General features: G+C 40.4%; 1 protein-coding gene and 1 long non-coding RNA gene across 30 annotated transcripts; one reads left to right on the top strand and one right to left on the bottom strand.

The window, feature by feature from the left end:
• Positions 1 to 4,487: 4,487 nt before the first annotated feature.
• Positions 4,488 to 68,581, top strand: PPP6R3 (protein phosphatase 6 regulatory subunit 3). 27 transcript variants are annotated; one of them, XM_068944579.1, is made up of 28 exons: positions 4,532 to 4,645; positions 18,818 to 18,963; positions 21,185 to 21,350; positions 21,792 to 21,904; positions 26,379 to 26,500; positions 28,853 to 29,085; positions 30,578 to 30,764; positions 31,655 to 31,792; positions 32,625 to 32,690; positions 33,140 to 33,252; positions 33,957 to 34,070; positions 34,789 to 34,918; positions 37,089 to 37,241; positions 38,866 to 39,015; positions 39,617 to 39,681; positions 42,445 to 42,560; positions 43,141 to 43,226; positions 47,191 to 47,277; positions 50,085 to 50,182; positions 52,365 to 52,419; positions 53,148 to 53,278; positions 54,236 to 54,354; positions 55,801 to 55,954; positions 57,350 to 57,456; positions 58,399 to 58,549; positions 61,228 to 61,245; positions 61,561 to 61,683; positions 65,492 to 68,581. In XM_068944579.1, the coding sequence occupies exons 5-28, from the start codon at positions 26,489 to 26,491 to the stop codon at positions 65,541 to 65,543; spliced, it is 2,658 nt and encodes an 885-aa protein (XP_068800680.1). In that variant the 5' UTR covers positions 4,532 to 4,645; positions 18,818 to 18,963; positions 21,185 to 21,350; positions 21,792 to 21,904; positions 26,379 to 26,488; the 3' UTR covers positions 65,544 to 68,581. The 27 variants fall into 27 exon arrangements, with proteins under 27 accessions (XP_068800702.1, XP_068800686.1, XP_068800699.1 ...); XM_068944582.1 differs by lacking the exon at positions 61,228 to 61,245 and having other exon boundaries at positions 4,533 to 4,645; XM_068944601.1 differs by lacking the exons at positions 18,818 to 18,963; positions 26,379 to 26,500 and having other exon boundaries at positions 4,488 to 4,645; positions 50,136 to 50,182.
• Positions 68,582 to 69,876: 1,295 nt separating this feature from the next.
• Positions 69,877 to 90,354, bottom strand: LOC104139935 (uncharacterized). 3 transcript variants are annotated; one of them, XR_011141282.1, is made up of 6 exons: positions 90,285 to 90,354; positions 81,559 to 81,698; positions 79,684 to 79,806; positions 72,888 to 72,993; positions 72,026 to 72,086; positions 69,877 to 70,911 (listed from the first exon to the last, which is right to left on the bottom strand). It is a non-coding gene; the product is annotated as an uncharacterized lncRNA (long non-coding RNA). The 3 variants fall into 3 exon arrangements; XR_011141281.1 differs by having other exon boundaries at positions 79,684 to 79,788; XR_011141283.1 differs by lacking the exon at positions 81,559 to 81,698.
• Positions 90,355 to 118,998: the final 28,644 nt, after the last annotated feature.

The following is a 118,998-nucleotide window of genomic DNA, read 5'->3' as shown; positions in this document are numbered from 1 at the left end:
ACTGCCTCTGGAAGCGCCCTGGGCAGCTGCCGTCACAAAGTTAAGATACCAATATTTGCAATACTAGCAACTGCCCATTTAATAAAACACTACCGAGCTTCAGGGCACAGACCATGCCTAGGAGATCTCAGCGCTTCCCTGCCAGCAATTAAATACTACAACCACCCAAAGCATGTTAGTTATTCTGATTTGCCTATAACCATAAGTAAGGGAATGGTTGTGGAGGTCTCCAGATCTGCATGCAAATCCTGGGGAGAAAAGACTAGGATATCAGAATTTTGTTTCTGGTTCAGCTGCTGGCCTGGCGCGTGACACTGAGCAAGCCACGTAACCCCCTCGTTTTCTCCCACTGTACAGCAGCACTTTGAGATCTTCCTTGTAGACATGAAGTGTTTCTGCCTTGAGGTAGTAGCATGATAGTATTACCAACCTAAATGGTAATGAGAATGCCACCTGGACAGTTGTGGCTTAAAAAAAAAAAATTTTTCAAAAAAATCAAGTTTTAGAAGTTCATTGATAGGGCTCTTATAGACAAAAACAGTGCCTGCGAAGTCTAAAACCTTTCCAGAATGGAGAATGCAGTGCTAACACCCCTGAAAAATCAGATGTGGGCCAATACAAACATCCTGCTACTTCTGAGCCATGATCCATCCTTTATATCCAGTGAATGTTTTCTTGGGATATAGGACATGTCAACTGCAGCTCAATTTAGCACTACTTTCTTGCAAAGACAAGCCTTGTGTTTAGGGTAGGCTGTATTTGGTAGAAGCTATCGACAGCTGTTCCACACTCAAACTCTTAATCCCCTCTGCAGCTACTGCTTCTGGTGCTTGAGGGTATAATCTCATCATCCTTTTAACAACCTAGTTGCTTGTCCTGAGGATGCCGTCCAACATTGTTCTCTCATTATCCATTCCTGAGCCCACAGAGCAGTCTTTTCTCTTACCTACCTGCTCACAATTTCCAGTGCAAGGTGCTTCCTACAGACTGTCACCGACATTACAACCAGCGCTGCCTCTGCGCGCTTAAACACTGTGAAATCTCTGTTTGCTGTAGCCAGGTACTCACTACTGGAACATGCAAGTGGCACGACGCAAACAAGAAACGGACACAGAAAAAGAAGAGAAAAAGAGACCGCTAGAAAAAACGTGGAGCAAATAACAGACCTAGAGAGTTTTCTGGGCTGAGCCCTGGCTGAAACCATGAGTAAAGAAACAGTGTCCCATTTCATGCCGATTGTTTTGAGGATAAACAACTTTCGTACATCTTGCTAAGTAAGTACGCTTTCATGAAAAAGAAAAAAAAAGTAGTCTCTGCGCTCAGAGACCTAAATGTCCAACTCTGTAGATCAGCAAGCTACCGAACAACAGCTGAACCAAATATAAGTGTGCTATACTGCTGCTCTTTTACCATGTGTTTCTGACACATTAAGATCACATGCATCCGTAATTACTGCAGCTCTACTAACTTATTCAGGCAGTGTAAGATGATCGTGTGTCTGAGCCAGCAGTTACCAATCTGTTTTTCTAATGGAAACAACCCATCAGGCCCACATCCTGGGCAGGGCTTTTGTTTGCAGCACTTTTGTGAAAATGAGGACGTACCGTCATATTCTGACCAGTAGCATGAACCAGGCTGGCGTTTAGCTGGGGGTAAATCAAGCTCTGACTCAATCCTTGGGAGAACCCGTAATGGTTATAGAAAACACAGGAAACTGTTGCTGAAGCTTGGTCTACTGATAGGAAAGATGTAGGAACAAGCGGAAAGCTGACACTGTGTCCTGCCTTTTATGCAATGGGCATTACGAAACCAAGCACCTGAGCGGCTGGCAAGCGTGTCTGCTGTGTGAGTGCCTGGGCCTGAGCACACAGGCCAGGGCACGTTAGCCAGTTTGCAGCTCTTGTAAATCTGATGGTGATGCCTGCTCCTTCCTTTAGGAGCAAGCATCTTAACCTAGCTTTCTGGATTTAACGTGACAAAAAATATATATATATAGAGGAACTCCAAGCTGCCTATATCCTATTTTAAAGTTCCTGGACACAGTATCAGCGCAAAGTGCAAGATGCGGGCTCCGGATCTGCAGGCTTAACATTGCTTTGGGTCAGAATACAGTCCTTATTCTGAAAAGGAGGGTATCCACAGAAAGATGAACACACAGCTTTACCTCTTTCTTCCACCCAACAATTTAAAGAGCCACTGTTCCTCTCCTCGTTCAACCTCTCCTGAAACCAAACATGCTTCTGCAGCAACACCCTCAGTTGTTATGTTTCTCTGCAAAGCCAATAATTTATGGGCTTAATGGGACTAGATTGGCAGAGACTGTCGTTGATTTGCAGTAAGATACGAGTACACCCGTACTGAACTTAATTGTGTGTGTCAGATGAGCACACGAAAGACATGACGATACATTATTCAAAGCGTTCTTGCTATATCCTAGACTGCTGATTCATAACGAGGTCCAAGAAAAATACTGGTTTCTCCTTCTTTTAGTATATATAGTAGACACTGTGATCAGTGATACCGTTCGGCGTCCGTATATTCTACCTGCGAAGCCCAAATGAACCATGCTATCACTGCACTACGTTTTCAGCTCCATTGGCTTGGAATCTTTTTTTTTCCCCTCCCTTCTTATAAATAAATAAGTAGCCTTGGCATTAAAAAAAAGAAAGAAAATCTCTTGTTTCTCTTCTTAGCAGGTATTAGGACTGGAAACTTAAAAAAAAAAAATAAAGTGTTAACGGATTCACAGTAATTCATAAGAACGTATTCCCCAGGAAAGGCAAAGGCGAGAGTGAATTGGCGTCGGTAAAGCCTCGCCGCCATCGTACCCCCTCAGCAGCGTGCTCTCCCAAGCCGACGAGGCGCCACCGAACACCCCGCCGGGGCGGTCGGGCAGAGTGAGCTTCAAAGCACCCCAGCAGGCAACGCACCTGGCTGCCCCGGCACGCTGAGGCGGGCAAAAAATGAGCCGTTTTATGAGCCCGTGGTGTCGTTTGATGAGGAGAATAACAGGCTCACCCGGCTCCGGCTGTGTGTACTGGGAAGCGCCGTGTGGACGAGCCAGCCCTCGGCACCAGCGGCCATTGTGGGCATCCCCTTGCTGCTGCTGCCTCCAACCAGCATCTCCCCCTCTCCCCCCAACAGCTTTTCAGAGCCGCTTATACTGGAAACCAGTAGAAACCAGAGGCGGTGGTTACCTGCCAGCTGGCTCCGCCGCCCACGAGCCCTGAGCCATCGCCTCCCTTCTCGTCCTCGTCCTCGTCGTCGTCGTCCTCGTCCTGCCAGCGCCATTTTGTGCGAACGTTTCCTCACCGCGTAATGGCGGGCGCCGCCTCGTCGCCTCACAGGGCGCCCGCGAGGGCAGGCTGCTGGCAGCCCAGCTGGCCGGCACGTGTTTGTGCCTCAAAGAAAACTTTCTTTCTTTTTTTTTTTTTCTTTTTTCCCCCCTTTTTGCCGGTGCGTTGGATCCGCTACCACACAACGCAGCGGCACCGCACGGGGCACACAAACACCGTGGCGTCACTGAGGTGCGATTTTTTTTTCCTCCTCCTCCTCTCAGTTTAGGAAGGGAAACTGAGGTAAATAAGGCCACGCGTTCAGCGGTTTGTTGTCCGGGGGGGGGGGGGAGAGGAGGGGGTTCAAACGTGCAGTCCCTGCACCTCGGGTGGGAAGCTCTGGAAGCCCGCGCCTCAGCCAGCAGCCCCCTCTCTTCCCCCCCTCACGCACCTCAGCGCACCCGCGCCTGCTACACCCCCGCTGAAATTTCGTTAAAAGATGCCGCCAATTCCGAGGCCGACTTAGGCGGCCCGGGGGCCTCTTAAGAGAAGGAAAGAAGGAAAAAAAGAAAAAAAAAAGGAAAAAACCCGCTGGAGAATGCGGGCATCGATCCCGCTACCTCTCGCATGCTAAGCGAGCGCTCTACCATTTGAGCTAATTCCCCGCGCCGCGACGGCCCCCGCGCGCGCCCTCACGTTTGCGCCCCGCCCCCCTACACACGCGCGCGCGCGCCGCCACCGTCGCGTTGTTGTCAGGCAGTTTGGCCGCCGCGCCTCGCCCCGGGGGGGCGGGGCTCCGCGCGCCGGCCAATGGTGAGGCGCGGGGGGGGCGCGGCCACGGGGAGATCGTCACCCGGCACCCACCCCTCCCGCCGTGCGGTCTCATTGGCCTCCTGCCGGGCCTGAGCGCCTCAGCTCCGGATTGGGGGGAAGGGGTTTATTTTTAAAAGGCACTCGCTCTTGCGATTGGGCGAGGGAGACGCCTGTCACAATGCCGTTCCGCTGTTGCTAGGGCGTGAAGGTGGGAAAGGAGCCGCACCCGCCCCCATGCTTTGACTGGCTTTGACGGGAAGCCGAGAGCCCGTCCCAGTCCCCCTTTGGCCCCATCGCGGCGTCGCTGCGGAGTGACTGACACGCGCAGAAAGGCCAGTGAGAGGCCGAGCCCCGCGTAGCGCCCAATAGGAAGGCGCGGGCCGAGGCCGGGGGCGGTGCCGGAGCGGTGTGATTGGCAGCCGGGGCGGGGGGAGAGGAGGGCTCGCAGGAGCTGAAATGTCCGCCATCTTGGAGTGTCGGTAATGGTGGCGAGCGGTGGCTTTCCCGCCTGAGCGGAGGCAGCCCGGGGCCTGTGGCGGGGGGACGCGCTTGCCGAGGTACGAGCCGCGCGGGGGCGAGCCGCGGCCCTCCCGCCGCCTCGCTGAGGGCGGCGGTGCGGGCCTAGTGTCTGCTTCCCTCCTTCTCCCCCGCCCCAGCGTGGGGGGCTCCGGGCCGCGGCCTGGCGGGGCCGTTGGGGCCCGTTGCGCGGCGGCACCCCACCCCCCCCCCCACCGCAGCGGCCGCTGCTGGGCCCGGAGGGCCGGGTCGGGCTGCGCCACGGGCCTGGGCGCGGCGGGGAGGGCCCGGGCCGCGCCGAGGGGGAGCTCTGCCCGCCCGCCGCCTGCTCGCCGCGCCGCCGCCTCCCTCAGCGAGCGCCTCGGCGCTTTTCCCCGGTGGGGCTTCATCCCCGGGGCCGCCGGGCGGCGGCGCGTTGTTTCCCCTTTCCCCGCTCTTCCAAACCGGCAGCCGCCTCGGGGAAGCTTCCCCCTGCGGAGCTGGAGCCCTGGGTGAGGTGTTTTGTCCGAAGTCGGGGAAGCTGCCTCCTCTCCCCCCCTCCCCTCCCCTCCCCCAGCAGTCACTCGTGCTGTTGTTGTAACTCGCAGAACTTTATTCCGGCTTCGCTGTTATCTCGGCTAATAAAACAGAAAAGCCTTGCTGATAGCTGATTTTGTATTCGGTTTCCTTCTTTTAAATCAGTGCCTCGGTGCTCCTGTGAGGAGACTGCTGGCTGTTTTTTTTTTTTTTTAATCAAGGCTTTTTTTAAAAAAAAACCCTAGAATTTATTAAAAGCGTGGCAGTATTTTGGTAAGCTTTAACTGCTCTTAAGTACATCTGGTAAAATCGAGCTTTGAATCTGTCGGTTGTCTTGGGTTTTGTTGTTGTTTTTTGCTTGTTTTTTGTTTTACTCTAGTGGCTAAAAACTTTTGAAGGCATAAGAGGGAGTTAGTGTTACAGTCTTGTATGTCGTGGGCATAAGTGCAGCTGAGGCTAAAATCGGAGTCTTCTCTGTCGAGATAAATGTTATTCAAGTTAGAACAGTAGGGTGTTGATATTAATGAATAAGGGTGTTGATATTAAAAAAAGTGTTCTGAGTGGATTAGTGCAGAAAACTTACGAGTGGGTGGATAGCTTTAGGAAGTGTTCCTTGGGAGATGTGAAATGAAAAGTTGTGTTACTCTGGTGATATTACTTACTTCCTAAAATCCCCTTCAATGGAGGGAGTACGAATGTACTCTGGCAGTATGGTGTGGGGTTTTTTTTTATTTGCTGTTAAACTAGTATAAAGTTTTCAGCTAGCTTATAAAGTTGCTTGCGAGCTGCACGAATGCTTATGAGCGTTTTTGCTGGAATACCGAAAGATGGGCAGTCGTCTTGAATCAGTGTTCAGTTATTTGAACTGCAGCATATATTCCAATAAGACTTCTGTGTGATTACTTAGTTCAGTGTTACTTATATATTCTTACTAGTGAGGCATGGACTGTTTGTAGCTTGGAGGAGTTTTATTATGCAAATCTAAAAGAACACTACAAAATTATGTTTTAATATGTAACTTGTTAAGGAGACTCCACACTGATTTGGTAGCCAGTCTGTCTGTTGAAAGATCAGTGTTTAATTTCTTGACAGTTTATAGTTCTGTGTACTTGTCTAAATGCACTAAAGTTGTATCTTTCCTCCATCTATGATATTCCTGGAATGCAGGCAATATTTCCTTTTATTTTCTCTCTGTGTGAAGCAGCATGCATATGTAGTATTGAATCTAGTATTTTTGGATTACTAGATGAGGTGATTTTTTACTTTGGCCAGAAGAGTTGCTGAAGAGGTGTATTTACAGTGAACTGAAGGAAAATATTGAGTTTAACTGAAGCTTGTAGCTTAGAAATTCAGGAAAAGCAGCCTATTTAACCTTAATGTTTTTAAGTAGGGTGGTATGTTATGGCTGCTTTGCAAGCAAGTTAGGTTTATGTGTAAGCTGCTTTGACTCTAATGTCTTAGGACTCGTTAAACGTAATTCAACTGGCCAATATTATTCCATTATGGAATTAAAGAAATTAAAGCTTTTGTGTGCCTTTTTCAGAATGTTGCCTGCAAACTGTTCTTTGCACTTCTGTTGTCTCGCTGAAGTGAGCGGTTGTTACTTTTTCCTTTGGAAACCTTTTTGCTTGCACTTTACAGAGTGATTCTGTGGCCTGTTTGCCCATCAGATGATGCTCTGAGCATGAAATTCAAGCGACTTAAATGGAAGGGAGTCTGCATTTAGCATGAAAGCAAAGGGAAAAAATTACATAAATTTTTTTTAACAGTAACAGATGGTTTGAGAGTGAAATCTATTGTTAAGGCTCAACAGCTTTGTTTCTCCACTCAGATTAGGTTTGAAAGGCACGTACAGTAAAACTCTTAAGGAGCTGGTTCAGGAACAACCAAAGAAGAACCAGTATGGGGCCAAAATCTTAGCAAGAAGGGAGATGCGTTTGAAGAACTGTTTGGTCCACTTGCTTTTCTCTCTATTGCTGATATCCTCTTCTGTCCAAGTGTTAACAAGTCTTCAAGTATTTATTTAATTCTGCAGTTAGTTGAGAAGTTCAGTCTGTCTCAGCGTATTGAAAAATGACATCTTCTGGCTTCTGTTTTCCAGCATACCACCCGCACACCTTTGTAGGTAGGAGGCTTGTTCTATTCACTTCTCATATATAATTTGGGTTCATTGGCTGCCTTTGGAAGTTGTGAGGGAAACCACCACTTTTTTTTTTTTTTTAAATGCTTATGTAGAAGAAGCACTAGTGTGAGCATAGTTATCCGTTCCTGTAGTAAGGTAGGATGTCTTCAGCACATCAGCCGTGCCATCCTGCTACTGTAGTGGCATCTTCATCTGTGACCATTAATCTTAATGTGCACTATATGTTATTTCACATGTTGAGTTTAGAAATAGTGCTCTCTTAGGTGGATTCCACATTCAGATTCCAGAAGACTAGCCTTCTCCAGTTGGAATATCTTAAGAGTGAGATGTGGAGCCATTGTTTTTGGCAAAACCCTCCATAATAGTAAAATAAGGAGGGATAGATAGTAAATAACATCTTGCTTATCTCAACTGATTTTGTTGAGGGAAGGAAGAAAGCAAAGGAGCTGGGGAAACTATCTAGTGATCATATTTTATCCTAATATTTTAAGGATGGGAGGCAAACCTGAAAGATCCATCACAAAATGTCTGAAGATTACAAACATAAATTGAAAGCTTTACGTGTCCTACAGTATGTGTAGGTGCCAACATCCGTTGTAGAAACCAAATGCTACTAAGCCATTCCAGTAAAATGTTATTTCACTTTTGCAAGTTATATGCATGTCTGTAGCTAGTCTGGGACACTTTTCGGACAACAGGACAGAATGATTTGACAGAATGGGGATAATGTTTGGTATAAGCTGTTAACAGCTTGCTTGTTTGTGGAGTAGCTCTCCGCACAGAATTGGAAAAGTTCTGTTATCGTGAAATACAAGACTATTCATGAGCTCTGTTTATTCAGTAGCATCCATGAAGTTCGGAGAAGCATATCTGAAGCAGCGTATGTTGTTTGGAGTGGAGTTTCCTGTCTAACCCTTTGACTAGTCTTATTTTTTGTTGTTACTCTATGTAGTCCTCCTCTAATCCTGTTTCACAGTCATATCTGTTCCTCTTCCCTGGGACTTCAGAAACTCGGAGTGCGCAGTGACAGAATCTGTGCGCTGTGTTGCATGCCAGCAGTGGAAAGAAGACCAAAAAGACCTACATATGTGACTGTATGGAGCTGTGAAGCTGTAATATGCTCTCCTGGGATGACAGTGTATGTTATCCCTGCTTCTAAATAAAACTGAAAGAATTGGACCGACAACATTCTTCACTAGTACCTGAAATGTATTGTTAAGTCAGAAGCAATGACTGAGTAAAAGATTGTATGATTAATATAGGTGTGTTGACAAAATGGCAAAGAGCACCTGTGAAATTGGTAAGAACCTGAGCAAATGAGCGTTTGGGTGTGAAATTGGTAAGAACCTGAGCAAATGAGCGTTTGGGTGATGTTGAAATTTGATGTGGAGAGAGGCAGAACTGAGTAAAAGAAAAACATACACAAAAGCAGAAAAGTGCCCGATAGTGAGATTTTGAGGATTGGTCTCCCTGGGGGAAGTTCTGGAAACAGTCCTATTTCATTTTGGATGAGATGATTGCAAGCCTTTACATGGCAGTTTGAGTTATTTATCAGCAAGGAGATGGAGTATGTGACCTGAAGGCCTCCTTCCTGCCTCCGCTGGGTCCTCTGGAAAATGAGCACTGAACAACCACTGGCAGGCTCTTGTCGGTTGTGCTAAGAGATACTTTTGAACGTGCAGAATGCTCTTAAAGACTTGTTCTGATGACCAAGCAGGTCTTGAGTGAGGCTCGTGAAAGGGACTTGTGATTCCCGTTGTGGTAACAAAGTGCGGTTGGGATTGAGGATGGAAATTTCCTCATTTTATTTTTTTCAGCAAAAGCTAGTGGTTTGTTTCTAAGATTATTAGATGTGGCCCTGAATAGAACAATTCCTGTTAAGGGTATTCTCATCGCATACATAGCGTGAATGCTGGCCATCTCTTATCTTTGCTAGACAGTGGTCTGTGTAATGGCACTGTACCCCATCATCAGTGACCATAGGTAGATTTTTATCAGACCTTAATATATAAAATAAGGTTTCCTTATGCAATTTTAACTTCTTGCAGAGGTTTTTGGAGTGAATTTCATTCCCCAAAATTGTACTGTATAGAAAGATGCTTTCTCCGAGTGTGCGTGATGCTCCCCGAGAAGGGTGAAGAACAGGACCCTAGTTCCCCAGGTGGGTGATGCGCTATTGTCATTTGTAGAGCTAGTGTCGTAACTGAAAAATCAAAAGTGATTTGTAAGCTTTCAAGTAATGCTTTATACAGTGGCTGTAAGCTGTGTTAATGCAGATGTAATTACTTTTTTATGGCACTGCAACTAGTTTCGGTGGTTGACTTAGAGCAGAAAACAAGGGAGTAATAGAAATTTCTAACAGTTTGGCTTGCTGCAAATTAATATTACTTCAGTGCTGATGCATAATGAAAGGAATAGCAGCCTCTCTTTCCACAGGGTGAATTTTTGCATCTCTGTACCATGGTGCTTATATGCTTAGTGTTTCTCTTACAGAAACTGTAAAAATCCAATACTTTATGCTTTGTTTGCTTTTTTCCCCCCTATCTATATAATAGAAACCAAGATAGTTTTACTAAAAGAGACGTAGGACACAAAACCGTAGGCAAGATCTTGGTGAAAAGACTCTTCTTTTTATGAAATGCACTGTAGCCTTACCTTTACAGCTGACTTGGGGCTTTCTTGATATTCCATTCTTGTTACATAGTGGGTGCTACTTTGACCAGTCTTAAATCTAAAATGCTCAGCTGGAAACTTCAGTACTGGTTTGAGCTACAGTAATTCACATTATTTCTTCCATTTTTGCCTTGACAGACTTATTGGATACCCAGGTATCCTTGGAAGTTAAGCCTTCAGGAAAATAACAAGTACTAAGTTGCATTAGTTTGACTAGCTTAGCTGCTTTTGCCGAAATTCTTGAAAAAGGATGGAAACTTTAGAGACTAGCAGAATAATGCGACAGTGGTGGAAGGGACAGACGGAGGCGCTTTTGAGTAGGTGGGTTTCCTGCTAATGCTGTAAGTAGCCTCTACAGGAAACCGGCTTCCTCTCGTGTTGACATTGGCCAGCATGCATCCCAGATGAAAGTCTGACTGAAAATTATAACAGCGCAATGGTTGTATTCCTGCCTTCCATGTTTGTCATTCTGTATCCTCCTTTCTGGCTGTTATGAAGGAGTTTGCCATTGCTTTTAGTACTTCTGTCAACTTGTGTGTGTGTGTGTGTGTGTCTTTCCGTGTGTTATACTGAACTGGCCATGAAGTAGTCAGTCCTTGCTTTTGGCTGTGTCAGGCCTTCAAATAAGGATCCTTCTGTCGTGTGTTGCTGAAGCTAGCTTCTTTATTGTAGTTCCACACCACCTTTCATTTAATAGCAAAAAGATGTTATGCACTGAGCTTTGCATCTAGACAAAACTCTTAGTAATGTAAGATTGCATTTCTTAATGGTCAGTGGTCATAAAATTAGGTGCGACTTGTGATGCTTGTTGCCTTTACTTTAGTGATTAGTGTACTGTTTTCACTTTAACTTTTCAAAGAGGGGGTTATTGGAAGGCAAACCAAACAGAAATGCAGTAGTTGACAAAGATGGTGCAAGATCACTGCACAGCTTGTTGCACAAGCACTGGTTGTAAGAGAGATAATTACTGTCGTTGCTGTGAGTTGATAGTAGCAGTCAGCGTTTAGCTTTTATGAGCATCTTAGAGCTAGTTAAAAATTTACCATTCTCTTTGACATCACCAGGTCCTTCCTGTCTCTTTACCAGTGGTGTTACGGGATGCCTTTCCTCACTTAAAAGGAATTTATTTTGTCATCAGACTATGAAAGCTGTGTTATGTCTGTAACTTCTTTGGCTTTATTCTTTGCAGGGCTAAGACTCTCTTCTAGAGTCACTTATAATAAAAAAAGCGTATAAATTTTGCTGTAACATCAGCAGTATGTGGTTGGGGACTGAATTTAAAGTTCTCAACCCATATAAATGTTTGATGGCCTCTATTTCTTGGTAGTTGAGCCAGGCACAGTTGCCTTGCTGCTTTATACAGTTTCAGTTATAGGCAGGCACAAATACTGTCTTTTTCCTGTGGTTGTCTGTTCCAGTATGCTCTTCTGCTGTACTTGGAAATTCTTTTTCGGATCTGCAAATAAGTAACTTTGACGTGGCTGAGCTGAGTACTAGCCACACGCAGCTTGGGTGCTCTGCTTCCAAAATGCAACTCTTAAGTCCAGCTGAATTCCCAGCTCTCCAGTTAATGAATAGGAAGTTTAATTGCCCAGACTGGAGTTGTAGGGATGGGATATCAAAGGCAGACAGTTCATATTTAAAAAAAAAAAAGTGCCTCTGTTGTGTGTATGAGTGCCTATGTGAAACAAGGATTCAAAATCTGAAATCCAAGTGGGTGTTTGATACTGTTATATTATGGGGAAACACCTGCGGGTGTCTCACATCTCTTTCAAGTGTAGGGAGCTGGCTCCTGTTTAGGACACAACAGAAAGCAGTGATATTAAAATTCTTGCAAAATAGCCTTTTCTTTGAAATACACTGGACCCAAGCCTCTCCTTCTTCAGACTTGGGGATACTTAAATTTGTCTTCCGCTCTTCAGAAGAGCATGCTAACCGTAAGGCTGCAGACTAGAGTGCAATGGGATTACTTCTTGTGCTTCTCCTCCTGTTGAAGTTGTAGCACTGTGTAGCCAAGAATAAAATTAATAGAGCCAGAAAACATGTAACTGCAGTACTGAGGATGTTATCATGAGATGGAGAGTTACAGATTATCTCAGGATCTGTGGTGGTGGGTGGGTGTGTTTTGTATTTTTTTCGTGGGTGGGTGGTTTTTTTTTTGCAAAGGTTTAGTACTTATGATTGTAAAGACTAACATCTTCTCTAGGAATGTGAATTGGTAAACTGATATTGGAACTATTAAGCAGCCGAATGTAAATATCAAGGCAGATGTGTTTTATTGAGCATATTTGGATTTTATTAAGAATTTTTTTTACTGTTCTTACTATGGACAAGTTGCCTGCAGCAGCCAGTGAATCCCTCCCTCCCTCCAAAGCGAAAACCAAACTGGCAACTGAAAATAAAGCAAAGAAATGAAAGATGCAGGAGAAAAGCAATGAAGTTGTCTTATTGCAGCTAGCCATCATAAGATTTCTTTTGAATTTTTTTGTTCATGCTTATAGAGCTGTAAAGCTCTCTTTCAGGACTTTCAGATGTTTCAAACTAAGTTAATTTCAGAGGATAACTTCTAAACTTTTAACAGTTCTTAGTAAAGTTGCCTTGCTGCTTGTCACGCAAGTGACTTTAACTTTATGGGATGGTAGTAGGTAAGACTGACTTTCCAGAATCTGTGTGGAACTCTAAATGTTACTTAAGAGTGTAATCTAAGCTCACCTCTTAAATTTTTGACTTCCAAGACTCTGCTTAGCAGAGTATTGGTGTTTTAGACCTATTTCACAATGCTGTTACAAATACTTTACCATTTTAAGTTCTGAGCTCGCATTTTGAACAGCTTGCTTTTCTGGAAACTTTATTCTTCAAATGCCTTGAACAGGCATAGGACTGAGAAGCATCAATGCAGTTGTTGGTAACTATTGTCTTGCACTTGGGTTAATAATGACAATGTTACTTCAATAATTCCTACTCTTAAAGTATAAAGAAACACTTTGCAGAGCTGAGACCTCTTCTTGCACTGCAAGGAACTGTTAAGGCAAGTTGGTAGCCAGGGGCTGTAGAGCTGGAGAAAAGGCTGTAGGTAGGAATGGATGCCGGAAGTGTTGGTAGCCAGTGACTGTGGGGTAGCCCTGTCTTGAGAGGAAGAGAAGCATGGAGAGAGTAAGAGAGGAAAACCAGCCAATTTAAATACATCTGCCCAAAAGTATTTCAGTAAGGGCCATTGCAAAATAATTTTGGATTTGTACTAAGTACTGTCTCTCAACCTATAGGAGCTTCTCCACCTGTGGGATGTTGCTTGAATGTTTTCAGACTCAGTCTGCAGGGCTCTATTTGTGCGTTTACAATATTTCTCAGTTGATTACTTCAGCGTACAGATGTAGGATATGAAAGTCACATCCATTTAGAAGAAGTTTCCTTAAATGTGGCTAGGTTTTTGAGGTGGACTTGCGCTGTAGGTTGTCGGTTGCAGCTGTGAGTTCTTCTAGAGTTCTAACGGAAGGTGCATTGGGGGGGGACGGACCGGTCTTCTGATGCTCCAGTGTTTCCTCACTGGAGCAGAACTTTTAAAAGATTATTTTGAAGACCACTGAGTGTTTCCATAGCAAGTCTGTGTTTTCATATCAAACTTTGGCTTTTTCTTAATGAATAGAGCGTGTGTGTTGCAGTTGTTACAAGGTAGTTTATTCTGTTAGACAGTCCCTAAAAGGCTTTTTCTGGTATCGTGCAGCAAAATCAAAGAGCTTTCCATGGGGGGAGCGTGCTTCCTTTCGACAGAAGCTCAGATGCATCTATGCCTGAAAAACATGTGGTAGTCGCAATGTATTTAACAAAGCACAGCTTGGCAAAACTCGGATTCCTAGAATGCTTGCATCCAAAACGTAAATTGTTGAGAGGGGGATGGCCGGGGGGCAGGATAATATTAAGTTAATGGTCACCTCAAACTCTACCTGCAGAATGCCTTCTCAGTGACTTTGTGTTCTTTTGATTTTTCTAATTTCTGTTCTAGAACTCTTGCTCATACTCCAGTTGAAATAGTAGTCGTTCATTAGGCTTTCACAAGTGACCCTTTTGTGAAATCTTCCTATTCAAAGCAGCCTTTCTTAGTTGTGTAAGCTGAGTCTCTCTCAGGAAAGTGAAGCTAGTCATGTGTCTGTTCGCAGCTTCACCGTGCAGTGTTAAATGCTCATCACTGAAATACCTTGGAGGTGGGAGGATGCTTTGCTAGCGCTTTGTATTACTCAGGTTGGTGGTGAAATGCTTGTGGAGGGTATTGACCTTCTATTCAGTTGTCTCGCTCCTTGAGCGATAAGGTAACCTGACTAATTTGGCATCCAGTACTTAAACATTTATATGCTTTTGAAGTACCTTTCTTTTCAGACTCTTTAAGGTTTCTGAAGAGTTGAAGAAGACAGTTGTTTATTTCCCTGGTGTATTTAAAAAAGAAAAGTGATACCCTGAGCATCTCCTGTGAGGGAAAGGACAGTTTGCACTCGGAGTTAAAGGCTGGAGAGATTTAGCCAGGACGTAAGTACAAAACTAGGGACGATTCCAGATGGCGCAAAAGCATTTTCCTGAATGCACATATCAACTTTTAGGTAAGAAGATATGGTAGAATAGTACCACTTTCCTTAAACTATACCGGCACAGACAGCTGAATACATTTCCCTTCCTTGACAGCTACACTGGAATGACTTTTCTACTTCAATACTAGGGATTGTGTGGGTAAACGTGAGAACTGAGAGATGGTAGAAATGAGCGTGGACTGGGCCTGAGCTTTTCTAAAGTCAAGTGTAATTAAGCTCCCGCAGAATAAGTCAAAATCAAGGACATATATTTTAATCTGCTTAAATTGAAGATTAAAAGAGGAGTGTCTTTAACTTTTGTTTTCGTGCTGTCGGACCTGCACACTGGGCTCACTGAAGAGCATTGGGGTTTTCAGATATGGTTGTGCTGGGTTTATTAGTTGGTGTATTGCATGCAGAGTGGGGTTGTTGAGTTTTGCCGGTCTTCCCAGGATATGGTAGCACAGGAATCAAAGATACAGTATGTAACTGCTCACTACTTGATATCCTAATTAAAGGGCAGTCTCACCTGCCACCCTGAGAATGTGCAGCTGCCTGCAGACTTTAAAGGTTACCCAAACCTCACTGGTTAAATAATGAAAATGAAGAGTTAAGCAAGAAAGAAGCAAGTGACGCACAATTTGGGGCTTGGTGGTTTTTTTTTTTTTTTTTTTTTTTGGAAGAGACTGTCTTACTGTAAGAGAGTCCGTTCTGATTCTGGCCGCTGCCATGGCTCTTGGGAACTTCAGGAGGCAAAGCATTCCCAGCTCCTGGTGGCAGTTGAGTTCCACTCCTGAGCTGCAAGCAACCCCAAGTCCTCTTCTAACAGACCAGGCTTTTGCAATAGAATGGAAACTTGTAGCAGACTTGAATGCACTGGGTGTACAAGAAGAACGCACTTTGCTTCACTGGTTCAAGCTGCTGAAGTAAGCAGCTTTCTTCTGTCTTTGTTAGTTGCGTATTTTCATGCATGTCAACCTGATTTGTGGCCAGCTTTCAAGGTCTAATCGGCAAGGCAAAAGGAGGACGATCCTGTTTATACCGGAACAGGTAATGGTTGTTCAGAGAGAGTGTGTAGGTTTGGGTGATACACTGCATGCTGTATTAGAAATGTGCAGCCAGTTAGGCATGTGCTTTTATGCTTACGGTGTGCCGTGCCAAGTACGGACTTGGGTTCAAAAAGTTCTGTGGCCAGTTAGCATGTTGTACCCAGGTTAATTAAGGGAAATGACAGTCAGCGCTGAGTAGTGGGAAAGATTCAGTGAGATGCTGAAGATTACAGCTATGTTTCAGGTCATGCCCAGCACCAGTGCAGCTGCAGTGGCAAATATATCAGTGTGATCTGCCTTGGCTTCTTAGACTTGACAAAAAAACAAACGAAAAAGCACCACCCTCACACTTGTTGAGAGCACAGACTGAAATAGAATGGAATAAATCCTTTAAAAGGGAGGGAGAAACCCTCAGCTAAAATTCACATGCCTAATCTTAAGGCTGTCTCTGAGTTAAATTTTTTTCATAAATGTTTAAGCAAATAAGGAAAAGGTTTCTGCTGAAGTAGTCAGCATCACTGATTTTTACATCTCCAAAGAAGAAATATAGGAATCAGGACTCATTGAGGCTTTCGGGTTGTCAAGCGGGTGGGACAATGGTAGAATTGGTGGTGAACTGTCCAAATTGAGCCTTATACTTCTTGCTCTTATTTATTGTCTGATCCAGGTGAAGTTTGAGGTTACAGCCCTGCAGCAGCCTGACCTGATGTAACTTGGGGGCAGAGAAGGAAGAGACAAACCCAGCTGTCTTGTCCGCAGCAGAGTGTTCCCACCTCCTTGGCTGTGCTGGCCTTGGTGACTGGCAGACTTGATGACTTTGAGCTGTGGCAGCGTGCAAACTTGGCAGAAAAGCTCTTCCTTTCCTTCCCTCCTTCCCCCCCCCCCCCCCCCCCATTTGTCACCCTTTACAGCAGTTTTTCACTCAAACAGCTTGGCAGAGGCCTGACAAGTGTCAGCCAACAGGGAGGAGGGGACAGGATGGCCGGCAAGGGGTAACACAGAGCCGCTTTGCGTAGCCAGCTTAGCCTGCTACAAAACTGCTGGCAGAGACTGTCCTGAATTTCAATACTTTCTAGGTGTGAGTGGTTACATGTCAGCAGCACACACTTTCACTCTCTTGCTCGCTCGCTCTCTCTCAGCCAAGTCTTTGGAACTGATAACCTAAATTATTTGAAATTTATGTCTCGGCATAAATGAGCCATCTTTAAATGCTGTTTAAAAGTCACCTCAGTTACGCAGATTTTTAAAATAAACTTCACTAGTTCACAAGTTTCTCTCCTGGACTTCATCAGGTACACTAATTCCTCTGCCCTTTGTCTTTTCCCCTCCGCTGTCCCAAATTCACAGCGGTAGGCAAATATTTTAAAGCTAGTTTTCTTTGGGGGCCATCTTTTTCAAGGGGTTGCTTAAATTCAAGTTGTTTGGCAAGAGGCGTTCCTGATTAACTTCTGTATTAAGTCCTAAGACTGTTTCTCCAAGGAGGATAGATCTGTGGGTATGGATTTTTTAATTTTTTTATTTTTTTGGCGTCATCCCAACCTGTGATACATTGTGTATTTTGTGATTGCTCTTAGCTGCTGTTAAAAGCTGGATATTAACTGAAGGATGGGCTAGTGGGTGTAGTGTTGAACGTAACTGTTCAACAGGAAATCTGTTCCCAGAGCGCAGCACAGCTTACAGATGCCTCGTTTTACTTGCTAGGCTGCTTCAGCCTCACCTCTGAGACTTGAGACCAGATTATAACAATTGCAAGGGGAGGGGGAATAGTTCGTAGTTGTGCTAAGCAGTTCTAAAGGATGATGGTGGTTGTCTTAAAAATAAATGAATAAAACTACTATGGGGGGGGGGGGGGAATGTACTTTTGAAAATTATGCACAATGTCTAGCAGCTTTTTCCCAGCGGTCATCAGAACTGGTCACTCAGACGTTTGGAGAGAAGAGGTAAAGAGCAATGATGAGTCTATTTAGTCTCTTGTAAGTGATGACTTCACGCTTGCTCTGCCTGGAGTATTAATATTTAACAGTTTAGTATGGATGGATTGCAGATGCATTGGGGAATCGTTGTGAGGCAGTAAGCCAGTAGAAAAAGGGAGGAATCGACTTTCATATTTCTCTTTTCTCAGGCAGAGTATTAGAGAAAAACAGTTGTGCTTCTTTTGGGCACAATATACCTGTTATAGGAAATAAAATTTAAACCACTTAGTGGCATATGCTCCCCATTTTTAATTGTTGTCCAGACGCCTTTATTATTCCTGAAGAGGAACAATAGTTAGTGGTTTTGTCGATCTGACTTCTCCCAAATTTGGGATGTGGGCTACAAAACAAACCACACTTTTGGAAAGGAGTCGTTTGGCAATACGATGAACGCTTGAATTTGGGATGAGCATTAACGTTACGTGATGGTGTTTGTGAGAGTTCAGTGAGGTGGTTTTTTGCATGGTAAAGTTATGTTGTACAGCAACTTTATGTCACACATAATTTACGTAAGTTATTGTTCTGAATGCATGAGGTGATATACTGTAACAGCGGCACTATTCAGTAACCTGCAGTTATTGTACCCTGTTGTCAGGGTGTGTGCGAGTGTTGCATTGGTTTCCATAGGCAAGGAACAGATGTGGAAGAGACCTTTTTACCTCAGTGTTTGGACCAAGAGATGTATAGAAACTGTTTTAGAAGCAGAGATGTGCCAGTCTATGCAGTGTTAATACAATGTGTTTAGTCCTGTTCATGACAGCTGATCAGATAATGCTTAACCTCTGTATGTAAAAAAGCAGAAGTAAGTATGTTTCGTCAGGTAATACTTTTAGAACAAGCTTAACTGTACAGTGGCGCTTTAGGCAAAATTTGATATTGTTCTAAATAGTTGTGCTTTGCTGTATTTTACAGCTAAATCTGATAAAGATATTAGCAGAGATAAACTCTAGTGATGATGGCTTTTCGTAGTTTCATTTTTGAATGTAGTATACATCTGCATACGTGACAATACTTCCATCCTGCCTTTGCATGTCGTCTTTAGGTTTCAGTTTTTGATGCCTTCCCTGGTGGCCCCACCTCCCTGGGAGAAGTGCCTATTGAAGTGGCTGAACTATTGCTGAATGTAGGGCATTCCTGGAGGCAGGAGATCCAGGCTTGTACAGTGTTTCACGTGATCCAATCAGTTGACTCTTTCTCTAACTTTTTTTAAGCAAAGTACTCCTGCGTGTGGGTGTGTTTTTTCCCCCCCCCCCCTTATTTTATCCACCCTGCAGTCCCTCTCGATCCCTGATCTGTTTGGTAGAGAGGAGCAGTCGGAGCCAAAAACCCTCAGTACCACTGAGCAGAAGGCCGTTCCTGAAACCAAGCTCTCTGCTGTTGTGGGCTCTGAGATGGAGAGAGAAGTCCTGATTGACCAGAGCGGGCTTCCTGTAGAACCGGCTTCCCAGGGTATGCTGTAATGTTTGCGCAGCCAGTATCTTCTTGATAGTTTTGATTACGATAGCCCTTTATTATTCCATGTAATCCTGCTGCGTGGACGAACTCTTAAGAATTCAGAAGTTGACGTTCTCCTACTAGACAACGGTATTGAGACTAAAATTTTGTTTAATACAAGAAGAGAGGAATGGAGAAATATCAGAAAGACATCCTTGTAAAGAGAGTAGTAATTCATAGTGGTTTTCATTTGCATAATTTTACTGGCAAATCATATCCGAGTGGACAATGCCTTAAGACTTCTGTAAACCCTCTAGAAGTGGATTAAGCGAAACAGGCTTCTTATTTTGCCCGCACATGGAGTAATTGAGGAAGAGACAGTCCTAACTTAGAATTCAGCTTCTGCATATAGGTGAGCATTTGAAATCCAGAAAAGATTAGCAAGTAAACTTTGGTAAAGCAAGCCAAGTTCAATAAACTTGTTTACTTTTTTCCTCTTGTTAGTCCCTTGACTTGTAAGGGATTGGCAAATCTACTTGACATTTAGACCTGAAGGTCTAAGGATGAAAAACACATTTGACCTTTGAAAGTATTATGGTCAATGTATTACGCTGACCTTCAGTTCACGTGTATGTTGGTTACTAAAATAGCCTTAGAGAAGGCTGTATTTAGTGTTTGTGTACACTTAGGCTTGGTATCTTTGCACGGTTGTGAGTAAAATGGAAATGTGGTGACTTTTGGCTCCAGAACTGTTGGAAATGCCAAATAACGTGGTGTTTCAAGCCACAAAAACTACTGGCCCTAGCAGAGCTAGTAAAAACACTTGGTCTTGGATGCTTGTTAAACTAGACTATAAAAATTTCTTTTAGTTCAGAAGGAATATATTTTGTAGTATGTATCTCTAGGTTGTGAGAGGCTATTTAATAAATATTCTGCCAGGATTTAAAACCAGCTTTGAAGATGCAACTCTATCTTTGACATGGGAGGACTGAAATTAGATCCTTCTTGTCTCTACTGGCAGAGTATTTAGTATGGTTATGTGTTTTCTTTAGCTGAAGATATACTGGTGACTGAAATTGTGACAGTAGAGCCTTTTAGCCAAGTAGTAGACATTGGCACAAATTAATGAACTTGCTGCTATGCTTGCTACCCTTCTTAGTTTGTGATACTTCTTTCTTTCAAGAATAATATCACCCTTGCTTCCAGAAAAACCCAAAAGTCATCTTACTTGAAGCCTACATTAAAAAAGCAAAACTGAAAAAACTCCCCCATAGCTGATGGGGAAGGAAGGTGAATTTTTGTTTTTAGAAGTTTGCCAGAAACAGCCATCTCTGAAAGATGCATCACTGAACATGATACTTTTTCTTGCTTATGTGCTGTTGACGTCTCGAAAGCGTGGGCTGCTAAGCATCCCTCTTGAGGCCAATTGTGAACACCTTGTTGTTGTCTTCAGTGCTGCTTTGCTTTACATTGAAAGAATTGGGCTGTCCAAAAGCAGAGGTGGTCTTAATGATGAGTTTTGAGAGACCAAATGCTGTCCTAACATAGATGGTTACTTTCTAAGTCTGTATGTAGGCTCTCTCAATTTGAAGTAGATTTATATGGATTTTTGTAAAGCTACACTGACTTCAAGTTGAAAGAGTCTGACTTTCTTGTACAGATTTATGCCAAAATAACTGGCATTCGTGTTGCTTGTATCCTTGTTTTTGTGCAAGTCTGTGCATAAACCAGACCTGAGTATAACAAGCAGTCAGAGAATAGTTGTGAGGTTGGAACAGAAGAAGATCTAGCAATGAGCAGTTCTGACCTCTAGCTCTGAAGATGTGACTTCAGATGAAAGTGCTAATAGATAAGCAAAAAAAAAACCGCCCACCAACAACAAAAACCTACGTTCCGGGTTTCATGTTAGATTCCCTAGTTAAAGTGCCTTTACAGTCTCACTTGCCTTTTGTTTCATTAAGACAATGAAGTTTCTTCCTCTGTCTCCCAACAGTGAAGCAGGATGTTTAATTGGAAAAAGTCTGTAACAGTTTTCTTTCAGATGACAAGCTCCTCCTGAATCTATCTCAGAGTATGGTGCAATGGAGTGAGATTACTTTTCTTCCTAGCAAGTTGTTTTTCTTCCATCATTCATGTTTTTCATTCCCTGCAAGCAACTCTGTTCATGCTGCCGTTGAGCTATTTAATAGAACCTGTTAATGTTATTAAATTGCAAAATGTCTTTTTTTTCTTGTAGGAAGAAATCTGCTTCATCTTAAGCTAATTCAGTCCTGCTAATCTGCTAATACTGTAGATTGAAAGATTTTTGCTGTTGCCAGGATACCCTGTAATGGGCAAGGAGCCTCAGAGAATACAAATCATTCCGTTTTTTTTAACTTTTTAGAAACTTTTGTGTTTAACAGGTAAGAAACATTGCTATTAAACTTCATCTCTAGTGGTAGACTTGTCTTTTGCACCTATAAAGCCTTAGCTAAAAGTTTTAAGTGGTTCCTGAATGCTTTAACTTCTTTTTTCCTCTTCCTGATGTCCAGTAAAGACTGACTCACCTGACTTCTGCAGGTTCAGATTTGCCACCTTCTAAGCTCCTTCCTTTTCTGCAGTTCAGACTTTGTGGTCATTCCTTCCCTTTTGTTGCAGGTTTCCCCCTCCCCCCTCCCCCATTACTTTCTAGTTGGCTATTTTTAAACTTTTGTCTTGTAATCCATCCTGCTGCTGCACTGCCTTCTTTCTTTGTTTTTCTTTTGGCCTCATAATGAGAATTGGGGGTTATCTAGGCACGCTGTTGTGGTTATTTGAAAAAGTTTCCTGTAATGAAAAAATAAAAAGTGTTTTAATTTTTACAGGGAACATGTTTTAAAGTGTTGTGATTTTGGGACAGGAGGTATATCAGCTGCCCAGCCTCCAATTCTGTGGAAGAGTTTCAAAGCAAATGTACTCATGAACTGACGTGCATTAGGTATGAATGATGTTTAGCACTACAGGTTCTTGTGTTGGAATATGGTAATGCTGTCTTCTGCAGCTGAGTTTTTTGGTATCAAACTGCATGCTTCAGAGTAAAGTTGTTCTATGCGTTCTTCAGCTTTCTTTTTATAACGTGACTGAACCATCTGCTTTTCTCAGTGCACAGATATCTTCGTTCCCATTTTGAAGGTAATTGATGGAAGAGTTGAAAATATCCAGAATCTGACCAATAAATTTTTGAAATGTGTAAATGTTTGGCTGTTGAAGTGGAGTTACTAGGAAGTTATTCACCTTTCAATTTGGGCTGGGGAAATCAATGTTTAGTGTAGAGTTATTGCAGGTAATTAAGATGGCATTTATATTAACCAGTGGTTTGAGATGCAGAGTGTGGGAGTTGTCAAGGATACGCTTGTTGCTTGGTGTAAGATTGCTGTTGTAACTTAATTGCAAACTACAGGTTTTAGCTGATTTCTAGATGCTCGCTGGCCTACTGACTTGCTGAATTTGGAGGAATTGCTGCCTGTCTCAGTAAACACTAACTAGTTTGGAACGTGTTTGCAAACTTTGGGGCATTGTGTATGTATGTGTGTATTGATATTTTGTGTGTGCGTGCAATAGGTATATGTACTATATAAATAATCCTGATAGAAGTGTAGCTAGTGTGATAAATAGATAACGGAGACAGTGATTTCACTTTTATAGTCAATTTGTGAATGCTCTGTAGCCGTAGCAGGCTGCCACTTCTACTATCTGATAGTAAGTAGGGACTTGCACTCCACCAGATAAGTTGTCCCCTTCCCTAGGAAGAGAAGGCAACTGCTTAAGAGCATGGCACGAAAATTACTGCATCTTCAAACTACTTGATAATACGTTTTTCTCTCGGTTGATAAGACTGCCACGTGGGCATCTCTTGCTCCCATTTCACTCAAGAGTATGTAGTTATCCTCTGAAAAGAGTTGTTAGCCGAGAAGTATATGCTGTAAATGAGTGTGGTGACTGGAGGGAATCGTATCAGTAGTACAGCAAGGGTAAGTTGTAGAATAATCAGTGAAGTGTTTCTCTTGTGTTCCCAAATGTCCTTTGGTTATACAGGAATCCTTGATAGTATTTGGAGGAAGATGCGGTATTTTGTTTTGACACGTAAACGAAATTGTGCCAGTAAATAGCTCAGTGTGCTGAGATGTTACCGGGTTATTTAAAATGGAGCGCTCCCTCACAATGCCTGGATCTTGCACTTAACGGTGATAAGGTCTTACTAGGATGGTTTTGCTTGCCTTACATCTTGTTTAAGAAATGTAGAAACTACACTATGGAAGCTTTCCTGTATTACCACTTTTACTTGAATGATTGCTAGATGTAACATAAAGTAACGTAGCTGAATGTAGGGCTTGGGACATTTAACTTAACAATTTCTTCACTAGTACCGCTCCAGATCCTTCACCTTCTGTTCCTGTTCTGTACAAAATAAGATGAAAACTTGAACAGCTTGTCTCTGCTCAGCAGAACAGGGGATTTTCTTTTTGCCTTTTTTTAAAAAAAAGGCAAGTAAAACAAAATCCCTGAACCTCGCTGCTTTGATTGAAAAGAAATATATATTTTTAAAAAGGTTATTGGGTAAGTATGACTTTTTTAATGGCATTACTTGATATATGTAGAAATAAAAATAAGGGGTATCAAAGGACCAAAGTTATTGCACTTCAAAATGCTATTTGAAGGTAGTAGAGGATAAATAAATGCATATTTCATCCGTCCTCTTATACCCCAAATTTTTAATGCAGAAGAACCAACAACAATGTTTGCTTGTGTATTTGAGGTTCTTTCCTGCATTCATCAGGTAGAGAAAGTATTTAATTTAGTTAGAGGACAAGCGTGCGTCGACCTGAATTATTATTACTGTATGGAAAAATGCCTCTTCTGGTCCAAATTTTAAAGTTGGAATGCAAGCGTTTTGCTGCTGCTAATAATGAAATTAGGCTGCTATTTTAGTGTCGGTGAACTAGCTAGAACTTGCATTCTTCAGTGCTTCGTTAGGTCTTCTGTTTCCTTTGGCAGGAATGGTGATTGATTTCTGGGAATGGGGTTGGGGGCGATTGGTTCCCCCTCCCCCCCAAATGAGCCATATCTATCTATCTATCTATCTGTAAATTGGGGGATGTTAATCTTAGTGTTAGTTTTCCTCTATTCAAGTTATCCTCAATTCCAGACTGAAAATGCTTAGATGTCTACTTTTCCCCGATAAGAGATTTTTGCTTGTGTAAGGCTCTGAGGAATTGGCCCCCAGTGAGTGAAGGACGGGCTGTTTTAGACCGCAGGTTTACGGAAGGTAATGCTCTGTGAGCTGGCAGAGAGATGTATGCTTAGTGTTTTAAAGAAACCACTTCATGCATCTCAAAGCTCTAAAATCTTGTCTCTTTTAATGATAAAAACATGAGACATTTATCTTCCTTATTACTTAGTAGTCCGATAGGTTTGGGGAACGGACTTGGTTTTTAGAAGCCAGTGGATCATCTGCACTGGGAATGCTCTTATCATGGAGAAATACAAGACTTCGGAGTGCCTTTGGCCCCGAGGATTACTTTTTGGTGGCCGCTCTCCTTGCGTGCAGCTATTAGGTCACCTTCTGCTAGCTGCTACACAGGAATAGCAAAAGCCTATTGTGCTCAAATAGAGCAGGTAATTTAAGAAGTGTGTTAGTCACCGAAAAGTTCTTTGGTGCTTAAGTACAGAGTTGTTTCCTCTGTGCATTTGAACCTTGTAGGAGGAAAATAGAGTGGTACATAAAAGTGACAGTTACCTTCTGACATTAGTGCTTGATAACACAACCCTTGCTACAACTTTCTATGTAGCGTTTTTCAGGCTTTCCTAGAATACACAGTTCCCAACTTGACATCTGATTTTTTTTTTTTCTAAAGTTTCTTTCACTTGCGTAATGAAAGTGGCTATCACTGTAGAATCTAAGTTATTGCCTGAAGCTCTCTGTATGTGCTTCTAACCTACCCAGTTGTCAAATAAAACATTTACCTAAACCAGCCTTCATCTAAACAGCCAGAGTTGGTGGTGGTGGGTTTTTTGTTTGTTTTTTCCTTTCTCCTGGGTTAAATCAGCATGTTTTGTAGCTACCACGATTGCAGCTGTCAGATAGCAACGTGAGCTACCAAGGTAAAACTGACTCCTTGTAAAGTGTCTGTCTCACGTTTGTTTTAGCTAGCTAAGGTGGTTAAGTTTCTAGCTTAAATAGACAGCTAAGTAAGCTGTGCATAGCTTATTAACTGGAGAGACTTTTGGGATGCTTTAGAGTAACAGGCATAATTGTGTGGTGTTTTTTTTTTTTTTAAAGGTTCAAAATCTGATAATTTTGGAAAGATTTGTCTCCTGTGCACTTGTCTAACTAGAATTCACGTCCTCATGCTGTAGCTGGAAACAGGAAAGTCTGTGGTCAGGAAAGGTGTTTGACAGCTATATCCCTTCTAAGCTAAGAAGCTCGTTGACGCAATTGTTAGCGCTTTTTTCTTTTCCTCCTCCCTTCTCTGATGAAGCTGTTGATGAAGCGTTTGGCCTTTGGAGAGAGCTGTAACCCAGTTACTGTTAAAAATGCGTGCAGTGTGGGTTAAGGCTATGTGGGGTGAAAGGATCACTTGTAAGCTTTATTTCTTCTCTTCAGCAAAGAGTTGAAATGAGAACTTTCGTGACCTCTATCTCAAAACAGTGACAGACTTTCTTCATTTTATTGAACTGCTTTCTTTCCTTTCAGAATTAGGAGTTCATGTTGAATTATCACAAACTTGCATCCAGTTGATGTAAACTTTTGGAAGGACTCTATGCATGAATTGGAAGTCAGATCTTGCTCGCTGGGTTGCAAAGCGAACTAAACGTTACGGATTCTAGTCAGATACCTGCAGCAACTTTACCGTCTTCAACACAACAGTTTTTCTTTCCAAGTCTGACCGTGTGCGGTGGTTTTTTTGTGTGTTAAATATTACCCTGGATCAGTTTGCTTCTCATAGTACCTAATCTCGAGCATGATTCATACTTGGTCTCCTTTTGCATCCTGTATTGAAACAACACTTTGCCGCTTATATTGGCGCAAGACTTGAGCACAGAGTGGCGCATCCCCGTCGGCCTTTGGAGCTGACTGTAAATTTGCAGGTGCTGAAGTTTTGGGAGGAGCATGGTGGGGAAGGTGTTCGCTCCTGAGTTGTGGACATGAGGCCTAATCCTGCCTCCGTTAATGGGACTGAAGTTTGAAAAAGCATGGAAATAAATCAAAACTTTTTTTGATGGGGGTGAACAGTAGGGCATGGGAAGAATAACAGTAACTTTTTTTTCCTAAAACTCCCACTTGGGAGTGTGGTACGCTGCTTCTAGACTCTCGCTAGTGATAACGCCTAAGAAAATTCTCTTCTCTTCAGGGTTCCTGGACTTCCTCTTTGGTACATTTTACGGTGTTTATTTTTTTCCTTATTCCAAAGGACCTGGGCTCCTGTTGAAAAGTGATGGGATAATCTCTGGCCGGCACCTGACATGTTGAGCATCCCCTAAAAGAGCTTGCCTGGGAGAGTTTGTGAAATAACGCTGTAACATGTTTGCAGTAGTATGCCTCTTTTTTGTTGTTGCTATTTTCTGTTGTTGAATTTCTCTTGAATTAAGTAACCGAGAAATAATTTGAAGCTACAGAAATGAGCTTTAACCATTGCAGAGGGATTTACATCCGGAGTTAGCATTGATAGTGGTTACTTGCAAAGATGCTACTTTGACCGATTGGGACAAGGGGAGGGATTTGATCTTATTACAAGCTTGGGAGAAAGAGAAGGAAAAAAGTGCTTCTGTGACTTTACTGAAGCACTAGTTTACTTTCTCACAATAAGTCTGTGTAGAGCCTGAATACCCATAAGCCAATGGTTTTAATAACAACTTTGTACAATTTGATTTATGCTCATGTCTCTTGTAAGTAAAATCAGGTGTTCTGAACTCTGCTTGCAAGATTACTAATACTTTTAGTAGAAAAGATTTTTCTGGGTTTTTTAACCATTTATTCTCTTTAACCCTTGCATGGGATCTCACATGATTATAAATACTAGTATTGCAATTGAAGTCATTTGTACCTTTTCCTGATTATGTATATATTTTGTTTTGGGGTTTTTTGTTCATGACTCCCTATATTTAAATGTAGAACTCTGCATTCCAGGGGCAGTTATACGTATGCTTACAACTTGTGACAAAAGCCTAAACAAAATAAGGTATTCTTAAGTGATCAGCACGTCATAACTAAAACAAGAATGCCAAAAGCAAACGAAACCTCCTCTCCGTAATGAGTATACCAGGCTTATTTCAGTTGGTAGGCCAAATATTGAAGTCTGGGTGATGAGGCAAGTTCTGAAGGTTTTGCCGGATCCTGGACTTTAGTCTCCATGGTTCACAAACTCTTAAGCTGATGAGTTAGATGCTTCACTATTCTTAGTAGTTATGGTGTGCATGCTGAATCCCTGCAAACTTGGGAGATAAATACTTAAAGCTGACTACCTCTTAGTTTGCATAGGGTCAGGTATTTCTAGTTTAGATTTTGTAGATTATCTTAAGAGTGTGCACGACAAACACTTGGATTCACTGTTGCTTAAGTTTGCTGCTTCTGCACACAAAATTGCAGCTGGCAGACATGTCCCTGCTAAAACAGGACATTTGCTTACGTTCTTTGTGGCAACTACATATCCGCACAGCTGATGTTGTCACTAATGCGTGTCGGTAATTAACATTTTGAGTTAATCCTTCACACTTGGAAGATAGTTACTAAAGGATCAAAAAGACTGTCTCTTTTCTGTGGATTTTTTTTATCGAGTACTGCTTAAAGCCATGCTGCTGTGTACTTCCAGTTTTAGGAAAGAACCATTTCCCTTACTGAGCTCTGGAATATCTTTCAATCTGCTTTCTTAAATTCTCCAGTCACTTAAGACTAGTTGAGGCTGTATCAGAAGTAAAATGTCGTACTGTGAAAGCCTGGATTTGTTTGGAATGTCGAGAATGCTTGAACTGGGCTTAAGGAGAAATACAGGAAAGCAGGAGTTTATTGCATTTATCTAAGACTGAAATATTCTTTTTTGATAGCACAGTTGTCTCGGCAGCAGTTGCTTGCAAGGTTTCTTAGAGCAACAAAATGAACCTGGAGGTGCTCAAAGCACTTTATAAGGAAAGATGGAGTTGCTCATCCTTAGGCATTTGTTAGACCTCTGCAATGTTTCTGTGGTTCGGACACTGCAGTTTCTGGCTTGTTAACAAGTTTTATTGTCCCTTGTTTTGCCCCCACCATGTCAAGTTTGTGGAGGGAGGCACAGTGAGGAAGTGGGTCCTGTGCTCAGATTGACTTGCTGGCAGCACCCATCCGGCACCGAAGTTAAAAATGGCTCTAGTTCCTACCCCTTTAGAGGCATTTCTTTCAGTGCCCTGTGGGGTGGAGGTGGTGGAACTCCAGTGCGTGTGTGTGCCGTGCCCATTTCTTCTTCTGCCAGCCCTAGTAGTTGCTGAGCAGGTTCTCCTGAATCGGAGACTTGCTGCATACATAAAACAAAGGGGAGGAAACAACCAAAAAAAAAAAAAGTAAAACCAAGAATTAACCTTTCTTTCTTTAACGCAAATTAGCATGTTCCTTTCTTGTAAGTAAAACCCTGGAGCAAGCTAACTTTACGTTAAAACATTGGCTTATCACTAAAGGTACAAAAATTACTACAGCTTATCCACTCATCTTTAATCAAGTCTGATTTATAGCTTTCTGATGCATCTTTCAGCATCTACTGATCTGTCTCTTGAGTTATAGGAAGTTTCTGTGTATGCAGGTTCTTTTGGGGTTAGAAGCTATGAAGTGAAGTTGGCTTTTATTGGGGGAAAAACTGCAAGTACTGTTTCAATAGATCTGTGAACTTAATGCTTTGTGTATATTATTTTTCTTATCCAGACCAGTATGTTTTGGAAATTCGATCTCCATTCGTCATCCCACATAGATACGCTTCTAGAGAGAGAAGATGTAACGCTGAAGGAATTGATGGATGAAGAAGATGTTCTGCAAGAGTGCAAGGCTCAGAATCGCAAACTTATAGAATTTCTGTTGAAGTCGGAATGTTTGGAAGACTTAGTTTCGTTTATTATAGAAGAACCACCTCAAGACATGGATGAAAAAATTCGATACAAGTAGGAAAACGTTGAGGGGGGAAGGTGGGAAGAGGGCCAACTTACTCCAGTTAATTTATAGTGCACTTTAAATTCCTGCATGCTGGTGTGTAATAGAGTACTGGTATCTTTAAGTTTGTTTTCGAGGGGTGTTGTAGGGCTTTTAATTAAATGAGTCATGCTAACGTTTGTGGGGCTTTCTTCTAATGAAAGGTCTTTTTAATCCAGAAATGCTTCCAAACACAATTGCTACCCAAAGGAAGCTTACAAAAAATCATGACTCGTATAAAGGATCTTTGTTACTCCTTTTGGTGATTAAAAATAGTTGAATGGAAACCTCTATTTGGGTAATACGTTTCAGTGCTTAGTCTTGTTTTATCAGTGACTAGTAAGATGTTTTGAAGATGCATTTTTGGAAAGTCTCTACCACTCCTTGGAAGCATTTACGTAACATGTAGTTGCTGGTGTTTTCCATTGCGGAGGTAGAACTGTATTATTAGAGGAGTATGGCCCTGATTGTTTTGCTAGTTTGCCAGGAAGGGTTAAACTTTACAGTCCCCTAGCAATTCCCATAAAAGTATTTCTCCTCCCCCTTCCTCCCCCTCAAAATTTTGGGGTGGTCTATGAAGAAAGCTGGGGCGGGGGGTGTGTGTGTATGTGTTGTTGTTTTGGCTGTATAGAGAAACTGATGTGGAATGTGCTGCCTTCCTAGTTTTATCGCTTATGGCGAACCAGGCCTCCTGTAACTGTTTCTAGTTGGGTTTGAAATTGAGATATCTTCCACTGGGAAGCCTTAAGCTGCTAACACTATCATAATTTTTTTTAGTGTGACTGGGCAATATTGCTGTCAAATGCAGGAAACTGCTGACCTTGATGGCCTCTTACCTTAAGTCACAATGTTCTGAACAGTGCTTCTGGTTCTGTGACATGAAGCAGTACTAGCTAGTTTGGCAAGCGTTGTCAGCCTTTCTTGGACTAGTTCAGTGAGACTTCACGTGATTTTAGGAAGTGTGGGAAATACTGATCCTGAAGTCAATCATTTCGACCTCTTAAATATAGATTATGCAGTCTTAAAGAAGGGCAAACACACCACTCCCCTGCATCAGTCCAGTACTAGCAGTCTGTTTAGTTCTTGGTATCCAACCTTTTTCTTCTTCAAAAGAAGAAATGAAGTGGCTTCTGAAATGAGAGGGTAATATTTGAAACAGATGAGCCTACAAGAAGATCTTAAAATAAAAGCCTGTCCTCTCCTTTCCCCACCTCTCCAGTGTTGTCCGTGTTGCTGCTGCAGAGCAGAATAGTCCATTTCTTAAACAAAAGAACAGAGCTTGGAGCCTGCACGTGCAGTTGTGTTAACTTGTGCTAGTCTGCTTTTTTTGGTGGCTTCAAACCTACTGTGCTTGAGAACTTTGTCAGAAGCCCTACCAGGCAGCTGCTTTTCTGAATTCAGACTTGACAGTATAACTTCCTGTAAGTATGAATGATGGATTTCATTTTTTCCTCCTTTCTCCAGATATCCAAACATATCCTGTGAGCTGCTTACATCAGATGTCTCACAGATCAATGATAGGCTGGGAGAAGAAGAATCCTTACTTGTGAAACTGTACAGCTTCCTCTTAAATGAATCGCCGCTAAACCCTTTACTGGCCAGTTTCTTCAGCAAGGTGCTAAGTATTCTTATAAGCAGAAAACCAGAACAGGTAAATGCTTGACAAGCTCTCCAGTTTAACAGGTGCTTCAGTGAAGTTATAATACTCGGTCATGTTCCCTTAACACTGCCCTTCCAAGGGTTAGCAGCTGAGTCAAAGAACAGCATTCGTATTTCTATACTACCTGAAGACGCTACCTCCTTTACGGCATGCACAGAATTTGAAAACATGACTAAGGTGTATGTGATTCAGTTTTGTCTGAGCCATTTATGCGGTCAGTAACTGCCTGTGTGCAAATGCTTACTTTTTGGCTTATCTCAATACTTGCGTGGTGATGTTTGCATTAAATGACTGCGAGAGAAGAAGGTGAGTGAGTTGAAGCACTGGAGGTGGGTCCGATTTGTGCAGGGTCACAGCCTGGTGTGGAGGGTTGTCATATGACCGGGTGAGACATTCAGGGTCCTCGTTCAATGAAGGGGGCCGTACCTTACGGCTGCAGTGACTGGCTCTGGTACCTGAGCAAATTAAGTTTGTGGTTCTGTTCCCTGTTTTTAGTTTCTCAAGCTCTGAATTTGCCTGAGAGAGTATTGTGTTACGGTTTTGCTGTGTCCAGCTCAGTTGTGGCGAGGGAGAAATCCGTACCTAAAAGGAAAGCCAACTGTGCATTGGTTACAAGCAGTTTATGGTCAGGAAGTTGGGCCTGAGAGTAGGCCCAGGACACACTGAACGTAGTGTAGATCTGTCCTGTGTCATTTGTGCTACTCTATAAGTGTGTACTGTTTTATCTTGCCTTGTACTGCAAGTTTTAAGATGTAAAAGTGTTTAAGTTCTTATTTAATTTCAACTTGTAGGAGAGAAAAATCAAATTTAAATTTTGTCATAATCTACCATGTAAAATACAAAGAAGCAAATGTCAGCTGCTTTGTTTTTCTTATTCCTAGATTGTGGATTTTTTGAAGAAGAAACATGATTTTGTAGACCTCATTATTAAGCACATAGGGACCTCTGCTATCATGGACTTGTTGCTCAGGCTACTGACTTGCATAGAACCTCCACAACCCAGGCAAGAAGTGTTAAATGTGAGTAAAACTGCTTAAAGGATTTTTGGCATGTGTGAACTGTAAGATGGCTTATCTACTGTTAGTTTTGCTAAGCTGAGTTTTTAAATGTGCTGTAATTAGATGTGCATGTTCACTCGGATCTGTCACTCCTTTCCCAGAGGAGCCACAGCACTGGTGGGAACAACTTAAAAGCTTAAATAAAAACACCTAGGTGGTCTGTCCCACTGCGCGTTAGTAGCTAGCAACTGTTGGATGCAGTTTTCAAACTGTTTTGGACCTTAGGGAGCATGCTTTAGCGCTCAGTGTGGTGGTAGCATATTTTAGAAGTTGAGACTTCGCGGAAATTGTTGCTGGTCATGTGAAATTTGCAGACCCCTTTATGTCATACTGACACAACTGTAACACTTGACGCCTACTTTGTCCGAGCTTCCCAGAAGCCATGAGAATAGCTGCCTACATTAGGCTCCGCTGATAGTCAGTGTGCCAGTTGCCCTTGGTACAATGAATTAAGTTGAGGTAAATTGAGAATACTTGCAAAAGGTGTTTTATAACACCTGTATAAGGTGTTTTATAACCTGTTAAGACAGTTCCCAATCCCCCACCCTGCTAATAACCATTTTGGGAGGAGCCTCCTTCTAAACATAACCTAAGCTTTCTTTTATAGTTGCTCTGAAACATTTAACCTTGCTTTTCTTTTTTAACCTTTCTTGAAGTATTGTTAGTCCATGAAATATCAACAGTTTTATTCATGGCAGTTTTCAGACTACTTCTTTTAATTCATTTAATACTATTCAAGTGAACGGGTTAAATTAAATTGGCATTTTATTAATGCCCACAAACATTTTTACAGTGGCTAAATGAGGAGAGAATTATCCAGAGGCTTGTGGAAATTGTACATCCGTCTCAAGATGAAGATGTAAGTACTGTTCCGGTGCTCTTCTGGGTCTGTCTGATCAGTAAATTACTGTACAGTCCCGTAGTGTTGGGACTTGTTAGTTTTACTGTTTTCTGCTTGCTTTTCTACGGTAAGCTTATTCCAGTATTGTTTTAAGTTTCTCCTTTAAGATTAGGATTTGCGTAGTTTGTCAGACCCAGCCTAGCCCTGATGCAGACTTGATGTGGTTTAAAGATCTGTCTTTAGTGTTAGTTTTGGTGCCTTCACCCTGGAGATAGATTCCATTCTTTTGCCTCAGGTCTTCCATGGCTTGCTAAGGTTTCATTATGGAATAAAGCTATTGCAGAAATGTTTATGTGCAGGAGAGAATCTTGTCTGCGTGAAATGAAAACTTTCAGCTCTTTCAATGAAGACTTTTAATTCAGTGTGGTGTTAGTTTTGTAATGAAAAGCTCTACTTTCCTGTTCCAGAGGCATTCAAATGCATCACAGTCACTCTGTGAAATTATTCGTCTAAGCAGAGACCAGATGTTACAAGTACAGAACAGTACAGAGCCTGATCCACTTCTTGCAAGTCTAGAAAAGTAAGTTAGTTGGTTGAACTTCTCATTTTATATTCAGCTCTTTAAAACAGCGGCATTTAACTTTTGGCCTTTAAAACATTTGAAATGGCAAGCTCCGTTCTTTTTGATGAACTTCCTTGGCTACCTGTCGTCTGTCTGTGTAACTTAAAATAGCTCAGCAAGTAAGCAGAGCCTGCTTGGGTGACTTCCTTAATGGCTTCACGTAGTTATTCTTGTCCGATTCTAGTGTCTTGCTGTTGCCTAAAGAATGTGAGATTAAAGTATTTCCTGTGCCACCAAAGTTAGTGGGATCGACATGCGGAGGTCAGCTTGATACTGTGCAGAGTACACGTGGGTAACTTTGGCTTTGATTATTTTCAGTTAATCTAACTGTGGTTGCCAGAGAAGATGTTCCTACTCCCGTCTTCCTTTTGGCAATTGTAGGTTTGTGTAGCTGTGTGGCAAGCTGAATCAGGTTTTTGATCTGGCTGAAAACTGACAATTTTTGTAGGGTTGGTTGTAAGCCGGATCAAAAAGCTAGTACAAGAGAGGGGGCAGGGAGGATGGGACTGATTATTCTTGTGGTACCTGCTAGCTTGAAATAACTGAGGCTTTAATTTCTCTTTTCTCCTTTATTAGTTTTACAAGGTGAAATGGTAGCTAATTCTGTTAACTGCCACATGCTAAAGTAGTGTTATGTCTAATGTCAATGCTTTTCTTTTCAGGCAAGAAATCATAGAGCAGCTGCTGTCTAATATTTTTCATAAAGAAAAAAATGAATCTGCAATAGTCAGTGCAATTCAAATATTACTGACCTTACTTGAGACAAGACGACCGACGTAAGTGTTATTACTTTTAATTATGTGCGCATAACCTAACCCCGGGAAGTTATTGAACAAGAACTGAAATGTCTTCTGTGTACTGAGTGACTGAACGGTTTTTGTGGCTTGCTACAGCTGAAGAAGTAAAAGCAAAACAAGCTATAACATTATATTTTTCAGTAAATGATTTGTCTTTCTGCATTTTTTTCTAGAAACTAGCTTAAGCCCCGCTTGACAGATCAGACTAGTTACATTCATCAGTTTGTGTTTCTGAAAGCAAAGTACAGAGTGCAGTATGTACAGTATAGTGGAGTGGGTATTGACTTTTTTTTCACCCTGACTCTAAGTTATTTGGAATCTTATTACAACTTCACTTTGAGACATCAGTGGACAGAGCTTTGATCTCGCAGTGGTATGTTCAGTTTCTTTAAATTAGTCAGAGTAGACAAATTTCTCTCTCTGGTGCAAAAAAGGAAACTGCAGCTGTGATGTTTAATCTCAGTCATTGAAATCCATATTGGAGGCTGTGAGCATGGTAAGCCTACAGCTATCGGGACTAGTGTTTGGAAAAATACCATTCCACTGTTAGCTCACACTTAACTTATTTCTGTAACACTTTGTCTTTCCTTACTATTTCTTATTTACAAGCCTTCAGAACAATGAGACTCTCAAAATATTACCTTAATAATGTTCTAGAACTAGTTTCAGTATTAATATCAGACTTTGTGTATTTTAGATTTGAAGGCCATATAGAGATCTGTCCTCCAGGCATGAGCCATTCAACATATTCAGTCAATAAAAGTGTTTTAGAAGCCATAAAAGCACGACTTTCGTCCTTCCACGAGCTCCTACTTGAGCCTCCAAAAGTAAGTGAAATCTCATGTCACCAAATGAAAAGAAAGGAAGACTTTCACTGCGTGACTATTCTAGACGGATTTCTAATAACAAACCGAACCTAGTTTATCTGACAACTTTCAGGCAAAAGCCGAAGCTCCTTCCCAGCCTGTTTTGAGCTTTGCTATTCATTATAGTCATCCCTAGGTTCTTGTTTTCTTTTTGCTAGTTGATTTACTTTTCCAGCTTAAACTTTGTTCATTTGTTAAAATAGCCTTGAAGTAATTGCTGCTTTCTGAAAGCAAGGAAAAGAGATTTTTATATATATTTCAAACTAAAACAGGTATGTGCCAAAATAAGAAAAGTGTAGATAGACTAGAAAAGTATTGCTGCCATGTTCTGAAATACGGTACAGAAGAGAAACTTACTTAAGGTCATGGTAGGTTGAATTATACAGACGAATCTTAACTCTGCATTCTTCTATATGGAGGAATAATTGGCTGTGTAAAAATTGAGGCTGAAGGAGAAAGGGGGTTGACGTGTTTGATGGTAGCCTTTCAAAGAAGGGTCCGTGTTAAACAAACTTTCCCTGGGACAGGTCCTGTTTTCTGCTTGAAAATCCTATCTGGATAGGAAAAATGGACTATGGATGCTTCAGTTGCATGGCTGCATTGTGCAGTCTTGATGAGGGCCATGCAGAAGTCCCAGGCATGACTGTGACCCAAGCAGCTAAGCTCTACTGCATGCGCCCTGCGCTCCAGGCATGGCAAATTCTTTCATTCTTTATTTTTATTTTTTCACTGAAACTTTTATGGTAAACAATGTATCCCTGTCATGCTGTTTTAAGAGACAACTACAACAAGCTGTATAAATAGGGATTTTCAGCTGCAGTCCATTTCACTTTTACATCCAAATTGGCCCAGGCAAGATTTCAGATGGAGTACTGCACCCTGAATTGGATGCTGCAATCCATGAGAAATAAGGAGCTGTGGGCTAGAGTGAAAATAGTGACTGAAGTCTATAAAATACAAGATACCAAGTGTGGCGGGGAGTAAGGTAGTGAGAAGAGATTGTTTTAGCCTGGAGAAGGTAAGACTTAAGCTTTCAGGTGCGTTAAGAGGTAATGAAATGCAAAGGAACTGTCCATTCATCTCTATTGCAACAACATGACGAGAAATGGGACTACGTTACAGTAAAGCAAGGTCAGGTTAGTTTGTTTTGAAAACTTCTTGATGGTTGGAAATATATTTGAACAAATCGTCTAGTGAAGTTACTGAATCTGTTGTTGGTGACACTGAGCAGTAGTTAAATGACCGTCAGTTAAGGGTACATCTAAAATTTGCCTTAGGTGGGGAACGGACTGAACGAACAGGCGGGATGCAAGTCCTCTGCCTCTTTATGAAGAGGGTAGCGCTAGTCAGGCAAAGACGATGCACAGTGTCAAACTTCTTTAAGATGATCTTTTTGTTGAAATATATTTGTGTATTATCATAGGAAGACATCTTCATGATGACTTTCCCCTGCTCGCGTACTGGTTGCTAGTTTGTTTTAGCTCTTGCAGTAGTTAATGCCACATTTTCCCGATAGGCTGGTATGTAGTTGTGTGGTAAGTGTGGTCTGTTAACCGGTGAAAATACCCATGTAAGAAAACATGATGCTTATAATACAGCAAACAGTGCCTGGAAAGAAATACTCTTACTGTATTGGAAGTGACTCCTTCAAAGAACGCTAGAATAACCTGCCAGAGAAGCTTGTTGCTTGATGAAATTGTTGTAGGTATACTAAGTCAGACCTATTAGGGCATAATAGTAACCTAAAGGGAGCGTCCACCTAGCTGCTTATGTGTATTGTGGTAATGTGGAGTATAGCTGTATGTAGATCAACCAGCGAGAAGCGTAAGTATTTCCAAATTCCTTTTTACGATGGATCAGAAAGCACCTACTTTGAGATCCTGTAGGTGCCGCTCAATTTTTACGTTGTTTTTGCTTTCATGTGGCCAACTGTGTTTCGGTGCTCCCTATCTTTCAAGTTAAAATAAGCTATAGTGTTCAGAACTAAAAATGCCTTTTTTGCAGGCTGAGGTAAGACTGTTTACTCAGGCACTGGTTATAAATATTTTTAACTGTTACTCTAATTGAGCATCGTAATACTGAGCTGGCTTTAAAGTATTATGTTAATAGTTTTCACGTACCTCTTTTTTAGAAAAGCATCATGAAGACAACATGGGGCGTATTGGATCCACCTGTGGGGAACACACGTTTAAACGTGATTAGATTAATATCTAGCCTTTTACAAACAAATACAAGCAGTGTGAATCAGGAGCTTATAGAGCTTAACAGCATAGGAGTTATACTGGTAAGAACTTTATGCTACCTTCTTTATTTCTGTGAAGTGCTATTAAGATCTTGTCTAATCTTTCTGTCGTGGCAAATAATGTGTAGTGTAACTTTTCAGATAGTTTGTGTGTTGAGGCGTCTATTGTACTGTTTGAGAACTTTGAATATCTGATTTTGCTCCTATGCGTTCAGACCTCTTTTTGAAAGAAAAACGTTGCACAACTAACTTGCGTTCAGCTAACTGTCTGGTTTTTTTTTTTTGCTCATGTGGCATGTACGCTTTGAGTACTTCCCTTGCCACCTCCTACTTCAATTATAGTAGGACACACGCTTCGCTGAAGACAGCGTTTAGGTTGACCAAAAAGTTGAAAAGCTTGTACCAGTTCACAAATACCTAGAAAAACAGCCTGGAATTTACACTAGAGCTTCTAAGCAGAATATGTAGATTTCTGTTTCTAAACAGGCAGTTGCAAACTTAAACCTGAAAACATAAATTTTTTTTGGTCTCAAATTGTTTTTAACACCAAATCCCTTCTTCACATAATTAATACAGCTATTGTTATAACCTCTTCCCTTTTTCTGCCTGCCTTGTTTTGCATCCAGCTACTAACTTGTATACCAACAGTTGACTTCTCGGTAGCTAAGGGTTTTCCTAGATACGTTGTTTTACAGGCATGTGCCTACTATAGGCACTTGAATGCTCTTTGAGGGAGATTATTCTTTAAACTAAAGTCAGTGACGTTCAACAGTAATAGCAGCCATATAAACTTCTCAGTGCTTCATAGTGTTTGCTATTGAAACAACATAGTCCATCTCTACTGTGCAGGCTTTGATAGGACTGATAATTGTCTAGTTCTGGTAGCTTACCTGTTAGGGGGAGGATGCCATCAGTTTCCAAGGATTGGAAGAAGACTGGAGATCTCTAGGTGTATTTCTGAATGAGACTTCAATAGCGCTGTTTAACGCTGTTCCAATTGTTGCACATATTTCTGGAACTCGTAATTCCATTTTGCCAAGGACAGTCATTGGAGTTTTGCAATAAAAATGCAGTCTAAAATAAGTGACCATTATGCTTTAAAAACTTCTCCTGTGCTTAAGAGAAGAACTATGGAGAACCAAGAGCAGGATTGGGCAGATGGTATTCATTGTATCTCAACCTCAATACCTCAGTATTTGTCTGTGTTTTGTGTAAGGTATTTAGTGATCTTAAACTGCATCTGATTTACCTGAAGTGGTAAGAGAAATCCATCAAGGGAGATTCATGTCATAAGTAGCATTTCTGACTCGGGGACTCTCTGGGCTGCAAATAGCTGAAGGAACGTAGCTGGGGAGTGTTGCTGCGTCCTTGTCTCTCTCTCTCTCTGTTCACTGAAGATGCTTTGTTGGTTACCTCCAGGATGAATCCAGTTACAGATTCTGTTCTCTGATCCTATATGGTAGACCTTCCTCTCTCTGTTCAGGTAGTAGCAAGCACAAGAATTAACTTTTTTTCTAGTCACAAATTTTCTCTTCCAAATACTTATGTAAAACTTGAACAACTTGCTTATGCATAGTCACTCAAATAATTTGTTGGGGGTAAGACTATTGGTTATGTCTAATGAAAAGACCCTGGTTTTGCAAACCCTGTTGAACTTGTTTTTCAGGACATGTTCTTCAAATATACGTGGAATAATTTTTTGCATACTCAAGTGGAAATATGTATTGCGTTGATTCTTGCAAGTCCTCTTGAAAGCACAGAAAACGGCACAATTACAGATCAGGATTCCACTGGGGACAATCTTTTACTGAAACATGTAAGCTGTGTTTTCAGGAGGAATTTCTTGAACTTCCCCTTCCCAGGATATTGTAGCTATTACCCTTAGGTTAAAGTAAAATTATAGTATGTTTTATTTATGTAGAATGAACAGGAATATTTTATGGTTTGGGTAATAGGTCTGTTCATGGTAAATCTGGAGGTTCTGTAGATGGACACACACTCACACACACACACACACACACTTATTTTATATAAATATATATATATTTTTCTCCTGACCTCAGAGGGAGTGTGTATGCGGAGCTGCAGGTACCTTGCTTTCTTGAAAGAGCAGTTCGTCTTATTTTCAGGAATAAAAATACTGTTTCAGTAGCTATATTGTAGTAAAACTCAGCAGCTACAATCAAAAAGAAGAAGAATGAGTGGAGGTTTGGTTCTTGGGTTTGTGGTTGGGATCTATTTGACTGCTGCTTCTGAACTTTAAATCTTTCAATGAAAGAATCTATCCTGAACTTGAAACTTGTTTTGTAAGATTTTTGGTATTCGTTAAAATCAACCCTAAATGCCTACTAGTGTCCACCTAATTTTAAAAGTATTGAGTAAATGTGGCTTGCTTTGTTTTGTTTTTTTTCCTATAGCTCTTCCTTAAGTGCCAATTAGTAGAACGAATACTTGAAGCATGGGAGATGAATGAAAAGAAACAGTGAGTAACTAGCTCTTATTCATTTCCTCCAATTAAGGTATGTGTCAGATGTGACTTGTGACGTGAATGTTTGACCAGTTCGGAACTGGACTAATTCATATTTTCTTGCCTTTGCCTTAAAATGTCGTTTTTAAGGAGCTATCTACTGAAGTGTGCTTTTTATTCAGTGCTTTTCCACAACTTAATTCTGTTAGTGGTGCATGCAAGTACAATTTTATGCATGATAAGTGGAATAATTAAGTTCTGAAAACACACGCTAACACTTCGATTGAAGCTTTGGATTAGCATTTTCACTCATCCTGAACTTCCTGTCTTAGAGGCCTTCTGTTTCTCATTTAGTAATGTCTGAAGTTCAGGCTCTCTTTGGTAGTATTTTAATGCTCTTTTGCCTTATTTGAGAATATAGTTGAGTCTAATTCTTGTCATGTATAAGATGATATTAGTTACAGTCTGTACAAATGAGTAACTGAGTCTACCCATCTTTAAGTTTGGGAGCATACCACAAATTTTGAGAAGGGCAGGGGGAAAAGGAAACACTTGCATGTTTTTCTCCAGTAAGCAATTGAAAAGGGTTTGTGAACACACTGAAGCATGTTATATATTGGAGAAGAACAGACTCCAAAGTAGTAAAAGCCAAGTCCTCAGCAGCAGGATATCTTCTAAAAGCGTGTGCTTGAGAGAAAATGGAAACATCAGGTAACCAGGATTGTCTGAAGCCCTGTTGGTAGCAGGAGAAAACCCTCGGTCTCGATGAGGTAAAACAGCTCTCTGCTCAGGAGAACATTAAACAGTAAAAGTTAGAGCTAACCTGTCAAAATACTGAACTGGCTGACTGGGATGGTGTTGCTAGTTTGCTGGTATATTATGCGAGAAACAAATGCTACCCCCACCCTCCCAAATCCTTGTTCCTATTCGATGTGAATCGGGTAGTAAATATATGGCTGATGTAACTGATCTGAAAAGAAGGTGTTTAAAAGGTGGAGAGGATGCTACAAAGTAAGCGAACTCAAAGCAGGATAGTGGCTTAATTTAACTGTAGAAGTAAAATAAAAGATACTTGGTAGGGCACTGTATCCTGTGCTCCTGAGGTTGTAGAGAATATAATCTTTTTTTTTTGGATCAGCAGTTAGATTGTTTCATTTGAGTGGAAAGTGATTTTCATGGATGCAACCTGAAGATGAGAATGTTCTTGATCTAGTGCTTAGAAAACACTGCTGTAAATCTGAGCTTATATCTGGAAAGAAAATATTCTTATTTGCAAGAGACAAGCAGCCTGTTACAAGTAATTTCCCTCTTTATCCCGTCTTGTACATATATGATTCCTGATATGAAGATAGTTATCTCAACATTGTTAGCCTAGTTTCTTCAGGAAATATGTTTTCTGGGTTTTTATTTTTTCATGCCCTTGCATTCTATCATTTTAATACTATTTCAAACAGCTCTAGAAACTTGAGTGACTGCTTTCTTCTGCTGGTAACATCTGGTGTACTGAAAAGCTGTTTGATTTGCTGGGATTGATTAAACATTTGCTAACAAAAGATACAGAGTCGTATTCTAGAGTTTTGGCTAGGCAATGACAAGTCAGGCCACTCATCAAATATAAGCGCTTTTTGAGGTATCCTGTGTTGTAAGATGATAACCTTCGCTGTCGCGCGACATGCGTTGCTTTTTCTGAACGTGCGTTTTACCTGAGCAGTCAAGGAAGTGGAACAGGAATCTCAAGTCGTTCCCGCAAACAGTGCGGTACTATTTCATTCATGACACTTTGCGCTGACCTAGCTTAACTACGGTGCTGTAGTTACCTCTTGGGCAGGGTGACTGTGGTGGAAAAACAAGTAACGCAAATCACGTGCATAACACATGCTAGTTCCTGAGCTGCTTATCTGCTGAGGGTTTCAGTCAAGTTCACGGGAGCTTTGCCTGGCCAACTGAGTGGGTCTTTTTCCTTTCTTTTTCATCAGTTTAAAAAACAAACCAACAAAAACGGACAAAGCAAATATTTGACTAGTTTCTAGTTAAATGCTAGAAGTTCAGTCCAGGTTTGGGGTTATAATTTTAGTTCTTTGGCCAGATCTAGAGCAGTTCCAGCTAATCATAGCTACCTAAAACTAATATTAGTCTAAAGCTGATACTTCCTCTTTCTGGAAAGCACTTCTGTCACATAAAAATATCAGATCGGATTTTAACTTTTAGTGGGTACTTAAATATCACTTGTAAACCTCAGGAAAGCAGTAGTCCTGACTTAATTTTCAGTTGGTCATACCTTTCTGGCTGGGCCTACTAGAAATAATTGTAAGAGACTCCTATGGTATTAGAATATATAGGGTGCAAGGAATTCGTTTCTTTCGATAGTCTTAGACCCAGAGCTATAACAATGCTTTATGTATTGGAATGGTGAAAAATACTTTTCCACAGTTGAGGCTTTTCCCCTATAACTATGGGTCTGTTAATTTTGTCTTGATCTTGACCACGCTGCAAGTTCTTTGTTTTCCCATACGAAAAAATGTAGAAGCAGAAGTAATGTCAAATATTCTGCTCTTCCTTCTTGATAATTGACATGCTTGTTAGTCTTCTAAACTGGCTGAGGGTAGCCTAACCAGTTTGTCTTAAATTCTTGAGTACTCCTGTGAACCTTCAGCTTGAGAACTTTTAGGTTATTTGTCTTGTATAACTTCCTTGACTTCACCATAGTATTTTGTAACAAAACATACTAACAGAGTTACTCTGAATGCGAACAGTGTGAACTCCTCTCCTCTCTTGCAGGGCTGAAGGAGGAAGGCGGCATGGCTATATGGGTCATTTAACAAGGATAGCAAACTGTATTGTGCATAGTACTGACAAGGGGCCAAACAGCGCACTAGTCCAGCAGCTTATTAAAGGTAATGTTAATACATCAAGCTTCTCTTCGCTGCTCCCCTTATCAAATTTTGGGGGGGGGGGGGGGGGGGGGGAGGGGGGAAATAAGTCATACTTGCATTAAAAGGCAGCTTTTGCATAAAAGGAAGAAACGTTGATTATTTCTGACCCATTCAATTTAAAATCAACTATCCTTAAACAAATATCTAAGTTTCTTCCAAACTTCCTAAACAGCATCCAAGCTCCTTAAAACACATATGAAGAGATGTTGACTTGCTTAGCTTGGACCTGCTTGCTAGATGGGGTAATCCTTATGGATTTAGGAGGATGTATATGTTCCTTGTGTTAGTTCTGGTAGCCTTAATTTGAAGAGCGGGGGAGAAGAGACCAATTAAAAGTGAAGTGATGCTTTATCGTCAGTAATACTATTCCCCTGTCCTGTTTCCTATTTGTTTAAGGATAGTTGATTTTAAATTGAATGGGTCAGAAATAATCAACATTTCTTCCTTTTATGCAAAAGCTGCCTTTTAATGCAAGTATGACTTATTTCCCCCCCCTCCCCCCCCCCCCCCCCCCCCCCGCCAAATTTGTTTCCTATCCTAGAGCTTCCAGAGGAAGTCAGAGAGCGATGGGAGACATTCTGCACAAGCTCTTTAGGAGAAACTAACAAAAGGAATACTGTGGACCTGGTAAGTGGTGTTAAAGTTTGCAAGTTGTTGTTGTTTACTTGGGCCCTGGTTTCTTCTTGTCGGGAGCACAGCTATGCTTGTCTTACCGACTGCCATGCTACCGAGATAGTGTCAGCAAGTACATCCAGTAGCTGAGCTGATGCTACTTTTAGTTTCCTTTTTAACTGGAGCTACATCACTAATACTTTGTATGAGAATGTTGCAGTAGCTCACTCTGTGTAGCTCTTCTCCGGCAACCAGTGAGAAGGAAGATATCCTTCCTTACAGCTTCATGTTAGGTTCCTTGAAACCTCCTGTCTGCTCAGAGTACAGACTAAAAGTCCAGAAGTTGGTGTTGATTTCTTCTTGTACGGTATGTATAGTAGTGAGGTTTTATATAACAAATTCTAACTTGTTTATATTTTAATAATTTATATATTTAACCCTTTGTTTTTAACTTTCTCCCTTGTTTAGAAATTTCTCCTACTGGACCAAGGCCAAGAGAAGCCTCATCTAAAGAGGCAGAATTTTAAGCTGATCTATACTTAATAACATTATAGCAATTCTTAGCTTTTAAGATACCTAGTCGTTTATTTGGACTTACTTGACTTAACAGTAGACTTTGCCTAAAACATATCCTCAAACTTCTCAAAATCCAGATGAATGGAAATATGAAGCATTAAAACATTTTGGCCTGTCTGAAATTTAATTAGGAAATGTGGTGGCTGGTTTTAAATTTCTAAAAAAAGTTATAGACCTTGTTTCTGCTCTTGTGATCCAAGACTCGTGAGAATTGATGAGAATTTATTTCTAAAAGACACTAATGGACAGTGAAACGTGGCAGAGGAGATGGTAAAAGACAGCTCTCAGAAAACTCAGCTTGTTGTTTTACTGAGTGAAGTGTAAGTTACACTTTTGGCGTGGATCTCCCCAGTCATGCTGCCCCACAACCTCCGCGTTTGTTTGATGTGTGGCATTGGTCTCCATAGCTGTATGACCTCTTAGACATCCTGCTCAGCTTTACAGACTGAGTGTTAGAGCTCTTCTGATAAGTTCTTGAAAGCACCCTGGGGTAAAAGAGGTTGCTGTGATTAATTTTTATACGTGAAAAATGTGGAAGTGCAGACTTGCAGTGTCTTCAGGACAAGGTCTTAAACTTTTCTTAATTTTCTGTGGATTAGCCTTACACTTAAAGCTGAGTGGACAAACAGACTTGCTGCCTTTGTTCAAGGCTTTCCTGTCCTAAGCAAGCTGCTGAGCAGTACCTAGTCGGAGGTGATGTAACAGCACCCGACCTGAATGCTGGAATTGTAATTTGCTGTTGTACTTGATCGTCTTTATTGAATATACTGACTGTACTATGCTTGGATGACCTAGTCTCTTTAAATATGCACGCTGTCGTTTTGTGAAGTTCGCATATAAAAATATGTGAACAAGTTTGCTGTTTTAAAGCCACTGAAAGAGCTGATCTCATGAGTATTTCCAATGTTTCAGTCATTCAGCTCTCAAGGAACTCTATTGCTATAATGGAACAAAGTATGTGATCCTGGAGTGCCTCGCATAAGGAGCTGCCTCTGTGACCATCAGATTACTCTCACTTTTTCAGTTGCTTTATATCGGGGATGTTACTGGTGAAGCTATCAATGCTTTATCTTTCTTCTTTCTTTCTCCCACCCCCTCACACTTCAGGCTTTTTGGTCTTTTTGAGAAACTCTGGTTACATTTCATAAAGTAACAGTAACTGCAGGCTTAGTTCTGCTACAGGCTCACTTCAGTCTCAGGCTCCCAAAACATCTTACAGACTTCACAGGAAGCTTATTTTTGCTTCCACTGCTATAAATGGGTACAAGTGGTAGGCAATACTTTTCTAAGCTTACCTACTTATACTTGCTTAGCTAAAGATACAGCTGGAAATGAAACAACTGTGGGGGTAATTGTTCACGTTATCTTTAGGCAAGATGTATTTAATGATGCTGCCATAGCGAAGAATGCTATACAATTTGTAATAACTAGGTTTGCCCAAGAGACTCTTTACTGTTTCAAGTAAGTGTCTTTTTAGAGCATCCCTTCCAGTATTATTAGTCATGATTTTGAATGTTCATGAGGCACTTAAATACCAGGTAAGAAGAATATACCTCCTCCCCTAAGCCTAAAAATACAGCTCTACAGGACAGATTGTTCATCATTCCCCTAAAAATAACCGTGTAGTTCCTTTCTCCTGTGGAAAATCCCTCTTGGTAACAGCAGGAAATGGGACCGAAAATGCCATGTATTAAGAGGAATTATTTTTGAAGAGTGCTGATGCTGCACTGGTAATGCAAGATGCTAGGAAGTGACAGGTCTGAGCAGTAAGGTGTTTGCTTTCTTTACTAAAGCAGCTGCAATTTGCCAGGGTCACTTCTGTCTCTCTCCTGCCACAAACCCTGGGATAATTCTTCCGTTTCATGGTTAGGGTGGAGTAATGCTAGAGGTTTTTCTTCTCTCGGGTTTATGCTACAAGTACAGCAGCTGTCAGGAAACGAAAGCAGTAAGTCGTCATCTGACGGCTTCGTGCCCTGTTGCCTTGTAGAGAGAGCTTGGGGGAGCGTATGTGGCTTAGTCTCCCCCCACAACAAGCTGCAGTTGTAGAAGGAGCAGATATATTACGTTTTGCCCTCTAAAAGTGTGCCAATGCTAAGGTCTCTAGGATTGCTTAAGTTGTGGTGAACGGCCCTATATAATTACATTAAAAGGTGCAGGCTTCGTGAGATTTGGTGTATTGCTGTTCTTGCTGCCCCTCATCACCAAGGTAGTGTTAAACTTGAGCTGTCGTTTACTTCATAAACCTCACTACTTTGAGGTCAGCCTAGGTCTAGTATGCAAATCCTCATGCAAGGCAGAGTGGAAGATATGCGAGAGAAAAACACCTGAAATGACGTAGCTTTTAAATAAGTGTTGCGCTGAAGGAGAAGGGAAGCACAGAAGGACGATATACCTCTGTTGCGTATGTGACCTGACTGCAGTGTTGTCCTGTGGTATTTGTGGGAGCGTAGAAAGAGGTCGGTCTTGTATGAAGTCTTGCATGTTCCATATGTTTGAATAGACTTTCTTTTGTTGTTTTAAAAAAAATCCACTGGCCGATCGAGTTCATTTGGGAGTCTGTAGCATGGAGTTCTAGAGGCGGGCGGCATAATGCAGTATGGTATAATACAGTGTAAACCGACAGCTGTAAACTTGCTTTGTACTAGTGGTCCTTCGGAGAGTACGTCTTAAGGGTCAGCTGGTACTTTAGCTTGCTGCTGTCCCAGCTAAAACTACTTCTGGAGTCCTGTGCTGATGGAGGATGGGTCCTTCTTGGAACATGTCGCTTAGGGAGCAGCATGGCTGGACAGACTATTCCTCCTGGTTCTGTCTCAGATCACCAAAAAAACAAATCTGCCTTTTTCAGAGTAATGTTTAAAACAGTTGTTGCTGTTGCTACAGCTCCAAGTTTACTTCTGCAAGTAAATATTGGTTATATATTTTTGGAAGAGGGATTCCCTCCCCCCCTCTGTCTAGTGAACTCTCTTTTGTACATATATCTAAGACAGTTTCTCTTTAACTTTTGTGCACTCTGCATACGGGAAAGGAGGAGGTTCTCCCTGCATAATCTAGAATTTCAGTGAGTCTCCAAATTCACTTGTCGTTCACTCTGTATCTTGCAATGAAAAGACAAGATGCAAGCTTTAGCCAGCTGTCAGCCACAGGGCTGACTTGCTGTACGCTGAACGCTCATTCTAAAGTAGCCTGACCTTTTGCTTTTGTTTTTACTGGGTGCCTAGTGCTTAGGTATGGGATGATGGCATTGAAATATTCCTGGCACTGCTTTATGTGGTATGGCAGTTGGAAAAACGGAAAATGATTCTCTCTTCTCTCTTGGAGATGAAATCGAAGATTCAGCCAGCTATTGCAGGTGTACCTGAGCTTCTCTCACATACTAAGTAGACGCCTCAATTTCTTTGTGTAGGTTACTACCTGCCACATTCATTCTTCCAGTGACGATGAAATTGATTTTAAAGAAACTGGCTTCTCGCAGGATTCTTCCTTGCAGCAGGTGAGTTGGATTCTTCTGACGGCATAAGCTTCTCTTTCTTTGCAAAAATATTTCTTTAGTGGAACTCTCACTCCCATCACAAGCAAATACGAATCTAAAGCATAAAAAGCCACTTGTGTGCACGCACAGAACCATTTTGTCCAACCCAGAGAGGTGACTTTTTTAATGCAAGTCGCAGCACCTTGGCATGCCTTTGGATTTTTAGTCTTTGCTCATGCTGCGTGTGCAGATCTCTACTCTTTTATTCATTTAAGAAAAAAGTCGGAACGCCAAGAGACTCTGGGGATCAGCCAGACTGAAAGCTTCAATCTAAGCTGTGCCCGGCTTGAATTTCTGATGGCTTCATAGCCTGCTAATTGGCGATGCAGTATTTGATATGGTGATGGCATGTTTGGGGTTTTTGGGGGGTGATTGACTATGAAGCATGTTGGTGCCATTTTTGACGGAGGAGGACAGCGATTTTCTACTAGCGCTGTCCTGTCCGCAATATGAGTCTCCTTCAGTTCTGCCCTTAGTGGTGAAAAAGCGGGAGCTGGTGGTGCATAGCCACAGAGCACAGGACTGCGGGTGCGGTTTTGTAATGCAGAACGCAGTAACAGCTGGGTTATAACGAAAATCTTATTTTAATCTTTAGCTCATACTAAAAGCTGTGTTGCGACTATGTAGTCTGGAGCACCGAAACTGACTTTTGTACTTTATCTTCTACAGCTTTTATAAAAAGTAGTTATTAAGTTTGAATTGGGGGTGGTGGCTCTAGTTTTAAGACGTTCTGTTGTTCCATTTTTATCTGTTTCAGTGATCTTGCACATGTAAGATGCCCCTGAATATAGACTTGATAGGTTGGGTGCCTTCTGTAGCAGCTCTAGTGAGAAAGTAAGATCTAAATACATCTGTGCTTTTCATGCACCCCCTTAATGATCTATTGTGTCACAGCAGTCATAGCAGTTCCAGGTAGCTCACCTACTAGAGGAATGCAGATGGTCCACTGCTATATCTTTAAAGTTTGTCACCATTTTCTTAGCATTTATTTTTAAGCTAGGATAGTGAAATCTACTGTTGTGTAAGTTGTCTTGTGAGGAAAGCAAGATACTGGACAAGATAAATCACTGATGGGAAATGTATTGAAGTCGCTTCAAGCGTTATCCAGTTACACAAACTCATTCATGTTTCTTTGACTTCAGCTAATACCCTGCATGCACCAGTATTTAAAGGAGGGGAAAAGGAGGTAGACTTTTCAAGATTTAAGTGCCCCTGTTAGGAAACTGGTAAGGGGGGGGGGGGACCTTAGAAACCTATTCACCTTTGGTTTATTGTTTGCCAAGCGTTAGTTTCATAACCAGCTGATGACAGGAGCCTCATGTCTAACTTGTGTTTAACCTGGTGAGTGGTATTCATATGGCTACACCTTGTGCTGTAAGGTGGAACAAGCCCATTAAACTTCTTTAGTTGCTTTGTATTTCTCCTACGGAGCCTTTGCTCGTGTCTTCCAGCCACATGAGCTTTTTATCATCCATAATAGTCGATATACTTCACAGGAAGGAGAGCTCAGTAGCAGTCTAGAAAAGAGTTTTTTTGGTTTTATAGGGGCAGCCAGTAACTGCTTGTCTACCTATGTAGTATTCCTGTAGCAATCGTGTTAGTATTGTTTCCTGAAGTTTTTGAGAAGTTAACTGTCACATCTGAACGCTGTACCTGAGCTTGCGGTTTGTCCTTGCGTAGCGCTGTGTGCCTACGTGCCCGGTAGTTACCTTCACGGGGCTTGTGTGAGGGTTTCCCAGCCCTGGTAGCATCTTGCTGTACACCTCATCCTTTCCTGTCCTCTTTCGTTTTCCTCCTGCCCTCTTCATGCCACAATCCAAATCTGCTTCTTTGTCCGTTCTCTCTTTTTCTTTCTGTATTTACCCTTTTCAGCTTTCATCACCTTCTTTAAAGGCTTTGCCTGTATACTATATCCTTTTGCCTGCCTGGGCAAGAAACCGAGGGAGTTGACGTGGTAGCCATGTTTGCTAGAATACCCTAGCCTTGGTTAACTTTACACATGGAAGTAACACCATTAAAAGTTTCTAAGGAATGGATGATGATTTTAGCTTTAGTCCTGGAAAGTAAGGGACACAAACGGTGGTTATGGATATGAGACTATACCCATGTATCTCTTAATGGGTATTTACCCATTATTACATGCCTTAAGGCTTGCAGTCTGTTGGAAGTTTTCACTGGCATCTTTATTTAAAAAAAGAAAGGTGGTGCGAAGGAGGGGGGAATTGAGTCAGTGACACTGCGTTGAGATGTGGATTGCTCATTAATTTTCTTTTAGTGTGCCCACTAATTTCTTCTGGATGCTGAAAAAGAGGCTGTTGGTGCGTGTGCCTGAGGCTGGTACCGCTAGCGATAACTAAATGATGAATATGCAACTATGCTTTAGTTTCTATATAGAATCCCCTTCCCTAGATCTTATGGCTTATAATTTCACGTTAATAAGAACAAAGCCAGCTTTCTCTTGTATCGGGACCTTGTCTTATTTCCCTGATCCGTAGGGGTGCGTTTGGAAAGGTGCTGACTGAGACGTGATTAGACTAGAGATTTAACTTTCTTAATAAGAGCTGCTATTAGGCTGGCTTTCAAATCAGTAAATGTAAGTAGGTGAATAGTCAGTGTTGCCACTTAAAATTTAAAGGTTAAGACCAATCTTTTTCCTGTCCTTTGTTTAGATTAGAGAGGGTTTTATTTCTTTGGAGCAAAATGGGCAAATAGTATTTAGAGTATTATTAGAATCATTATATCACTGTCGTTGGTCCTGGGGTTGCCAGGCCTTTTCTGATTATCAGATGCAACAAATGACGTCCAATTTTATTGACCAGTTTGGCTTCAACGATGAGAAGTTTGCTGATCAAGATGACATCGGCAAGTGAGTATTAACCTTACGCTGGCTTTGATTATAGTCTTGGGAATTTTCTTTTTTTATTGTGTATTTGATTGTGTTTTGACGATAAACAGCAGCCTTTATTGATGTGGAGCAGCCACTAATGAGTCCTGTCTTTTTTGTACCAACTGTGTGCATAAATTGATTGAGTGCTCTTAAAGAGCCTCCCTGAACAGTTCAGAGAGGAAAGCAACAGCTTATTCATTTCTTTCTTTTCTTTTTCTTTTTTTATGCCCGGGTTGTGCCAGCATGGGAACACAGCGCTCGTGAATTAAGTAACTAAATTACAGTTGCCGTGTTTGGGGGCACTTCAGCTGTTGTCTGTTGTGTCTCAGAGCTATCCTGCCTCTGAATCTACGTACCAGACCAGATGTATAGCTCTACTTTTAAGTTTGCCTGGAAAAGATGGCAGGGCCAACACATCCATGAGTGTTCCTTACTGTCTTCCTACAGAAAAGAAGGGCATCATGAATCTCCCTTTGGTTTAAGGGCAAGGCAGTTCAGACAGATTTCTACAGTTAAGAGTAAACGAAGGAGAAATGAGAATGGTCTTGGTCCGGTTTAAAAAAAGTATATCTTTTTATTTTTTTTTCAGCTCAAAGTAAGCTGATGCAGTAATGGAAAGGGAATGAATGGGAGTACTTGCTGAAAACAAAACTGATTTTGACTTGACTAGAATTCATGGATTAGGATGCTAGAAAGAGTAAAATGTATTACTTGAAGGTGGTTTCTAGACGAGCAAATGAGTTAAATGTAAAATCGGTTCTGGTAGCGTGGCTATGAGCGTGGTTACGACACAGTGCTTTTCTGTAAGGCAGTATCAGTAGGTGATTATTAACTGAAGTTAATAGCTGGGGTTTTATCACATAATCAGCTGAGGCTATGGATGAAGAGATATGCCCTTAAGAGAGGCAGGTGTGTGGGGAAGGGAGGGAAAGCAACTGAAGATACTGTTTAACTTGATTAGAAGCAGGAGGGTTTTGGGGGAGGGGGGTGTAGGAGGAGAAATGTTAGGATCAGGCCTTCAGTAGCACGTGATCCTACTGGAAAGAAGCTCACCAAAGTGTTGTATAAGCACATCTCTTGAGGAATGTGGTAGGTACGCTAATGCACATACTGGTTGAATTCAGCTATTGATGAAGTGCCTCTTACTTTAAAGGTGTGTGTGCCTGTCTGTGCAAGAATCAATTGCAGCTGCGATTATCTGCTCACTGGTGTGCAGGAATTTGCACGCTAGCTCAGCGCTCTGATTCCGATAACTTTCTATATTGGGATATTGTCTAAATGATTGAATTAGAACTTGATTCCTATCAGAAGTCATTACGGTTGCAATTCTGTAGATCACTTAGCCTTGTTCCCTAATTGGTCTGTAATGCAGTGAGGATTAAGGGAAGAATTGTACGCGCTCAGCTGAGTGCGCTGCTATATGTGGCTACAGAAAGAATGTATTAACTCTTCTGAAAGTCTGGTAGAATTTCCCGCCTCTTTCTCCTCTGCTGCTGCTTTCTTCCCTGAAAGGCTTAGTTTACTTAATGCAGTTTTTAATATAGAACACATTTATTGTTCATTTGGTGAATCTTTAGGTGGCTTCCTATACGAAGAGTTTAAAGGCGTTAATATTTAGTGTTCAGCTGGGGGAGGGCTAACCTCTGTTCAGTGGTTGGTTTAAAAATAATGGAAGATCTTCAGCTTTCTCTTTAAGAAATGGAAGTTGGTGTTGTGTTTTTCACTTTGCCTCTTGTTGAGCTGATCCTTCTGTAGAGTGGTGAAATCAATTAGCAGAAGTCAGAACTGCTCGTGTGGATCTCCGCAGGATTTTGAGATGTGTCATGCTAGTGAGTAGTCAGCTTAGATGACCTTTAGGTCCAGTTGCTGCCTTTTTTCCAGTGCATAACAGTACATGTCCATGCAGCTAATCACAGGATAGAGACATCTTTCTTTTGTACTTTTAAATAAAATATTTCACAGTTAGAAAAAACACGTGAATGCTGGGCCTCCTCAATGCAGAGGCTGACTGTTCTTTCTGTGTTGAAAACTACTACGTCTTTAATTTTTTTTTTTAGATTGTCAGAAAATGAGAAACTTAAGGTTTCTGAAAATGAAATGTCTTTGTTTCTACATCATCTTTTTTTCTGTTTTATTGCATATATCTCTGCTTTTTTTGCAGTGTTTCTTTTGATCGGGTGTCAGATATCAACTTTACTCTCAATACGAATGAAAGTGTAAGTATGTGTTCCTATACTCTCACAACTCCAGTGTCTGAAAGAGGACAATTGCTGCCTTTTAAACTTCCACACGACCTCAAAGTTTTGGTCGTGGTTGATGTTATACTTACTCCTTTATGATATGTCGTCTTTGGAAAATGGCTGCCTTACCTTGTTCCTGTAGCATGGGATTTTCTCATTGGGAAACTTTATGGCTGCTCTTTGTGGTCACTGTTAAACAGAACCGCTTCTAATTTGCGTGGCCAGGCTCGGGAACAGGCTTGGCTCTGATCTGTGCAGACCACGCGCGTGAGTTTCTGGGTGGAAGCTGGTTCAGCCTTCCAGTGAAAGTGTGGCGACAGGGAAGTAAGGACAGGGTTTAATCCTAGAAACTTGTCTGTGGAGCCGAAGTGAATCGCACTACAGAAAATAATCTGAAAAGCTCTTTGATAGCCTTCTGCAAGCTTCCATCATATATAAGAGTGGCAAGTAAGCTGTTTTTGGATGATGGCACACTCGATGTGTTAGCAGGAAATGCTAGAACAAGCACCACTGAATATTTTATTGACAAGCTTCAAGTTGTCAAGGCAATCTGGTTTTTTTACTGCTTTTGAGAAATCATTTTGTTGACAGGGTTAAGATTATCTTGTAATAGAAGTCATTATGTGTTTCCAAATTGCTTACCGAAATAAATAGTATTAGATAATCATAGATACAGAGTCTATTCTTTTTTTATATATATTTAGGGTAATATAGCCTTGTTTGAGGCATGCTGTAAGGAGCGGATACAGCAGTTTGATGATGGTGGCTCTGATGAAGAAGATATCTGGGAAGAAAAACATATTGCATTTACACCAGAATCCCAGAGGCGTTCCAGGTAACTCTTTTCCTCTCTTATCCAGACAGTACTATAGCAAACCATCACTACTGAGTACATCTTCTGCTTCAGGTTCACACAAAGACTGTCTGGCATAACTAAATATTTCGGTTAGTCTTGGAGAAATGATTAGAGGGTTGGGCCTAGTGAGGATCTCCTCCAGCTTTAATCTGCAGAAGGCAGCAACAGCTCTCCTGCCTATTCAGTTGTTCCAGTACCTCAGCTCTCATAGCTCTCAGGCCTTCTGAATGCACGTAGCTGGAAACTTCTCCACAAGATTGCTTATATCGCTCCTGCCTCCTTGTGTCATGGCTGCAAACATGACGTGGTTCAAAGGCATCTTCATCTTCTGACGTTACCTCGGTGTTAGTGTTGGTGGTGCCAGTGGTGCCCTCCGGGAGGGGAGAGACTTCCAGTGGGTTCAAAGGAAGTGTGTAGTTAGGAGGGGCTGGACCGTATCCTGGGACACTTGGCTTGGTTGTCAGATTTCAAAATAAATTGAGCAATGTCTTGTTAGATGGTGTGGGGAAAAAAATTTGTATTTAGGCGCTTCCTCTGGCGCGTGCCTATCTAGCAGGGAGAGAGCGAACAGATCTTTTTCTGTTCAGAGATCGTTGGTCTGACTCCTTACTCTCCTCTTCTGCTTCCTTTTGCACGGCAGCGGTGATGACAATCTGCTTCCCTTCTCTTACGAGAGGGAAGAAAACGCCTCTCTACAGGATGAAATGAAAAATCTAAAACCGTGTTTCTTGGGGGCTGAAATTGGGGGAGGGGGATGCTAACAGCTAATGAATTATAACTCAGTTAATCTTTCAGAATTGATAGTTGTAGGGTGTTTTTTTTTTTTTCCTCTCGAATTCACCAGTGTTTAACTGTGCCCAGGGCAGTTAACAAAGTTAAACCACAGTGTGACTGATCCTAATCACAAATATAAACAATTTTGTTGTTGTTGTTAAGTTCGGGCAGTACGGACAGTGAAGAAAGTACGGACTCTGAAGAAGAGGATGGAACGAAACAAGACTTATTTGAATCCCATACCAATACAGAGGACAAAATGGAAGTAGACTTAAATGAACGTAGGTAGCTTTTATCCAAACTGCTGAGTTACAGAAAGTGTTAGCTCTAGCAGTGTTTTGTAGTTGTTCTCTTAATTTTTTTATTTCAGCCATCTTGAAAATTTTTTATTTGTTTACTGTAAAGACTGATAACAGAGAGCATGCAAATATTGAAGTTTGAAATCCTTACGTGTCCTCAGTCAAATTACAGTAGTCTCTCCAAAATTCAGGTTTTTCCTCTTAAGGGGGGGGGGGGGGGAAGAAAGGGGGAAGAGGAGAAGGATGCAACTTGAACACTGACCCATTTTGAATGCCTACAAAATTGATAGGCTAGTCATCTTAACGCTTAAAATACTGTTACATTTACTGGAAGCCTTTCAGACCAACTTCTACCTTACAGTGCTCTCTTAAGACTTCCAAACAAGCCAACAAATCCAGGTTGGTCTAGTTTCATGTGTAAATCCTATGTTTAAGATGTGCATCAGACTCTTACATGGAAACTTAACTCACTCACTTTTACAACAGTTCCATCACTTTTCACATACAAGTTACAGTAGACTAAACAGGCTTTAGTTAAATTGGCAACATCTGTAGGTAAATAAGCCTGTGTGGTGGTTTTATATAGACTGTAAGGAAATAAAAATTAAAATAGAAGGAAAAGTTAAGGGTTTTCTTTTCTTTTGTCAGATTGGTGTCGTTGGCATCTGTGTGTCAAACAAGTTTTGATCCATGTGGGTCTCCTCACATATCTGCCTGGGCTGGAATTTCTAATTGCTAGTCAGAGCTTCCTTTTCAGCCTGTTTTTTTGTATGTAAGTGTTAATGACAAAAACATCTCCCTTGGGTAGGTGAAGTATTCTGAATTGACCTATCCTAAATTAGATGCTTTTAAGTCAAATTTGCTCCAGGAATTAAAATCCCAATAAATACTTAGAGTTTCAGAAAAGCTTAAGGTCTTTTTGAACTTAGCAGTGCTGTTAGTGCATGAGAAATTAGTGTGTCCATACTTAAGTTGGCTCGCTCACTTTCCTCCTATGTGGAGGAAAATGTGCCTAGGAAGTGGTGAATAAGGGATGAAAATTCTTAAGATTTAAAGTTTATGTATTGTTATTTTAGAAGTTAGTGTTGGAGATGATAAATGTTGACTTTTAGGTTAAAGATTAAAGTGGGATTACACTTAGGATCTAATATGGTTAATTGTTTGTGTTCTTCAGATGAGTTGTATTGTCTCTTGCAGAGTACTGTGAGTTACTGCTATTAAAATTCTGCCTTACCAGCAGAATTTCTCTTAAGAAATGCATTTACTTTTTGACAGCATACAGAGAAGTTCTGCATGTGTGTTAAAGTCTATAGTTAGGAATTGCGCTGCTTTTTTTGGGACGTGTATAGAGAATCGGTACATTAAGGATATGTGTGTTCATGCTATTAATAGAAATCTGTTGCTAATGACCTTGTTGATTGTTTTTAGCACCGAACTGGTCAGCTAACTTTGACGTACCTATGGAGACTGCACACGGTGCCAACCTGGACTCTGTTGGGTCTGATGTGTGGAGTACAGAAGAACCTATGCCAGCAAAAGAAACTGGCTGGGCTTCCTTTTCAGAGTTCACGTCGTCCCTGAGGTAAGAACATTAGTGATTCAGGGCAAGCTCTAAAGTGCCATATATAATGGAAGCTGCCATTTGGGGTGTCTCTGCCCGAGCCTGTGCTGCAGTATTTCAGTGGAGTACAGGGTGTATGGTGCCCGAAGGGGGGCACCGTATAACAGTAGAACTTTGTGTGATCTGGTTATAACATAGTTGCTTTTTGTAGGGTGAGTGGACCCTGAAGTGCCATTGTCTTAGAGTTGTTGTTTTGTAGGTTTTTCTCCAGTGATGTTTGGGCCCTTGAATACTAGGGTGTGATATTTATTTATTGACTTATTTCAAGAAAGGGATGTGATCATGGAATGGGAAGGCCACAAAATGTCTGTGATGATCTCGAACACCCAAAAACCAGAACCAAGTGTGTTCTGAAAACCACCTGGTTTTGCAAGCGTGATACCTAGGTTAGGCTGCCCTGCAGTATTTTGAGAATGCCTGACAAAAGCTTTCCTTTTTTGGCTTGAACACTGTACAGATGACTTTAGTTACTTTCGATGCGATGAGGAGGTCACTAGTTAACCTTATAGGTACAAATCTTGACTTGCCAAACGTTAGCAGTCAAGAACAAATATCTCTTCCAATCAGAAAAGCATTGCCTCTGTGCTTCTGCCTGGAAGCACGTAAAACTATGAATTACTGTTCTTATTTTCATTTATAGTCCAGTAACACTTCTGACTTCCACCATAAAGCAGTGTTTTGTTTCATGTTTGGGGCAGGTAAGTTGTTTTTTTTAAAAAACAAAAACAAAAAAGATGATGATTAGTTTGGAAAATGAAGACTTGGAGTTGCAGCATTAGTGGATAGAAAAGACGTTATTCTGTAACTGGGGAGAAGTGAATTAAGTGTTTTCAATGGTCAAAACTTGATGTCCCCTTTGGGTTCTGTTGGAATGACTTGTGACTGTTCTGTAGATACTGTTAGAAAAGCAAATTGCAGTATAAACTCACTTCTGCAGTTGGTGATGATAGAGGACTGTGTTGGCAGTCTCTGCAGAAAACTATCTTTGGATCTTTCAGGTTCCAAAGAGAATGTGCTCAAAAAGACAGTTGATGTTAGAAACATGTTGTGAGGAGCCAGGAATACTTGGTATGCCATATTTAGCCAGGAAGTTTCCACTACTACGTTTAATCACAACAGACAAAAATAAAATACAACCAAACAAATGCTCAACGAGCTCAGTTCTGGTGTTTTTTGCATTACCCAAGTTCTGTGCTTAGCGCACCTTTGCAAATTTGTAGCAGTCTTGGTATCATTTAGTTCCAGTTGAGTTCTACATCTCATAGCTGTGATAGAACTAAAAATACTGTTTTAAGAGCAAGTTTCATTCCACTGTTGAGAAACGTTTCTAAAACTGTTTTTATTTTGTATTTGAAGTTCAAAAGACTCCTTAAGAAGTAATTCTCCTGTGGAAATGGAAACGAACGCTGAGCCCATGGATCCCTTGAGTGCAAACGTAACTGCTCTTGCAACACAGCTGGAGAGTAAGTACACTTAAACGTGCAAGCAAACTGATAGTAAGAGTTGTGCCTGAGAAAGACCTGCCTGAACTTTAAAATGCAGGTCTCCTGAGGCCTCTCAGGCTCTGCTGCTGTTCTGCCAAATAATGAAAATGACTTGTCAAAGGCAATCGGAACTTCAGTTTTCATATTTAAAACAAACTGGTGGTACTGTTGTCTTAAAAATGCTTTTATGTCGTGAACAGAAAAGCATTACATGGAAGCTAACTGTAGCGTATTAGAGACGCCTCATCTGTGGCAGTGCTTAATTAGCTGAAGTGATGCCCCGGAAGAGCTGTGGCATCTAGTCTCTTCCTGTGTGGCAGTAGACCTGTAGCTTCAAATCTCCCCTTCCTGCTCCTTCCTTTCCCACTTACTCCCCTGTATGCACACTCTCATTCTTTCTTCCCTACGTATGTGAACTGATTAAAGGCCAGACCTGTATTAACTAACTTTCTGCATGTGTTACTAGCACACAGAACAGGAAGTGCTGAGAAGTCCAGCCTCTTTGGACTTCAAACCTAAGGCTTGTCTATACTCAAAAATTTATCAGCAACTTTGTACCTTGACTGTGTGGACTTTCTTGTGCAGTAATCGTGACCCTACAGAAAACTATGTCACTAATTCTACTAATCTCCTGTGCAGACAAACCTATTTCAGTAACCGTTGCCAATCGAAACCACTAACTGGCTTGCCAAACGGAAGAACAATAGTTATGGCATGTTTGGGGGCGTTCCTTAAACCCTCTGTAAGAAGTACTTATGCAGTATGTATGTGTACAGTGGGAAGCTGCAGAAAGCTGGTAACTGTGTAATGAAAGACTTGAGAAGTGTACAAAGCTGCAGGAAAAACTGATTCTAGCTGTACTGGATCCTCTGCTTGCTCATGAAATACAAACATAACACGGAAGTGCTTCTTGATATCTAGCCCCAGGAAGTGTTGCTATGGAGGCCAGCTCAGATGGAGAGGATGATGCAGAAAATGCAGACAAGGTAACTGAAACAGTAATGAACGGCAGCATGAAGGAGACACTGAGCCTTACTGTAGATGCTAAAACTGAAACAGCTGTCTTCAAAAGGTGAGAATACCCCTTTATTGTCTTCTACCCTTTTAAAATAAGCACCGTTGATGTAACGTTACCTGTCTTCAAGAACAGTTCTGTACAAGTAATAATTCCGAAGGCTTTGACTGGAAACTTTTTTCCAAAATAACTACCTTCTACAACTTTACTTCTGATTCTAGTTACTGGAACATAGTTTTCCTTATCACGCTTTAATATGCATTGAGAGGTTTTAAATGAAGCTGCCCAGAAGACTGTGGCTAGCTTTGCGATAACTTTTAAGCCTGATGTATTTCACACATTAAAGCCAAAGCATTTCAAGCTTTGCACAGAGTTGTTGGTTTTCAGATTGGAATTTGATCTTCCTCATCCAAGAAGGCCACCAGGCACTGCTCCTGAGAGTAACTCACACGACCCTTTGGGTGATAGCTGATACTGGTGTGGGTGATGATGTCAAATTTGTTCTGGACTGTAGGTGGCAGGTAGAATTTTAGAATAACTGAAAGAACAAACCTTTTAATTTTGGTAACTTCTGATACAAAGTGTTTGACTTAGGAGTGGTGATCTTATAACATGGTTACTCGCCATAAGGCGTATGTTGACGCGATGGCCCTTGTATGGGAATAAAATGTATTTCTATCTTGTATGCTAGGTGTTAGGTGAAGTGATCCAACAGTTATTTTTCGTATCAAAGCATTAGGAAAACTGAGGCAACAATCAGTCTGACCGGCACAGATCTTTTTGACTATGTTCCTTGAAGCTGCTTTTTCTTCCCCATCTTGAGAGATTAAATATGTTGTTAGCATTGGGGTATCCAGCCCTCTCTTCACTCTTGCAGAATTGTTTCCTAGTATCTGTCCCTTTTCCAGCTTTAAAATTTGAAGACAAAAACCAACCCTATGTCTTGGGAGTTGCTTCCAAGAACTAATCCATCTCAGAAGACGACTGTCATCCTTTTAAATTCATTTCACTTCTAACCGTCCCCTGTTTGTGGTAGTAGGTAACTGCTGTTAGCTCTGGATGCTTCAGGAGTTGAAACATAACAACAACATTCAGTCACTCTTGTTTCCATCCATTTAACTACACAAGCAATAAATTGGGTTTCAAATATTTAATCCCCTTTAGCACCTGATTAACTTCAGGTGTTTTCAGTATGGTGGGGAGAGTGTTTCTCTCTATAGGCACTGTGCCTATAAATCTAACGGAATTGTTAGAGGAATTGAACCACAGCCGTTTAGAGGAGGGATGTGATGATGACGTAGCATGAACCTTTAGTGGCTTTTTGACCTAGTGTTCGAATAAATGATGCATCTTCTGCCCAGTTTATTTTCTATTTCAGGTAGTATTTTTGTTTGCATCTTTATTCTGGTGGATGTTTAGATTTTTTGCCTTCCTAAATTGCTTCAGTTCACACACACTTCAAAACTCTGTGGCTTCCAATATGGCTGGGAAGGCTAAGTTAATGTTAGGAGGTAATACGTGATGGCAGCTCCTGCCTCCCTTCATGGAATTACTTATCTGAGCGGAGGGGTCAGCACTTGGATTCCTGCAGTTAGAAGGATGCACAGGTGGAAAGGGAGAGACTACAAATCTGGGATCTTCACTGGGGGGATTTGCACCTGGCAAAGTGGGATACTCCTGTCCTTGGGTTTTGTTTAAATATTTGCCAATAAAAAAATTAGTGGTTATGAGGTCAATGTTGGGAGGAAGGGAGCATCATAAGGTAGGTAGGAATGGTTAATTTGCAGAAAACTGTGGAGGGGTTTGTGGGTGGGTGGGTTTTTTGGTTTTGTGTTTTTGTGTGTGTGTGTGTTTTTTTTTTTTTTTTTAACCTAATGAAGCAAGGAAGGATGAGACTAGAAACTTCCTCTTTTAAAAAATAATAAAGGCAGGAGGTGGAGGGGATGACTACCCAGCCAGAGTTTCCGCAGGGAGTATTACTGGTATTTTGAACAAATACAAAAATACAAATACAAAAAGTGTATCCAGAAACCTGGATCTTGATGAGAACTTGCAATGCAAAAGAATATTTTAATAGGTTATTTAAATATTTAAGAAGATGTTGGAGGAGAGGAAGGTCAGTTGAAAGGAAAAAGGATCTGTTGAAAGGAAAACTCCAAAAAATAATAAGAGAAATCAGCAGAGGATAGTTTTTTTTTTAAATATTCATGATGTTTTACGTATGTAGATTTGTTGCTACAGAGAGGAAAGATTGATCCTTTTGCTTTCTTTAGAGCTACCTTATGTCAGGCTCCTGGTAGATGTACAGCCAAACTTGACTGTTAGTGTGGTGACAGTGGTATATTGGAGGTGGGGGGGGGGGGGGGGAAGTGGGATAGAGAGGCAGAAAAGCTTCATTTTAAAGGCAAGACACAAGCATGCGTTTACCAAGCGCTCTTGAGCCTGCCTAGTTACAAAGTCGCATCTTGTCTAGTGTGTATGTATTGCTTGTTCATGGAACTGCATTTGGTTTTGGCCCTGAGAGGGGAGGTTTGTGAAACAGGGCTGCTGTCAGTCCCGCCTAACATGCTTGTTTCATTTCACTATGGAGGTGTTGGAGTTTAATAAAGGTGATGTTGAGTTAATGACCTGGCTCCTCTGTTTTCATGGACAAACTTTATTGATGCCAGTTTCTAAGGGAATCTTGAAAATCTTTTATACCTCTTTCCTTCCATATTGCATACTTCTGGCTTCAGAGTGTTGAAATCCTATCGGTATGTACAGTAAAGGATCGTGACTGTGATTCTTACCGCTTCAGGCATTACACGCTTTCCCTATTTCCTCTCTGATCTTATTTGTAATCATTGCATTTCCTGCCTCCTTTTCCAGTCAAATTTTAATGGATGTGAACACCAGTGCATTATTGGATGTTTGCAAAGTCCAGAGCCATGTTGCTTGGTCTTCATATTTCAGTCATAAATCAAAATCCATTTGCATGTGAAATACAAACCCTTCTCCCAGTTTCATACTGTTGTGTGACAGTCCCTGTAACTAAAATGAAAACTAAATAATTTGTTTCGTTTCTTCAGTGAGGAAGGAAAACTGTCTACCTCGCAGGATGCTTCTTGTAAATACGTGGTGGAGGAGAACGCAGAGGTTGCGGAAGAGGCTCCTTCTACTCTACAGCCTACTAGCAGCAGTCCAGAGCAGAGGTAACTGCATTCAAGGGTGCTTTCAATCCTCTGAGCAGCAGTGGACGTGATTTTCTAATAGGGCTGATGGAAAGAGACTCCTTCGTGTCTGTTTTGATCAGCTCTAGTTTAATTCCTTCTAAATTCACCTATTTTATAAAACTCTTGTAAGTAGTGTTTTTTTACAGATACTCCTGAGTTGTGAAGTTTATTTACCTTGTCTTGTAGGATGTTGTAAATATCCTCTTTCTGTGTTGTGATTATATATTAGGAGTTGGAGTAGCGACTTGGCACAATTGTGAAAAGTGCGTTCAGGGGGATGGGAAGTTTAGCAGATTGTTTGACTTTGTCCTGAGAAGTCACATAAACTAGGGCTATTTTTCTTCTAACTACAGAACAGTTGGGGGAATCCATGAATGCAGCTATGTGGAAAGGAAATGGTGCCTTAAGTTACACTTGACTGTGGCCAGTCAAATAATTGCTTCTAATTTTGAGTGAGTTGCTGTTTGTACCCTTGTCTTTATCTGATGTTAATCTGAATGCTTGTAGATTTGGACAGACTGTTCAAAGTATGTAAGCCGTTTGTTTCAAATAAAATCCTCTTGAAATACGGAGCAACCTGGATTGTTCAGCATGCTTGTCGGAGGAAAGAAATGAAGACGTTTTTCCTTGGCAGCTTGGCTAGTAGTGCAGTTTTCGGAGAACAGTAATTCAAGATACAATTCCGGAGGGTACTGTCACCAAACAGAGAAACGTAAATGTTTATTTTAAATGGTGAAGTAGGACTGCTTCCTCCAGAAAAGGCAACTGGTAGTGTTTTTTCCTGTTTTGTTTCATGTTGAAGTACTTGTTTTGGCTTATTGTTTTTGCCTGCCAAGTTGTAGTGAAAATCGGAAGCAGTCAGAATCACCTTGAAATGTAGTACAGCTTCACTAAAGTCAAAAGCACATAGAGTGAGATTAATCACCAAGCGTTAGAAAGATTTAATGCAAGTCTTTCACATCTGAGCTATTTTCTAGACTTTAGTGAGGGGAGAAAACTAGGTGCTTCTCGCGCAGGATTCATCTTAAACTTCCTTCAGAAGCCTAAAATAGTGAAGAACTTAAATCTAGATGAGAAGGCCACCATCCTTGAAGACAGTGTTCCCTGCAAACCTTACTTGGGAGCTAGGTCGGAGCCGCATCTGACAGAAGTAGCTTTCAGCTTCGTTGCTGAGGGCAGAAACGTGGTCAGCTAGTCCACCCGGGCTATGCAGCTCAACACAAGGTGGGGAGAGCTTCATTTCCCATTTCCTAGAACACTTCAAATTCAAAATTCTTTGTAATTAATCTCTAGACAAGAGTTTAGTGTTTTCCTACTGGAAATAACGTCTTGTTGCACATCAGGGTAGTGGAACCCCACAAGCTTGACTTCTTGTTTTAAGACTACAAGTACAGTACAGTTTCCTGCTCCATGGATGCCCAGAGGAGCTGTGCTGCCTCAAAAGTCACGTAGAAGGAGAACAAATACTGTGTACTTGCCCCCCTATACCCTGAGCAATCCGTAGGGCTTTGCTGCTCTGCCCGCAGGGCAGAGCGTGGCAGCGCTTGACGGGGTGTCAGGGCTGTGCCTGCTGCCCTCTCATCAGAGCTGAGGGTTTGTGAGAAGGGAGAGAGGATTATAGTTAGTTAAAAGCAATTCCAGGAGTCAGTTTTGCTTTGCAGTATAAACAGGGCTATGACTCTGAATGTGTATTTTCAATTTGTAATGAACTAGTTGAATTTTCAAAGCTGTGGTGTTTCTTCAACTTCTGTAGATTTTGACTGTTACTTGAAAAACTTGGTATTTCTGACAAAGGTGTGGAAGTCTTCTGTGAAAGAAGTAATCATTTTTAAGACTACGTGGACACTGTATTTATACACCTAGTTTACTGTTGAAGACAAAACTGCAATGCTTTTATAGGCAAAGACTGAGTATAGCTCTCGGTATGCATATTTTAATGTGGAACTCTGCTGCATGTTGCGATTATCCCTTGTGCAGACTGTTTAAGAAAGATGCCAAGCTATTTGACCAAGTTCAGATTCTGTTCTTCTGTGACCCATTTGAGCAGGTGTGTTTTAGCTCAGTGGTACTGTTTTCCACTAGAATGCTGCTACCTTTTTCTGCAAACCAGAACTTTCTACTTGGACGTTTTCCATAAATTTAGCCAAGAAACGGATTCTAAATGAAAAACCTGTATATTTTAGTTAAAGCGGGGAAACCCAGAGACCCCACTTTCACAGCCCCTTTTTTTTCCGAAGGTACTATTTTTATCAAGAGGATATTCGCTTATCTTGATAAGCGTTACGTTGTAGGGAAGAAAAAAGGCCTTGGATACTAGGCGATTGCCTCATGAGGAACGGGCTGCCTTTCTAAACCGGCAGAGGGCTCTCGTAGCTAGCAGTTGCTGGGATTGCTTTTGAGTTCCCTGTAAATCTCTGCAGGACTCCTTCCGGTGAACCCTGCTGGCTCCAGCAAAGCTCGGTGCTTTCTCTAAAGGTGGCTGTCACAGCAGATCCTCATGGGAGCGCAGTATGAATATCTAGATGAATTTCATCGTGCTTTTGGGGCTCCATGCATGTATGACTGGTGCGAGGAGTCCCCTAGGTAGGTCTTTGGCTGATAGCCAGCAGTAACCATCTCTGCTAGGAGCCCTGTTTTGTCACAGTGTGTGGGGTTGTTTTTGTTTTTTGTTTTTTTGTTTTTTTTTCCCCCCCCCCAGTTGGCAGTAAATGACTTAACTGCTGCCGCTGTATGGACTGCCAGGCCTCCTGTCCATGCAGCACTTGTCTCTTACCTTCCAGGTTTCTCCAAAGTGTTTAACTTTGTCTGGCGCTTTCTTGTCTCTTTTCTAATGTGTATGTATTTTTTTTTTTTAAAAAGTGTTTTTAGTGCTTAGCAGCCAAAGACTTAGCTAGGGGACTCCTGCTGGTCATGTGCATGTAGAGCACGGACCCAAGAGTGTGGCTTCTCTGTGATGTACACCATCAGAGAACAGGAGTTACAGGTAACTTCCTTCATATTTAGTTCCAAATGGTATTTAGTCTTTAAAGGAAGTCTCTGAATGCATTCACTAGAGATGCACTGAATGGAAGTTGAGGATTTTTTTGCTTTTGTTCCTTGAAATTCTTAGTGCACAGCTGATTGATCTCTTCATTTGCATTAGCCTAGGAGCAAGTGAGCCTGCATGTTTGTGCTGAACTTGCTCTTAAACAACAGTACGCAGCCTTCTGTATTTCTTTTCACTCCTGCAGGTTTGCTCTTTATTCTCTTTCCATGCTTCCTGAGCCTTTCACACTAATGGACTGAAATTCAAAGTATTTGTGAAACAGCAGCTTTAGATTGGATTAGTAACAAAAGCAATTTTTAAACGCCTTTTTTTTGTTATGTCTTTGCATTTGAAAATAAGTATCTTAAGTACTCTTGGTATCATGTTTTGCCTGACAGAATAAGAGGCAGAAAAGTATCAGAAATGCGCTTTTCTTAGCGATTTTCTCAGGAGGGTATCTGTGTTTATAGAGATCATCCAGTTTTTTCAATTAACTTTAATAAAGATCAAGCGCTCTTCACTGGCGTGCTTCGTTGATTTGAAGTGCTATGCTTAATTAGGCAATGAAGGGGTAATGCTGGCCTCAAGAAGAGGAATGGGCCAGAGTGGTGTTAGCTGCTTGTTCCCTCTTTCCAACTTGGTAGAGTTCTAGTCTGAAAAGACTTTTGTGATGCATGATTTTGGGTGGGTTTTGAGCTCATCCAAGTTTATTCTGGTCCCTTCTTGTTTCTTGCACACTTATATCCTTTTTTGGCCTCTTAGGACTGATCAGCGCACCCTTTTAGGAGAGACTTCTGTTAATGGCCCTGTATGATATGTGATGTCTACTGCTGTTGGCCGAAGAAAATGAACTGATATCCAGGGGTTTGAGTGTTTCTTGAGGATTTCATCTAGAGCCTGTTGAAGCCAGTCACTGCTGCACTAATTTCGCAAGGGATCAGGACCAGCAACATTTATATTCTAGATTTTAAGACATTGTACAGAAATTCATAAGTGTAAAAATATTGCACATTGAGAAATACCAATAATTTTTGCGTATGTTTATATTGTATTGTTCTAAATAATGGGTGGCCTGTGAAATAAGATCTTGCCACCCGTGTAATGACAGTAGTGTTACTATAGTTAAAATGGCTGTAAGAATAGTTTTATAAAAAAAAGTGAATACACAAATCTAATGTATTTGAGACATAACTATTTGACAATTAGTGTGACCAAAGTATTTAGCAGTTTTCATACATTTTTCACCTTGTAAAAAGAAAAAAAGAAAAAACTGAACTCATGTTTCTTCCAGGTTGGCGAAGAATTGTAGAACTGAAATGCCCTATAAATGTTATTTTGGTTGTTTTAGCTTACAAAAGTGATTTAAATAAGAATTTTTGGTGTTCAGCATTTTACAACAGGTTTTTTAATTGGTAATTGTTTTCTGTATTGTTTAAAACAGATCAAAAATGTAAGTCTATTGGTAGAGTTTTTAAGTATTTATTGCTACAACTTAGTTGACAAATTGATGTTACTGTAAAGCCATATGTTCTGTTAAGTCTTGTTTGCTTGAAACAATACCTTACAGGTGAAACACTAGAATATTTGAAGTGCACATGGCTTGTTGTGTTTTTTTTAAGTGATTCACCTGCCTTTTAACCCATTCACCAAGATTTACTTTAATACCAAGCATTATACAATGGAACATTTCAGAACAATCTGCGTATTTAAAACGCTGTAATCCTCTTAGACAAGTCAAGTAAATGAAATGCCCGTGCTGCTAATGTAATTACAGTACATGCATTTTAAAAGTATATAGTGGTTTTTTAATACAAATTTTGGCAGCAGAGCATGTTAATTGTTACTTTCACTGTACTGATCTGTGTGAAGCTTTCATTTGTATGTTCTAAACCAGTTTTTTCACAGCTGGTTTGTGTATATATATATAGTGATTATGGAAACTAATTCTGTGTAATTTATAATTTTCTATGTCAGTGTAAAATTCCAACAGCCTTCTCAAACAAACAGAAGCAATATACTGTATATTGCCACATTGTCTGGTGAAAGGGTTAAAGTACTTCACCTCCTGCACTTTTAGATGCAAATCCATTTTTATTTCTGTAATAGTTATATTCATTTATTTTTACATCATTTGTTTTCCTGACCAGTATTTAAAGCCAAAAGGATACTCTAAACAATGGCCAATGATTTATTTTAGAAAGTGTCCCAAGCAACGTGCCTAAACATTACATTGCGTACAGAAATAAAAAAAACAAATGTATAATGGCATTGCCCTTATTTCTTCCTGTCTTGCATTTCCCTCAGCAAACTTCAATGGGATTTGTCACTGCAAGCTGTTATAAACTGATCAGTTGTATGAAAATGGAGGAAGAAAACAAGAGGCAACCACGGTTACCCTTTTAATTTTGCATAAGTAATAGAATCCACTGAGTTTGCAAATTGTTCCTTCTTGAATTCAGAAGTACTTCCAGATCAGCTCTGCCAAAAATATTTGTATTAGCATTGAATATTTTAATGTACTACTGAAGATAGCGAGGTTGGCAGCTGTGCTCTTACTGTTTTCTGGTCTGCTATTGAGCAAGCTGTTTTGGAGCCCAAACCACTTCACTCCTTTCAGCTGGGAATTGGAAACCAGGTGGAAATTCCCCATATTGAGCCCTGTGGCCTGTTGTTTGGCAAAGTCTCTTAAGGTTCATTCTTCTTTCTGTTCATGGACTGTAGTATCAGCCCACTACCCAGTTCATGCTGGTGCTCAAGAATGAGAAAGGGGGATGTTTTGTCCCCTTTTTCTGTGTCTGAGCTGTAACATCAGTTGAGTGGCAATGGGAAAATTGTTGAGTGGAATTTCCTCTTCAGTGCAGTTTGTCTTCTGCTTAAACAGCGCACTGGAGGCAACCAGGCTGGCCCACCTAATGCCTATCCCAGTGGTCTTGAGGGTTCATCCTAGTTATTGCATTTGTTAGAGTTCTAACAACATGTGCAGGATGTGAGGTAAGCCTGAGATTAACCTGGGTTTGATGTGTGAGAGCTTGTTCTGAGGGGCATTATGGTATGATTTGCGCACAAAGTACAAAGACTTGGGGGTTTTTTTATTGCCTGTATGAGGAGGAATCCTGAACTTGAAGGGAAAGCTTTGGTGGGGGAAGGGGACACCCTGACACACACACACATACTCACTCTCTCTCTCACTCTCTCCCCCTCTCTCTCTCTCTCTCTCCCCCCCCCCTCTTTTTTCCAACACTTTATGCTGCTAATGTAGGCTGAGGAAGGTTTGGAGGTATTTGGAGAATTCTTCTGCACAGCAGTGTTACCCAACCTGTTTTAATCGCATTCAATTTACTTGTGGTAGAACTTGTTGTCTTACTAAATGTGATTTTGTAATGCAGTTGTAAAATGGACTAAGCTCTAATATTTTTGCACAGACTTGAGTTCCTATAGCATATTTAGCTGCATAGTTAGGATTAAATAAGCTTACTTTGGTATTGAAATATATGTATTATAATATTTCAAATGCTCTTTGAAAAGGCTAGAGGGTCATCACTCAGAACTGAGGAGTATTGATTTCAGTTGATGTCCAAGGATGATGATGGATTTAACCCTCTGGGAATTCTCTGGTAGAGGGTTTTTATTTAAGCAGGAGCGTGTGGCAGGAGTAGCCAGACCAGCAATAACTGCCTGCCTTCTCAGATCTGTCCCTTTGTTAAATAGCAGAGGGTGAATCTTGCCTTGTTGACCAGTTGCACCAGTGCAAACCTTCCCCCAGCTCTTTCTTCTTTTTTTAATTGTAAGCCTTGTACAAGATTTCATGGCAGAACTCTTCTGTTTAATTAAAGTATAAGATTTTTGGCTTGATTGCTTATTTAATAAAAATATATTGTTATTTTGCCCTGTTCAGCAAACGGGTAGGTAATCCCTGGGAAGACAACAGGATGGTAAAAACATTTTCATTACAGCTTTGTAAATGTATCCCATGCTCTTGAAACAATCACTATTCTACCTTCTGCTAGTAGGAAGCTTTGTATCTACCTCTTAAACAACAGTGGGTTCTGCATTGTATCAGCTGCATACTCCTGTGGAAACTCCTGTACAACGTTCATTCGGGGTGTGAATTCCAGTGAGGGTTTAAGAGCAGTTACTTGGAGGAATAATCAGGTCCAGTTATTATCTTTCATTATAAAGTTATTGCCCTGTTGAAATTAGGTTTAATTTCCTTGGAGATGATTTTGTTTTCTGACATGCATCTTGCACAGTTGTAGCAGGAAGTGTTGTATGTAGTTGATGGCTCTATTAATATACTTAAACAGATCACTTCTGACTGTCTCAAAATAGTAATGTCTCTTTTCCATGTAGCATGAGTGCTTCAAGCTTTGTTATAAGTGTCTGCATTTTGTTTCCTGTGCCAGAAATGGAAACTGGAGTAAAAGTTATTGCAGCAACAAATTTTTGTTAAATTTTTATTTTTTCTTTAGTTTATGCATCTTGCATTCTCTCTCATGAGACTCAGCTTGTCCCTTTGCTCAGGTAAAATTTGTCAAGCTGTGTTATTACCATAGCCTGTGGATGGTGATTAGGTCAGAAGATTGGTTGCTGATTCTCCAGGGTATAACGAAGATGCTCCGCTTTCGTGTTGGAACCTGTTGGTCACAGAGCTCCTTGGACTGCTTTTGAACTCCAGCAGGTGCTGCTCTCCCTGCCTTTCTTGACTGGGGGGGTGTGTGTGTGTGTGTGTATGTGTAGGCTTGGTGTAGCTGAAGATATTCTCTCATAAAAGTACTACTATGCTCTTAATAGTCTGTTTTGTTCGAGTCACGATAAAAGTTGTATTGCTCTCCTCCCCTACCCTATGCACCTCTTTTGAGGTTGTGGGGGGATGACTCTTAAGTGTGAGAAGGCAAGAACAATTTAATACATGGCCTATATCTGGTCTACACACCTATAACAATGTTTAGAAACTCTAAAATAAGCATAAGCTTTTCTATTGCCTATAGCTTTTCTATTCAAGAGAAATAAAGGTGATGTTTACTCTAAGCTGGCATGTGTTTACTGGATCTTCAGCTTTCCGAGTGTGTGTGCAAGAACTGCTCAGTGTCCTGCTGTCATAGCGGCTTCCAGAATGGCTGTGGATGGAACTGATAAAATACTGTATGAACTATACCACATGTATAATACATCAATCTTGGGTCAAATTGATTGGAATATGGCTCTTACTACAAGGCAGCACCCTATCAATAGTGACTAATACTCTTCCTTAAGGACTCTTGTAAGTCTTGTAAAGCAAGAGCTTTATCATCAGGGTAGTTTCTTGCAGGACTTAAGAATTAAGCAAGGGGAATAGGGCTGAGGCTGAGTGTGTGTTTTTTTTTTTTTTTTTAATACACTCAATTGCAATTAGGGAGATGGACACAAAAGGTAATAACTTTGAATTATTTTTATGCTACAGGTGACTCTTGCTTTCTATATGTTAATCCTGGCAGTGGTGTACTCTGCGTGCTCTTCTGCCTAATGTCTCATGGCAGACTTGAGAGGGGCAAGGACTCAGGGTAGAGTACAAATGAAGATAGAATAGTGTTATTAGAATCACAGAAATCATACACAGGAAATAGGCATTTATAAAACAAATGTTCTAGAAACTAAATATAGGGGAAGGTTGAGAAGCAACTTCACACATGTCTAAAGCTGGAAGAAGCCATTCAAACATCTCTTCTGCACTTCTGTAAAATAAGATTGTAGGATTTCACTTCACTCTTACCACTATTGCTTTATGAGCTCAGTAATTTGCCTTTGACTGCTGTGTGTCTGGAGAACACTGATTATAATTGATTTCTTTTTTTTTGATTTCTGCATAAAATAGCTTACTAGTGTAATCAAAAAAGCAAACCATTTTAGTAGTCTAGTCTCTAATTGAGAATGGATCTAAAATTCTTAAGTGGCATATAGTATATTGCGGCAGTAGATGGAACTGTGAAATTAAAAGCCGTTCTTACCGTTTCAGAAGAGTTAACTGATGTAGACAAACGCTCTTCCATCTTCTGTCTATTTGCTGCCTGTACAGCTGTGGATTGTTTCAGAAGCCATAACTGAGTGCAGCACAACATCTACACAGTCTGCTTGATGCATCATGCTTTGTCTTAGAGCAAATACGTTGCCTTGCTTGCTTTTTCTCCTCAGGTACCACTATATACCTGCAATTGTAATTTTTTGAGTGTGCCAGGGTGAGAAACTGGATTGGAAGCATGTGGTTCATTTCCAGTAGTAATGTGAAATATAACGTCTGAGCACTGACCAAGATGTCTAGCAACCCAAAACTCATCATCTACTGCTAAGCCTATAGATGCAAATATCTGGAGCCTTGTTTCCCTAGACTTTTTTTTCCCCCCCCCTCTAACCTACTTAAGCATGCTGGATCAGCTCCAGCCTAACAAGTTTTCTGTGGTTTTTTTTTTTTTGGTCGCATGCTGTATAGATAGCTCAGTTTGTGGGGTTTGTGGGCTTTTTTTTTTTTTGAGTTATATTGCAGTCCTTTCCAGATCCTCTGGGTTTCATGCCTAAATTCTTGTTGTTTGTGCTTTTCCTCCCCCTGTTGCATGCTTTTCAAGAACTGGCAAAAACCTGAGTAGAACCTCTTTTTCCCTCTGCCACACCAAAGGCTGCCTACTTAAGGCAGGAAAAAAGAGCCTTGCTCCTGCAAGGCAACAAGACCTGGCAGCTGGGCAGTGACAAAACAGCTTTCCGCAGCTTTGCTTGAGCTCTGATGTACGAGATCATGCAGAACCCTTAAAGGGCTTCAAAGTCCTCTGATTTCTGGCCTCTGTAGCTGTCAGTGCCCAGCAGCAGTCTTAGCTCACAGGTTCCTGAGCCCTGCAGGGACTGAAGTTTGACAAATCTTCTGAGCAGCAGACCCAAGCTGCACACGACCAGAAGAAGAAATATGACCTTCCCCTTCCCTGACTCCCATTCTGTTATATGCATTCCTACCCATGTTCTAAGGATTTGAATGATTCTACAGCATTTTCTATTATATATTCTACTAATGACTGCAGAAAAGAAGGCTTTAGATATCCCCTACCGATAATACATGTAAAGGAAACAATTTGTTCAGTTTAAAGATGCATATTTGCATCTTTTGCATGCTTCAAATAGGTTACAAGTGTTATATGACAAGACAAATGCTTAAACAGCTTTGAAATTAAAGCGGCGTACTTTTTCATCAAATTTTACAACTGTTTACCACTTCAGAGTTAAATGTAGTGGCATGTTCTCAAAACACAACTGTTAATGAGATAGTAGAAGACATACCTCTGCTCCCCCTCAAAGCAGCCAGGGGAAAAATCCTCATTTCTGTCAGGTTTTAGCACACCTAATAAACAGCATATTAAAACTCCTCAGCTGCATATATTATCACACTGTAAGCACCTTAAACTAATACAAATCTGTGACTGTTGTGGCTGTGAAATAAGAAAGGCTAGACAATATTCTCTTACAAGAAGAAGCTTTAAATTATTAGTGATGGAATATACTGGATTTTTTTTTAATGCTGTGGATAACTCTACCACTCCATCTAAATCATTTTTTAAGTGTGAAAAGTCATAGCTTAAAAACCAATTTCAGCAGTCTTGGTTTTAATATTGGAATTCTGGAAGGCAATTTGCAATGCTTCCCATACAAAAACAAAATAAACCCTAAGCAGACCTTAAACTTAAATATAGACAGAATTGAGCACTTTGTATTGGTGAAACATTTGTCACAAAAGATGTTCGAGTGTAAAGAATAGAAGAATAATAATGTTTTTATTAATTATTAGTATTGCACACTGTTTGGCATAATATTAGTGCGTATTTTCCTTATCTAAACATTTAAATTGGTTGTAACCATCCATTAATATCTTCTATTTGTTTAGGCTAAAAAGTCATTTAATTGTTTTTGTTTGATTTTTTTTTTTTTTTCTTTCATACCTGAGAAAGCAAGCTTCCTGAGCTGTTAAAGAATAGGCCCTAGTATTACCACTTTCCCAGGCGGGTATTGTACAAATAGCTCAAATCCTATTCTATGCAGTAGAAGGCAGAGTTAAGTGCAGAGAATCACTGTGGCTTTCTGCATCCCATCCCATCCCTAAGTGCCCATGTATTTGTCGTTATCCTAAGAACTGCACCTGCATTACCTGGTAAGCAAGGTTTTCTTTGAAAGTTTTGATGGCAGTATCAGGAAGCAGTTTTAAATATATTTCATACTTCAAAGATGGGCTTCCAAGAGGTCATCTGTCAAGTCTGAAATAAAAATACCACATCAAAATGAATACATGTCTGGCACAATCCCATCCCCTACTGTTTTTAATCGGACAAAAAGAAGACTGATTTTCTAATGTTTTTCTTAAAATAACCATTAATCATTCAAAGTGTGAATGAATGTGGGAAGAGTAGAGTTTACTGTCTGCTGTAATGCACTAAGCTTACCACTGTTCAAACAGTAATGAATCTTAATGCACGTATTAATACCTTCAATGATGCCAATAAAGCCTGTTTGGATGGAAAGAATGCTTTTAACTACTGCAGAAGGGCCCTCGCTTAACTCAAATGTTTCAACTAAATCTGGGTGTTACAAAATAAGCATGCGTAGGGACATTCATTCCATATATATGGATGCCTTGAATAATTACAGGTTCCTAGCTGTGGAGGTTAACCTGGGTTTTCTACGCTCAAATTATGTCCTGGATTATGTTTTGGCTTCCCAAAACTGCTAACTGTCCTGTTGTTTTGGGATATGGACACAACCTTTTCAAACAAGGATGACTTACTGGGAGAGGAGTAACCTGGTTTGGAGTGGGCAATGTTTTGGGTCCACTAACCTGGTTTGGGGCGGGCAATGGTTTGGGTCCACTCATCCAGCCTGCACCTCCTGAGCTTGCCTGTGCGTGTGTTTTTGTTGCTTTTGTTTTGCTTCACTGGCTCTGTAGGGCTGCAACAGCTATGAACAGGCTTACCTCAGTTTCTAACCCTTCAGGTCAGAAAGTCTATATTACTAACTAATGTATGTAAGATGTGATGAGAATTAGGAGATTTCAGGGAAATGGTCCACCCTCACAGTAATCTCCAAAAATAATAATCTCATCAATCCTTACCTAGAAGTGCATGTGGAGTGTATCACTGATATCTGAACATCAGAAATACCTTGGTTTTTTTTTTTTCCCCCAGGTGTTGGAGGGGACATATTCCCTTTTATGTCTTTTTTGATGATACTATGTACTCATAATGACTCTTGTGATTTGCTAAGAAACGCATCCCAATCCTTAGCGTTTTCAAACTTGTCTTGGTTTACAGGCATTGGAAGGTGTCTGCTAAATCACTTTAATTTGATCTTTTTCTGGGAAGCAATGTTCTTTGTCCTTGTTAGGTTTACCTATTTTAAAGGAAAATGACAGCTTTTTTCTATGCTAGAATAAAAGCTAAGTTTTGTACTATGATCCTTGTCCTGATGTCACAGAATTACAGAATTGTTGAGGTTGGAAGGGCCCTCTGGAGATCATCTAGTCCAACCCTGGCCCTGCTCATGCAGGGTCACCTAGAGCACATTGCCCAGGACTCTGTCCAGAGACCTTGTGAATATCTCCAAGGAAAGAGACTCCACAACCTCTCTGGGCAACCTGTCCCAGGGCTCTGTGACGCTCCCAGTAAAGAAGTTTTTCCTCATGTTCTGACAGAACTTCCTCTGTTTCAGTTTGTGCCCATTGCGTTTCATCCTGTCACTGGGCACCACTGAAAAAGAGTCTGGCCTCATCCTCTTTACACCTTTCCTTCAGATACTTATACACACTGATCAGATATTTCCCCCCTCAAGTCTTCTCTAAGCTGAACGGTCCCAGCTCTGGGCCTCTTCTCATACGAGAGCTGCTCCAGGCCCTTAAGCATCTTCGTAGCCATTTGTTGGACTCGCACTCCAGGAGCTCCATGTCCCTCTCATACTAGGGAGCCTAGAACAGGACACAGCACCCCAAATGTGGCCCCACCAGGGCTGAGTAGAGGGGAAGGATCACCTCCCTTGACCTCCTGACAATGCTCTTCCCAATGCAGCCCTGGATACCACTGGCCTTCTCAGCCACAAGGGCGTACTGGTGGCTCACGGCCAACTCGGTGCTCAGCAGGACTCCCAGGTCCTTCTCTGCAGAGCTACTTTCCAGCAGCTCAGCCTCCAGCCTCTACTGGTGCATGGGTTTATTTCTCCCCAGGTGCAGGACCCTGCACTTGCCTTGGTTGAACTTCTGGAGGTTCCTCTCCGCCCAGCTCTCCAGCCTGTCCAGGTCCCTCTGGATGGCAGCACAGTCTTCTGGTGTGTCAGCCACTCCCCCCAGTTTCGTATCATCAGCAAACTTGCTGAGGGTGCACTCTGTCCCTTCATCCAGGTCATTGAGGACTACACTGAACAAGACTGGAGCCAGTACTGACCCCTGGGGGACACTGCTAGCTACGGGCCTCCAGCTAGACTTTGTGCCGCAACCCTCTGAGCTTGGCCATCCAGCCAGTTCTCAATCCACCTCATCGTCCACTCATCCAGCCTGCACCTCCTGAGCTTGCCTATGTTATGGGAGACAGCGTCAAAAGCCTTGCTGAAGTCCAGGGAGACAACATCCGCTGCTCTGCCCTCATCTACCCAGCCAGTCATCCCACAGAGAAAGCTATCAGATTGGTTAAGCATGATTTCCCCTTTGTGAATCCATGCTGACTACTCCTGCTCACCTTCTTATCCTTCACAGGCATGGAGATGGCATCTAGGATGAGCTGCTCCATCACCTTTCCAGGGTTCAAGTGAAACTCACTGGCCTGTAGTTCCCTGGGTTCTCCTCCTTGCCCTTTTTGAAGACTGGAGTGACGCTGGCTTTCTTCCAGTCCTCAGGCACCTCTCCTGATCGCCATGGCCTTTCAAAGATGATGGAGAGTGGCCTTGCAATGATGTCCGCCAGCTCCCTCAGCACTTGTGGCTGCATCCCGTCAGGGCCCGTGGACTTGTGGATTTCAAGTTTGCCTAAATGATTTCTAAATACGATCCTCCTTGACCAAGGGAATGTCTTCCTTTCTCCAGGCTTTCTCTCTTGTCTCCAGCGTCTGGGAGTCCCGAGGGCTGGTCTTAGCAGTAAAGACTGAAGCAAAGGCGGCATTCAATATCTCTGCCTTCTCTGTATCCTTCACCATCAGGCCCCCTGCACCATTCGGTAGGGGGCCTACATTTTCTCTAGTCTTCCTTTTGTTACTGAAGTATTTAAAGAAGCCCTTCTTGCTCTCCTTGACCCCCCTTGCCAGTTTAAACTCCAAATGAGCCTTGGCCTTCCTAGTCCCATCCCTGCATATTTGGACAACATCCCTATGTTCCTCCCAAGTGCCTCTCCCTGCTTTCACCTTCTGTACACTTCCCTCTTCTGTTTGAATTTTGCCAGGAGCGCCTTGTTCAACCATGCAGGTCTCCTGCCCCTTTTTCTCAATTTCTTGCACTGATTTCTCAATCAGTGCTCAATTGGGATGCACTGTTCTTGAGCTTGGAGGAAGTGATGCTTAAATAATAACCAGCTCTCCTGGACCCCTCTTCCTTCTAGGGCCCTATCTTATAGGATTCTTCCAAGAAGGTCCCCAAAGAAGCCCAAGTTGCTCTCCTGAAGTCCTAGGTTGTAATCCTACTTTTTGCCCCGCTTCCTCCTTACAGAATCTTGAACTCCACCATCTCTTAGTGGCTGCGGTCAAGACTGCCCCCAACCTTCACATCTCCAACCAGCCCTTCCTTGTTTGTTAGTACAAAGTCCAGCAGTGCCCCTCTCCTCATTGGCTCCTCCATCACCTGGGTCAGAAAGTTATCAATGCTTTCCAGGAACCTCCTAGATGGCTTGTGCCTTGCTGCCTCCAGCAGATATCAGGATGGATAAAGTCCCCCATGAGAACCAGGGCCTGAGAGCATGAGGCTACTTCCAGCTGTCTGTAGAAGGCCTCATCTACTTCCTCTTCCTGATCAGGTGGCCTGTAGCAAACACCCACAACAGAGGCACCCATGCTAGTTTGCCCTTTAATCCTTATCCATAAGCTCTCGACCCATTCATCGTCCACCCCTAGGCAGAGCTCAAGACATTCCAGTTGCTCTCTCACATAAAGGGCAACTCCCCCTCCTCACCTTCCTGGCCTGTCCTTCCTAAAGAGCCTGTAGCCATCCGTGGCAGCATTCCAGTCATGCGAGCTATCCCACCATGTCTCCGTAATCACAATGAGCTCACAGCCCTACGACTGCCTACAGATCTCTCATTCCTCCTGTTTATTCCCTATGCTGTGTGCATTCATGTACCGGCACTTCAGAGAGGTGTGCATCGGCATGCTGATTTCCCAGAAGGGGTGTAAGAGGTTTGTCCACAGTCTTGCCTTGTAGGTAATTCCATGGCTGCATGCAACTGCTGGAGGTATCCCCACTTGAGCCCTGTTTTGCTGACAGCATGATCTCTTATAATACTCTCCCCTTCCCCTGTCTTTCCTAATGTACAGCCCTCCTTACCAGGTTGGCCAGCCTACTGGCAAAGACATGTGTGCCCTATTCAGTGAGATAGATCCCTTCTCTCCCGATCGGTTGTCAGTCTTCATGGTTGTCAAACAGGGTCCCATGGTCACAGAAACCAAAACCCTGTTGCCAACACCAGCTGCGCAGCCTGTTGTTTACTTGGAGAATCTGTCTACTCCTCCTCCCATCCTTCCCCCTCGCTGGCAGGAAGGAGGAGAAAACAACCTGGGCCCCCACACCCCTGACCACCATCCCCAGAGCTCTGAAATCCCATTTGACTCTTTCCAAGTTGCCCTTGGCAGAATCATTGGTGCCAACGTGCAAGAGCAGCAGGGGGTAATAATTGGACGTGTGGACAAGCCTCAGCAGTCTTTCCATAACATCTCAGATCCAAGCCCCTAGCAGGCAGCAGACCTCTCTAGACAAGAGGTCAGGTTGGCGGGTGGGTGCCTCTGTCTCCTGCAGCAGGGAGTCACCCATAACAATCACTCACTGCTTCTTCCAGGTGTTCCTGCTTGGCCCAGGCTCTGTGAGCCCAATTGTGTCACTTGAAGCCATGCCCAGCTCCTCCTCAGCTTGGAGAGCACTGAACCTCTTCATCAGCTGTGAGTCTTCAGGAGGAGCAAGAGCCTTTCTGCTCATATGAGAAGTGACCAGCTTCCAGCCTTCCTTTTCTACAGGGTTATGACTTACTGTTCCATATGGAACAGAGCCCACTTCCATCTCCAATGCTGTGGGGGGTTGAGACTCTTCAAGCTGTCCTATCTCTCACTACTTCCGCTCCTAACTCCTTTACCTGACAATACAACTCATCAACAACAGCACACCTTCTGCAGAAGAGTTGACTATCAGCCCCAGGCACTCCCTGCAGCCTCAGACCTGCAGAGCTGCATCTGCTGTCAGAAGGTCTGTCTGGGTGGAAGCCGCTGAAATGGCAGATACAGCGACTCCAACCACTACTGGGGAATGCACTCTGCAGTGTGTCATAACCATATCTGAGGAGGCGTATGCTACTATGGCTGCAGACAAAGGCCCATTCTTTGCACCCTTTGCACCGAACTGCTGCCTCTAGGAGCTGTGCTCTGGGCCTGGCACATATATAGCCCCCCCCAGCACTGACTCACAGGGTGCTTGACCCACCCTAACCAAGGGTCAGCTGGAACAAAAGCCCCAATTCCCTCTATCAGGGGCAACCAATAGAGCTTGTCCGCAGCAGCTGCACCTAGCTAGAACTTCCCAGGAGAAGTTAAGGTCTCCTGTAGCTGTTACTTGCCTAGCTCTCCTTACTTGTCCACAGCAAGCACCCTCTAGCCCTCACAGGGTCCCCAGAAAGCCCCCACAACTTCCAACAAGGTTCTCAGAAGTTCTAAGCAGAGCCCAGATACTGCTGCACAAACTGCTGCATCTGTTTGCTGCCTCTGTTAGCTGCGCCATGTCAGGTTTACCTAAGTCTATTTTAAATAGTAGTTCAAATGAAAATGACAACTTTTATTCTAATATGCAAAAATTAAGGTTTGTACTAAAAAGACTAGAAAGAAAAGTTCCTAAAGAGAAAAACAATTCAATTGGACAAAACTGAATCATTGCTGAAGTGCCCCGTTGAGCTGGGGAGATGGTAAAGGGAGGGACTAGCAGTATAAACCTCTGTCCCTCACTGCTGCCTTACTTCTCTCTGCTATTATTTATGCTTATTATTTTTCTCTGCTATTGCTTAAAGATACAACCCTCAGATCTTTCAGCTGTCTTTCTGAATTCTCTTTTTGAGATTCTTGGTTCTTTTATCTAATAGAAATGTTGGCCTCCCCCACATACGGGTTGGTATCTTGGTATTTTCCATCTCCCCTCGGTGGGTTCTGTCTCTCATTCACAGAATACCTTTGAATTTACATTTCTATTTATTCTTAATTAAAATCATAATTCTCAGCTTGCTTTCACTTTTTCATAGGGACTTCAGCTGCTGTATTAATAATATAGACAGCTTGTTACAGGGTGGGTGGGTGGGTGGGGGGGGGTTGACCAAGGAATGGAGCCAGCTCATGCAGTGTGCTGATCTCCTTAGCTTTCCTCCACAATAAATGACACCCCCCCCCGCCATAGAGGGGCTGGACCTAGAGTGTCTAAGATTCAACACTGAACTTCCCTCTAGAGGAACCTGCCTCTCTATTGATTATCAGGGCAACACAGTGAGAGATCTGGCTCATGTAGCCATCTAGCCTAGCTGACTGAAATGGGATGATATAGACACTCCTTTATCAATTTGCTTTCCCTAAAATACTCCTTACTCCCCTTCCCACCAGCTTTTTGATGATACAGATTAATTATTTATGTTGCGTAAGGAGGGAGAAAGACTGGCTTCATAGTTATGCTCAAAGGTTTCTTGTTTGCTAGTGAGAAAAACACTATATACAGGTAAAATTCAAATGATATTCTCTTACCTGGCCAGCAGTTTCACGGATAGCAGCGTATTCAATTTCTTGCTCAGTTACAGAGCTCAACTCGCCGCCTATTGCATCACTTATCAGGTAGACAGTAAGTGGTACCTTTGTAGGATACAAAGTCTAAAGTGAGGAGAAGAACCATAAGGCTATTAAATTATTAAAAAAACCAACAACAACAACAACACTCAAAGTGAGAAGGGAAACATAAAGGAGCAGCTAGGAATGGTCTCAGTGTCATTATTTGTGGCTGTATCGTATTTCATCATGCACCCACACTTCACCTCTGCTGTTCCCTCTTTCCAGAAACACCTTTTGCAAGATTATTATGGCAGGAAATGTCTGGCCCATTGGTTGCAGTGGCCATAGCAGCAGCACTTCCCTAACTCAAATGGAAGCGCTTTGTAGCGTCTAAACTTGGGTCTTTTAAGTCCTCAGTTGCAAAACATGCCTGTAAGCTGCTATACCTAGATATTCACAAGGCTCAGGAGTCCTGAGCCTTTTTCCGTGTGCTCCCTGGGCTGGGTTTGAAACTATCATCAGAGATCACTATGTTGGTAGAAAGGGATTAACTGGTTTTTGATGCTGGTGAAGAGTTCTTAATACAAATGTGTACTACTTTTGGGTATAGACAGGTAAAAGCACACTAACAGTGGAGTTTTTTTAGAAGTTTCATGGAGGTGGATTATTGATTTAATGTGACCTAGCAAACAGGATGACAAGTCAGCAGTACTCCATTACAGAGGAGCTGGACACTGAACAAGCAGTCAAGAATTAAACGCTTCCAGACTGTTTTGACTTCTCCGAAAAGGGAAGATCCTGCCAGCTAAGCCATCTAAAAGTAAAATAATAAACTGTTGTTTTCTGAAATCTGGAAGCCTAGATAAAAGTGAGCTAATATGTTAACTATCCTTTGAGCTTGCAAACCACTTGCTCAGATCTCTTGGACAAGATGTCATGGAGCTTCTGTGTTCTCAGCTGATAAAATGAAAGTTAATGCCTGCAGCTGTAGATGTGAGTTCAGATATGTATCTTTGATATCTACTGGATCTTCAAAAAAATACAGCTTGTGGTCTATATAGCCAAAAATAACCTAGGAAATTGAACCTGATTCAGAACTTAATGTTTGATATTAGTCAGGATTGTGCCCCTTATATCTTTAGAACAATGTTCTTTTTGTAATTTCTGAAACTCACTCTTCTGTGAAAGAACAAAGATACTAACACCAATGTCACGTTAACCCCAGCGGCAAGTCATAGTGATATACACAACTCATATGAGTAATACGGCAAACTCCAAAGTTATGAGGATTTTCTTGAGTAGAGAAACCTCAGTCTTAGAGAAGTGAGTGATGAACAAAAGTCATGACCTGATCTTACTCTGAGAGGGGATCAAAGAAAGCAAGGAGACAGGTAACTTTTTTGAATAATAGATGTGTAACTGGAAATCTGAAGTGGAAAAAGACAGCTGAAGTGCTGTAAATCGAAAAGGGATTGCTGGAGCTGTTCAAAGAGCATTTGTCTAAGTTGAGCTGGCGTTTCCTTCACCATCAGGATAGAAAAGATATGATATGTTACCTCTAGGTTTCTTACATAGTCAGTGAAGCTGTGGGGCCTAAGGTCAAACATCAGCTGGACACAAATATGTAATAGCAAATAGCTGGATAAAAGCAAACAAATTACTGAGAAGTTTAGCACACTGAAAAACACATGAAACAGTTGCTCTGCACAGCACAGGCAAAGCCTCAGCTATGTGAGTACCTTAGCACAATGGTTTGTTAGAAAGGATGTAACCGTTTCAACAGGAACACAGAAAGCTGCATGAATTACAGAGGTCTAGAAAATGTAACTTATGAAAAACACTTGAAGAACTTACTGGTTAGCTGGCAGAAGCCTGAGGAGAGAAAGAAGTCTTCAGAGATGAAAAAGGATGCCGCAAAGAAGGAAGTAGGAAAAGTTGGTCTCTAAAGGTGTATTTTCAGCCATCTGATTTTTGATAATTTAATGCCTGCCGATCTGGATTGACACAATAAATAATTATTGGTCATTTACAGACAAAAGTTTGTCAATAATTAATGATACAAAAGCCTGGAAAATTTGTCATCCTGATAACTATTTCTTGCAAATTTCCAAAACAAACATAAACTGAATCTTTTGACTCATCTGTTTTACTGTGAAGTACAGCTTGTGGTCTAAACTGATTAGATGTTCTGCTGTAAATAATCTACATCCTGTAGAAAGGGATATCAGACTATAGAGACTAACACAAAAGAAGAGAATAACTGAAATTAAGCACTTATTTGAGAGTAAATGATTCAAAAAAGCTTAGCGTCTTGCCCTCTACCATGCAGTTCTTTGCATGTTTGAAAGAGAAGATCAACGTTTCTATCATCTATTGTAATAAAAGAATCTTTGATACAATAATATAGGGACGAACACCAATGCAGACAACAGACAAGTGATTTAAAACAGATGTGAAATTCCCTCTATGGAGAAAATTATAGGCACTGGTGATGACATTAGATTCATATGACTAATCACAGTTAATGCTTGCTGCTGCCAATTAGCCTTATTAGCACAAGCAATTTGAGCACAGGATGACATTACTTTAATTACTGTAAGCAGCTTGTTCATTTATTGAGTAGTGTGCATTGAGAAAAAGGTTACTCTATCTGCAAATTAATCATAACCCTCTTTATTATTATAAATTCAGGAAAACCGAGGAAAAAAGACTTTACCATGCAAAGAGAAAAATTTGGGTGATGAAAGTCTGACAGTAATTTTAGTATTTTAGTACCTTTTTTTTTTTTTTACTAAGTGAACAAAAGCTATTGTATGCTTTCTGTCTGAAAGCTGTATGTGAGTGAGATGAAATTACTACCATTAGAGTTAAGGCAAGACATTATGACCATTAGGTGGTAGCAATGCAAAAAAATCCTATGAAGATGTACAGCACAAATAAGCCTAAAGGTATCTAGAGAGGAGGAGAGAGAGAAAAAGAAAAGGCAGAATAAGAAAGCCAGAACTTATTTTCTGCTCTCTTATGATATAAAGATGTTTATGGATCTATGGCACAGGTATCAATTTCTCATATAAACCTGCATATGAGAATACAATCTTCAAAGGTAGAATATGCATAACTTCATGACTGAAACACAAACAGTCATCATGCAACTATATTTAGTCAGAAATACAATAGCAAATGAAACAGAAACATGTGGCAATGAGCTTATTTCATTTGCACCATCACACTGACTCACAAAAAAATATTGCTGCAGAAACGTCAAAATCATTTTGATGTTTTGGAAACAAGAAATAAAAATAAGATTTTTTTTTTGGATGGATTTCTCCTAGCTCTTTATTATACACCAGAAATTGTTAGTTCTTCATTCAAAAGATAAAACTTCCTTTTCCTGCATTTTAAGTCTGTAGATAATTTGAGCTTGAATCAAGAATCATATTCTGTGTTTTACAATCTCTGGCTACAATTTTTCTTGTAAGCCTTCTGTTGCACATGGGTTTTGCACAAGGTTCCTAATGTTCAAAACTGGATTTTGAGGGAGGTCTGTTAAAGAAAGACAGAGTCCTCAGTGGCTATGCCTTTTCATCATTCTTCCCACTTGTTCCTCTACGGCTCCTGCAGAAGCAGTACTGTTAAAGAAAGTAGCTAGGCTGTGTTTCCCATGGCAAGGCTACATCCCATAATCAGCTGTGGACTATGCCACATGCAGGCTGTCAGAGCATCTAAATTCGCCCTGCTATGGGATAAAAAAAAGTTAGTAAAGCCTAGCAAAGCTGGATTGCCCTTGTACAACCCCAGCTAAGGCCCATCCTGAACAGTCTCCTTTTGCCTGTCAGCTGCTTCCTGAAGTCTCCTTCTTGTCAAGGTAATACCTTATATGCACTTTTCAGGCCTCTAAGTAACTGCAATACTAAGTGAATTTAGTGAGCACAGTTTGGGATAAGGAAGGTGGGGTGCCTTATGCTTTGGTTTCCCTGTCATTGTGTCCAGAAACCTCGTAAGAACGGTCCTTAAAATGAAAGCACATGCTCAAGTTACATCATTGCTTTCCACTGCATCAGCCTGTCTTTCAGTCACAAAAATAGCATATGCACTTCTGCTGACAAAACTGTGGTTTTCCCAGAATAGTTTGTTTTCCTTAGTGTAAGTGTTTTTTTTAAACTGGGAAGAAGCTTTAACCATGTCCACTCAAGAAGCACTTTGCTGGTGGAACACACTGATATTCTATGCTGCCACCCCTTGTCCTGGCCAACACAGTGGGGAGACTGGGTCTCAGCCTAAGGGTCTGGCCTTCAAGCTGGCCTTAGGTGACAGAGTCATCGGTGGTAGGATATGAATTGCTAAAACTAAAGTTGGAACAATATATATATATATATTTTTTTTTTAGTTTAGCTTAATTGAAAAATAACTGGTCTCCTCTCTCCATAACCTTAATATCCCTTTCCAGATATAATCTGATTCAAGTAGAAGTCTCTAGCTCGCATGAACCCTTTCATCCACTTTGAAATACATCTTACTTCTATATGGTATCTCCTTGAAAAGCATCCAGCCTTTAACTCAATTCCAGCTTTATGTCCATCTTCAACTGTAAGATATACCCTTGTAAATCACATTCAAATAAGTTCAGCCTTCAAAGGTAATAGAGAGTTATGGATGACTAGATAGAGTCTCTGCACTTCCAGAATGCCAAATGTCACAATAGTTGAAACTACCGAAAATGAGTGCAGAGTCTAAGGAATCAAACTTATATTGCTAAAAAGAAAAATGCGGGTTTTTCCACAACCTTTTCACAACGGTACAACATTCATAGCAAGCAATTTAAAGTATCTCCAGGAAATGAATCAACAGAAGAATATATACTGCAAGCTTATTGCATCCAGTGCTGCCTAAAAATAAGCACAAGAAAATAATTCTAAAAAGTGCTCAAATGAATGTTCAACTTTGTGAGGTGCTGGATCTCAGATCCCGTCCTGTCAATCATCTCCATGTGCTTTAGTTCCTCCCTGGCACATTCAGAAGAACTTTTTCCTCCTTTCTGGAGCAATGATTGCTTGTGGCAGACTGCCACAACTCATTACCAGGAAGAGCACATTTCTCTCATTTCTGTGCTCAAGACCAGGCTGTGGAGATCTCTAGCAATACATAGTAACGTGCTAAAGGGCAGAAGCACATATACAGTGAGGTTCCAAGGGAAATCTTAGGATTTCAAAAAGTCATAGCGTCTGGCAGCTTCAGTTTCAGCTAAGGTCACAATTTGAAGGTTTCTTTCTTCTGGTGCACGCTGTGCAATATCATTTAGAAGGCTGTCGTGCTTGTCAAAGACTGGGAACCTAGCATCTCTCTAAGAGGACAGCATTAAAATGGTTTTGAGACAACAGTGAGGTTGAAGAGAAAATGTATCTTCAGAGAGTTATTTTTGTTCTTCATGAGTTCTTTGCAGAAGCTTGTATCTACACAAATAAAAAGAATACTGTGGTTTAAACATAGTACTGTTTTTGCATCCTGAAAGATACAAAAATACAACGCATATTTAGCCAACGATACGACGACATCAGCAAACTCTGATGGGTAGTAAGTTTTCCATTGCTGCTACCTGTGTAGGTTTCTTTTTTTTTTTTTTTTCTTTTTTTTTTTAAGAAGCGAGGGCAATACCACTGCATTGCCCCTGAGCTAACAATGCTGATCTTGTTCTGGTCTTTCCACATTTCTGCTGGGCTGTGGGGATCATTGCAACGAAAGGTGGACTTTGTCAATATTCTGCGAGGAATGAAGACCAGAGGGGAGTGAAGCAGCACTTCAGTACTGCATAAACCATTTTTTAACAGGAAAGGATCTCTGCTGAGAATAACTCTAGAGAAATGTGGAGCAGCCCATTCATTTCAACAGATGTTCTTCACTGACTGTGCATGTCCCAGAGAGATGAAACACAGAATGGCACAATAGCTCTGACCGGCTAAAACTGTCCTAGTTGTTTGAGAAGTATTCTTCCCCCCTCCCTGTTCTTGTTGTGGCATACCACTATTCAAAATAATCTCACTTATATAGGGAGTTACAGCATTTTAATGATTTATGAGGATACAATATTGTGCATGAAGAAACCTGTAAATCCACAATCCCTAATTTGCATCACTGCACCATTTTTGCCCCCAGCACCTAGACTAAGCTAATGATATTAGTTTGATAAGATGGGGGTGGGAGGAGGTGACAATCATGCCACTCTAGTTAGAGTTGTTCCTAAATCTACATTTCAATAGGGGTGAAAAAAGACCTACCAATGTTTTTGCTAGTTTGTGATGCGGTGCCATTAAAAGTATATTTGCTATATTTTGTTCTGATCTGGCCAAATCTAGCTATTAAAACTGTTCCCTGCAAGCTTCACTTCCAGTCAATGCTGATGGCTCTCCCCATAACGCTGTCAGCTGTGCTGCTGTATTCATGTTGGTGGCTGGGTGGCTGGTGGTCCTGCACTCATCTAAGATTTGGATTTAGACACCCTGGCCTCCTAAGCGTGGGCAACAGGCCCAAATGCTGCTAGTCTTGTCCCCATCCGGTAACTGCTTGAGATGTTCCTGGTGTACGTCTGAGTTTTATCATATTGCATTTGCGCAGGCCCTAGAGCTCTGTCAAAGGTAGCAGTCACAGTGTGATCTCTGGATTTAGACTGATAGAAAGAAATACTGTAGAAAAATAGAATTGCTTCCTGTGTTTGTTTCATGATCTGAAGAACTATTTTGGCCAACTACAGTAGCTGGCAGCACATTAGTCAATACTGACCATATGGAAATCTTATTTCTATAATGGATGCATTTCCTGATGCTGAACTACCTACCCACCATGCTCACATTAGAGAGTCACAAATGTTTTTTCCTCTATCACACCTAGCCATATTGCTCATGAAACAAAAGAGGAGCATTCAGCGTAATTATATTTCCTTAATACTGCTGTTTCTTCATATTTCCTTAGTGCTGATCTTTCCATCATCTTCTACCACCTTCCATTTTATTAATACAATTTCCTTTGACTAAATTCTTAAAGCAAAAATCTGAATAAGCTTGTAAGTTTTAGAGCACTCTGAAATATCATCTCTTGAACCAGCTTTCATGCCAAGCAGCAGGAATACCTGAAAAATGCAGAGAATGACAAAAATGTATGACTCCCAGCATCAAAATGTTGTGAAAAACAGAGCTTAAAGCATGTTCAGAGCAACTGAGTAATTATGAGCCCACACTTGAGACATTCTTTTACTTGTGTCAAGCTGTTTGCAAATATGCTAGCTCACAACAGAGTCCCTGTTCAGAGTCCCTTTCAACTTTATTTGGTTCATTAATATGACAGATTTTTAATTCTTGCGCCTCCAAAGGGGCAGCAGGTACTGGCTAAGTTTGTACTGTCCTGAGACAGCCTGATCACCAGCTAATACTAACTGAAAGATTTTCTAACTCTAGTGTTTAGAAATCTTATTGCTCTTATGTTTCTATCCTCCCTCTCTCTGTTTTTTATGGTCTTAATTTAGTAACAGAAACTGATAATGTTCCCTTCTTAGGATATATCAGAAGGGTATCATTGCTAGAACTTTTGGGTGCATACCTATAACCCAAACTATGTTTCTGAGCATCTCAAGCTACCGTGACCCAGAAGAAATTGGTCGCACCAAGGCTACATCTCAATTGACTTTTAATACAGGGCTGTCAATTAGCAGAATCCCATACAGGTCTATGATGGGACTGTGTTTTTAGCACACTCCTAAGTAATCTGGAAAATGGTGAGCATGGAAATGTAATGACGTTTGCCTGCCAGTCTGAAATAGGGAAGCAAAACCAAAAGTTATGTGCAGAGAGTTCTAAAATGATTTCACAATACTGAATAAAAGAGGGACAATAACATGGCAGATTAAATTCTATTTTGATAATTTCAAAGTAAAGGGGTTGGGATTAAAACCAACACGATATATAGAGAATCTAATAGTAAACTTTAACCTAGGTACTGTACTGAGGAAAAAGAACTTGGAATTACTCATGCAGTTTTTTAATTAAAATATTAATTTTTAATAAAATATTAACTTTATGATAAGGGGGTAATCAGAAATGCCAGAAGAATTTTAGGAATTACTGGAAACAAAGTAAGAAACTTAATTCCATCTGAATCCATCACGCACTTTCATCTTGAATACTGCATGTATTTCTGCTTCCCCCACAAACACAAAAAAAAAGAGAGGAGAACAACAAAAGGCACCAAGAACAACAGCAGTGATGACTGAAAGTACAAAATAGCACCTGTGAAATATAAGGTGAAATAGAATTGGAGTCTTCTGCATTGAAAAAAAGTGACTGAGAACATGATAAAGATATATAAAATCACGACTAGAAAAATGTTTTCCACGCAATAAGAAGAACAGGGCGTTGAACTAAATTATCAAGCCACAGATTTAAGAAAAGCAACGGCATAACTGAATGTGGAACTACAGGTTACAGTAGAGCAGAAAGCTTTGACAGGTTCAAAAGTGATTAAGTAAACGAAAGAGAATAAAAACATCAGGACTGTTAAGTAGCTACATACACCCCTCAGCTCAGGAAGTCCACATTAGCATAGACTGTTGTAAATGCGGGAATGACTGGAGCGGTACCACTGTGCTTGTCCTGTCCTTTTTTCTTTCCCCAGCCATCTATTACTGTCTCTCTAAGTCAGATCAGCAATAGACGCCTGCCTGAAAGACTAAGCTCTGGACCAAATCTGTATTACTGGAGGTATTAAAATGTAAAACTTTTCTCATTCATGTAAACAGAGTTGTGTATTGATCATGGGAATACTGGCTTTGACGAAGACATTTTAAAGTACAAATGGAAATTTTCTATCAGCAAGTATTAGATTTATTAGATGAGATATTAGTAACACTCCAGCTGCGCCTCCAGCTAAGCAGAATGAGTCCCAAAGCAATCTGCATTATCGTTACTGTGTTTTCATATAGTACATGTCTACTGGGATAAAAATGGTTTTGAAAATGGAGATTGACTTTGGAATTCTCTAATTCTCTACTGAGATATGGTCCTTTTGTGTCAGTTAGTTGCTTTTGCCAACTACAATTGAAGAATTTTTTTAGTTTGAAAGTTAGAGCTTGCTAGCACATCACACCCTTGCCTTACACTTGAGTTTAGTAACTAAGGAGACTAAATCATATCATTGTGCTAGTAAGTTAACCATGCCAAAATCTGGATAAAATTAGCATAAATGCTATATTTATAAACACTGTTATTTTATCCCAAAGAAGGTGTTCCCATGCTTTATGTCCTCTCTAGTTAGATTTTGGAATAAATAACGCAAACTACTTCTTTGTAATATAGTCCTGCTTTGTAGCAATGCCCACAGCAAGAGACTTTTTTTTTTCCTCTAATTGACAAGTGCTATGTTAGAACAAGGCTTATACAAGGTTGATCCTCACACAACCATTTCTTGCATTTCTCACTGCATGTTCTCTTTAATCTGCACATACGTATTTGTTTCTATTCTTTACTCTTCCCTGTTAAAAATACTGTTTCAATGTTGATCAGTGATGTAATCTCCATAGAAGTATTATATATTGATTTTCAGTTCAAATGAAACATTTCTTCATTACACTGATAATTTGCTGAACTGTATTACAGAGAGTACCCTGACATTCTGATAAAATTATTATTTCCTAGGTCATAGGAATAGCTATAGTGAGGTTAGATTATAGTTCATGAAGAGGAACCCACACAGCAGCAGAAGGGATTCCTGTAAGTTTTATTTAAGCATTCTATCCCTTTTTCATGAAACTAGTTTCTGAGGAGTAGGACAAATTTTTGAGGGGCTAAGGACTGGACAGGAGGCCTAGTTCCTTGATACCGTTCCCAAACTCCGCACATCAAAAATTTCAACATTCCTGATAGATTAGATTATTGGTCCTCTTTTTTGGGTGTTGCATTTACATACACTAAGTAACTTTGTGTAAGTGACATTAAAACACCTGTAATTCTTTAACACATACCTGCAGAATAATAGAAAAATTTCAGCTACAGCTATGACTGAGAAGCAAATATGCTCTCAAGAGCAGGTATAATAGCAGATGATGGTTAGACAAGAAGGTAGCATAGGTCAGATTCTGATCTGCACTCTGAAAGTGCTGAAATCAGCTGAGGAAAATGAGAAGGAGGGAAGGAAGGAAGCCATTTGTGTCATCTTGAAGTCAGGCATGGTGCTCTGCTAGTTTCTGACAATCTCTTAAAAAAACAATGAGTTCCAACAGCGTCCACATTCTTTTCTGAAGCCATGTTTTATCTGAGCCCAACGTCCTGTAATCGTATCCTTAAATCAGGCAATGGAAGTACATTTATTCTATTAATTATTCCAAGAGCTACACATTAACTATATTTATGTGCGTGCGTGCGTGTGTGTGTGTGTGTGTATACGTATGCACACGCGCGCGCGCGCACACACACACACACACACAGATCTATACTGACAGGCAACAGACATAATCTAGCTACCAATTTAACAGAATCTGAATGGAGTTAGCCAGGTCCTTTGGTCTCTAAGCAATGAAATGCAAGCTATGGGAACATTACCTGGTCCTGTGGAGATGAGGCTTAGGGCCATTTTGACATCAAATATGAGAACAGATGTCTTGGTTCTGACGGCATAAGGTCTAGGAAAGAAAGAAACTGCGTTAATCTCCTGACTCACACTGAAACATGACACAGAAGGCATTTTCTCCACCAGGGAAAAATATTATATATGAGGATTAGCCATAAAGTTCTGGGTCTTCCCAACTCTGCTAAAAAGATTAATTATAAATGTTAATGAAAAGGTGCAGCAGCAGCTAGGCTGCTAAGCATCCCAGAACTGTCCAAGGGGCAGAGTTTACTGACAATCAGATTTACATCACATAGGGTCTCCATTTGGAGGAAAGGTTCTCACCAGACTTGGAAAAAAAATCAGGGCTGTAGGAGGAATAAACACCAGCTAGGCATCAACACAGAGGAAGTGAGAAGAAATCATCACTAACTGATCCTTTGTTGAGCTCATGGGCAACCACGCATCGTGAGATACAACAAGTAACTCAGCATCAGAGACACAAATATTTTCTCTAACTGCATGAGCAACAGGCATACCATAAGACGGGCACTACTGAGGCTGGGAATGATTGCATTTCCAAACCTATATGTGAACAGATCCGGGATAGTGACAATGGCTTCACTCAGGGCAAAAATAAAAGGTTTAGAGTAAAGGCAAGGAGGAGGGAAAAATCTCCAGCCTAGGTGTATATTTGGAGGAAACGCAGGACCATATGGCCTTTTAATGGCCGTATTCAGGCATGTGGAGAGGCATATCTTCCTACCTAACCACCGCTGCTAGGGTAAAAAAGGATACAGCTTGACTGCCTGCTACAGGATGGATGAACATATAGCAGGCGCTTAAAAGAAGAATATCGTACGGCTGCGTGCTTGAATGAGCTGTTTTGTGGGTCCACATTCTCCGCATCTTACAACACTTATCACGTGAAAATACGGTGGATTTTTGTGTCATGTTCAAATGCCCGTATGAGTAATTACAGTTTACCCTAACTCCCCTGTGCAGTTTCTACTTAGATGCAGTTGTCTATATTCTAATAAAGATATATTGTGATATGATGCGCTTTCATGCATGTGCGGCTTCAAACTGAATTTCATGGTTGAAAAAACAACACCAGTGAATGCAATTTATAACATATGAATATGTGAGGAGCTGTACTTTGAACTGAATCCCTGACTAATTTTACTTTTTAAAATATCTCTATGGGGCAGGAATAAATGACTGGGGAAAGTGGGGAAGAATGGGGGATTCTTATGATGGCTTTCCTTCCAAAGCCATCTGGTTGACCCATACTATCATGAGAACTAAACTGAGTTAAAAATACAATAAAGACAAGGCACTTCAGTCATGCTGTCAATTAAATATTCTGACATTTATGGAAGAAACAGCAAGCATGTGCTGTTGCTTAAGTCTGCCTGTAACAGTTTCACCTCACAGTTGCTTGATATTTGTTCTACCTTGGGAACTTACCGGATAACCAGGTGAACTTGGACAACGTAAGAGTTGACTTATTTTTCTTCTTATTCCCGAAGAAACCCCCTAAACCCCACAACTCAAGAGTATCATGTAAGTATAGGCTAGAATGACATGCTTTTAAATGGCATAACAATCCAACACCAGAAGAATTACTTTTTTTGAGAGAGTCAACTAACCAAAAAATAGCAATACTTAATGTTAAAATACTGTTCAATTGCAAGGAGTTCATACATAACCATTTGAGAAGCAGATAGTTATTGCCACTAATAGCATTTCTCCAAATTCACAACCAAACAACACAAAGCAAACATTTTTAAAAATCTTTCTGCGTAAATGTTCCAGTTGTGCTGACTGAGGTTTTATACCAGGAATTTAGCCTGGTGCCGTTTATTCTCAAAAGGCCTTTTTTACATCATAATTCTAGTAAGCACAGATTCCAGTCCTGCAATTTCGTAGTGAAGTAGCTGGAACAGCTATTATCTGGAAACAAATATTTAACTTTTCTCATCTTCAATTCCCTTATTTTCTTTGTCCATAGAAACTTTTTCTAAATTAATTTTCTAAGACATTTATCTTAGAAAAAAGAAAAAAGCACAAGTTTATACTTTCTCACCTGGAATTTTAACCTTTCTCCCTACAACAGAAGATTATTGGGGGTATTTTTTGAAAGAGAGAGTAGCATCAAGCAAAATACTTTGTCTGTGAGAGCTGGGAGGGGAAGGGTCCCATGGAACCTCAAACAGATAAAAAGAATGTGTAGGCTGCAAATATTTCATATAAAAAACATACTACTATGATTATACTTTGCTGAGACAACACCAACTATGGAATACCACAATGACAAGAGGTAGTACAAAAAAGCTGTAGATGTTTTTAGCTTACAGACCACTACTAAATAATTGCACCAATCATACCACAAAAAATTGGAAGCACAAATTTTTGGCTAGTGGTGTAGCCGTGGGAGTCTTACACCCTGCGCCCACCTGAGGAAGGGTAAATTGTGCGGCGTACCTGTGCTGAGCGCACACAGCGGAGGGTACGGAGAGAGTAGGCTCTAAGGGAGGAAGGTGTGAGCACAGCAGAGGCAACAACAAATTGGGGGCCAGATCACTGCCTTTTGTGCTTTCAGTTGCAGAATGCAATTGTCTTGTAAACCTACATTAATATTGATTTCACTGGACCTGAGCATTTGACCAACTGTAAATGGGTGTGTGTATATATACATGTATATGGTTCTTTTTTCTTTTATTCCTCAGTGTGAACCATATCATTTTTACTAGTGTTACAAGTTTAACTGTTTGGAGTGGTTTCCTAATTAGGGATGGATACGTGTTGTTTTTTTTTTTTTTTTAATTTGAGCCCAACCAGCTATAGACTCACAAACAATAGTCATGATGAATTTATGAAGACTTAGTGTTACAGCCAAATGGCTTTAAACTCTTAACAGAAGAGGCTAATTAGAATTTACAGGCAATTAAATAATACATTAAGGTATCCAAATAGAGTTAGATTCTTAAATTTAGGTATGTGTGGTTTTTAATTAAAAAAAGATTAAAATGCTGCTTAATAAGGAAGTTTTGTGATTAATATCTCAACATACGCCTACCAAATTCAGTTAGTATGGTAACGTTTATTGAAAAAGAGGTGAGGTATGACTGGGACAGGATTGTGTCCCATTCCCCACACGGCCACCCCACAGTGTGTTTTAATACAGTCTTAAGCCAACTCCTGCTCCATTTCTTCAAGGTCTATGAATAGTTTCATTGGTGGGGTCGGCTGGGGATTGGAGAGGGAAGAGTTCAGAACAAATAGGAGAGGAAGAAAAAGGCGAATGGCAAGACTACTTCAGCAAACCTCAGTATGAAAAATATCTGAGGAACCAGACTGAGAAATAAGACTTTATCTAGAAAACCGAAGGATAAGGATGCATAGAACTGTATACAGATGAATACAACTTGCATTGCTTACAGTGGACTAATTTGCAGATGAGAAGAATATTTTACCATTTAATGTTTTCAAACTAGTCTATGAATTAGTACTTTGTTTTAAAACTACTGTCCTGAAAAAAGACAAGTATGTTTCTTAATAGCACAGAATGACTCACAAAACTTCATGGTTGACACCAATTGCATTTTTAAAGGTCTTAGTTTACAGAAGTCTAATAAAAACTATTTTAAACACCTCTAAATATTAAAATGGTTTTGAAAGCATTAAAATTTCCCTAAATATCACATACATTCTTCAAATAAGGGCTAATATGGGAATAAAAATGCAAATAAAATAAGCAAGCTACCCATAAATATACACAAAATGACTAAATTTCATTTATATAAACTATGAATGTCATTTTCTAACTGTGGGCCATACAGTGATAATTGACAGAAAAAATGTGATGCTCTTTAAAGATATGGTAACAATAGCTGAAACCAAGAGCAAGATTTCTGTGGTGACAGAAATCTTGGAGAAGAAAATGATCTAGCTGTTTCTCATATCTGAGCTTCAGATCAGAAAAAAAGCAGAACTGCCACTTCGAAGTGTAAATTTTTTCTTAGTGTTCAAAAACTACAGTAATTACTAGTATTATGCATTATGCACACAGTATCTATAGGACCTCTGCAACGAAAGGTACGAGCTAATATGTGGCAAGCCATTGCTCTTTGTAGTCCATAATGACCAGCTTTTTTTTTTTTCCTTTAGCTGGCATTTCCATATCTGGGTTACGAGTGAAAAAAGAGGGGCCAAGGAAAACATCACGTTTTAACAGGCACAGTCTGAAATTTGCAACACAATCTGTGATATTTATTTCAGATATGCAATTCAATGCAATCTTAGGACAGCATTGTTTCAATTTCATCGTTAATTTTTTGTTAACAAGCCAGTTTTCTTCAAGTTGAAGTCTGTAATAGAAATAAAATTTAGTCAACAGTAGCGTTGTTCAGAATTACTTTGGAAAGGTTTTATTTATTGTTCCAGTTTCACTTTACTCATGTGATAAACAAGTAAAATAAGGAAGAGATGTTCACTTTTACTGTCAAATCAAAGACATGAATTATGGGCCTTTAACAGAAAGGACAGTGATCATTCTTCCACTCTGTTCGTGCTGTTGAGGTGCCTATTTTTCTCAGAGAATAACGGAACAAACCTAGAGTGACCTCGTTCAAAACTAAGGCACCTCAGTGTACCTGAAGTGGAAGAAACGAAAAGTCCGTGTCTCATTTTACCTTGCAGGGGAGTCAAAGAAAGTTCTCAGGTACGTTCAGAAAGTTCTCAGGTATATCTGCTGCTAAAAAATGCAGCGAAAGTGTTTGCATTATTTCCCCACATCGTACAAGGAAATCTTCCAACTGCTAATGCTCCAAATTCAGCTGTTAATATACCAACATTTTCAGCAGGCCCTTACCAGTTGTTTACCAGTGGGATTGTAGATACCTAATTTTAATGCACAGAACTCGAAGCAACATTAGCCATTTTGTGCACATCTGTCTTATTTCATAGCTCATCCTCTCCCAGCTGCACATTTAGCTGCGTCCAATTTCACCTTAGCCTTGAACGTCTGAGCGAGGGCCGTTAAGGCCTACGCGTGCACTCAGGGCCCTGACAAGGAACTAACTTTCCGTTTCCCCAATGTATATGTTTACGTATGAACTAGTTGTTCAAGCTGATATCACAGTTGAAAGGCATCTCATCACCGGAGTCTAGAAAGCGATCTATCTTGTCCCAAAGTATACAGTTATCTTTTGCTAGATGAACTAAACTCCCCTAAAAGCCCTAAACTCCACTGGCTGTATTGAACAGATATCTATTAACTCTAGTGGAAGCTAAGATACCTAACAAGTTCACATGCAACTGCCTACAAGCAGGTAGGCAAAATAAATCCTACCTCCATTTTTTCCCTCATATTTTGGCAAAGGAAAATTTTTTATATATTTTTCTTAAGTCTGGAGAGATGTCTACGAGTAGGAAGACGTACTTCCCCCCCGCCACCGAAGCCACCTTTGCTCAGTCATCTATTATTCCCAACTCAAAATATCAAACACAATCTTTAAAGTCCTAAGTAATTAAAAACCTCCCATTGGGAAATACTCTCCCTCCCACAGAATATCATCTTGCAACTGAGACATGTGTCAAAACATACAGTTTTTCAGTAGTATGTTTCTGGTATTAGGATTTTGATTATGAAACGCTTCCAGTGACCGTTCAGCAGAGTCTGTATTTACTAACTTTCAAGGGCTAGAGTAAAGCATTCTGATCAGTGAATGACAGACGAGAAAGCAAGGGTCTATTTTTATACTATTTTTAACCAATAGTGCAGGTAGTCCTTTTGGCCACCCATGCCATTTCACTTATTTGTTGAATTGTAACATGTGGATGATGCCAGATTCCACTGCTACTGATTTTTTTTTTCCCCCACATAAATACATTAATGATATCTAGCATATAGGGAGAAAAATAGTCTGGAAACAAAATAAACATAATTAGTCCTATTTATGTCCTGCTAGCAAAATACACCTTGAGACAAGTGTTTATATCACTGTTATTACTGAAACATTTATGAAATTGCTGGTTTTCCTCCTGAAGTGCTAATGCACACCATTTACCTTTTCAAGACAGTCAATATCTAACAAAAAACAGGCATAAGTATCTTAACAGTCTATAATGTTTCATGTTTTTTCAGTACATACAAAGTTTATTTGATAAATATTATTCAATTATACAAGAAAACTAGTAAGCTAGCTGTCTGCCAGGCATATTTCTGCTTTTTTCTGGTTTATTTAATTTGCTTTATTCAATTATTTAGGGAAAATGGAGCCTGTAAATTTTCAGTAATAATTGAACTGCTGTGCTGTCTTGGAAAAAAGAAAGAAAGAAAGAAAGAAAATAAACAAACACACAGAGAAGTATCTAACCACTGAACTAATCTGAAAAAAAAAAAAGGCCAAAAAAGCATTTGCATTACTTCAGCATTTATATAGCTAGAGTATTAAATTTGGGGTGAAGAATGCCTATGCAAAGAAAAAAGTACAATCTTATGGTGAGACTGACTTACAAAACTCAGGCATTTGCGGCTGAAGCTCTCAAGGAGACACCTATACTTTTGTGAAACTTTTAAATCATTTCTAAAAGGGTTGTAGTAACTTCGGCAAGGCTGAAATGTTTGTTTTCAAGAGGCATTCACATTCTCTACCTTGAGCTAACAAAGGTTTTTAAGGCAAATTTCTAACTACTGATACTGTCAGCAGAGAAATTACTAACTTTAGCATTCAGAATCACTTTCTTGAGACCCCCCCACTGATTATAGAAGAAGCCCAAATTCCTAACTTAGGTACGTAGACACCCGAAGTTAGCTGGTGTGAAAAATCACTTCCCGAAAAGCACAGTCTCAATGTTACGGATACAGCCATCAAGCCGTGTGCAGTGGGGTCTTCTAGAACCTGCACATAGCTTGAAATGATAGTTCCAGAAGAGGTGTGAATTACTCCTTTTTTAGTTCCACTGCCAAATGAATATAATATTGTAGACTAAGACGGTAATTATTTTACTGTGAGCAGCCCAACAGGGGTGACTGGGAAAGTACTAATGTCAGTACTGTTTCCTATTTACATGTCCCAGCCAGATAAATTCAAAATGAAACTTCTGGCTCAAAATCTGCAAAAACATGAGTTCCCCAGACCTCCTGATGGCATTTTTACACGGCTAGTAAAGAGACAAAAGCTGATAAAACATGCCCACTATGCCAGTATTTCTGAACTTTACAGCTCAGCTGCACTTTTCAACTAAGGAATCAGTTTCCCTCTATTGGACAAAGAGTACAAATGTTTCTTTTCTGTGCGAAAACAAAAAACTCCCAAGAAATTCCCACAAAACCCAGAATGACAGATGAAGATACTAATCAGGAAGATGATGGTAGCATATTTCCCTGGCACAAGCGGATTTGGAAATGTTGTATTGTTTACTACTGTATGCCCAAAGAACAAAAAAAAAACTAAACGGATATGGATAGGGGAAATAGAAGGAGAAAACGGAGGCAAGAGGGTAGAAAACAGAGGACTTTGACAAAATCATTTGGCTGTAAATGACCCTTTTTAAGCATTTGTCTATTTTTTCCTTATTTCGGAAGTGCAAAGCTGGTAGAATGGAGGCAAGTGGGCCAATACAAAGATAACAAACTATTCAGAAAACATAGCTTGGAACATTTTATAGGCTATGTTTGCCTTTGCTGAGATAGCTGGATCTGCTCAGTGCTGCAGAGTAAAAGTGTGTCATCATTCCAAAAGTGGCGATCTGAAAGATCTCATCAGATATAGCATTAATTTTTTCTTTAAAATTTGCAACTGTCTGCTAGTGATTAATAGAAACTAGTCACTAACTTTCACTCAAAGCAAATTAGCCATTGCATTTTTCTGTAAGTTCACATCCTTTGCAAAAATATTTGATAAGTTCATATATAATTAACACAATTTTTTCCTCAGATAAAAGTGCTAGGGTGGAAGATAGGAAGAAACAATCGATGTGAATCCTGCAAATTCATGCAATTTGGCTACAAGCCATTTCAGATAGTTTGTGAAATGGCATAGAATCAAGAAGCTCATAAAAAAGTAGCAGTATTGATTCATTAGGATAAAGCTCTACTCTTGTTCTAATATTTGAGAAACTTTCCTCTTTAGAAATACTAAAAGATATAGCACATATGGTTTCTGTGTGAGAGGCCAGATAACTCTGGAAGTAATCACCTTAAGCCTCTCCTTGATCAGATATTGAATCAGGTCCCAGGATGAGCCTGCGATATTTTGACTTCTGAGAGGATATGTAGAACAAAATCATTTATTTCCCTCGTTTGCTTTGCCAAACAGACCTTTGGGGCGGGAGGGGCTGTTGCTGGGCAGACAGAAGTGATTTTTGCTGCGCACATTCTCTTCTGGGTCCTGAGGAGGCTCAAGACCATTTTTACAGGAGTGTTTTAGCACCAGCTCTGACAGGCTACTGGTAGAGGTAAGACTGCTCAATACTGCGAATTCTTCCAGAACCCTCTCCCTTTTTTAATGCTTTTTGAAAGAGAATGTTAGGATTTTTCGGCTTTTGACCCTGTTGAGGTCAAGCACTTTAAAAGAAGGTTAACAGGAAACCCTGAAGATAAGTTTTTGTGTGAAAATCAGCCCTCATTTGGACACTTTTCCTTCACCCTTGCTTCTAGAGCTCCATACTCACTCTTGAGCTGCTCAGTACTATATTTATACATACATACATACATACATACATACATACATACATATATACATACACATACATACATACATACATACATACATACATATATATGAGATAATATTATTACTGACTTTGGCTATCTTGCCAGCAATGCCATTAGTGCCCATATGAATCAGTATGAAGTCAGGGACCCAAATGAGCTCTGGCAGTCTTTCTGTAATGCCTCAGGTTCCTGTTCTGGCAAGAAGTACAGCTCTCTGGACAGAAGATCACACCAGTAGATGTATGCACATCCTTAGAGAAAATTTGACAACCAGTTCACTTTTTTGTTTCCTCTTGACTGCAACAGACATGGCCATCCTCGCATTTTAAAACTAGACTCTCTTCTCTCTGCTTGCCAGGACGCTGCACTGATTATTGATTGCTTTGGTGGGCAGGAGTCAATGAGCACCTCCTGTAAAAGTTAGTGAGCGCACTGCTTCCTTCCTGTGGAGTAGCTTGGCCATCTCCATGATGTTGCGAGCTTCTCTGGCTGTTCAGCTTCACTGTCTCCAGGTGGGTAATCCTGCTGGAAACTTTATCATACCGCACTTGGTGTACTTCTACTACGTATATTATGACAAGTAGGGAGTACTGATTCACATCCTACCCAGTTTCAGCTTAAAGTTGTCTATGAACTTAGGACTTCAGGCCCAGAAAGACGAGAATCAAAAGCTTGGTGATTACTTCCCTCTAAGAAGAAATCTTTTACATGTCAGCTTCATACTAAAAGTCCTGTTCAGAATTCCTGCTAGAACATGATAAAGAATTTCTGCTTCATATGCAACAACGATGGGCTTGGATGCTTAAGTTTCACGTTTTCTGCAATGTGTCTTCCAAACTAGCATGACTGAAACCTGTGGCTTAAGAAGCCACAAGCTTCTCACAAGTATTTTCTAAATGCTTGTATTACTGTCTACTTTTTGGCACTTTCCATTCCATCAACAGTTCGTCAAGACTGATTTCAGGATTTCAGGACTTTAAGAATTTTTGGCAGTTGGATTGCCTGTTTGGTTTTCACATCAGTAACAATATCAGGATAATCACAATGCAATAAACCTAAAATAATACAAAAGCGAATCGAGTTTACCAGCTAAGAATGCTTTCTGTAGTGACACTGCTTCTCTTTTTAAAGAGGTAAGTATAAAGCAAAGGAAAATTAATTAGTATAATTTTGCCTGTCATATAATCATCTCCTCTTTCCTCTTCTAAAAAGAATCCTTATTCAAATTCCATGCATGATAGCAGTCATTCAGAAGAGTACTTTATTCTGATTTAACAGGGTACCCCTGAAATTACTTCAAAGGAGTAATATTATCAACCACTTCCCAAACTGAGAGAGCAATAGCAGTCTTTCTCTCTAACTTGCCTCTGTCCACCAATGGATAAACCGCTCTTTCCCAATCAGTACTGGGATACGAGCTGCATTGTTTTGAGATGCATTGGCTGCATACCTACTCACATGCTCCTTCACTAGCTTTCTGGGTTAGAGACTTTTACCACGGGACTTTCTCCCCAGCAGGGTTATGAGTACCAGGTTCAGATCCTGCCCTGGGACTAGAAGTTCATTGATGAGAAAAGTACATCCAACCCATGAGGAACTCTAAAAGCACAGCTTGAGAGAAAACTGAGATGTTCACCACAGGAAGACAGCGGGCAAATAGCTGCAAAGTACACTTTCACTGAAGTAATAGATGAAACATTGTCATTTACATTGCTGGATTATTTTGGATTGGCTTTCGGATGCAAGATTCTGCTGGAGCAAAAGATGTCCTGTCTGAACAACAGAAAAATCTGACGTCTGTGGCCAGGTAAGTCTGCCTTATTGACTGCTTTTGACTATTAGTCAGCATTTTTTGTGCAGAGATGAAGGAGGTTCACTCCAGTGACGCGAGCCTGCTGGCACTGAAGCCATGAACGCAGGGTTCTGTACCTGGGATGGAGCATCTGTTCTAAAGTCTCCAGGCCCAGACAGAGTACTATGGGTCAATTCATGGGAACTCTGCATCAACAGACTGAGGAGATGCTGTAATCAGAACAGTCTTGGCCAATTGAAGCCATTTTTTTTCTCAGCTATAAAGAGGTTATTGTAATGAAATGACCTCTAGACAGTAGATGAGAAAATTTCTTGCAGACAACAGAGGGAAGAGTACTGAAGAGTGCATCTATCTTATCATAAACATAATGGTTGCAAAAAGTGAGGAGGGCCCCTGGTAGTTTGTTATTTTCGGCTGCAGTGTTGCTTCAAAATATGACTGCTTGCCCAAAATGTCTGGCCTTCTATTGTCCATTTCATAAACTGAACAGCTCTGCTGTCTGGGTTCTCTACAGCTGCAGGAACTACCAAAGATAAGAAGTTCACCTATCTGAAAAATACTTAGCATCCTTGTAGGGGGCAAAACATTTTCAGTTGTCTCACCAGATCAGAGCTGCTCTGCAACCACACGCTGTGAAGGATGTGAGGTGCGACTGGTAATCCATCAAACTCAACAAGGCAAGGGAACTTGAAGGTAAAAGAGAAGTCAGGCATCTCCGGAGTTAAGGTGATAGCTGAGGAAGGGATGTCAAACTTGCATGTCTGGAGCAGCATATTCCAAAGTCCATCTAAACCCAGCTCCAGGTAGCTAAGCCATTTCATGAATCTGTCCCCTCAGGATTAGCTTTAGGGTTGCTGATGGTCCAGCAGGTAGGATATTTTACTTCACAGTAACTGATTTCAAAGCGATATATGATAGAAATTTAAGATGCTCCAAGGCAAACTCTTTAGTACTTTTATGACAGCACACAACAAGCCTATAGTCTGTTTTTGTTTCAGAATAGGCCTTTTGCTCTCCTTACAGAACTTGGGGAAGAATGTGCTAATTTTTCTATCTTTTCCTTTATGAAAATTTAGCCTGGTATCTAAAAAAAAAAAAAAATCTCTTTTGTTCATATAAAGATTACAAAAAATATTGCTATTACAAAATGGGATGAGACTATTAAATATGGCACTCTTTGCTACAGTGATCTTTTTACCTGTATTACCCCCATAAATAAGACACCTACTTATTGCCAAACAGGACAGTATGACAGGTAACAAAGAGCCGGGCAGGGAAAAGGAGCTCATCAAAGGTAGCTAGGATCACTGGCACACTTTTAGCTGACAATGAGTTACCAAGAGATCCATTTCAGGCCACTTACTGTGCAGTTGCAAATTTTTACACAGGTGTAAATACATAGATTCCTGTGCCTTTGCTCTTGGAGGGGAAGTTTTGTCTCATTTCTGTTGTTACATTCCCACTACCTCTTCTTAAAAAATGTGAGCAGTGTATTAGGTTAGTTTGTGAGCTCTCTTAGTATGTACCTACACTGCCTTATCAATGATTGTGAAGATACAACTGAGCTTTGATTGTGAAGATACACCTGAGCTTATCAGGTGGGCATCACCAAGTAACTAGCTATGGTACCACACAGTTCAACCCCAACAACTGGTTCACTCTACTTCTACTTCAGCTGAGTAGGACTCTGTTCTGGTATGGCCTGATTGCTAGAAGTTCCTGTGTTAGTTAGCGCCAAGCTAATGCAGGTATTTATAGATACTGCAGTCACGCTCAGACATGTCACCCTTGGAACATGCGCTAGAGCCATGCTACAGTGTGAGATTGGATAGGAAGGCATGTAGGGTGACAGAGTCAGCGCCTCATCTTCTTTCTGTTTGCTTCAAGATGTTTTCACAGTATGCTTCAGGATAAATAATTTTAGACAGTCTTTTGAGATAGCATGGCAAAGCAGCAAATAAGCAATAGTCATACCTAAATCTTTCACGCAAACAACAAAGTATACGGAATGTGCTTGAACTAATATCATTGTGGAATCAGAGAATGGACCTCTCTTAAAACCTGCCATAAAAGTCTGGAGCCTGATACCGTGTTGGGAATAGGAAGAACTTTTTTTGCTACAAAAAAAGCAATGACCAAAAATAAAAAAATAATTCTTTCTCCAAACTAATCCCTGCAAGCCACAGCAACAGGAGCTGAAATATCTCTCCATCTGTGCATACAAAAAAATGAACTCCTCTTTCCATTCTCTCCACTTCACTCCACTTCAGCTTTGAGAAAGCAGCAGCCCAAGTTACCTAGAGTTCTGCGGGGTTACATGTGTGCATGTGATGCACCTCTTTACTTCTCCATCCCTCTCTCACACGAATGCAGCAGTAGCGGTAGCTGCTTACTGCAGACTCACTGTTTGTAAGGATAGGAAGCAAACTCAGCTGTTCGGGCTGCATTTGCTGCTCAGGCCGTCCTTAGCCGTTCAGGAAATGCTAATAGAGTGGACAGAATTGCAGCTGAATCCCGAAGTATGCTGTCAGACACATTAGCTTTACATTATCTTCAAAAGCAACAGCAATAGCAGATGGACATTGAAAGTGTCCTGTCTCACTCGCCTTGGTGGTGAGATGGAACTATATGACATATATGGTCTCAATGAATTTTTATGTCTGTAGTGGAAGAAGACACAGACTGTCATAGGGCAGAGGTGCAGCCCCAAGGAATCTGATCACACAGTTAAAAGGTGCTTGTAATTCAAAAGTAGAATCCATGTGAAACATCACTTTCATGCTTCATGAGCAGAAAATGATGTGAGGGAATATTTCCTGAAGAAACCTCTCCAGGACGTATTTTGTTATATTTAGATTCCAAATTATATCAGCCCAAATCTTAGCAACTGTGGGTGAATCCTATTTAAGAACAGAAACCATGACAAAGGAATATCTCACATCTAGCACAATCAGTCTTTCCAGATCGGTAAAAATTCATACGTCATCAGGATGGGAGGGGTTAAATTTTGCTCTATGTTGAGACTTCCCTGGAAATCATTATTCATTATGTTCCTGGAGGCATTTCACAGGTGAACCAGAAGAAATTTAAATAAATTGCTTATCAGAAAATTATCATAATCTCTATACAGCGATGAAGTATTGAGATACCTGGGCTAGCTTCTGCAGTTTATACGGAGAGAGATTAGGCTGACTCAGGTTCCAGTAACAGTTTAGCTGGGGTAATACAATTAGCCTAGCAAGAAACAATTTACTCTGCCAAGAAAAGTAGGAGCTCCATGTTCCTAGTATCCAAACTAGCTCATCTAAAAATAGCTTGAGTTTCTTCTATGACACTCTACAGGGTGTAGTATAAACACAACCATTTCTAATATCCTTCCAGAAAACAGTTTGAACAGCATGTCAAAGAAGATGGCATGCTGCCCTAACTTAGAGGAATAAGGGACATCAAGAGGTAAAAGATAGCTCTCCAAAATCTTATTCTTCTAATGAAACTTATTATTTCGACATAATTTATGTAAAAACTTTTCAGTCATACTTTATGAAAAAAAACTAACCTCGTATTTTTTGCACAATAAACTGCAAAGTAAGTTTTTAAAATTACCCTTTAGATGAAAAAATAATTTCTGTAATATATAAAAATCAATTTCAAAAGCAGAAGTAAAGATCATAACTGGTGGGAAGATATGAAGAAATGGGTTAGGCTCAGCTGAGGGAAGGGAATCAAATTCTGTTAAAATATGGCCATACAAAAAGTATAGTGTACTTTTACAGCACTTTTTCCAGGAATCTCTTTATATTAGGAAATTGTAGTAATAATGATATAAATAGTAATCATAAAATTAAACTGGGTTCCCTTGCATTTACACAGTAATGCATTCAACAACTTGGACTAACGGGCTTTCCCCTGATGCCCAAACTTGCAGATGGGTGTGATAACTTGGCAGTGCTCATAAATGGTTTACCTTTCTCTACAAAGTAGAATTTCCTCTGTTCTTATTCCTTAAGCAATTTCAACAAGTGGCCTCTAAAGCATAGGTCACAGAGGATTCCACATCTGGGGAGAGAGTGACCTTTAAAGAATGAACTGCACCACCTATTAAAAGCCTGACATGTACTGAGGCTTAAAGGTCAAAGAAATCATTGCCTTCTAATAAATACATATAAGAATTGCCAGATAATAGTCCTTCATAACTCTTTCACTGAATCTCCTTTTTTCAAGATACTCTACTTAGCAAAAGGAGAGCCTGGAGAGAAAATCCAGCAGTTTTAAATGCAGATGGTCTATAGGACTTAATTCATTTAGCTACCTTCATAAGCTCTTGAGGCCACTACAGATAACAAAAAATTTGAATTCATTGACTGGAGGTATATAATAAAGAAGTCCGCTCTTTGATCAGATCCAATGCTTTTCTAAACTTCTTCTGGAGAATTTAAGAGGGCAAAAAACCTGATGGGGATACTTTTCTAAGCAACGTATCAGGAAAGTCTTAACTTGAGAACAACTTTGTAACGGCCTTTTTTTTTTTTTCCTTCATAAAACTCAGGTTTTTACAGAATAGTGATTTCTATAACCTATCTTACCAAAATAATAAGAAAATATAGCAAAGTGCACTGAAAAGCAAAAGAGAAACAGAGGCTGTAGAACAGAATCAAAAGGAAAAGACCAAGTCTACATGGCGCAAAGAGCCTACAGGACAAGTTTCAATTTCATGTGAAACTACACAGCTACAAAACATGCAGCAAGGGACAGGACATCAATCTGTGCACCTCTCATCATTACAATTATGAAAATCTGCCCTTTCATGATGCTGATGAATCTCTCAGATCAAAGAAGATATTCTTCGTATCAGGGACTTTGGGGTTTGTTAAAACTGGTATTTCTGATTATAACTGTTTTTGCTTCCCCAGAGGCCAGATCTGGAAAAATAGCTCTTATTATCTGGTGAGTCATTAAAGCTAGTATATTAAGTATCTTTGTGAAGTGTTTAATAGAAATATGATACCCTCTGCAATGGAAAAGGTAGGCTCTGAGGTAGGTCATCTTCTGTCCTATGCATATTTATTTGTTTATCCTGTCAGTCTGTTACAACTACTGGATTCAACATCAAAATGTTAACAAAGTGCATTAAACGGCAGCACACAACTCAAACTTACTCATGACATTTTTAATTACTTGAGTCACCATTTCTTGTTGAGAATGGCATAGCATGTGTTCAGAGGTAAAACATTTATTGAAATAGATGACTCTCGCAAGTTCGCTAAAGGAATAGTCAAGCTCGCAGAGAACTTGACCACGTTTTGCTAATATTGTAATGACTCTTCAGTTGCCAGGGTAGACAACTAACAGAAAAAAGATATGGGGAACACAAAAGAAAAATGGAACAATTGGTTTTACTCTGGAACAAGTGAATATAGTAGTCAAGACTAAGAACAATTGCCAAGTACAGGGAAATAACTCTGGCAATGTTAAGCTGATCTAGGGGCTTAATATCTCCCTGTGGTGATCTACTAGACAGCCAGCTTTTGAACTAAGTAGATTTTAGAACAACTTAAAGCTGATCGCTTAAGTCATACTGAGGAACCAGAATGACACCTGAACTACAGAGAATTCTGAGGGCAGATGAAGAGCAGTCAGGATCCTGGATGCGAGCACAGCTTTTGTGCTTGAAAGGTGGTAGAAGTGGTCAGTCCTTGAGAAGAAAGGTTTAGGATATACTGGTACATGGGTTTCGTGAGGACAATGAAAATGATGGAGGACTGGGGTCAGGATCTTGCTGGGAAGACGAAAAGGCTATAGAAGAGTAGACGAAACGTCGTTCACATCAGAACTTCAAAGCAGCTGCTGAAGTCAGGAAGTTTGTGTGCTGTCAGTCTATATAGATCAGCATTGATTTCATATACCTAATTAAATAATGTATAGAACTTTGTCATCAATAGAGTTTACAATGAATATTAACTATTACAAGAATGAATACAAACTATTAGGTGACAATACGTATGCTTCAACATTAAAAAAATTGTGTTGAGTTGCTGCTTGCATATACTCTGCTGCAATATATACGTGATTGGGAACGTTTGAATTATATAGGTGATTGGGAACGTTTGAATTATAAGTTCTTTCTCTATTGATAATTTACCATATGGCCTCAAAATTGCACAGTATCCTGGTGTTTCAGTTCCTCAGCAACAAACTAATCCCATTCCTATTTACATACTTCCAGTATCATATAAAGGCTGTTGGGAAGCATGCTTTATCTATGACATGACAAGAAAATAATGAAAATCATTACAACTTCGTACTCTATACAGAGCTTCCCAAATAGGGATTTACATATTTTATATAGGAATACTTCTCTTTAGCTTTAATGCAGAAAAATATATGATGTTGTCTGAATTAATTTTACATCTCTTTTTGGATGATAGAAAAATCTGTATCATCAGTTAGAATACTATTTTCTTGTCTTCTCATTTTAATCATCCTGTTTTCTTTACTACTATTGTTTAAAAAGTATATTTGATTCCTGTTTATTCCTACTTCACTTCAGCTTTGAGAAAGTGACACATTCTCAAAGGGAGTGAAATAGTAGCAGGTGAAACAGTCCAGACTGTTTGTGTCAAGACTGATTTTTCTGACATTTGTTGCACTGCTGAAGATTGGAGTAGAAGAAGGAATACGTTCTATGAGTGATGGGCATGGTAGTGGCGTTTTGAATGCAACTAGAGTTGGTTTGTAAATCTCTGACTGGGAGATTTGTTATTGAATCTGCAATTGTGCATTGTCCCTGCAGTGGAAAATAAGAAATAAGCATTCCTAAATTCATAATTTAATAATGCTGCTAAAAAAGGCCTTGTGGCATTCTTGAGGAAGTTTCTCAACACTCCGTTACACGTTTTATACACTATTCCTTTTAGCTCACAGGTAACACCATCCCCACTAGTCTTCAGTTTAGTATTCCTCTAGGCTGTTGTGTCTTTTCTATATTTGGGCCTGCATGGGAGTACCTGCCTTCACATCCAGAACAGACTGTTTACTTACATCAACATTGAGACCGTCTGGAGCTTAGCACTTAGGTATCTACATAGCTTGGCTTTCATCTTTCTGGTTCTTCTACTTCGTCAAAAAAAATCCTAGCACTATTACTTTTAATGTGGTTTCTTTATAACCTTAGAATTTTGTAACTCTACAGCTATTAAAACCCAATGTGAACTCTGTGCAGGTCCACTGAAACAACAGAAATAACCTGGGACTGCTGCGCCTAGAATCCTTTCTTCCAAGGGCCAGGCTTTAGGATGCTATATTGACACTGTCAGGCAGTAAATCCTCTTGATACGACAAGAGAAGCACAATGTGTCAACCTACAAAGTACGTGATCTTGAACAGAATAACCCCTTGCATTCAGAAGGTGCAAGGACAGTGCAAAGTTTTTTTTAATACATGTAATATCAGCACTTTTCTGTGAACTGAAAGGAAGCTTTTCTTTGCAACTTCAATAGCAAAAAGTAGGACATCTACTGCCATAAATCTGCTACTGCCATGAAAATTACCTAATAAACTTCATACAAACTCTTGGGGTTTCCCCAAAACATGAAGTTTAAGCAACCATTGCAACAGTCCCTGACTGAAAGCAATGTATAAGCATTGCCTATATCATGTATACATGCAGTTTGTATCTTTTATCCCTGAGGGCTTCTTTAATCCTCTAGGTACAATAAAGTCTCAAGGTTCTACGGTGATTATTAATCCAGGTTGCGTCTTTCTCTAATTTCTTTTTGATGAAAGAAGAGCCAAGGCAGATATAAGACTAGACTGTAATCTATCATCTCTTTGACACTGGAGAGCAGAAAAAAGTAGACTGCTGGAAACTCTTTCTTATTTGATGCTGAAGAGTTGACATCTAATACTCAACTTTGATGTCTAGAAGCAGCTAGAAGGCCTCTTTCACTTCTATTTCTTGGGATAATGAAAAGAGAGTAAACTGAAGAAACCTGTGAGAACCTGTAACCAGAAGAGGAAAGAGCATGGTTTTTCCTGGATTGGAGAACAGAAGGTGGACCATCATTATGTGCCTGCCTGCACTGCTATTAGAAAAACAGATCTTGTATGCTGTGTAGCCCTCAGAACAAGGAGTTGCTAGTTAAAAAGTACGAGTGGAATTCAAAAGAAAGTAACAGAACATAATTGCCTTAGTAAGAACATTTGAAATTCATTCAGGACTGACCTACTTAATGCAGGTGTTACAGACAATGTGCAGACATTACATACAGTGTGCCTTTGAATTATCCCTATTTTTATTTGGTTTGATAACTTGACCGATAATATCAAAGGCTTAGTGAATATTCACTGTGTATCTGACTGGATCAGTAGGACTTAACAGTTCTTTAAAAGTGACAACAACCACCAACCCTCCCAGAGAAGGAGATGGGGGTCTCTCTCATTAAAAACATCTCTTAAAAAAAAAAGTTTCTTTGTGCTTTTCCTCGGTAGGATCTTCTCATACTGAATCAAGGAAGGATTAGATAAGAAGACAAAATTTCATAGAGGAAAATAATAATAGCAAAAAACCTAGGGAGTTTTTTTGTCTTACATAATAAGCTAGATTAATTTTATAACCACAAGAAATTGTAAATATGCTGTTTTAAAGAGAAGGATAGATGGATTCCAACGAGGAAAAATTTAGAAAAGAGATTAGGAAAGAGCTACAAACTTAATTTCTTTCTGTTTATTATATCATTAGCAGAAGCTTAAACTACAGTTTCTGCTGTTTTATTAGTAAGGATGCGTAAACTAAAAAATATATAGAATTTAAGGGGCTAAATACAGACACTTAAACTGCACATGAAGCAGCAAGACTTCTGGGAAAACATGGCCAGCTTCCATAATCAGATAGCTCTTGACAGTGCCTTGGTTTTTTGATCTTTTTTCTTTTTAGCTTATATTAAACTGGGAATAAATTCTTCAAAAATCTTTCCAATTAAATATGTAGGTTTTATTCTGCAAATAATAGGGTCTATTTTTCAATTTATGATGATTAGATATAAGGCAAAATGACTGACATAATGACAGGCAGTTCTGTGAAATTCTGAATTATACTTTGGAACAAATTTTGATTCACTGTCACTATCCTAAAATGAAAGCTACACTTCCTATTTTCACTAATAGGACTCCTAATTTACAGTCATATATAGCATAGTTAGGGTAGTTAAAAAAGCAAGAGGAAAGGACAACTGATGAAGTTCAAGTGGCATAAGCCAAAGTACTCAAGAGCTGAGATCAAAGGACTTCTGTTGTGGTTCCAGATTCAGGTGCCAATTAAGACAAAAACCACGGGTGAGTGTTTTGCAACATCTTGATTATACAAAAATTGTGATAATCTTTTTGAGATTTAGCTGATGAAAAGAGGAGTTTAAAGGAGGCTATGTGCTCAGGGTGTGTCACACAGTACACGAGCAACAATTAAACTTAATCAAACAATTAATTAAACTTTCCTATGTGTTGCAACTGTGCACAGTTTAGGAGATGCACAGTGATAGGATGAAAGGCAACAGACACAAGTTGCAACGCAGACAATTCCAGTTAGATAAAAGGAAAAAAAAAAAAAAATCACCCTGAGGATGGTCAAACACTGGAGCAGAGGCCCTCCGAGGTGGGAAAGTTCCATCTTTGGAGATACTCAGGCCTGTAACTGTAACTGCTTCAGGCCCTTTGCAACGTGATCTAGTTGGAGGCCGAACTAGATGACCTGCAGAGGTCCTTCCCAACCTAGTAACTGTGTGAGTCCATGAAAATAAAAACAAATTCAGTAATTCAGCCAGCATTAAAGTTAATGAAACCTGGCTCACTATAGATTATGCCTTACCGTTGATGGCATGCTCATTAGAAACTTTTTTCCAAAAGCAAGTGTGGGAAAAGAAGGAAAGGGAATAATAATATGCGCTCTTGTGCTCTATTTCCTTAGGAAAAAGAAGCTAAAAGGAGTGGAAATCAAATGAGATAGGAATAGAAAGAATATGAAAAGGAGTAGGATGACCTTACAGCAAAGCAGAAGAATGAAAAAGGAAATAATATAGGACATAAAAAGGGTAATTTGATAACGTGTGAGGGAAGTGAGCTAGTAAGGATGATGAATGCTTGGGGACAGTACATGGACGTTAAAAAGCTAGTTCAGTCACAACACTAAAAATTCAGAGTATGTCACGGCATAGATAGGTCTGAAACAAGTCTCAGAAATGCACTGGCCACTGGTTTTGTTGACACAGATACAAACATAGAGGTGAAGCGACTGTTCAGTTAAGGTGCTACTCTTGTGCGGTAGTTAAGTGTACCTGCATTATTCCTGACACATTCACTTAATCTGTTCTCCAGAGAAATCCTCCATCATCAGATTTCTTAAGCCAGTTTTTTTCTAACCATAGGGTTAGAAAGTTTTTTCCAGTATCCAACCTCAATCTTCTTTTCTGCGAAATAATCCAGGTCCACCTTCTTCTACTGCACTAGATACGCAGAACAACTTATCACTGTTTTCTAAAAAAAACGGTTTAAGTTTGAAAGACTGTCATTAGGGGTGGAATTATGTTTGCCTACAGGCGAGCTACATGTCAAAGCTCCCATGATAGCCCATGGATAGCTAGCCAAAAGAGTCACCGCAATCTAGAGCTAGCCAGCTAATCAAATGTAGGTGCTTACTTAGGTTAAAGGGAGTTACTCTTGACCATATCCATTCCCTCTCCATTGACTATCATAGGAGCTTGATCTTTAACTCACATGTAAATACCTACAACTCAGCAAACTAAATCCAGTCCCATGTGTTTGTTTTACGTCTTCATTCCCAAGTTTGTCTTTTGTCATGAAGTTTGCAAGGTGCAAAACTGGCAGAAACGGACGTCATGCCACACTGGCAATATTTGCCTCCAAGTCTGTTGGATACGTGAGGATTGCAGGGACCAGGTCATACTCAGTCAGCGTGCAAACACACCTTGGGCATTTCATAACCAGGAGCGTTTAAGCATCTTATCTCCAACAGTAAGGAGACACACAGGACAGGAACACTGCCAGCAGAGAATAAGATGGATACTTTTTGACAACACGGTACATAAATCATACTGCAATGACTCATGGGAGTAAATCTTTTCTTGCTTCCACGGTCTCAACCCAAGATTTTGCAGCAGCAGTTGCAGAGACCAAGGCAGGGACAATCTAGCTCCCAATCCAAACTTGGGGAGAGGGAGAGAGGGCTGTTAAGCAACTGAAGTGAATTTGCTGGGAATTAACCCCCCCCCCCCCAATACACCCATGCAAACCACTCACAGAAAGTTTCGTCTTTATTTCCCCCCCTCCCCAGCATTTCCTTCAGTCTTGCCAGGACTCTTTAGTGATTGCTAGGGGATCTTTTTGTGTGTTTGTCTTTAAAGCTAGCACTTTAACAGACTGTACAAGCTCCATCTGCACCTTAATAGCCCTTCATGTGTAGTTCTGGCTAGCCAAGAAACTTTCAGTCTTCTCCTATTGCCTCCAAATGCAAATGACCATATTACTCAGTTCTGCACTGCCTAAAATCCTGGTCTAAATTAAGAGCATGGGCTCCCCCTGTAGTCAGTGGAAAGAATAGGCACTTAAGAGGGCAAAAAACAGTATCCAAGCAGAAAGTAAACTGCTTTTCGTATAGAATTCATGAACGTTTCCTTTTCAGCAACACAACATTATTGCATGGGCATCTTATTTAACCTGTCTTGGGCAGGACTTTGACATCATTGGCATTTTTATTCTGCAAAGCCATGGAAAAGGTCACATGCAGCATAGACATACTGACATTTCTCCCCCTTATTTCGCTGAAAATACTAAAATATATTAACAAAAGATTTTCAAATACAAAAAAGGCCAATGTGTCCACCTTATATGTCAAAAGTATTGATGGAAGCTAGGATCTTGAAAGCTGTTAAGCGCTTCCATTCCTTCTGAGAATTGGAAGTGCTGTGAGTGTTCAGTGCACATTAGGATCCCAGTATATAACCTACCAAGTATAACAGAAGCTTTGCCTTCATATGAATCACAGGTGTGAACAAAGGTAACTTTAATGTAATTTTTTGCTTTGCACAATCTCTTTTGGATCATACGTCTCAATGCATCATAAAATCCACCATTTCTATCTGACATGAAATTCCACATTTGCAAGCTGGACCACTGAGAACTGTTCTAAGCCTGAGATAAAATGGTCTTGTTCTCTGGAGTTTTTGTTTGTTTGTTCTGTTTTTTTTGGAGGGCTTTCCGTGGTGTTGGGGAGAAAAACTTCAGCTTTAACTAGTGTATTCCCACTACCAGGGCATCGAGTGAAAAGACTTCCAGGAGAGAAAAGAGGAAAGCTGTTTCCCTATTTCTACAGGCCTTTTTCCATCAGGAAGATATGGGAGAATATGGAGTGACAGCTGTTTAGCTATGTCTTTCAGCCTTCCTTGCAAGAGGTCAAATGAGCCCAAGCCCTTCTGCTTCTGGAACATGATACAAAACATCCCATTTTTTTCCAGCCTGTTTTCAAAATATACAGTTTTCCTATAAACTAAAGAGATAATTTCTTATCAAAGCAGAAAAAGAGTAATTCACTGCTGCTGCAGTAGGATAATGAAAGCTACGTAATATCATCTTGCTAATTCCGTTTTGTGCTTTAGCAAAAACAAAAAACAACAAAGATATAAAAATGCATTTCATAACTGAATAGCTGTCTTTTAACATTCTGCCTCATTATTTTATACTTAAAAAAAACTTAATATAATAGGACTGATGTAAAGTATTTGATGTAAATATCATTCTGTAGCTCCTTATTGCATTACTCTGAATACATTTTATATCTGAGCTGGCTATTCATGAGGCTGTCATTGTATTACAATATTGCAATATACTTGTTAAAGAAGTAACTGGCATTGTCTCCTATTAAAAAATAAAAGCCATAAAAGAACTGACCTGTTTTCCTATGGGAAAGATATGTTGTTTTATTACTCATAAATTGATAACTCACTTTTTGTAATTTAGGAATAATATTTTAAGTGGATAATGTTTAGATTAATCCATTTTAATTGCTGTTTAAAAAGACAGTTTAAGAAAATGTTGTTTCTATTTGGTAGACTTCTTTCATCCAGGGATACAGAGATGAAGTCCTATGCAAAAATCACAATATCTGCAGAATATTGGTTTCATTCTCATCTAAATGCAAAGCTATAATTTAATAATAGGAACCTTTTGCATCATGAGTCATAAGCACATTTTAAGAGCTTCAAAGCCACTACAGAAATTCCAATTGAGTTATGATGATGTTGTTTTCAAATAAGGAACTAATATTATTTGTAACACAGGCAAGTATTTTGAAAAGCAGTCAGTCTTCAGATTGTTTAACATTAACATGCACTAAATAAGCAAAAAAGAGTATTTTATGTGATGTATAAAAAGAAGGCTATTGTATGGCATGACACATCTATAGAGCATACCCGAAGAGCTATTCACATGTGTACCCTCAGTAATTAAAATGAGAAACAGCTTGTAATATATGTATGATTTCACACGGAACAGGCGGCTGAGACAAAATATTTCAGACCTCTGCTGCCTCTAAATAAGAAAAGCTTCTCAACTTTTGGTGAGCTTAGAACTTGCTCACCAGGAGAGAGGAGGCTGGCAACAGCTGCCTCTCAGGTCATTTCTCATCAGCAGGTAGGCAGTATTTCCTCCTGAGACCTTGCAGGAGCAGAAACAGCTGTCTTGCTTTTGGTAGACATGGCTTCTTTCTTAATTTACTGTTTAAAATGAGGAGGAAGTCATTGCTGAGATTGGAATTAAATGGAAACTGGAGGCAAGAACCAACTTCCTACAGGGAAGCATCTGAATTCAGAACTTAAATAAGGAGCCACTGCATCTGACAGTCCTGAACCTGCCTCTCCGAGCCAGAAGTTCCCAGCTATTGCAGGACTCAGCCAGAGCTGCTGCATCCCAAATAGCTAAGCTCTAACCTCAGCAGGAACCGAGAGCCAGTCTCAGCTCCCTCTTATGGAGAGGTGATATCACCAAGAGCTCATCAGCCCTATTTGATTCTGTAATGGCAGTAGGCTGAGCAACCTGCATTGATCCATTACTATGAGAACCAGATACCCTGGCAGATGGTATTTCTTAGAATATTCAAAACTCTCAGGGCTTTTCTCAGCACACTGGATAAACCTTCATCAAAAGAGCTCCTATTTTAGTCTGACTTCTTTAGGATATGTAGCTGTTGTGACTGTGCTGGCTGGCAACCTGTCCTTAATGGTTTTGAGCCTGTTAGCTAATTTAATCAAATCTTACAGATGTATTACATCCCTTAAGTAAGTTTTATGAAACAGGAATCAAGATTTCTTTTTTAATCATTTCTCACAATATTATTGATGTGTAAAGCAATTTATATTCAGAATTTTCCTGATATTCTGTTATTCTTTCCTTTTACTCTATTATTTCTTTTTCATATGAAGTTAGTCTAAAACCAATATGCTTGTTGAGCCAAAAATCATTTTTAAAAGCTGTAAGATGGCTTAACGTATGGTAGTCACATTTTGTTGTAATGATATATGTAGTGTGAATAACAGCACACTAGTAGCACACTGACTGATATAATAACTGGAAATTATTAGTTGGTATCAGTGTAATTCAGAAGAGAAAATGGCCCTTCATTCAGAAGATATCTATAATATTTAGTTCTATTTGACACTGAGCTGCAGGTGGTAAAATGGGCAAAAGATTAACTCAGTGAAAATTGCCCACATTTTAGCCATTGGGTTAGATGGGAATTACAAAATGGGAAAATGGGAAGAAAACAATAGCAAAGGCTTTGGAAGGATGACGAAAATGACTCTTCTGTTATTACTCTCTCCCCCCCCCCCTTTTTTTTTAACCATTTTCTCTGTTCTGTATCCATTAAAGAGGAAACAGGTTCTATATATGTGAGGGAAAAAAAATTATCAAGAGGTTTCTGGAAGACCTAAAGAGCAAACTACCTTAAAAGAATGATACAGCTGCAAACTGAAGTTCTATGTCATCTTCAGATCAAATGCAAATAGTATAACCTTCAACTTCTCTCTTCTCTGAGATCCTCAGTTCATCAAAGAGCAGTCGTCTGAGACAGAGATTTTGAAGAGGAGGGTAATGCTGTTGGATAGAAAGAAATTAGATAGAAATACTTCTCACCTCTGTGACATTGTCCTAATTTGCCACTGGCCCACCATTAAATCTTTAGATCAGTGAGGCAGTTCACAGTCTTATGGCAACTGGAATTCCTCATTAGTTCTGGATACTCAGATCTGCCAGTTTCTCTGTTCTGTCGGAAAGAAATTTGTGCCTTCCCCGCTCAGAATTAGACTTAGTAACAGAAAGCCTTGCACTTGTGATCTCCTTGCTCAGTTATGGTAAATCTCTGTGTTCGGTCTTAAAACACTGATCTTAAAAACCTGCAATTGTTTCAGAGTGCACAAAGCCAGTAACGCAAGCTGCTGATGGTACTGCATGTTAGTGATCCCTTGCCAAATTCTGAATCAGATTCAAAGCTCTACAAAGAATCAGTTCTAGTTAGCTGGACGATGGACCTCTCCATAGAAAAGCACTACTTTCCATAATGCCAATGCATCATTGGAATTACTCCTGCGTATGGGAGACAAATTTTTCTAGCAACGTATCTTCCAGGCCTAGAATTTGTTCCCATTACCTGCATAATATTAGAAATTTTGTGTACATACATGAAGACGGTGTTAAATTGTATGTTCACATGTGATGTTACCTGGGAGGAAGAAAAAAAACTCACTCATTTTTCATGAGAATGGTTATCACTCAGTGAATGCAGCATTTTTAATATTTGATTTTAATATTCATTAATCAGTTGCTGTATACACACCCTGCTATATAACTTTCACACAGAAATAGCAAAGACCCTTCCTTCTCCCTGCCTCGTTCTCTCTCAATAAGCTCTGCGGTGAAGGGAGCCACTGCATCTCCAGACCCTTTCAAAATATGCCGCAAAATCCACTTTTATTCAGTGTTTTGCCCGAACTTCGTACAAAGTAGCCATTTCTAATGTTTTATGTTAATTAAAAATAAAAAAGGTCCTCTTACTTCATCACCTGTGTTTGGGAGAAATTTTTCCATTAAACACATGGTACAGACCTTAGGATTTACCACTTATGGGTCCTCAGAATGAAATCTCCAGTGATAAAAATGCTGGAGCCCAATATTTCAATACTCTTGTTTGTTTAATCCATATCATCATTTCCTCAAACATTTATTTGAAGGTTCTACTCTGGCTGAAAAACAGTATTTTCCCCTGTGTTTTCATTTAATTATTATGAAACGCAGTTACAATTATAGAACAGAGTACGTGTCCTTGTGTCAGACAGACAACAGTGATCCAGTTGCTTATGTATCAATTTAAAGACATCAGAGACAGTTTTATTCTCTGTGCTTATTGTACTATTGACTTCAGCAGATTTTACATGAGTTTCACTGTGAGTTTGTCTGATGGCAAACTTCTGGTTGAGGCATAACCTAAGAACTTGTGCAAACTGCATTACGCCTTTCCAACCAAACAAATAAATCAATAGAGGAATTAGCATGTTGAAGAGTCACCTCAATAAGAAAATGAACCATACAGTCAGATAGATGGCCATTTTTCAAGCTAAGACAGAAAAGGCAGGCTTCAGACTAAATTCTAATTCTTCTATCTGAGCAGTGAGCGTTAGAATTCCTGAAGAATAAAAAAGACTAATAGCATTCTTGACAAGGAAAATTGAGGGAATGAGAACATCAATTGTAGGAAGGACTGATAAAATTATTTAATTGACACTAACCTAAAGACAGATTTAGACAAAAAGTATGATGGGCAAGTGATAGATTAAGCCTTTGAGTACACAAAGTGGCTTTCTTTTGCGTCTGACTCCAATGAAGATGAAGAGATTATTCTACGCTGTAATTTGACAAGAAGATGCAAGAATCATGTTGGGAAATTAGAATAAAAATTACAGGTTAAATACATTGTTTCAAATATTTCTGATGGGATAACGAAGCACAAACTATAGCCAAAGCTAGCAAAATTAACACATTTTTATGATATTACTTGAATTCAGTTTTGACACCTCTCGACAGATTTCTTGTGATTTTATTCAAACAACACAAAAAAACATTTTTTGTCACAGAGAAGCTTCAAGTTTTTAAAATGATTTTTTAGAAGTTAACAACTGAATGCTAGGAAATTTCAGCAAGAAGCGCATCTTTGGTAAGGTAAAGAAAAATAACACTTTGCAAAAATATATCTATGTACCCAGATATATCTAGTCTGAATTTTACAGATCAAGCCACGGCTGACAAAACATGCTCAGTAAACAATATGAAGTATCAAACGAAATCTACAAAGCTTATGCTTCTTATTTACATACAATAGCTTTTAAGGATTGTATTAAATCAACTTTATTAAAGTAGTTTTATATCAGAGATCAAAAGGCAAGGCTAGACTATTAAAACCCAACTGTTCCTGAGACAAAAAGAACAAAATGGCAGGCAGGAAACAGAACCACAAGACACAAGCTTGTGTTTCTAGCCTGTATTATGAACATTATGCTACATTCAAGGAAAAACATTACTTGCTTTTAAACCTGCCAAGGGTAAAGGGTATTGCATTGATCAGTAGTTGCCTTTGCTCCACGCTTGGTTTCAAACACACACCCCATGTAAAAGTTTGCAGGGAAGCTTAAGCCGTTTCAGAAAAAGGAGCTGGAACGCTAGCTTGCTCTCTGCAACGTCTGTTAGATGTTTCCTACTGACAGAGGAATTTGGGGGACTTATGAACAAACTCATCTGCTGCAGAGAAAATATAATTTGGTAGGGAAAATGGGAACCTAACGCTGGAATTGCTGCCTTGTTAATTCTGTTTTGCACATCCCTATGCTCGCTGTAACCACAACTAAACATAAGCAAACCAGTGAAGCTTCACTGGTCACAAATTAACATGCTGGCGCCTAGTCCGATCAGTGGAAAGAGCAAAATCTCTACCCTTTTACACAAAATCTTAAGAAAAAAGTTATATCTCCGATACAAAATATTGCTGGCTTGCAGCCTGGGCAACAAACAAACAAACAAACAAAGCAGGTTTCTAAAGATCTCCCTCATCTCTTAATGC

This window comes from Struthio camelus, chromosome 5 (genome assembly GCF_040807025.1).
Source record: "Struthio camelus isolate bStrCam1 chromosome 5, bStrCam1.hap1, whole genome shotgun sequence".
Taxonomy (NCBI): Eukaryota; Metazoa; Chordata; class Aves; order Struthioniformes; family Struthionidae; genus Struthio; species Struthio camelus.
This window is presented reverse-complemented; position numbering and strand designations above follow the sequence as displayed.

Bases quoted from the DNA above. Each gene is read 5' to 3' on its own strand.
- PPP6R3 (XM_068944579.1), top strand. The intron at 39,016-39,616 runs GTAAGCTGTGTT...TTTTTCCTATAG, and splicing joins ACAATCTTTTACTGAAACAT to CTCTTCCTTAAGTGCCAATT. The intron at 50,183-52,364 runs GTGAGTATTAAC...CTTTTTTTGCAG, and splicing joins GATCAAGATGACATCGGCAA to TGTTTCTTTTGATCGGGTGT.